This window comes from Fringilla coelebs (genome assembly GCF_963513975.1).
Source record: "Fringilla coelebs genome assembly, chromosome: 9".
NCBI classification, from domain to species: domain Eukaryota; kingdom Metazoa; phylum Chordata; class Aves; order Passeriformes; family Fringillidae; genus Fringilla; species Fringilla coelebs.
In genome coordinates, this window is record NC_140067.1 from 28,648,667 (window position 1) to 28,771,290 (window position 122,624).

Genomic DNA, 122,624 nt, shown 5'->3' on the forward strand with positions numbered 1-122,624 from the left:
ACAGGCAGCCCTGACCCAGCTGAAGGCGCCCGTGGCCTCGTGCTGCACAGGGAGCTCAGAACCCACATCTGGGTTTTCCAGCCAGGGATCATCTCTGACTTTCCCAGCAATTCCCCTTGCTTTGTGTCACTTGCCTGTTGGCTTTGGGGGGAGGAAAATAATATCATTAAAAAAAGCCCAACCAGTAACAATCCAAAAGTCAGCAGTGCTGTCCCAGGAACATCCCGCCTTGCACAGCAGGGAAGAAGACAATTAAGCCCAGCAGTACCCACATCCTCAGCCCTTTGGGCTTCACAGCATTTTCTCCCTCTGTCTTCTGCCTTTGTTTTGGGGGTTTTATTTCAATTTTTATCGCTTTGGCTCATGCTGCTGGAGAGGCAGGGGACCTCGCCGGTGTCCTTGAAGTGTTTACTCACGACTGGGGCGCACCCAGGAGGTGCTTTGAAACCCCCCAGCAGCGTGTTTGTGGAGCTGGGGGGCTGCAGCTGGCTCTGCACAACTGGGGACAGCTTTGCCAGCGACAGGGAGGTGAAGCACATCATCTTCATCCTCCTCCTCTGTCTGGTGTGTGGCTGTGGGGAAGTCTGGAGTCAGACTCTGCCCCCATCCTGGATGATCTCCAGGCTCCCTGGAGATCTGGATGATCTCCAGTGCTCAGGAACAGCATTCCTTGGGTTTCCTGGGCCATCAGAGGCTTTCCCTGCACATCCTGAGCCCAGGAGCTCTGACCTCATCCCATGGAAACCAAACCCCCCACCCTCTGTGCCTTGCTCACGCTCTCCAGTGACCCAGGACAGGCAAAGCCCGTGACACACAGGATTGCAAAAATCTTTAGAACTGTTTTCCTGTGGTGGGTTGCATAAAACTTTAGGATAGAGCAATACATCAGAGCTCATCACATCCCCTGGGAGCTGTCCAGACTCATCCTCCTGTGCAGCACTTCACACCAAGGAATCTGTTCTGCAAGCAGCTTTACCCTGCTTTGTCTGTTTTTAACCTCGGTGCTTCTTCACTGAATGCTCCCTGGTTTCCTTCCTAAAGTCTTCTCCCCTGCTTCTCTTCATTGCCTTCCTCTTCTCTCTGGTTCTGCCTCTCATGAGCTTTTTCCATGATTCTGAATTCCTTTGCTCTTCCAGAGTGGATAAGGACATTTTATGTTGGTGATAGGTAATGTTTTATTAATAAATGTCTCACAATCAAACTGAATAAACAGATGGATGGGAGTACAAGTGTTTCAATTAAGACAGTGGTTTTCCAAAACATAAAAAAAAAAAAAAAATCTAACCAAATACATCTCATATTGGAAAATAAGAAAGTTCAGAACATTCAAAAGCTGTGAAAACAGAACTTTCTTGTGTTTCATTTTGGGGAAAGACTGGCTTTTCTTTGCTTTTCTTTTGCCCAGAAAAAAAAAAAAATATTCAAAACAAGTACATTTTTTAAATGTTTGCACAAAAAAAAAATAACATGTCTTGCTTAAAAAAAATTCAATGAAAAACGTCCAGTGGGTCCTGGAGGTGGGTTCATTCCACAGTCACAATCTTTTGATGCTGGTGGGGTTGGTGACACTTGGTAAGAGATACAGTGAAGAACCAACAAACATCCTTTGCTGTTCTGTGCTTGTCCCAGCTCTCTCTGCCCCTGCTCTCCATTCTCTTGGCAGGAGGCAACGTGGTATTTTGTTGCAATAAGGTAGAAAAATGTTAAAGAAAGGCTTCATAAAATCAAGCCTGCTCTCCTGAATTCAGTGGCTGGCCTTGTCAAGCTGGCACTTTGCAGGTTCCCGTGTGAAAGCAATCCTGGTGTGAGCAGTTCATTAACATAACAATCTATTCCTGGATGATAAACAAGCAGCACCTGTATAAACTGTTTTCACACAGTATTTGCTCTCTTCCCACTGCAGTTTTCTGTGCCTCCAAGCCTTGCTATTGAATGAGCCTGGAAAAGGAAGAGAAGAAAGGAAAAGAGGGAAAAGAACAAGAAATGTGGCAGTTTTTAATTGAATTTCTAGGTTTTGTTGTGCTTCCAGTTACAGTTGTCTCGCTGTGCTGGAAATTTGGGCAAGGAATATAACCTTGGAAAAAAGAAAACATGAGAGGTTTGAATAATCACCTCCTACCAATGACTAGTCCCTCAAACCTGATCATCAAATCAGTGTCACAGAATGGTTTGGGCATGAAGGGACCTCAAAGATCATCTCATTCCAATATCCTGACATAGGCAGGGACACCTTCCACTGGACCAGGCTGCTCCAAGCCTTGTTCATCCTGGCCCTGAACACTTCCAGGGATGGGATAGCCACTGGGCAACTCATGCCAGTGTCCCACCACCCTTGGGGTGAAGAACTTCCTCCCAACATCTGATATGAATCTACCCTCCTTCACTTTCAACCCATTCCCACTTCTCCCATCACTAATGCCTCTCTAGTTCCCAATATCAGGACCTGAAACATTCCCTCATCCCACCAGTGAAAAATATTTCCTGTTTGCAGAGCAAGCTTCCATCCCTGAGATAAGAAGCACGTCTTAACACAAGGGCTGGGTGACCTTTGTCAGCAATGTCTCTCTTACACAGAAATCAGTAGTTTGCAGCAAATGCTGCAGAAAAACAAAATTATTAATGACACTAATGTGTCATAATTAAGCCATACTCATAGATTGTGGGCTGCTCTTTGCTTGGGTAAGGTTGGATCAATGGGATGTTCTTCAGAGATGCAGCAAGCTACAGGGAGGTCCTGGTCTTTGAACAAGGCTGTGACTCTTTTGTAACAACAAAACATCACAAAAGTAATCACACCTCAGCAAGAGCTCCAATTTTGTGGTCAGAAACACCAAAAATCCAGAGCACTGATGGTCCAGTTTCCACAGCCACCTTGCATCAGCCTGCCCCTGCTGCCACTGTAAAATCAGTCACTGGGGTTTGGAGGAGCAGCCAGAGCTTCTGAAGATCCCCTCTCTCAGATTTATTTCAGACTGCTGTAAAGTGCTTCTTCAGCTCTTTATCAGTCTCAACATCCCTTCTTCAGAAATGGCTTTGTTCTCCATTCAAACTGCGCCTGCCAGCCCCTGGAGACACGGAAGCAAAGAGGTCTTTGGCCATGGCTGCTGGGATTTGGCTCAGAGCAGGTCCCTGACTCCACCACGAGGCCCCAGCAGTGCCAGCTCACCTGCCTGAGCTCCTGCTCTCACCTGCTGCTGCTGGGGCCAGGATTTCACACACTGAATTTGAGCTACCACTGGGTTCAAAGGCCGTTCCTCTCGGTGTCAGAGCAAAGCCCTCCTAAAGAAGCCACCAGTGCCACTAAGGAAACTCTGAAATCTCAGCCTGTGCAAAACCAGTGGAGGAATTTTCCCTTAGTAACAAACCCCTTAGCATCTTCTGTTTTGGAAAGTATGAAAATGTTTCCATAGATTTTTTTTTTTTCCAAAAAGCAGCCCTCAAGAGTCTCGTGATGCTCTGATGCTGAGAAATCCCTCTGCTTGCCCCAGGAAAAGACAAAAAATCAAAAAGGATGGCCCGTGGAGCATCTGAAAGATGGCAACATCCTCAAGCATCCCTAAGCCTTCTTATCCCTGTTTTGCTCCCAGGTTCCCAGGGCTTTGTGCCAGGTTCTTGGGGGTCTGGCATCTCTGGGGGTTTTGTCTGGATGCTGGGGCAATGCTCCTGAGTGTCTGTGGGCTTCCTGTCCCACAGCAGCACTGAGCCCAGCCCCGAGCCTGGTGAACACAGCAGGAGCTGGGCTGGGCTCCCCCAGGCTCTGCCTGGGCTCCCCAAACCAGAGCCACTCTGGAGGCTCTCGGCAGTGACAGAGGATGACTCCCTGACAGCAGGGAAAGATTTCCAAAGATTTCCATTACCCACATCCCAGACAATCCCAACTCAGAGTCAACTCAGTGTGCTGGCAGAGCTGAAAAATCCTCTGGGCAGCCCACAAGAGCCTCAGGACCCTCCCTCAGGGCTTCTGCCGGCCAGACTGACACCCTGCCAAGCATCCTACTGCCTGCCCAAGTCCTGGGCTCAGCTGTTGTTGTTGTGGCTCCCTCCCTCTCTCCCTCCCTCTCTGCAGGGATGCTGCCTCCAGGGAAATGAGTCACACCTGACACAGAGGTGCCTGGCTGTTGGCTCAGAAGGAAGGAGATGCTGCCAACACCAAATTTTTCCGATGAAGAAGAGCTGACCCCAGAGAGCAGAGGGTGCCCAGCCCATCCAGCCCTGAGTGGAGCAGCCTTTTCCCTCCCCAGAGAGCAGAGGGTGCCCAGCCCATCCAGCCCTGAGTGGAGCAGCCTTTTCCCTCCCCAGAGAGCAGAGGGTGCCCAGCCCATCCAGCCCTGAGTGGAGCAGCCTTTTCCCTCCCCAGCTTTTCCCCAGCTCCCCACCAGCCTGTGCTCACACACGAGCAGCAGGGCTGGCAGGGGCGTCCCCATCGCCAGCAGGGCCAGGCTCCCACGTTGAGCTCATCACATTGGGCCTCCCAAAAAACCAGGCTCCCCCAAAAACCAGGAGTGCATGTGGCCAGCAGCCACCCTGCAGAGGAGGGGAGTCTGCTTCCCCAAACCCACAGAGATCCAAACACCAAAATCGACGGGTCAGGAGCCCCTCCGGGCGTCCCGGGTGGGTTTTTAATGCAACGCTCAGGCAGAGTTTTTGTTCCAGGTTTTGCTTTGAATTGATTTCTTAAGCACACAGACATCCAAGCCTGGGCCTCCAGCTTCCTGGTTTGTGCAAGAGCTCTTTTGCCTGTAAAGCCCCAAAGTCGCTGTCACAGCTCCTCTGCGCTGTACGTGGGCTCTGCGCCACGCCTGGCAGGAAGAAATGGCACAAAAACTGTTGATAGATCATCTGTGGAAGGCCTGTGCTCCAGCCAAGACAGATAAAAATAAAAGGAATTAAAATAGTTGTGTGTGTGTGTGTGTGTGTGTGTTTTATGAAGGGAACATTTATATTTTTAAACTAGGAGTAATTGTATTCTGTATCTGAAATGGCATCTGAAAGTGATTTAGTGGAACAATGTGGTTTCTGATTGGTGCTTGAACTGGTTCCAAAACATTTTTTATAATAAGCATCATAAAGATCCCAATTATCTGATCCTTTTCCCTAACATGGTCAGGGAGGATGTTTCCAAAGAAACGGCTTTTGGGTTGGGTTTTTTGGGTTTTTTTCCTCATTTGTGACACTGATCCTGCAAACATTTACACACAGCCTTAATCCTGTGAGGAGTCCCAGAGAAATGAACCAAGGCAGCTCTCAGCAGCAAAGCTAATCACAAAGTAAACTACCAATGTTCAGATTTGCTAATCAAGGCAATCCTTGGCCTTTCAGGGAAAGGTCTGCTTGTTATTCTGAGAGCTGTTCAGGATGCATTTACGATCCAATAAAGGAGGCCCCAGCATTACCAAAATAATTACTTACTCAAACAAGCCTGTAAAACTCAAGGACTGCCCCAAATAAAAGGAGGCTTCCCCCCCTTTCAGTTTAATAACATAAATCTAGTGAAATGCATCTTGCTGCCATAAAATCAGTTCTACATGCCTTAGAAACCATTGATTTACTAAGTGGGCAGGGAGGTCAGATCTTGCAAGGGACTCAGAGAGCTGAACAGATGGAGAGAAGTTTTAAATCTGCAAGTTTTGTCCACCCACAGAAATGGAGAGCAGCTCATATCTTACCTTGTAACTTCCCTCTCCAAAATGAGATCCATAGAAGCAACGCTGGAGATCCAGTGGAGCCATTTTGATGACTGCTCAGGAAAAAGGGATAAATAACGACCTGAAACCCCACTCTGCCTTCTCAGAAACATCTCTTCCACTTTTCCCCTTGCAAAAAAAAAAAAACCCAGCCCTTCTCTCCTCAGCTCCCTGGCTTTGGCTGGGTCCTCCTGCCACACAGCACAGCAGGAGAGGCACAGGCCATCCTGGATGTCAGGTTTCTGTTCTCCTCTCAAACACCACCTCAGTTCTCCTCTGTTTTGAGCAACTTGGAGTTTAATGTGCTGCAGAGGAACCCAGGGCACCCTGTCTGCTCTGGGGTGCCCTGACCCCCAGGGGAGCTCTGACTCTGACCCTCACTCATGGAGAAAGTTTCCCAGACTTCAAGATAGACTGGAACCCACAAAAGTGTGAAATAGATTACAGAGAGCAGTGCGGGTGTGTCACTGGGTGAGAAATTGAGGGTTTGGGGTTTTTAGTGTGTTGTGGATGGCAGCAGGATGGAGGGCACAGGGTGTCACCCTGGGTTTCTTCTTCATGCTGCTGCTTCCTCCTTCTCCATGGGTTTGGGTGGCATTTTGTAATTGGGCAGAAAAGTCCCTATTGGGGCTCTTTGGGATCAGTTATTGGGTTAAAAGGGAAAATAATCCAGGTGTCAGTTCTTAATTGGACAGTTTAGTCTTAGGAGACCTTGTACCAAGAGATTGTTGGCCATTCTGTGCCTCCTGATGAAAAGCTGCCCAACTCCCAGCAGTGAGATGTTTTACTGATAAGAAATAATAAACACCTGATTCAGAACATGAAATACCATCTCAACTGCCTTCAATCCAGACCCAGAAAAACCAACTGTACTGACTGGTACCCCCACAGAGGACAGCTGGGTGCCACCCTAACACCACTAAGCTGCAGAGGTCCTTGTGTCACAAAAGGCTGTGTGTGACATCGCACTCAGGGTTGTCTTTCTCCACCTGCTCCTTGTCTGGTGGAAGGAAAAGAAATATCCAAGCAGAAAGCAAGGGGAGCTGCTAGGCAGTGCTTCTCATGCAGACTGGCTCTGATTTGGGGAGGTGTGAGGGATGCAGCAGCCTGTTCAGCCTCACCCAGCAGGGCAGCAGAGCTCCAGTGGCAGGGTTGCATTTGTAGTCAGGAGGAATAGGAAAACAGCTTTAAAAAATGCCTGCTGGCTGCTTGTGGGGAAGAGCTGATAGAGACCATAAACCACTCCTCACAGTGCTGTCCCACGCTCTCTGCAGGCTCCCACTGAAGCTCTGCTGTGGCTTTGCAGGACTCCAGCCCCTCAAAAGCCTCATCAGGAGCTGCTCAACCTGTGCAGCCCCCAGGGTTAATGAACCTGAGTGTTTGGGGGGACCTGGAAGTGTCACCCAACCCAGCAGCCACCTCGCTGTCGGGGTGCCCCCGGTCTCTTGGATCGTGTTCTGATGATGTGTGAACACGGAGGTGGCCAAAAATAAATACCAGCAGACGCCTTGCTCCCCTGGGCGCCCAGGCTCCCGTGCCAAGAAATACTCTCCCTTCTTGCTGCCTCTTTTTGTGGTGGTTTTCCTGAGACTGAAAACGCTCCTCCACTGCAGAAGATGCAAAAAAAAAAAAAAAATTCCTGCTGACCTCAGCACTGAGTTTCATCTTTTTGAAGCTTTGTTGCGCCTCTAAGATAATTTATGAGGTGTCAGGATTTTCCGACCACAAATGTCTTGGACGAAAACCGTTTTTACACTACAGATGCCATGAAAAAGAAGCAATTTCAGTCTGTTTTTTCTACAGCACTGTCTGTGTCCACAATGAAACATGGGTTCAGAGCTCCTGGAGATTATTTGTGTAAGAGCTGTCCGGGCCAGAGCTCCACTGAGACTCAGGCTGGGTCTGATTCCCCACCTTTGCCTCATTGCCCTGATCTTCTCTGTTGGGAGGGGAACTCCCATTTCCTGGTGCTGTGCCATGAAAACACAAGCTTGCCAAGCTATTCTCTGTGTGTGTGTGTTTGTGTGTGTGCATGCACAGAACAAGCCAGAAGCACCAGAAGGAAAAAGATCCATTAACAAACCACATTTTTCAACATCCACCAGGATCCCCAGATTTCTCATCTGGGCACTTCTCTTCCCCGTGCTGTAGGTTTTTGAGGGGAAAGAGGAAACCAAGAAAAAAACACAGGAGCCCAGCTTAGCTGCCTCTAATCCAGTGTGCACCTCAGGCTCCATGAAAGTGTTCTTGGGACGACAGCAGTATTTCCCTTGGCTGGGATGCCCAGCCTGCTGGCTCCTCTCGAGCTGCAGAGCTGCAGACATTCCTCTGAGTAGTTTGCAACCCTGCCTGCCAGGAAAACCCAATGTCTCCATGGAGAAATCTCAGTGGAGGAGTTTGATACTCAGTCAGGGATGGAAAAGAAGGGAGTTTATGCCTCCCTGAGACTAAACCCTTCCCTAGCAAATTAAAAAAAAATTAAAAAAATAAAGCAAGGGGGGGGAAAAAAGAGACAAGGGATCATATTCCTACAGACACGGGCCCAGACATGCCAGTAGTGTTGGTGTGTGGTGTTTTGCTTTGTGGCAGCAAAGCAAAGTCCTGGGGCCTGGGGCCAAGTGTCTGTTGAGGTCAGTGGGAGTCTATCAGCTCTGGATCAGGATCAGTTTGGATCTGGAGCTGAACCTCCAAAAGTCTGGGCACGCTTGCATCTTCTGGTGAGGGGGAGCTTGGTTTGGCCTGGTTTTGAGATAGGAACCAGCTGCAGATGTAGGCCTCCAAACATGTTCTAGGAAAGGGGTTATAAAAGAGCTCCTTCTTGCTCAATGCATTTATTCCCCATGGGCCAGATTCTGACATCTCCATTAACACTGAGCAGAGCCTCGCTGCAAGAGCAGCTACAGACTTGAATGGAGCTATTCAAGGAGTCAGCAAGTGCCCAATGTCAGCAAGGGCAGCACCATCTAAGGCTCCCTGGACATAAATGAGTTTTTTTCCTCCTGTTAGCACGCTCTGCTACAGACAAAGCACGCCAGGTTCCCTTCCTCCTGGCACCTCTCCAGCAAAATGCTGATTGAAGATTCTTCCTCAGTGCTAATGTGATAAGAAGCAAAAAAGTACAGGAGCTCAGCTGATAGCTCCAACATCCACACAAACCCCCCTGTTATGATAAAAGGAGGCTGTGATGAGAAGGTCAGAGTTCCTTCCTGCTCTGAACAAATTTTGTCTGCTTTGAACTGGGCACTTAAACTACTGGGCAGCTGAATGAATCCCATGTTTAGACAATCAGGTGTACCTGATCCACACCACTTGGAAGTTGTGCTCCTGACTCATGTTCAGTCTTTTGAAAATCTCACTCACAACACCCAGCACCTGCACATTTCATTCTCTCCCAGCACAGTGACCAGCTCAGAAATCCTTGTTTTCCTTACTGAAAAGGAGGGGAAGAAACTTCACCCTTACCATAGTCAGGTTTCCTCACCATCAGCAGCAGCAAGCACGTTTTTTAAGTCATTCTGTATAAAACTCCTTCTTCCCTGCCATTCTGTCTCAGATTTATCCCACACAGTGGGATTACAAGCAGGCATCCAAGAGTCTGCTGCTTTTCCAGCAGGCACCTCAGGACTTTGTGCGGGCAGCAAATTCTCTGAATCTCTGACCTTCCTCAGAAAAACTGATCTGACATTATAACAAGAGTGTTAGACTGTTGTTTGTGTCCTTCTGGGAGACATTAAGAAGAGGAAAACCACCTTTCTTTTGGGTTCTACTCCTAATGGACTGATGGGCAGAGAGTTGCCAGTCCATGCAAACATTTGCTATTAGATGGTCTGAAAGGGAACAGTCGAGTCCTGGAAAGCTGCTGGCAGTAAGACTGGAATTATTGCTCATTTATAGGCTGGGAAGGAAGGTGGTGGCAGGACAGGGAAGTTGGTGGAATAGTTTGCATGCATTTCACATGCAGGAATGAATTTTATAGGAGCAAAAAGCCTTCAGGGGATGGGTCCTGCTTAAGATTTGAGACCTGTGCCCACTTCAGGGGATAGAGAGGAATGGGATTCTGCTGTTAAGTCCTGCCTGATGCTCCCAGTGCCCAAAGGCTTTGCAATGCAAGTTCTGGCTGGAGACTGGTATGTGTAAGCACAAGGAGTACTTTGTGGAGAGGGTGAGCAGGTTAAGCTGTTTTGTAAGATGCAGCTAATGAAAGACCATCGTTGCCCCGAGGAGAAGGGAACTGTGTTATTTATGTGTTACAATCGCAGCCACTAAGGCATAAACAAAGCAACTTGCACAAAAACAGACAGAGGAGGTTGCTGCAGAGTCAGCAGTTCCAGCTCAGGTTTCCTGTGTCCCAGACTAGGACTTTAATCATCTTCCTTCTCTGGGAGAGAGAAACGAGCATCAGAGAACGCAGTGAGGCTTTGCATTTTTCTAGCCCAAGACAGCACTGTGTCCATTGTTGGGACTAGCCCCCTAGGAGGAATTATTTCTATTCAGTTTGTGTGTGTCACAGCCAGATAATGCACTGGGTGGTATTTCCCTCTCTTCCCCCAATCTTTCTCTTTTATGACCACATGACTTCACCCCCTCGTGTGAGTGACAGTACCCATTAGACTAGACTCTGATGCAAAACAGCTGTGTGCAGAGAAGGGGAGGAAGGGAGTGGGGAACAGCAATTTAGAAAACAATTAAGAACATCAATTCCAATTCATTTGCTTGGCCAGGATAAGTAATTTCTAAGAGGTAACTTGATCTGTAGCGGATGGAGATTAAAGGCGCACTCCATTATCTCTAGTTTACAGTCTGGAGGAATTTGTTTTAACTGGTTACCAAGGAGGCTGCATGGAAAAAAAAAAAAGCCTAAAAATGTCTAAAAAAGCCTCCTGATTTCTTTTAAAGAGCTTGCATAGATTTATTAACTCTGTGGAAGTATGGCTGCTCTGCATGGCAAGAGGAACGGTTCAGCTTTGGGAGACAGAATCCCTGCTTGCAAGAACCTGCAGGTATCAAAACCAACTCTGCCAGTTTTAAACAGCAGTTGAGATTTGGGTGTTGAGATAGATAGACCAGAAGCAGGAGACATGGGGCACAGAAGCAGATGCAGCATTCTGCAGAGGAAGCAGAGGATCTGGAGGAGAACACGGTGAGCTGAGCATCAGGCAGCCTGGCTCTGACCCTGCTGCACTCTGTGCTGTGAAAGGTGATTCCCTGCACTGCCTCAGCACAAGAGGTCATCAGCTGTGAGCAAAAGGGAGGTGAAATACTTGGACACCTCTCAGAGGTGCTGTGGGACTCCATGGGTAAATACCCTGGTGTCCTTTTGAACCCTGAGGCTGATCTTGCCACAAAGTGTTCTGTATTCAGCCCTGTGTAAGGGATGGCACCAAAAAGGGAGCCACTGACTCTCTGCCATGGAACTCTGGAGCTCTCCCTCTCCACTCTCCTCAGCCCTCAGCACTTTTCCCACAGCCCTGTGGTTGGTTTTTCCCCAACTCCTGCAGACCTGGAACCTTCCCTCTTGTTTTGCAAAATACACTGTTGTAAAGAAGCCAAGACAGCCTGCAAGTCCAGACCATGAAAATGCTGCTCAGACCATTGGAGTTACCTTTTGGGAAGCCTTGATGCTGGGTAGTTCTTCCAGGAACCCAGAAATGACCCAGAAATGACCCAGAAATGTTCCTGCAAGCCCTTGTGAGAGCACACGTGGAAAATACCAACCATGAGCAGACTCAAAGCTCAGAGCTGGCCTTGGATCTGCATTTCCCTGGCTGGAAGCAGACTTCTACCTCTCCTGTGTAACTTAGTTTTAGGGACAAGTGGCACTGCTGCCATCATGAGAGGGCCAGCCTGCACTCTGCACAGCTGCATCCCTGTTAGCCACCTCAGGCTCTGGGGTGATGTAACCACCTCAGTGCAAGTGGGAGCTGAAGAATGTGATGTGACACAGTTTCCCAGACCACCAAATAAACTGCAAAGCAGGCTCCCAGCCCAGAAAGGTTACCCTCCCAAAGAAACACGTGCCAGCCTCCCTTCCTCACACACACTTACCTCCTGCCAGCCCAGGGAGCTGAGCTCCTCACAGGCTCCATTACAGACCCAGAATTTTTATTCTGAGCAGGTTCTTCCAGCCAGTTTGCATCTCCCATGCAGTAATTGCTTTGGAATGGGCATCTGAGAACAAGACACAACTGTGTATACAAGAAATGTTCCCTCTGCATAAACTTCTCAGTAGACTTACTTTTGTCTTGTTGCCAGGAAATGTATTTGGAGCCTCTTGCAAACCTCACATTTCCTTGATTAGAGGGGCACGATCAGTTTGTTCCAATAGTTGCAGGGGAAAAAAAGGAATGAGAAACTAGAAAGCCTTCTTGAAGCTCATCAACTTTGCCACAGCACATGAGAGCACCCCGTTCCACCTTCTGTCCTCCTTGTGGCAGCTGTGCTTCCAAGGGATGGGAAGGAGTGGGGGGAACCCAAAGTTGCTTCTCCAGAACGGGGAATGTCGCTGTAGGTGAGCTGAGAACCTGAGATCATTTCTGCAGCACAGTGCAGGGAGCTCCAGGCTGGAAGAGGAGCCACTCCACTGATCCCTCAGGTTGGAGCTTTTACATTTTTCAGGTTCTGTGCTGCTTTAGTGTGTGGGTCTGAGCTTCATATCAGGAGATGGTGAGCTCTGTGCACAGAGCAGGGAGACAAAACAATTCCTGCTCCAGCTGGGGACCAGGGACAAATGATCCAAATCTCAGCCCAAGAGCACAAACCCCGTGGGCTGAAGGGAGAAAAACAAGGATGGGACTGCAGGGGCTAAAGCTGGAATGGGACAATGAACTCCAATGTGCAAATGGAGCAGAACTGATCAAAGTGTCAGACCCTGTGACCTGTTGAGCATTTTGTGACCATTTTGGTCCATCCTGGGTGCAGCCCTGGCTGGGCTCTGGTGCTGCCCAAGGTGGATCCATGGAGGTCTCCTATAAATCCCTGCTTTATTCTTTAGCTCTGTCCAGCCTCTGCTCTGGCTCAGCCTGCACGAGGCATCACACACAGGCCAGCAGGAGCAAGTGATGGGGGGAATCAGCAAATGGTCAAAACTGGTTGGTGGGGTGTGGCAGGAATATCAGAAAGTAAAAATCCAGCCAGCCAAATTGAAGTGTGGCCAGGAAACGTGAGTGAACACCTCCCATATGCCAAACAAAGAACACTGCTGTGTCTGTGTGACACTGAACAGCCAGGGCCAGCTTAAAACCCTCCATGGTGGGAGATGCACATTTGTGCCCAGCTCAGGTCAGAATTATTTTGAAGCAAGAGGCTTCCCTCATCCCAGCTCTGTGTGCACAGCTCCCTGAGTGAGGACTCACCTCCCTCCTGAGCCTTGTGGAGCAAGCTGTGAGCAGTTTGTCAGGTGCCTGCTTCTCTTGGGAGGCAAGGTGACCAAGGCAGTGCAGAGTGCTCTATTTTTGTCCTGGAGAAGCCATCCTCCTCAGAGTCACACTCATTAAGACAGCAGCAGTGGTAACCCAAACTCCTTGGATGGAGGTGGGGAGATTGCCAAAGGGAGGATTAGCTGGTGGATGTCCTGAGCTGCAGGGGTGTCTCGTATGGATTTGTGCAGGATTTTCACCTCAGCTCTCCTGGCTGGAGCTCCTGTCCTGCCATACCAAGACACTCTCCTTGCTGCTGTGCCTCTCATTTCTGCTCCTGTGTCAAAGAAAACCCAGCCCTTGCCTGTGAAAAATTTACCCCCTAAGATAAGGAAGGAACAGCTTGGTCTGGAGGCAGGATTGAGGGGTTCCCCCCTGGGCTGCTCAGTGATCTGATGCTCTGGGCCATCATTTTCCCTCCACAAAGAGGGATTCCTTTTGCTTCTCTCTGCACTGCACCTTTGAGACCTGTGTAAGAAATCACTGCAAGCCACTTGGTGCCTTAAGTAAAGACATTTAGAAGGCACAGCTCCAAAACATATTCCCAGACTATGTGACAGACAGGAGGTTTCTCACTATTTTCCAGGTAAAAGGAGTAGCACAGTCCTGTTTTTCACATCTCCATCTTGCCTTGATCTTTGTTTTCTGCTGCCAGCTGCCCCAGAGCTCTTCATACCACAGGATTGCAAACCCATCCTTGGGTGGGTACTCACTCTTCTGTCACCCAGGGGAGCAGGGCATAAGGCTGCTTGTAATGTTATTATTAAGAGGTTCCTTTGGCTTGTTTTTTTTTTAGCAGAAATGCGAGTTGCTTGTTTTCCAGCAGAGGATCAGTTACAAAAACAAAAAGGTTTTTTTTGAGAGCAGGGGTTCAGTTTGCCACGTTCATTTCAGGGAAAGTTATTTGGGAGGAGGGAGGAAGTAGTTAAATCCTTGTTTACCATACAGGAACCCCAAATCCCCTTGGTTTACACAAATCAGAGAGAAAATGGCTCAGTGACTAAGGAGAGCTGGGTTTGTTCCCTGCCCTAACCCATTCACATCCCTAAGGCCCCAAAACAAAATACTCATACCAGAATCCAATTGCCAAATTCCTTCAGGTAAATCATCTTCCAACACATTCCACGTGTTCACAAAGCAACAGGAGCAGCAAATGAGATAAGAATTGTTTTGATCATTCTCTTCTGTGGCTCTCTCAGGTTCAGAGAATGTGAATCCCACATTGTGATTAACCATTGGACTGAACAGCTTAATTAACATAAGAAGAATGTTCTCTGCTTTCTGGGCTTCCCAAACATGCAATGAAGCTAATTAGTCCTTCCCTACCTGACAGTGGGGTGGAAAAGATCTTAATTATTACAACCTGCTCTAATGCTGAAATGCTAAAGGCCTGACTGTAAAATGGGTCTGTCTGCCTGAGAAGGCAGTGGTGGAAAGTAGTGCCCTGGTTCCTAAATCCTTTCTGTCTGATACATGTGTTGTGTTGTGAGATCCCCAGGACGAGGGAAGAGATGAGAATTTGATTTCATGTTTTATTATATAATTATATAATATAATAACATAATAAAACATGATTATTCTATTCTATTCTATTCTATTCTATTCTATTCTATTCTATTCTATTCTATTCTATTCTATTCTATTCTATTCTATTCTATTCCTATACTAAAGAAAGAGAAAGGAGACATCAGAAGGTTAGGAAGGAATGATAATAAAAACTCGTGACTGACTCCTCAGAGTCCAACACAGCTGGACTGGGATTGGTCATTAATTAAAAACAATTCACATGGAACCAATCAAAGCTGCACCTGTTGGCAAACAACCTCCAGACCCCATTCCAAGCAATCAGATAATTATTGTTTACATTTCTTTTCTGGGGCTTCTCAGCTTCTCAGGAGAAAAATCCTGGGCAAAGAAGATTTTTGTAGAAAATCTCATGGTGACATACAGGCACCTGTCCTGGCTGTTGAGGAGCTGCTGTGGATCTCCTTGGTGCTCCATGCCATCTTTTGGAGGGTGGTGTTTCTCTCCTTGCTGCAGAGATTGTTCTGCTGGGGGAGGCAGGATGAAGCTGCCTGTGCTGAAAAGCCCAGAAAAAGAGATAATTAACTCCTGATCTCAGCTGCATCAGGGCCAAGGCCAGGTTTGCTCTGCCTGTGGAAATCAGACTCCCTTCTCAAACAGAAGGTGTTATCAGACATCAGCCTGAGGAGAACAGAGCAACAGGGACTGAACCCTGCCTGGGAGTGAAAGGCTGTGGGGTGAGAAAACTCCCATAGCTCAGGGTCCCTGGGCAGTGAAAGGGTTTTGGGTGAGGATGCTCCCATTGCTCAGGGTCCCTGTGCCCTGGCACGCAGACATTCAGGGCTGAAACACATCAGGAAGCAGAGACAGACACCATCCAACAGGAGCCTCCTTGCCCTTGGTGGGCAGCCAGGTCTGCCTCAAATCAAGGCAAATATGGTTCCTCTGGGAACTCTAATGTTTTACTGGATCACTTTGTTTCTCCTTGATGAGTGCTGCTTCAGAGTCTCAGTTGCCTGGATCCCAGTGGGGATTTTGTTGATGGGGGTTTATTGACTTCTTGTTACCTTGAAGTTCATGCAGTGGCAGGAGTAAGAGGTAACTCCTGGAGCCTGTTTATTTTACAGGTTGGATTTTTAAGAGTTTGCCAATGGTACCCCAATTTTAGCAGAAGTCACTTGTTTATTTAGCAGGGCACTCACATACTGATCCATAAATAAAACCAGAGTGTTATTTAATAAGACCCAACAGAAGGTCAGCCCTGGTTCATTGGTAAACTGATCAATCCAGAGCGCAAAAAGCACCTCTCAGGAAAACTCATCCTGTCTATCTGAGGGAGGGACCAGCCAAATATCACTGTGATTTGCACTCCACTGAGTTTTCAGGAGTTTCTGTGCCCATACCTTCTGAAAGGGAAATGCCAAAAGGTCCAAGATGGAGCCATTTCCAACAACCTGGAGAGACTTTCAGAGTTGTAAGATTTTTACAGCTGGGGCTGCAGATCCAAGTTTGCATCTGTGGGAGAAAGAAGATATTTCAATGCACTGAAGTCTCACAGTGGGCTCCGTGAATTTCCATACACTGGAGCTCTCTTAGGCACCAAGCATTCCTTGTCTGGACCTAAGACAGTTCCCATGGCTTCTTCTACAGCTGTGAGTGCGGGATAACCTTGAGATAAACATCACAGGAGGGAAGCAGCTTTCTGGGAGGAGCTGCCCTCTCCCCAGTGACATTGCCTTAACCCCAGATGAGTTTCTCTTAGATGTCCAAACCAGGTGAGAAGCAGCTGGTGTGCCCTGTGGAGAAGGCAGCCTGAAGGTGCTTGGGTCACTTCAGCTGATGCTGTGTCCCACATCACAAAATCCTCACGTGACTGAGAGGCTTCAGGCACAAGCAGCATTAATTCAAAGAGGCTGGGATGGATCTGAGTGGGTTTTACGAGCCAGGCATGTCAGATGTCACCACAGGGATCTGCCTGGGATGGGGCCAGGTTGAGCAGATGACATCCAGTGCTGATCCAGCCCCGGTTCCCTCGGCAAACAGGGAATTCTTTGGGGTGCAGATCACACAGCAGGCCCTGTTCCACTGCAGCAGATGCCTCGGGAAAAGCTGGCAAGCCACACTCAGAGCCAGGAGCACAGGTCACCTTGGCCAGCTCAGGCTGCATTCATTCCACACAGAGCTGTGTGCAGGGGTGAAACTCTGCTTACCATGGGTGTGCACACAGAGGGAATAACCCAGACCAAGGTTTAGATCTGGGATTTTTGACTCGGTGAGGGAGAGAGGAGCAACCAGGCACAATGTACCTGTGAAGAGGCACAGTTGGACGGAGATGCCTCTAAAAACCTCAGTCCCAGGAGCCTGAAGGCACCACAACAGGTTGAAATGCCTGCAAATTCAACATTTCTTTGGAGGGAGATACAGGGAGGAGAGACTTTTCACCAGTTTTGTGGTTTTATTTTTGCTGCAGGCATACACTAGGTTGCTGTTTCAAGGCTTTGAAAGGAACAGGAGCTGTTGATATTCCTGAGCATAATGTTCAGCCTGAGCCCTCTCTTTGGAGAGCATACCAGGCTGGGTTAAGCAGGCTGACCACAACTGGGCTGTTTCAATCTGCTCCAAGCACAGCCAGAATCAGTTTGTGTCTGCCTGCTAAATGTTCTGGAGTTCCTCTGGTGGCCTGGTTTGTAGAGGTGCCACTCACTCACAGCCACCACTTGGGTGAAGCTGTAATGCTGCCCAGATCACCCCTCTGTGCCTCAGTTTCCTTATCTCAAACACAAAAAGCCCCATTCTTCACAGCCTAGGGGTGTATGGTGTCGTGCAAATATTGTTATTTATGGGGGTGGGAACGTGAGCCTTGTTTGGTACAGTGGTCTGGGGGTGCCCATTTGCCATCATTTGGAAAAGACAGGAATTAACCTGCATGTTGGAGCTGCAGAGTGTTGTTATTGCTCTCAAACACTTACTTCCTCTTAAAATGAAAGATAATCTGTTTTTCTTCAGTGAGATGTGGTGATGTCCACAGAAAACAAATCTTTCTTGGCAAGTGGAGGCAGGATTTTCTTTGGCAAGTGGGAAGAAGCATCAAAGGAAGAGAAGGATGGGATGCAGCACAACTGGTTTTAATCACACAAGAGAGTGAAGCTCCTCTGGACAGGCCCACTCTGATATTGGCATTGTAAACACCCTGGGGAGCCTGGAAAAAAACCAAGGCAATGGCACAAAGGTCCTCAGGTGGACTAACTGGCAAAGCTTTTTCCAGCTGGCATCAGGCAGTGCTGAGGTGTCCCTTGAATGCAGTGTGCTGGTTCCATGACTCATTTCCAGAAGGTGTTTGGTTATCCAAGCCCCTGCCTTGTTCTTGGCAGCCCCAGCTCCTCAGAACACACTGCACTCCTGCTTGGCATCACAATGAGGATGCTGAGCAGGCTTTAACAAGGATGCACCGTCACTGCACGGCCCCTGCACAGAGGGGAGGCTCTGATTTCAGTCCAGTCCTGCTCTGAGCTGCTCAGAGTGCTCTGGAGGGGTCAGCTGCCTCTTTGTCTTGGTTTGGAAAGACAGGTGCCTGCTAAAGGAGACAGGAGCCTCCCCTGAAATGGAGAATGCAAACCCTCCCCACCCCTCCGAATTGCTGTGAATTTTAAATAAGGGGCTCTCAGGCAAAAAATATGGGAGCAGGAAATAACAGTTCTTTAGTAGGGAAGGGAAAATAAAATGATAAAATAAAACAATGCAATACACCAGAACAACACTGACAGAGTCAGAACTCAACCTGACACCCTGTGGGTCAGGGTGTTGGTAGCAGTCCAGTTGGAAAAGGGGCTGCAGCCCTCCTGGAGTGTCAGGCGTGGTTCTGTTGGAGCAGGGGAGTCCTGTAGGAAAGGGGTGCATTCTTCCTCCACAGATCCCTGGAAGTAGAAGCAGCTGCTGTTCCTCTGGGCAGTCCAGTGCAGAAGAGCCGTGCTGGTGTGTCAGAATCTCCAGATTATATCTGGGTAGGAATGCTTGGCTCCTCCCTCTGGGCGGAGCATCTCACAATGGGATGTTACAGTTCTTATCAGCCATGTGGTGCCATTCAACAGCCCCTTATCAGCAGATGTCCCCTGCTGAGGGACCCTGATTATGATCCCTCAGGAAGAGAGATAAGGAGCATTGCCCACCTGACACCAGACACTGCCATACAGATGGCAATAGAACACATCTTGCCTTGCAATCTAGAACATTCTTCTTGCCTGTCCAAGAGCCTCCCCGGCTGCTTCCTGGAGCTGCCTGAGTGCATGGGAGAGTCTGGACAAAGAGAGCTTGGGGAAATGCCTCTTGGCAGGGCTGTACCTCTTGAAACCAGTTTCCTCTGGAAATTGCTGACTTGTTTCACTAAGTTTAGGGGCAGGGAACGTGCTGATTTTATTAGTGTGCTCTGCAGAAAACTGATGCTTCACTTCAGCTGTTTCAATACCATATAGTGTGTCACACTGTCACCTCACATAACGTGCCAGCTCAAACTAGCTTGTATGAACATCCAGGCAAGAAAGTCAAGCTAAAGACACCTGGTATCATTTCAGTACTTCTGAAACAAAGCATTTCAGCACATCCATTCAGCTGCGTGTTTCAAAAAGATGGCTCTCTCTTCCAGTTAGGAAGGAAAGGACATTTGCAATGTCTGAATTGCCTTTGGAGCAGGAACAGCTTGAGCTGTGATGGTTGCTGGAGCTGCATGGCTGGGATTGCTGCTCAATTGTTTTTCTACATTTTAGGGGTTGCAGTGGTGTTTGGAGGCTACAGCCAGGGCTTGAGGCTCACATGCATCCAACAAAGGTAATATTTGGCCTTCAGTCACACAGAACAGAAGCTGGATTTGATATGGGCACACCAAGTGACGCCAGAACTTGGGTGGTGGCTCAGGGAAGTTGAGGCAGAGCCATTGAATTGAATATCCAGTCCTTGAACACCAAAGGAGAACTGATACACAGGTAATTGCTAAGCAAAATATTCTGTTTGAAATTTTTGATATTACTATTATTATTATTATTATTATTATTATTATTATTATTATTATTATTATTATTATTATTATTATTATTATTATCTATTGGTAAATTGCAGACAGCCCTGAATTTTTAAGCCAAGAATGGCCCTCACCCAAATTAAGGGACATTTAAGGGTGGCCTGTACTAGATGACTGGGAGTTCTGGAATTAAAACAGGCCTCAGAAAGGGAGGAAACGAAAATATTTTTCAGTCTGCAGCCTTCTCATGCATTTAAACTCCTGAAGGACTTGTGTTTCTTTACTCTTGAGGTTCATTATGTCACCAGAAAAGCTTTACTATTTTACTGTGGAAGCAACATAGCCATGAAACATTAATTTCCAGGAATGTGGAAACCATGAAATGTGGGATTTCTACTAAATTAAGATTTTACTTTTCTCTCTTCTCACATAGTTAAGGGAACCAATTTTCATTATATATTCATGTAGATGCATTCTGGAAATTCTAATAGGAAAGATATACAAAACACAGGAAGAACATTTTTACACTGAAAATTGAATTTCACTGGTAACCACACCAGCCATTTATATTCCATTTTTCATCCTGAACCACTTTGTATTCTAAATCCACCTTGGAACTACACCTCTCATGACTAAACTGCACCAATGGTGAAGGGCAAATTAATTTGTAATCTATGTAAAGGAAAAAATGTAAATATTCCTTTCTTTTCGCTATAGGACTGATGCCTCTTTCATGATTAAAAAAAATGTTACTTACCCTGTTTCCATGCAATACCAGCTGATCAGAATGGAAGAATCAGTCAAAACATTCCAGAAGCATCTGTGCTGTGGGAACCATAGGTTTCCAGGCCATAGGAAACACCAGAATATTCACCAAATCACCAGTGTGGTTTTCCTTAATGCTGCAATTAGCCACGGAACATTAACAGAAGAGTTACTGGATAAGAGTTGATGGCAGAAAGCCTCCTGCCATAAAACTGGTAATTCTCAACATGTGCAAACACATTGCCAGAGAAGATGAGTTATGCAATTAAAATCAAAATTGGAGATTTGCTATCAAAGGACAGCAATGTGTACTAAAATCCAGCTGAGAGGCTCCCTTATCTTGTTATCTTCAGGCTTCTTTTTTAGTTAATCCAACACAGCTGAGAATATTTGACACAGCCAATTGTGCCTGCTGTCATGTGAGGGATGTTTTATAGAGCTCCTTTCCCCTAGCACAGAGAGATTTGTCATAGTGCAACTCTTTACAAAGCCTGGAAAGCTTTGCCAGGATTGCATTTCAGGGGAGCAAGATGTGATAAAAAATTCTGACAGAGTCAGAACGTTTCCAATGTTATCATGAATTTCTAAAATTTTGAACGAGGCTTAGTAACATTTTAAGTGCAAATGATGTTAAAAGTTCAACTCAAAAGAAGCATTTCATTTTGTCTGGATTAAAAAAAAAAGTTTAATCAGCTTGGAAAACTGTGGTTGTGTAGCTTTCCCTCATAACAAATTTCAAAATTCCCCCCATCTTTAGAACGAAGGAGAATTCCAAATTGTGAATTTGTTTGCAAAATGAAACTTCTGTCCTCCCACAGCACTTTCTGTGAAGAGGACAAGAAGCTTAATGTATAATTTCTGTGAGCCTTAAGGAGATGGGCTGCATGTCTGTATTTTCAAATGCAGGCTTACACAGCTGCTCTTTGAATATAAATCATTGCTTTTGGGCTAGGCTAACACTCTCTGCAATTTAGCACAGTTGTTAATTAATACAATACTGTATTAGTTCTTCTTGCAGCCTTACTATTAACGTTCCATGAAATCCCATTAGCTCTGCATATGGTGCCAGGCTTGTTCTGAATGTGGGAAAAAAGAAATGTACAGTGGTATGAATAATAAAGAGAGGCTTTCAAGTGGTTTTCACTGTGAACATTCTGAAAAAAAAAATTTAAAGTCCAGAATGTAATATGTGGGGCAAGCTTTTGACAAAAATTTCAAGGCAAACATGCAGATATTTGTCAGCCAAGTTTTCCTCTGGAGTGTGAAATCCCTTGTGTGCCACTATTGTTCTACAGCAGGAACATCAGGAAGAGGAAGTAGCTCCTAAAAGTGGAAAATTAACCAGGTTGTTTTATTGTCCAAATTGACAGAAATGAAAAAAAAAACCAACCAAAAACAAACCAACAAAAACCCAAACAAACAAACAAAAACTCCCCCAAAAATGCCCCAAACAAACAAACAAACAAAAACCCCAAAACAACAACCACAACCAAAAAAAAACCCACAAAAAAATTCCCCAAAAAAACCCCAAAACTACATAGCTGATGCCAACAAAAAGATAAAAGTTTCCTTATATTCTTGGTTTAAATATTCTAAAGTACATGTAGAGAGGACAGCCAAAATTTGGATGACGTTTTCCAGAAGTTACTTGAATTTCCTGCTTCAGTGATCCGACAGATCCTTCTTAAATTCCAAGAAGACTTAAGTGCCATAGGAAAAACCAGGTTTGTTAACACCTCCTACAGAACACCCCAAAATTATTAACTACGACAGAAGCTTCAGATTTATTTTCTATTGGATGAGTTTTGTACAGCGCTGACTCCTCAACGGAACAGAGATCTTTGACAAGGAGGTCAGGGAAGAATGATGGAGCAGGTAGGATTTAGGAGCAGAATGATGGAGCAGGTAGGATTTAGGAGCAGAATGGTGGAGCAGGTAGGATTTAGGAGCAGACAGCTCCTGGGAGAAGCTTTGTGGCTCTCTCCTGACCCTTTAGAAGCTGCTGCCCTGGAGCAGCGCGTGGGTAGGAGGATTCCAGGAGGCGTTTTCCTCCTTCCCCTGGTTCATCCACAGCCCAGTCCCTGCAGTCTGGCAGGGCAGTCAGGAGTGGGCAGGGCCCTTCTGCAGGGCCAGCATCCAGACAGGCACACACTGCTCGGGGAAGCCCTCCTGCCTCTCCTCCCTGAGGATGGTGAGTCCGCTCATCTCGATGAGGCTGTGCAGGATGTTGAGGTCGCGGATGACGCTGCTGTCCAGGCAGTCCAGGGTGCAGCCCTCCCTGGCCACATTGTCCTTCAGAATGATCACACCGTTGTCCTTCAAGCCCCCCTGGCAGCGGATGAGGAACTCCAGGAGATCTTTGTCCGTCAGATATCCTAGGGGGGAGAAGAAGGTGTCTTGGGTTAGAAATGGGGGTGTGTTCTACTCCTGTCCACCAGCTCCACACTCTTGAAAACCGGCAGCAGGACGTGCTTGCTGATCCGACCGATCCCAGAGCCACAGTCCAGGGCACGGCCGGTGCCAGCTTTCCCCACCCCCTGGGGGATACAAGAAAATCATTGGAAAGCTGAAAAATAACACCTGGAAAAAAATTAAAATCACAGCAACCCTGTGTCTTAGGTTGAAAGATTTAGTTGGGGGGTGTGTTCAATTCCCATCTGTCAGAGCTGGGGCAGTTCTCTGCTGTTCATGGGGCAGTTTTCTTTATCTCTCCCACAGCCAATCCTCCCTCCAGGAGATCTCTGCTGTTCATGGCCCATTCATTATTGATTATCTCCTGTCCATGGCCAGTGAGTGTCCCTGCAGGGTTGATCCAATTCCATCATCCCATGGGGAGATGCTGTGCCCAGGGCAGGAGCCAAGCATTCCTACCTGGATCCAATCTGCCCTGGAACAGCACAGCAGCCTTTGCCCCCTGCATTCCCAGAGGAGCAGCTTTCTCCTGCCCTGCATTCCCAGAGGGAGAGCAGGCCCAGCTCCAGCAGCCCTGGAGCTGCAGAGGAAAACTCCCCCCTTGTGCAGGATCCTGCTGCAGCAGAGCCACAGCTGGCACTGCAGGAGGGCTGAGCCCCATGGGATGGGACTGTGCCACCCCTGGGATGGGACTGTGCCACCACCCTGGGATGGGACTGTGCCACCACCATGGGATGGGACTGTGCCACCCCATGGGATGGGACTGTGCCACCCCTGGGATGGGACTGTGCCACCACTCTGGGATGGGACTGTGCCACCCCATGGGATGGGACTGTGCCACCCTGGGATGGGACTGTGCCACCACTCTGGGATGGGACTGTGCCACCATGGGATGGGACTGTGCCACCATGGGATGGGGCTGTGCCACCACCCTGACACACAGGGGGACAGGGCCTGGCTGAATCTGGCAGTGGGGTTTGCATTACTGCATTGGTTTTTGGTTTCTTAAAATTTTGTTTTCTTCCCGAATAGTGAACTGTTATTCTTGCTCCCATATCTTTGCCTGAGAGCCTTTTAATTTCAAAATAATCACAATTCAGAGGGAGGGGCTTTACATTTTCCATTTCAGGGGAGGTTCCTGCCTTCCTTAGCAGACACCTGTCTGTCCAAACCAAGACAGATGGAAAATAAATCACTATTAACCATTCAGACATGTCAGAAGGGTGCCTTGATCCGAGTCTCCGTGGCCTGTTTATTGCAGGAAATTATTATTCTAGAATCTTACCAGATTTAACTAGGAAATCTTGGGCAAATAAACGAGATCAACAAATACAAACTCCAGTCAATATTTGGGATCCATAGTGGTGGCAGCAACAGATGTGGACAGAAACCACTGTGGAGAGTGGAGAAAATAGTGGGTGCTGAATGGTTCTTTAATCTGGTGGTTTAAGTTATAATAAGAATCAGTAGCAGGAGGCTGGAGCCAAACAAATTCATATAGGGAATAAGTGACAACTGTTTAACAGTGTAAGCAATTACCCATTGGAAACTACCAACAGAAGTGGGGTTTACCACCCCTGGAAGTCCTCAAACCAAGTGTGGTTGAATCTTTCAAGATACATTTTAATTGAACACAAGCTACTGGCTTAGCACAGGAGTAAAGGAATGAATGGAGCAGTTTGGGATATAGAGTAGGTCAGACTAGATAATCCCAGTCCCCTCTGTCTTTTACTGCTAAAAAAATCTCTGTAACTTTGTGTAGCACTGTATCCCTCCATCAAAGGAGTTCTGGATCAAAGATCCAGTAAAGAATGCAATGCCAATTCCATAATGCCAATTAAACTCCTCATGTTGCTCCATACCCCGTGGGATTTTTGCAGATATGTATATATTATAAAATAGTGCTTTTTTCCAGTAGTTATTGAGATTCTGTTTCTTATCCTTCCTTCTCAAAGATCAGGAGTTCTGTTGAGAACAGTGGTGCAGAGCTCAGAGAAGAGCAAAATGAGAACTCTCACATGTGAAACATCTAACATGAATAAACAAGGACAGGTGATCAGAAACTGAATGAAAAACTTGGTAAAAATAATTACCTGTATTTTCTAGTAAAACTATTTCGTTTTCTTGATGGAAGATTTAAACTTCTATAAACGGAAGGTGTCATTTCAAAACCACATTTTGACATAGCATGTCAAGTTTCTTTAACCACTCCCAACAAAAATAAAAAAATTAAAAAGAAAAAAAGCCCCAAAACCTAAAGCTGAATACCTTTCAAGCTGAAGGAAAATGGTAATTTCTATATGGAATGTAAGCTTGTACTTTTACTTTTTGTACAAAATGACTGCTAGGGTTCACATGCTTATGCATGCATAAGACAAATCAAGGTTTCATTGGCAAGATTCATTGAAGCTTCTGAACGCCTATTTTGGAAATTATTTTTCTCTTTACTTGGCTTTTAGTGTAGTTTCCCAAGAAAATGAGATCTTCAAGGTGTTGCTCTCTAGCAGAGAGTCCTGCCCTCACTCCATCAAATTAATTTGTTGGCATATTTGAGCCAAATTCAAGATAGAGGTAGAACTTTGATTAATGATTAAGATGACTCCATATTTCCTTGACATGGATGGAGAAAAAAGATTCAGTGTCTATGCTAAGAATATGATATGCCCCCTTAGTTAGGAGCCACATATCTGACCAGCACAGCCTTAGATAGGTCCAAGTTCATTCCTCCTCCTTTGGACTTGGATTTGCTCAAAAGGTGAGGCAGGAGCTACACTCACTGCAATGGCTCATCATTAAAGAAAAGCAAAAATACAAAGGAAAATTATGCTGCTCTAAAGCAATTTGTTCAGACCTCCTCTTGAATAATTCCTTCTGCCCTCTGAAACTGCACCCTGGACACTTCAGTTCACAAATTAAGAGAAAACCTTATTTTCACTGCGCAGAATTTTTTTTTGTAAGGTTCATAGCCCTCATTTTCTGGTTGCTCTAAATGCTGCAAGGCATTCACTGGGGTGGCTGCAGGAGAATAAACAGATGCTTCTTACAGGAGGGGCTGCTGTGGGACATAGCTAAGGGAACCCATGTCTCATAAACACCAGTGCATGTAATAAGACCTCATCTGATTTACAGGTATTGGTGATTCCACTATGGCTTTTCTCCTGATTGTTTCCTGAAATACCTCAAAGCCTGGATAATCAGCAGCTTCAGAAACCACTGTTCACAAGTGTGGTCAGCCCTGTGTATCTCTCAGCATCTAAGAAAGAGCATTTCTGCTCCAGAAAATCCATAGGTGGGGCCTCACCCTCAGCTGCCCCTTTGGATGCAGGCTGCTCTCCAGGAACTGGCACATTTCTCCATCACACGAAAAAAACAACTTGATTTGTACCCAAGGTGCGTGTGGGGAACTCTCAGAAGTCTCTCATGATGTTTTAGGAAGTAGCCCCAAGGATCTGAGAACCTCTTTGGAGCAGAGGCTGTCTGTTCTGTGAGATGTCAGGCCAGAAGATCACGCAGAACTAACCTGAAACCCACTGAATCCAGATGACGTCGTATCTTCGTGGGGCCGGTGTGAATTCCTGGAGGCTTTTGCAGTAATACATCTCTACTCTGTCCTCCTTGCCCTGCAGGTAGTTTGGGACCTCAGCCAGGAAATTCTCCATCATATCCACCAGCTCCACACTCTTGAAAACCGGCAGCAGGACGTGCTTGCTGATCCGACCGATCCCAGAGCCACAGTCCAGGGCACGGCCGGTGCCAGCTTTCCCCACCCCCTGGGGGATACAAGAGAATCATTGGAAAGCTGAAAAATAACACCTGGAAAAAAATTAAAATCACAGCAACCCCGTGTCTTAGGTTGAAAGATGTAGCTGGGGTGTGTGTTCAGTTCCCATCTGTCAGAGCTGGGGCAGTTCTCTGCTGTTCACTGGGCAGTTTTCTTTATCTCTCCCACAGCCAATCCTCCCTCCAGGAGATCTCTGCTGTTCATGGGCCATTCATTATTGATTATCTCCTGTCCATGGCCAGTGAGTGTCCCTGCAGGGCTGATCCAATTCCATCATCCCATGGCGAGATGCTGTGCCCAGGGCAGGAGCCAAGCATTCCTACCTGGATACAATCTGCCCTGGAACAGCACAGCAGCCTTTGCCCCCTGCATTCCCAGAGGAGCAGCTTTCTCCTGCCCTGCATTCCCAGAGGGAGAGCAGGACCAGCTCCAGCAGCCCTGGAGCTGCAGAGGAAAACTCCCCCCTTGTGCAGGATCCTGCTGCAGCAGAGCCACAGCTGGCACTGCAGGAGGGCTGAGCCCCATGGGATGGGACTGTGCCACCACCATGGGATGGGGCTGTGCCACCACCATGGGATGGGGCTGTGCCACCACCCTGGGATGGGACTGTGCCACCCCTGGGATGGGGCTGTGCCACCCCTGGGATGGGACTGTGCCACCACCCTGGGATGGGACTGTGCCACCACCATGGGATGGGACTGTGCCACCCCTGGGATGGGACTGTGCCACCCCTGGGATGGGACTGTGCCACCCCTGGGTTGGGGCTGTGCCACCACCTGGGATGGGACTGTGCCACCACCTGGGATGGGACTGTGCCACCACCATGGGATGGGACTGTGCCACCCCATGGGACGGGGCTGTGCCACCCCATGGGATGGGATGGGACTGTGCCACCACCCTGGGATGGGACTGTGCCACCACCCTGGGATGGGATGGGATGGGATGGGACTGTGCCACCCCTGGGATGGGACTGTGCCACCACCCTGGGATGGGGCTGTGCCACCACCCTGACACACAGGGGGACAGGGCCTGCCTGACTCTGGCAGTGGGTTTTGTTTGCCCTATTGCATTTGTATTTTAATTTTCCTAGTAAAGAACTGTTATTCCTATTCCCATATCTTTGCCTGAGAGCCCCTTAATTTCAAAATTATAATAATTTAGAGGGAGGGGGTTTACATTTTCCATTTCGGGGGAGGCTCCTGCCTTCCTTAGCAGACACCTGTCTGTTCAAACCAAGACACTGTGTTACCCACTATCTGTCCAGCCAGCCTGGTGTCTTCTCATCTCTGCAGGGTTGTTGGGAGACTGATAAGAATCAGCACAGATTTGGGCACCTCTGTCTGAGCTGAGCTCGGCTCTTACATTCCTGGGCTGCTGTTGCTGGGACTTCTCACTGCATTTACTGCTGTACAAGAAGTTTTTTCTTGGTGAAAGAAGAGACAGAGTCTTTCCCAAGTTCTTGGCTTTCTCAGAAGATCCACTACTCCCTGTAAAGTCCTTGCAACTTCAAATGTTCACACCCCACAGGGAACTCTGTGGCTAGATAAGCCTCATTCTGTGCCCTTTAAAGGCCAATAAAAAAGGAAGCATACACCAAATACTGCATGCAAGCAGTGACTTCTGCTGCACAGAACTGCTGAGGTACATTTCTACAGATACACAGAATACCTGGGATCAAAGTGCAGTCCTCAAAACAAATTGTGTTTGAAGAAAGATCTCAGAGTAGCAGGTAATTTACGACAACTCGAGAAGTTTGGGCTGGAGCATATACAGAATTTCTCTTTTAGGCATAGAGACAAGAAGGATGATTGACTAGGTTTTGCTTAACTGTTCCTTTTTTCTTCATAAATGTCATCTTTGGACAGAGATCAGAATTGAAAAACTGTGGCACAAAGGCTATGACTATGAGAAAATAATGAAGCGCTGTAAAAAAGGCTTTATAATGAAAGCTGCATTTCACCCCTAAAGCTTCCATTCTAGCTATAAAACAGCTCTTAAGAGCCTGCTGCTCTTCTGTAAAACAGAAATTCTGAGCCTACACATGCACTGACTGTGGGATAGGAGCTCCCCTGGCCACAGTTATCTGTTAAGCAAACATATTAAAAGCAAATGTAAACACCTTTTCCCTGTCCTCTGGAACTGAGTGCTGAGGTGAAAACCGTGGGCCAAAATCCCTGCTGCAACTTCCCTGCACTCAAAGGAAACAAGCCCAGGAGAAGAGTCTTGCTCTTCCTGCTTATTGGGAGACCCCCCCCTTTGTAATGAACCCAGCATAAATCATGTAACTCACACTTTTCTGGCCTGGCTTCAGTGGGTAATTCAGTAGATTATTAAGGTCAAAGGACAGCACTGTCAATGACATGACTATGAATAGCCCAGGCCAGCATCTGATTACACACAGTAATTGTAGAAAGAGCACACAAGGGCTCTCACCAGTCTCCAGGGCTGCTGCTCCCAATTTGTATGCCCAGGAAGATTAATCTCCTGATGTGTGCACGAGTCCACAGACCTTCAACCCTGCTGGGCTCTGGAGACTACCTGTTTGTAGTTAGCCAGAAAATGGGAGCCATTCCTCATCCACAGGCTGCATGGGGAACACATCCCACAGCTCTTTTATTCCAAGTGAAATTTATGAGTGCCCTGTTTGGCTTTAGAGAACAATTTTGGGGTGTGTATGTGTCCTAAAGGACAGGGATTCTGAGTGATGGGAAGCAAGTAGTCAGAGGAGCAGTCAGTCTCAAATTTTGAAGCCTGTTCTGGCTTACAGTTCCTGGTGCTACTTCAGGTCTTGGAAGCTCCTGAACGTGGCTTTTACTGAGGACCAGACTAAGAGGTAACAAGGAGTTCAGGAAGGGAGAAGAAACTGTGTCCTGGATCTTTACAAGGTGGATTTCCATATTGTTGGCTGGCAGGTCCATACAGGTCTACACTGATAGGATTAACTAAAAATCTTTGAGAAAGCTGCTGAGAAAACTGGGGTGATTTACCAAAACCACCAACAGAACCCAACAAAAAGGCAGGTAATTCCTTCAATGTTTGTGTTTGACAGAATCTGCAGTCATGGTAGGGACTCAAAAAAGGGAATTCATCACTCAAAATCACTCAAAGCAGGGAATCCATCTCCCATGACATGTCACAGGAAGGACCTCTGATGACACACCTCTGTGTGCCATGGAGAAGAAGGGAAGGGAATGGTCATGGGAGATGAAGTTGGATCCCACACTTTGCTGAAAAGGAGTGAGAGCTTCCAGCAGTCAGTTGAGAAGCCCTGTGAAACACCACGGCTCCGTTTGTAATGAAAATGTTGACATAATTCCATGTTCAGCTAATATATTTTCAGTTTGGAAGTGCTTAGGGCTTTGACAGAGTATTAACATTTTCTTTGGAAGGCAAACATTTTCCCAAAAGTCTAATTGAGTTGAAAATCAGACTCCTTATTTAAAAAAATGGTATAAGTGAAAACTGTAAGCCAGAACAGGCTTCAAAATTTGAGACTGACTGCTCCTCTGACTACTTGCTTCCCATTACTCAGAATCCCTGTCCTTTAGGACACATATACACCCCAAAATTGTTCTCTAAAGCTAAACAGGGCACTCATAAATTTCATTTGGAATAAAAGAGCTGTGGGATATGTTCCCAGTGCTACTTCAGGTCTTGGAAGAGCAGAAAGGCAGTGAAGCTGCATATGACAAAAAAAGGAATCGGAGTTCAAGAAACAGATAAAAAAAATCCCAGTGTTTTTCCCTCTAAATAAACAAAAAATAGAGCATGTTTTCAACAACATCTCTTCTATCACCCTGATCAAACTGAAGAAAAATCACTTTTCAAGAACTTTTCACTCAGCAAGTAACCAATCACGCAGGTGAGCCGGGGGCGAGAGGGGCAGAAAGCGCTGAGGGCAGAGAGGGAGCCATAAAGTCAATATAATCTCCATCTGTAATATTTTACACACCTCCAAGCTCACAACCAAGGCCGAATTAATGCTTCCTTTGTTTTCCTTGTTTTCTTTTTTACTCCCTGCCTCCAGATCAGGCGCTTGGGCTGCGTGGACACGGAGGCATGAGCAGGCTGCCATAAATACGCAGGGGCTGTAGCTGTGCTGATAACCCTGTGCCTGAGACAGCCTGGAGCTTGTCTGCAGAGCCCTGCTGGCTCAGGCCATGTTGCTCTTGGTTTGATTTCTGCCCACACACACATAAAACCTCTTAACTCCAGCACAGTGGCACTTTCAACCCCGCTGGACTCGCCCGCGGAGCTCAAAAATATGAGTGAAGCCCTCAGTCCCCTCCTGTAATTCCTTCCATGTGCCCAGGCAAGATGGATTCTTTTTCTCCAAAGAAACCTGTAGCTCAGCTTACAGTGGTGCTGAGGATCATGCTAAGAAATGCCACACCTGAAGGAATGCACCATCAGTCATGGAAGGGAAATGTCACCGTGTGGCATTTCCACGCCAGCCAAACTAACTCAGGAGGGGTAATTTGAGTGGGACTGGGCAAGTGTTTGTTTAGGGAGCCCTGGTTTTGCCAGAATGCAGAGTTTTAAATGAATAAAACTCTCCATGAAGTTGGTGTTTCAAATCTAGAGAATAGATTTTAGCCAAAAAAACCATGGGAAAGAATGTTGAAAATGTCAAAGTACTTTTTTTTTTTTTTTTTTCCCTTCGTAACTTTCAAGGAAAAAAGAAACCAAACTTGTCAGCTTTCATTTCTAAAGAGCATTTTTTATTTTGGAACTGACTTGAGCTCTTGAAAACAAAGGGGAAAGTTTTTCAGAGGGTAAAACAATTAAAAAATTGTTCAGTTCATCTGAAACAAATTTTCCTATTTTGTTAAACTTCTCTTAAAAAAAGAGGAAGTATATTAGGGTGAAGCAGATTGTTTTTTTCCTATCTTGATCACCTTATGGGTTAAAAAAAAAAAATTCATAGAGCCATAAACTCGGTAGGACAGCTCATTATCTTTATTATCAAGTCACTGCTACAGAAAGCCACTAAATATCTGTATCTGGTTGAGCAGGATTCAAATTTCAGTAGTAAGAAAAAAAATAATTACCATAATTAATTGGCTACATCTCAACAGACAACGGGCTTTAACAAACTAAATCACAATAAGCAAAAGGTGCAGACTCCTTTCTGTTCCTTTTTTATTTTTTTCATTCTTGTTTGATCTTGGCCATTCAGAGTATCCTTTCTATCCATGGCTAATTATAGGAGTGGGAATTTTGCTCTGGAGTATTTTGTATCTGTCATCACAGCTGATGCATTGGGTATGATTCCCCTTTGGCATGAGAAACTGTCACAGACTGTACTTCTTCCCTTTTCGGGTCTGGGAGAGGAGAACGTGCAACAGCGTGGCACAAACCTGCTGCAGGAAACTGCATCTGAGTGATGTCTAGGAAGGGTGAAATCTTCCCCTGAGCACACAACTTCTGCACCACTTGAATTCCACAAATGTCTTTAAAACAAGACTTAAGTAAACGTTAAGGAATGTTTCATTTTTCATTAAGTTTCATTTTCCTTCTGAAAATGCCGTTTTCAGAAACGTCATGTGTCGCTGTCACATTTCCTGAAAAATCCCTTTACCAGGATTTCTGCTCCTGGGGAGCTGAGAAGCCTCAGAGAAAAAGGAAAGCAATAATTATCTGATTTGCTTCTCCTGTGTTTTGCTGCTTTGGAATGTGGTTGGAGATTGTTTATCAACATGTGAATTGTTTTTACTTAATTGACCAGTCACGGTCAGGCTGTGTCAGACTCTGGAAGGGGTCACGAGTTTTCATTAATATCCTGTTAAATCTCCTGTCTGTATCCTTTCTCTATTCTCTAGTACAGTTTTAGTCTAGCATTCTATAATATCATATAATAAAATAATAAATTAGCCTTCTAAGAACATGGAGTCACATTCATCATTTCCTTCCTGCCACGGGGGACCCCGAAAATACCACAGTCCTGCAGAAATGTTTCCATCAGCTTCAGCTCCTCACTGAACCTCCTTTGTATTTTCTCATTTTGTGTTTGTTGACAGCACGATGCAGGGAGGCTCTGAGAAGCCTTTTGTGCCCAAGCATTAATACAAATGATTGTTGATACAGAAAAATGCAGCTATTCACTTGTGTTTTGCTGGCTCAGAGCCCCCAAAGCCTCTCTCTGTCAGGTACAGCAAACTTTGCCATCACTTGCCCTTCACATCTCTGCATGATTTCTATCTGCTGCCAGGCCACACTCATCTTCCATCCCAATCCATTTAAACTGTGCCTTTTTTTTTTTCCATATACAACATCTAATTAACTTATCAAGCTTTCTTCCCACAGTGGATCATTAAAGGCTAAAAAAAGGTCATCTGGCTATCCCAAATTTGTACATTTGAGCAGAAAATTAAAGACCTATGGCAGCATTATATAGAACTAGTAATTTTGTCAGCAGGAGAACATCACAAATTTGTTTGTGGATTCCTTAACCTCTAATACTGTTGTTGAGCTGATTTAGTGGGCTCCTTCCCTGGGAAAAGGGAAATCAGAAAACCATCAGGCCACACTTCTAAAGGCTTTCAGATTTCTAAAGACAGTTGTAGGACTCAAGAGGATTTTCAGAAACCTGAGGACCAAAGTGATACTGCTCTTAAAATCCAACTTGGCATCTCCTGGCAACTCAGGCCAAAGCAGACCTTTCAAGACTTTACAATCCTTTAGCAATCTGCCTGAAAAGGTGTTCAGTGACACTGGAATGTTTAGGGAAAAATATTTTGCCTAATGTGTAGCCTCTTCTATATACTTACAATGTGTAGGAGAAGGTGGGTTTTGTTGCAGCATTCTCAGAAATATCTATAAATAGGCAAACCAGAAACTGGGCATTTAGTCTCTGCTAGTTTCCCAACTGGACTGCAAGAATTGGCACAGACAAATCTGCCACTGAAGGCAACAAGGATTTTATCATGAAAGGTCCCAGTCCTGCATTCAGATTTAATCAAACCCAGGTAAAAGAACTCCTCATTGCAGCTTGGGAGCATTAGAAAAGGATGTAAAAAAGGCAAATAATGATGTAGGACCATGCAAAATGTGTCTTTATTGTATTTGCTGGGAATGCCCCAACGAAGGCAGGAATGATGAATCTGAGTCCGTGTTCTCAGAAGGCTAATTTATTTTTTTATGATACTATATTATAGTAAAGAATACTATACTATGCTAAAGAATACAGAAAAGATACTAAATGCTAAAAAGATTATAATGAAAACTCATGGCTCTTTCCAGAGTCCTGACACAGCTTGGCCCTGACTGGCCAAAGAGTGAAAACAACTCACAGCAGAATCCAGTGAAACAATCACCTGTGGGTGAACAATCCCCAAACACATTCCACACGTGAACACAACACAGAAGAAGCAAATGAGATAAGAATTGTTTTCCTTTTCTCTGAGGCTCATTGGTTTCATGTGAGTTGTTTTCACTCTTTGGCCAATGTGGGTCAAGCTGTGTCAGGACTCTGGGGAGAGCCACAAGTTTTCATTATTATCTTTTTAGCATTCAGTAAGTATCCTTTCTGTAGTCTTTAGTATAGTTAGTATAGCATTCTTCAATATAATATAATATCATAAAATAATAAATTCCGAGAACATGGAGTCAGATCCATCATCCCTTCCTACGCCTGGGGGCAAGCTGAACACAATCCACCCCTGCTCCTTGCAGAAGATGAGATGAAATGACTCACCCCAACAAACTTCCTGAGGAATTCCCGGGAGGATTCCACGTCGGTGTTGGAGAGCTCGATGTAGTCCCCCATCATCCCCTCCTCCGTGGCGGGCACCTCCCGGTAGAAGTGCTTGGCCCTGGCGTAGAACTGCATCTCCCCGTTGATCACTTGGCTCGTCAGAGCATAAAGTTTCACTGCAAGCAGTGAGAATCACCATTGTAAATCAACATTTTGTTGTTAGTGACAGGTATTTCTGCCTTAGCTGATTGCTCCTTGTGGTAGTGGAGCAGCAGGACCAAGCTTACGGACTGAATCCCGACCCGAGCACGCAGGAGCTGGCAGCTCTTCGTGAGAACAGAGCCCTGCAGCAGGGAAAAACAACTTGTTTTTCCTGAGGAAGAGCTCTAAGACTGTGGAAAACAACCTGCTTTCCCTGAGGAAGGACTCTAGGGCTGTGATAAACACTAGCCACCTGTATAAGCTGGTTTTATAATGCTAGGTAGAGAAATGAAAGCTACCTCTCACAAACAACCCTTCCTGCATGAACACACATGGGGTTTGAGTGACCAGTAAATTCAGGGTAACAACTTGCTACTGACCAACTGGGGATAGACAGGGGATGTTCTTAAAAAACCCTAAGAAAGGACTTAATAAAATAAACCGTTGGATCCTTTCTTTTCGCACCATAAAGTGTGTCCTGCATCCTTGTTCATGAAGCACCACAGCGGCACTCCAGAGGCACAATGATCAATGTTGGATTTTACCCTTTTCTGACCCAGAGATGGGGCAACTGAGAGGCATTTTAAAAACTTTTATTCCAGTTTCAGTCTCATGAGAAGGGTGAGACAATACAGGTGTTATAATTCACGCCATCACAGTCAGAAGCCAATTAATTCTTAATTACAATACACTAGAAGTGTTTCTTGGCCTATCAGCTTTTGCTGTCAATGCCTTAAAGCCAATCATCTAAAATTACCCCTTGTAAGTCCTACTACAATGCATCTTTCATAGTTCTATTTCTCCAAAGTATCCAGCCTTATTTACAAAACCATCCTTTGAAACTTGTTTCCAGTTCCATTTCTCTCTCAGCAATGCCTGTCCCATCCCATGGCATCTCTAAGTCAGCATTTCTTATCTCAAGGTTTGCATACAGATGCACACTGAGTGAGCCTTCTGTCAGGCTTTGAGAATTTTCTATAAATCCAATTCCCTGTAAACTTAAGTTGAGCCTTCAAAACACCAAATCCATTTCTAAAGCAATGGTGGAAGGAAAGGGGTTGGATTGAATCCCACAAGACCTTGCAGGCATCCAGCCCTCCTCATGCAAATTCTCTGCTTTCCAGGCTCAGAAGGTTCAATCATCACACTGTGTTTTCATGTCAGTGAAAAATCACTTCAGGCTTGAAGTGATCCTGCATGCCAAGGACATCAAGTGGTCTGATTTTTTCCTGGAAAAGCTGTGGGCAGCATTTACTACTGTGCAGGGTCATCATTTCTGCTCTCACTGACCTAACTGCTGTGCAGATTTCCAGATATGCTTTCCAGCTCTTGCCAGCTGCACAGAGAGTGCCCCAGGAAGAGAGGGGATGAATGAGGCACTTGCTCTGGTTTATTTTTAGTGGTACTGTATGGTCTGTGGCAGTGCAAGTAAGCTGAACCGAGGAGCAGATGGTAGTCTCAGACCTAAATGAGTACGCAGGGGGGTCACAGTTTAGAAGAGACACTCCTAAATTTTCATCTGGCACAGGTCAAGGAGCAAGGTAATCAGTGAGTGATATACTGAAAGGTTCCTGGGTGCCAGAGGCTTGGATGTTTCCCTCCATGGCTTGACTATGTTGCTGGTAACATACAGCAATCAATATTTTGAAGCTGTTTTATTAAAACCTGTGAGTTTTGCTGGATAAAGGGCTGTTTCACCCTGTTCTTTAAAAACTGAGTTCTATCTTCCATAGCCTGGGTTTTTCTGTACTGGGTGTGCATCAGCATATCAAGAGCATGGATTCAAAGCTCAGAAGTTTGGATTGAGGCAGGCTGTAAGTTTTGCTTGCAAATCATCACCTCTGCCTGTCTTGTGTGTGCACACCAACTGCCCAGGCGTTCTCCTGTGCATGTGACAGACCCTCCACCAAAAACACAGCTCCAAGACAGTGAAAACCGAGCAACGAGGAGGGGCAGAGTCACACTGGCAAGAAGCCTTTGCAAGCACCACCTTGCAGTGTGAGACCAGCTCTGCTGCAGCTTCCCAGCGCTCCCAGGGGACTGGAAATGCTCCAGCAGCAAACACCTTCTGAGCCCATGGCAAGAGAGGGAGGGAGAGCTCCCTGCACAGAAGGACCAGGCAGCAGTTCTTCATCCCTGCATCTTCAAACTTGCACGGGAGCACTGCCAGCTGCCGTGGGAAGGGGCTGGAGAGGCTTGTGCAGGCCAGGGAACAGGAATTATGCCCTCCACACAGAGGAGGAGAGCAAGGCCAGAGGCCCTGAGTATAAGCCTGGAATGTGTTTAATTGAGGGCAAGCAAGCTCAGCGGGGAATGATAAGTGTGTGCCTGCCCATCCTCAGCAGGGGAGTGACATTTTGGAGGCAAATGAGGGGGGGACAAAGGAAGTAGGATAGGGAATAATTACCACCAAGGACCACTCAGAACAGAATAGTGCTATTGGGTTACATATAAGCAGCATGCCCAGCATATCCCTCGTCCAACAAAAGCAGCATTACCAGCCCCTCTTGTCATCACCTGCTTAAGTCAACTGCTGAACGGATACTATTAAAGCTTTAATCCATTACACATTTATGTTATGCCTGAGAAATTTATACCACAAGAAGCACTGAGCCCAGCAAGGGTCAAACCTGGGAGTTTTACACACTCCACTGATTATATTCACATACTCAGAAGAAACCATTTAGCTGAAGAAATTAATATGAAGGGGGCAGCAGTCAATCCCCAGAACAACTTGGCCAGGGTGGCTCCCAGAGCCTGGGAGAAAGACTCCATCCGTGGCTGGGATTTTCCCAGTAAGGAATCTGTCCTTATCCAGAAGTGGCACCATCTTGTCTTCTCTGTGTCTGCTTTTGCTCTGTTTCAGAGGTCAGCCTGTCTGCTGAACAGAACTGGATCCCTGTATGTTGGCTTTGTGAGATCTTCCATATAAGACTCCAGTGATGATTCCAGGGGTTGTTCCATGGACCTGTCAGGGGACAGTGATTTATCCCATTTTGCTAGATTGAAAGGAAAGGCATTTACAGGCTGTCTGCACACCAGGACAGCATGAGCAACAAACATTCAGAGTCCTTCTCTACTCAAAACATGAGCCTGACCTGCAGCAACACATGGGGACGATATGGTGTTCAGGATATCAGATCTGGAGTGTCTGCTCTCACATTTCTCACTCAGAACCAATATCAGTCTTGCAGGATTCCTGCCAGGACTTGCATGCACACGCCAGCTGACTGCAGCTCCTCCTGGGACATCTAGGGCCCCAGAGCCCTGCCCTACGTGCTGGCATCCGAAACCAGCTCTGGGTGAGCATCCACAGGGGCTTCTCCATGTATTAAACTGTGCAAAGATGTTTTCATGCATGTCTCCCACCCCAGGGCATGCAAGGACACAGGCCAGTGCAAAGAGGGGCACTGAAACCCAAGTTTTCTCCCCTGGACCCACAGCCTCACTTGTACAGTGTGAGATCCATGGAGGTGATTTCCACGCAGTGCTGCTCCTCCTTCTCAGGAATTTGCAGCACTGCCAACTCTCCCAATGCACAACCCACTTTTCCAGACACAGCCAGTCAGCCTCACCTCTGATCTGCCTTGCAGCTGTGCCTGGCATGCAGGGCTCCAGCAGCACCACAGGGAGGAGGGGGTTTGCCAGCTTGCAGGAATCTACCCCAAAAAGAGAAGTGCCACATGTCCTTGGGGGCTGTCAGGGCTGCAGCCGTGCCTCCCCCTCATCACAGGGCCTGTCTAGCCAGAGGCATCTCCCTTTCCATGACCTGTGTGGGACTGCCTCATGCATCAGGAAATTAAATACTTGTGAGGCCTGCTATGGGTACACAGGCTGCCTTCAATAAATTCCATAAAGTAGGGCATGAGCAGGATAGAACAATACAGGCTGCAGCTTCCTCAGACATCACAGGGCAGGCAGCTGGCTAGCATATGAGGTTCTCAGTGTTCAGGCAGGTAACTTGCAAGATTTAAAGTCAGAAATGTGTTTCCAGTAAAGAAGAAACTTTCTCATGGCACACTTGTCCCTCCGCTGAATCTGCTGGCAAGTCCCCAAGTGAAGATGGCTGAAGCAAACCCACTGCTCAGGCAGGCTGAGGGCACCAAGTGGCTCCCTAAAGGTCACTCCAGTCATGAGACATCAATAATTTTCAGTCACTGCAAACACAGTCTGGATGCAGAGTGGTGACCTACAGCTGAATGCCAGCCAATGTGGGCTAGACAGACACTATCCACCTGAGCCTTTTGCCCTGCAAAGTTCAAAACATTACCTCTCATCTTTTCTTATGGATCAGTTAAAAATGTTGTTTTCCAGTGCATTTGGTCTAAATCTCTAAAGAAATGGACCACTTAACACATAAGACCCAGCACAATCCCAACCTGCAGTATGCTGACTTAAAGTTCTTGACTTCAGGGTTTCCTCAACTAAATTTCCCTGGCAGAAGTAAATGCTGCAAGTAATTTTTTTTGAAGCTTTTATTTGTGAACATTATTTTGTGGCTCCAATTGCTTTCTGCAAGATACTGAACTAATTCCAGTTTGGCTGAGTGCTCCCTTTTAAATGCAACATCTGCTTTGTGCATCAGTTGAAAAAGTTATCTGCGTGCGGGGTAGAATCCACCTCTCTGCTGTGGTCTGAGTAAATTCTGTTTTATAGAGGATGAATATCATGCCACCCCCAAAGCAGATTTTACTTTTAGCCACGTGCCTCACACACAGGAATTTTTGTCTCCAGGGGTGGATCTTCTCAGTTTTCCACTGCAGATCTCAGCCCACTGGCACCCAGTCCCACAGCCCGTGTGAACACGTGCATCATTTCCAGCATCTGAGCAGCTCCAATAAAGTCCACTGGGCTTAAGGGCTCTCACACACATTTAAGTACATTGTTGGATCAGGGCCTGAAGTTACTCATGTCTTTTATTTATAAATGTTAGCCTGCTCTGTAAAAGTGACATGTTTCTCTTAACAGGCTGTGATACCAGATATGCTCAGCTCCTAAGTAAACACGCCCAGAAGAGCTCCACCACTGAACCCAGCAATGGGGTGGGGGGAGAATGGAGTTAGCAGAGTTTGCAGGAAGCTTTGGACCTTGCTGACCCTGGGCAGCACTGCAGGATTCAGTGTGAGGCTTGGTTTCAGTGTTATTATTCATAAATTGGGTTAAGCACATGCTTAACTTCCCTGCTAGGTCACAGTGTTGTTGCTCTAGTCCTTTGACACTGTTGACACAGAGATTCTGGCTCCAGTCTTGAAGCTTGAAAAGCTCAGCTCATTTCTGCTCAGGTCCACTCTGACTGAGCTGGAAACTGTCATGATGCAGAGATGTTCAGATGTTCTGTTCTCTCCTGCATCACAGAGAGCACTGGATCAAGGGATAGTCCAAGCTGAAAGAGACCTAAGGAAGTCTCTGGTCCAAACTGCTGCTCAAAGCAGGGACAGACATGATGCCAGATGAGGTTCAGGAGGGTTTAGAAAGCCTCCAGCGATGGAGAATTGTACAGCTTCCCTGAGCAACCTGTTCCAATGCCTGACTGTCCTCACATAAAAAGATTTTTTTCCTTATAGCCACTCTGGACTACTTTTGATTCATGGCCACCAGCCCTTGTCTTCATGCTGCACACAACTGTGCAGACCTTAGCTCCACCTTATTCATGACCTTCCTGTAGGCACTAGCAGGATGATATATTTGGTCTCTCATCTGGCTGAACACGCCCTATTCCCTTTGTCTGTCTTCCCAGGGCACGTGCTCCAGTTCCCTCACCACAATGAGGGTCTTCCAACTCATTCCATGTCATTTCCCACACCAGCAGCTCAAGGCTCTGCACACAGGGGTCTAAAGACTGCTGCAGAAAAGGGGATCATCACTTCCTCAAGTAGCCATGCTTCTGTTGATTCATCCTGGGATTCTGTTGGCTGCCAGGACATTCAGCTGCTGCCTACCAAAACCCCTCCAGGAGGAACTCCCTGGGTTGCTACTGTCTCTTTCCTCCAGCCTGTTTAGGTGCCTCTGGATGGCAGTCCTGGCTTGGAGCTTGTGGGCAAGTCCTGGCAGCTGGCTGCAATCTCTGGATGTGAGGATAAAACAGTCCTTCAGCTCCTCCAGATTACTGATGAAGATGGCAGGGGGGTTGAAACCAGATGAACTTTAAGGTCCCTTCCAGCCCAAATCATTCCATGGTTCTAAACAGGTCCCAGGACAGACCCTCTTAGAGTTCAAGATTTGACCACGACTCTCTGAGCCAATCACCCAAACATTTTTTACCCACCTGACTGTCCCCCTGTCCAGACCCTGCCATCACAGCAGGATGTGAATTTCCCTGGATGTGTACTCACAGCACATGAACCACTCCACCTGTGTGGTGGTACCAGTTGTGGGTTTCTCTGGGTCTGGGTTGAAGGCACTTGAGATGGTAGTTCATGTTCTGACTCAGGTGTTTATTATTTCTTATCAGTAAAACATCTCACTGCTGGGAGTTGGGCAGCTTTTCATCAGAAGACACAAAATGGCCAACAATCTCTTGGTACAAGGGCTTTTAAGACTGAACTGTCCAATTAAGAGCTGACACCTGGAATATTTTGGTCTGATAGGAACATTTTCCAAAGCCTGTTGGCCAGGAATGGAAATTCAATAAAATTCAGACAAGAAATAAGTATAGTTTTATGAGTGAAGCAATTAGGCCTGGAAACAGCTGAGTGGTGCCTGATGGGTTCTCAGCCATTTGAAACACTCAAACCAAGGTATTTCTGTGTTCATAAATAAATTCTGTGCTCTGTGACCCAGACAAGTTACGAGCACGATGCCAGAATTTTCACACTCAATTCTAAGTTAGATGCTCATAGTGGTACCTTCTAACCTTAAAATGATGCAGTGGTACTTACACTATCAGTTAACACTGTAGGAAATCCTGCTCAGTTTTCTATTAAGTTGTATTTATTTTCAAAACAAACGAAAGAATAACATTTTCATCGACTTCATGAGATTCCATCAACCTGTAATTGATTTCCCTTCCTTTCCATCTTTCCTTCCTTTCCATTGTTCACAGCTATCTATCACTAGGGATAGGAATATTTATCTCCCCTGTTTCATTTTAAATAGCTGCAAATATTGCTGCATTAAAAATACTAAGATAATAAATATATCATATAAATATATATGTTTATGAATAAATATAGTATATTATATATTATAATAATAATACTAAAGTGCACATTAAAAATACTAAGATAACATGGAAATGTTTTTTCTCTTTACAGGGTTAATGAATTCTACCCTCTTGAGCAGAGTTATCACTGGCATCTGTACAGTTCACAGAAATAGGTAAGGTATTCCTTTTGCCTAAATGGATATTTCAATTAGAAAGGAACCCCCAAGAATTCACTTAAACAGATTGCACAGGGTTCTCCATCCCATGTTAAAATTCCTACAGGTCTGACATTGAGTGTAGGCTGAACAATTCTGCTTCAAACAGAACATGCTAATGTAATACAGACTCAACTCAAATCTACTTTTTAGCTTTATTCTCACAGGGAAATTTTGTTTCTTATTCAGAGTCAAATTTGCATAAGAAATTAATATCCATTTTCTACATCTTAAAAAAAAAAAAAAAAAACAAAACAAAAAACCCACCAAACCCTTTTGGTATTCTGTACCAGAGGCTGTCATTGAAATTTGTCTATAATCAAATTTTTGGAAGCATTTTCCTGCCAGAGAGCAAACAGTAAGTTAGACAATCTGCTGCAGAGATCTGTGTAACCAATACTCCTGAAAAAAATAAATCACCACCTTTCAAGCACCAAATCAATGCAAACACCAGAGCTAAGGACACCCAGAATGACAACAAAACAGGTATCAGGCACTAGAAAGAACCACCTGCCAGCTCTGCTACTTTTGCATTTGTCCTTCCAAGCTCCAAACAGGTCAAAGCATGTTTTTCTCAAATGATGGCAAGAATAGGAACGGTCAGCCAGAAACCAAACTTCTTGCAAGTATTTCCCTCTCCCTCCTCTAAAAAATCTGTGGAGTATTGAGGTGAAACAACAGACTGCTGGATCAGAGGGAGTTGGGAGACACACTTCCAAACTCTTTAGTGAGAACTGCAGTCTCTTGAGCTGGGTTTCCCAAAACTACTCCTCCTTCTCCTCCTCACTGCCAGCGACACATCTGGCACATCTGACACAATCCATCTTTCCAGAGCGCTCACAGACACTCCTGCCCACAGCTACTCACCCAGGGGGAGCTTTTCCAGCAGGTAGAGGTAGCACTTGAAGAAGTCATTCTGGATTGCCTTGTGCAGGACAAAGGACATGCTGTGCCGACAGAGTTCCTCGTCCGTCTTGTGCCAGCGCGACTTGAAGGCCAAATGTGCTGCTTTATAAGCCATGGTGAAGATTTTTTGGGGGAGAATGGACAGCTGTTGTGGCTGGTGTTCCCTGGAGGACCTGTCCTTCCACGGGGGCAGAGGCAGAGTCATTGAAATTGTGGCAATGTGCTGTCATTCTATATCGGGGTGTGTGGCAGGGGGCGGAGGCGGTGAGAGGGGAGTGAGAAATGCTGGCTCTTGGCACTGGCTCGCAGTTATCCCTGGAGTGTTGCCCTCTGAAACAAGCAGGTGCTGGGAAGCGGAAAAAAAATAAAAAAAAATCCACCAGGAGATTGCTTTGCCAATGATGTTGAAGTGTATCCACTCCAAAAAGGAGCTGCTTTAATTTAATTGTACTTTTCTTAATCTATTCAGCTTTCACTCCAAAAGAACTCAGATATTGTCCAGAATCTCCCTCTTACATCTTGCTGGGTGATTTTCTTTCTTTCTGTGTCTCTCCCTCACTATTGGTTCTTCAGTGCAGGGCACTCAAGAGGAAGGCCAGAAGGCAGAAATGTGTCAGAAATAACAGTCCTGAAAAAAACAGAGTTCGTTTTTCAGGGTGAATGTTTTAGGTAAATTAGTGGTGGGTTTGACTCACAGCAGTCCTGCCCTACACAAAAAGAGTGAAGATCTCCAGAAGGCTGCATAAACACCGCTTCAATTATTTTACCTGCTTGTGATCAAATCCCTGTTGCAGCTCTGCAATTTATGAGTGGCTGTGGTCACACCCTTGCTCCTTGGATCCTAGTGCAGATAACCAAGTGAATCTCAAGAGCACTGAGCCTTTTAAAGCACTTGCAAAGCACTTCCTACTGCTGTCAAAGCTTAGATCAAACAGATTTGTGCCCAGAAATGTGTGATAAAGAGCACATAAATAGCAGGGTTGGGTTTGTTGGTTTGTTGTTTTGGGGTTTTTTTGTTTGGTTTGGTTTGGTTTTGCTTTTGGTTTTTGCTTTTGGTTTTGTTTGTTTGCTGGTTTGTTTTGGGTTTTTGTTGGTTTTTTTCACTAAGTGGATGCTTCATTTTCTATTTGTAAACAACAGCATATTAATATTTTCTGCCAAGAACAACTCACAAGTGCTTCATGCTGTCTCCTAAACTGATATTCTGAACAGGAGTAGAATCAGTCTACCCAGAAGCTGTTACACATCTCACATCTGCATTCACCAGGAGTGTGGGGTTTGAGTGTGGGCACAGTGACACCCCCACTGCCTGTGGTGTGACTGCTGAAATGGGAGCAAACCCACATCTCAGCCTTAGTCTCCTTCCCCAAATTGGCACTTGACTCTTTCTGAAGTTGAAGCCAGCTACCCAGCCCTTTTCTTGGTGGCAGGGAGAATCCAGAGCTCTGGATAAAGTGGAGTAAACTTAACTAAACTAATATATCTAACAGTCTACATATCCCCAGTGCCTGACAGTCATTGGCTTGAACAGCTTTTGGTCTAAAATAGGAATGTGCTTGTATTTATGTGGGTTCCTCTGTGTGCCTTCCTCTTCCTTCCCGTGAGATCAGGCAGTCCTGTGACAAGAGGTTTGGCAGAAATTAAAATGAGGGATCAGCTAGAGCAGCTTCTTGTTAAAACACCTGCAGCTCATCTCTGCCTAAGTAGCCCATTTAAAATCATGTATCACATGGTTTATGATGAGTTGCTGCAACATCCAAGGTGGATCTGCTTGTTGGAGCATCAGGATATTTAAGAAGGAGTTGGACTTGCTTTTATACTAGTAGGTAACCATTTGTCCCTGCAGATTGGAGCTGTACATGTACTTCTGAAACACATCAGGTGCACAGAAAGAGAAATAAAAACATGTGCACAAGCTCCACATATCAAATAGATCACAAAGGGTCAATGCTGCCTTTAAATGACTGTGTTGTGCTTACAAAACACCTGGTATGCAATCCAAATTCCACACAGACAAGCCATCAGGACTGCTGTAAGATTTCTCTTTATCTTAAAAAAGCCTCTATAGTCATTCCTCTCCCTCACACTCATACTTGGCATATGCTGTCAGGAATAGATGCAGTAAAAGAAAGTAATTTTTGCTTTATCTTTGACAACATGTTTTTAAGGGTTCCTGAGAGCCAGGAGAGGATGTCCACACAAGAGGCACGGGCAGAGAGCACACGTGCAGCTCTGAGGGCAGAGAAGAACAGCTGCAGGTTGGATGGCAGCTGGTAACCTTTAGAACTGCCTGGATTGTTCTGGTGCAGCTCTGGTGGCTCATTCAGAGCAGCAGTGAATGCCCCTGTCAGGCTGGAAAACAGCAATATGAGAGTGGATGCACGAATTGTCTGACTTGCTGAGGTCCAGAACTCTTAGTCACAATCCTGAATGTCACTCATGGGTCCAATCAGACTTAGCAGTTTTCAAAATTATTACTGTGGAAATAATTTAGTTTTGAATTGATTGTGGAATTGCCATTAAAAAAAAAAAAAAAAAGAAGAGTGCTTTGGGTTGATGAGAAACTGAAATACTGCCCTTTTCTCACACACACAAAAATTTCTGTGTCAGGCCAAACAAAATGTTTTCTAATTTTTTATTTGTTTATTTCTAATCAGATTCAGGTAGATTTGGTTTCAGTCTATCATTTACAAGTACAAACAAGAAAAATGTCTCCAGCAGACTGGTCAGTCTTGCAAAATCACTCTGTGTCAAGGAAATGCAGAGCAAAGCAAATCCTTGGGCAAAGACCCAGCCTTGGGAGGACAGGCCTTCTGATGTCTCAGGAGAAACCCTTGCTTTGAGCCACATTTCCAAAGCAGAGTTCACTGCTTGTAGGTCAGGCTGACTCACAGCCTTCAGGGCATATCCTGCACAATTCCCATGTGCTTTCATGGGTGCAGCCACAGCAGCAATCTGTTATCGTTTATACAATTGGAATTTAGCAATCTGGAATTCCATCTAAAGCAACAAAACACGGCATCTGAGCCCTATGGGTAAATATATATTAAAATTAATGTCACTGAATTTGGCCAGAGCTCTATTTCTATGGAGTGAACACACACTTCTTTCCCTCTAATCCTTCTAGCCCTGGTGCCAACATCATAAATTACATTATAAAGGGAGTGAGTGAAGCCACTCTTGTGTAGGAGAGGCAGTGTGAAGATTGTGTCCCAGGACCCAGATTTGGAGATCCACAAACAGTTTGCTGACACAAACAGCAATATTTGGGGAGGACTCCCGAGCTTTGGCCAGGAGGATTTTATTTGGTTCTGGTAAGGGATGCTCAGTAGTGCTGAGGATGAAGGGAAGGAAGGGCAGGGTTCCTGGTGAAACTGCAGCAGGGGCTGCTCTATTGTTCTTGATAAGAAGCATGACAGCTGTGCCCACAACATCTGCTTCTCATTGAACCCTAGTGAGAGTTCCTTGCTGAGTCTCTTCCACCTCAGATGTGGTGGTTTAATTGATGGAGCCTGAGAAGGTTTTAGGTCCTGCATGGAATGCTGCCTTTCACTGTGATATGTGACACCAGATACAGTAAGGGCTGGGCTGCTCAGAGCCATCTTTTAAAAGCATTTCTTTTCAATATTGAATTTTGAGTCTATTGCCCTCTGTTGGCTCAAGTGCAGGGTAAAGCTCCTTTTTGAGGTGAAAGCTAACAAAATCTTCCTCCTGGCTGACTGGGGAGGCTTGAGGGGCTTGGAAAATGCAGGATCATTGTGCTGTAGCTGTGTGCATGTGAGTGTGCACAGTTCCTGTGCCCCCACAGCTCTGTTTTTTTATTAGCACAGCCCTAACCAAGGAGGAAGGGGCTCTGGAAACTGCACACAAGAAGAAAGTTTTTAGAAGTGATCAGAGGGGATTGTGGTTTGGTGAGCAAGGATAAAAAGGACATTGCACACTCATGGAACAGCACAAAAAGCAATGCAGAAACCCCACAGGGAGAACTGAGCAAGTGGGAGATAAGTTAGCCTCAATGTCTTTCAACTCTGGCATGCAACTGCCAGAAATGCTTTGGTGGAAAGTCTCTTAAGGATTTATTTTCGGTTCCAAAGCAAGAGAAAGATGGCAACCCACACCATCAAAGCTCCCTCTGCACACAACACTGCCAGAAAAAACATGCCTTTCCACTTCCTCTCAGCTGGATCCTTCCTACCTAAGGCATGAGACTGACCCATCTGCTCAGACCACAGAGCTACTGCCCAGTTAGCCTGTGTCTGACAGCCACTGGCAGCAGATTTAGGGAACAGCCTAAATCCTTTAGGTAGGAAATGTGCTCTGGCTAGCTCTTAGCACTTAGCACAGAGCCAGACCAGGTATTTTCCTGAACTCTTAGAAGGCCCAGGCATGAAGCCCCCCCAGTGTGGGAAATCCAGGGCACACACTGCTGATGTGATATGGAAGGGGTGATATCAGGCAGGGACAGCCTTTGTGTGGAGTGTGAACATCCTGACAACTCCAAAAGAACAACTCCACCCTGAGAAAGAAGAGAGTGCCATGGGTAACAGCAGAGCTGTAGAAAGAAGTGCTGTTGCAGACCATGGACAAGAGAGAACATTTAACTTCTCAATCCGCCTCTCTTTTTGCAGAGGCAGAGATGTAAAGATCCAGGCTTTCAGATCTGCAGCTCTGTGGATCCCTCCCTGCTGTTGGCTTGGAGGGCAAACATCAGACTGGTTTTCCCTGATCTGATAGAAAGGCACATTTCACAGCAGTGCTGCTGAACATTGTTTCAGTCAGAACTGTTAGAACAAAAGTGGAAAATAGATTGTTCTGTGAGCCATAGAGCAACATGAGAGCTTCTTTTAGATGTGTGTCTTTCTGCTTCCACCTGAAATAAGCCCCATAGCTCCTCTCACTTGCCATCTGTTGGCAAAGTTCCACCCTGGACAAGAAACTATCTGTGCTGCAGCCAGGCTGGAGCTTGTGGCATTCACATTCTCTGAAAAAATCCCTTTGCCCAGGATTTTTCTCCTGGGAAGCTGAGAAGCCTCAGAGGAAAGAAAAACAATTCTTATCTCAATTGCTTCTCCTGTGTTGTGCTCATGTGGAATGTGTTTGGAGATTGTTTACCCACAGGTGATTGTTCCATTGGATTGTGGTGTGAGTTGTTTTCACTCTTTGGCCAGTCGGGGCCAAGCTGTGTCAGGACTCTGGAAAGAATCATGAGTTTTCATTATTATCTTTTTAGCATTCAGTAAGTATCCTTTCTGTATTCTTTAGTATAGTATAGTTTAGTATTCTTTAATATAATATAGTATCATAAAATAATAAATTAGCCTTCTGAGAACATGGAGTCAGATTCATCATTCTTGCCTTTGTCGGGACATTTCCCAGGAAATACAATAGGAGCTGCTTTGGGACAGCTTGGCCAGCAGTTCCTCTGTGCTGTCTGTCTGGAGAGTGTGCACAGAGGGACTGACCCCTCTCTGCTGCCAAAGATCTGAACTCTGCTTAACTCTTCCCTGAGCACAGTCCCCACCACAGGTCTCTCCCTCATCTGCCCAGCAGCCAGAGCACACAAACCTCTAGAAACTTAATTAACTTGCAGACTTGCACACAAACCTCTAGAAACTTAATTAACTTGCACATCTTTCAGCGCTGATTGCACTTGGCAAACATGTCACGAGGGCATTAAGAGGGAAGGAGCAGAAACCTGATGAATGCACGGATAGGTAAGGCAAGATAAAACTAATTTCCTCAGGAAGTCAAAGAAAAATGAGCTGAAAGGAAAAAAAGAAAAGTTGACTGTAGAGAACAAATATGACAAGTGACCTTGAAAGACCTCTGGCACCTTCAGCTCCTGAGAAGGAACAGCCTGTGAGTGTGTTTGTGTGAGCACAGCAGGGAGATGAGGGGGGTCAGGAGCTGTAAGCAGCATTTTTGGATCAGTAAAAGTATCAGGAGTATAATATCCCTTGCATTTCAGATACATTTCAGCGTCTGTGACATTGCTGGCTTGATCAGCCCTCATCCTTAACCTGGCTCTGAGTTGTGTGGAGTTTCTTAATACCAGGAACTCGCCAGCTAAATTCTGTGCATGCCTTGAAACATTACATTTACCATTTCTGAAACACTAAGTGATAAATATCAAGGGGAAAGAAAACTAGATTAAACTCAACTCCTGGACAGCATAAACTAGAAACACACCTCTTTGTGTGAAATACTACTCTTAAAACAGAGGAGTGGCTCAAAAATTTGCAAAAACCATCTCTGTTCAGCACTAATGTAGAAATCTACATGATCAAGACTGGAAATTGTTTGCTTTTCATTGATACTTTCTAGATAAACTCTCAGACTAGAACAATTCAAAAGCCAGTGTATGTGTGCTGTCCTTTGGAACCAAAAAATGATCAAGATGTGAAAGGTTTGAGATGGTTAAATGTTTCCTCCAGTGACTGGGGATTAACAGCCTGGGCAAGTAGCAGAAGAGGGAAATAAAAAAAAAAAAGTAAAATAAAGAAGAAACTCTTAAGTGACCTGACAAGGGAAACTTAAATCTTATTTTTAAGAGGTTAGGTTGTACTAAAGCTTGAAAAATTAAATCCACAGCTGTCTCCAGAGGACTATATCTCACTGAGAAAGCTTCAAGTAAGTTTATCATGTATCCAACACCTAGACATTGGACCTCAGGGACCACTAGGATAATATTTCCTCTGGATTAGCAAGAAAGCTAGCAAGTGACATTTGTATGAGACTAACTTTTAGTTTAAGGGGTTTTCTTATAAAATGATAAATGAAGAATGAGCACGCTGGGAAGGAAATTTCTTGCAGTTTGTAAATCCAATACATCCCCACTATTTGTTTAAAAATGTACTGTTATCTCCGAAATTAGTTTTATTTAGTGACATCAGTAATTTGATGGTTTTATGTCTGTCATCCTCCCAGTGAGGATCAATGTGTTCTTTACGAGCAATATTTTTAATTTCATAATCCCCTTTATGAGAAATGCTTTTCATTTCAGAGACCACAAGCACTGGCACTGAGACAATATGTATGAAAAAAATTCTAGAGAGAAACTATAGGAAATACAGGATGGATCTGGCACAATTACAGCGCTTTCCTTCTTTTGGGATTCTTCACTACTAGCCAGTAAAGCCCAGGATATGTTGGAATGCTACTAATTAGCTCACCTCACTATGCCTTGCCAGGACAACTGATATGCCCCTGGGTTCCAGGGGAATCTCATGAACCATATGAGATGCTCAGCTGGGTGAGCTAAGGACAACTTTACCATGCTGCCTCTGAAATCTGAAATCCAGTAGCAAACTGAGTTTTGTACAAAATAAAACTCAGACACATCTACACAAATGCCAGTGTTGGAGTTTTGTAGCACAAAGCACTTTTGTGGTAATGTATTTTGTAATGTAAATAAATGTATTTCACTCTTTTTGTGTCTATATAAAATACATTGGTATGAGGAAGAGGCCATGGGTCCCCACAGCAAAATGCAAGCAGAGTGTGGATGGGTTACAGTAATGCAGCATTACCCTGTCCTGCCCACAAAGAACATCAGTGACAGTGGTGTTTTCCTGCTCTAAAATCTTCAGTTACACACCTATGTGCTTCTCTGTGCCTGCACAGATGCACGTGTAGGAGGTGGAATGAAGAAAAAGCATACAGACCAAAATTAAATGGGGAAAGTGAAATAAGGGGAATGGCTTATACAGCTTACAGATGGTAACTAAATTAGCTGAAAGCTGAAGGATTGTTTTTTCAACACACTGCTCAACAGCACTGTAAAACCTCCATTATTGTAACCCAGAAGCTCCTGAGAACCAGTAATTTCCAGAGCTGAACTCCTGGGCTCTCCTATTTTTTTTCTCATGGGCCGGCCAGACCAGTCCCTGATTTTTCCTTCCCCCAGTCCTTTCCAGACTCCTGGAAAGCACAGCTGGGAGGGTGAAGGAATATTCTTTGCCCCATGTTCCCTTCCACCTCTCTATTGCCACCCCACCCCATCACCATCCTCCTCTGACAGCCTCTTCCAGGTGCTCCAAATGCTCTCCTGCCTTTCCCTCACCAAGCAGGGTGAAGGGGCAAGTGCACTAAATCAGACCCAAGTCCAGCCTCTGCTGGTTCCTTCCATGATGGAAATAAAACAAATTAGCATCAGGACAGACCCTGGGAAAGGATTTACTCTACACTCACCCACATTCTCTTTCCTAAACTCCTGATATAAAGACTGGTAATAATGGGGAAGCATCAACTCATAAATCCTAAGGTAAGTCATTCCATGTGTTAAGTGCTATCCCAGTAAAATTTTATGCTTTATTTCAGGTCTGAATTCATCTAGCTTGAATGCCTCTCCTTGTACTTCATTCTGCTACATTCCTGATGTGCTTTGGCTAAAATTAGGTGGAAACAAATACAAAAATACTGCTAAAGTAGAAGAGTTTTCCTGGATATGAAGAATGATGCTGGTGTTGTCCACGACAGTTAAAAAACTTAGCAAAAATATTTTGTCTGTAAAGTGTTGTGCTAAGTCTTCCCTTTTTAAATTAAATAGCCAGAGTCTGAGATATTTAGAATTAATATTGAAAAATTGATATTTCCCTCTTGAATCCGTTTGAAATGAGTTAAGGCAAATGTCACCAGAGCAACACCACTTCAGCTGAGGTAGTCATTCCTTGCTTTCCCTTTGCCTTTTTTGGACAAAAACTGAAAAAAGGGCAATTATTGTTGTGCAAAGTAGAAACAATTTGATGATCACATGCAGAATCATTTCTTTTTAAGGGGAGGAATTCCTGATTTATGATGAAATATAGACTTGTTCAAGTGTAAAAGGGACCCCTCCTTGAAAACACTTCAGCTAGTGCTTAACTTTATTACTGTGGCAAAATTAACCATGTGCTTGAGTGGTTGCAGAGTCAGAACCATAAAATGTCACAGCCTTTATAGCTATGAGTCTGCTTTCTGCCTGCTGCATCTAATAAACATTAAGAGGTGAAATTCTGTCCCCACTGGGGTCAGTGGTAAACTCCCAGTGATTTCAGCAAAACCAGGATTTTGCACAAGAAATCCCCCTCATGGTCATCAGGGGTCACAAGATGACACAAACATGTGGGGACACTTCTATATTTAATCTTTTCATGCTGGTTGCCAGAAAATGAGGAGAAATGGAAAATGCACAAACACTGAACATCCTTATCCAGAAAATACTGGCAGGTAGGTGTGGCACTGGGATGTGCTTTAGTGGTGGATTTGGCAGAGTTAGGTTTATTCTTGGGCTTGATCTTAAAAGTCTGTCTGCCTTCCTCACAGGAAAATTCTCTCTTAAAGGCCTGGTCTGGAGTCAGGCACATGGAAATCCATGTAGATGGTTACTTTACCACAACCCCAGCTCCAGAAGGAGCTACAAGGCCATCAAAGATCAGTCCCATGGAAGGCAGCAATTCTGATTTCAACAGGCCAATGGAGAAAACAGCACACTCTGCTCTACAGTGAACTCTGTATGAAGAGATTTGCTTCTTCTCACATCTTCAGATGTTTCTTTTTACACCTGAAACAATGGAAACTTACAGGTAATTTCCTTCCCTGGTTTGAATGAGTTGAAAATTAATGCATTTACTTAGCTTTGTGATATTATGTCATATTATATTATATTATATTATATTATATTATATTATATTATATTATATTATATTATATTATTCTATATTACATCATATTAATATATTTAAAATTATTTATAATATATTTAAATATAAATAATGAATAGAAAAATATATATTGAAATATATAATAAGAAAACAAACAAGAAGAAATAAAATCAAGTTTACCATGAGGCAATGTGGTGGGTGTTGCTCCAATGTCATTGAGTGTAGTCTGTCCATCTGGCTCATAACATGTCTGCAGCTTGACCAAAAATACAAATTTGGGAGGTTTTGCATAAAAATGTTGTTAGTTACTCCACCTGTGCTTATTCTACCATAAATATATATACATATACACATACATACACATACCATATGGGAACACTCCACAGTTCTTTCCTCTTGTTTTTTACCCACCTGCTTCATTCCTCTTGCCCAACATCTCCTCATGCAACTTTCTCCACCATTCTCTTTCTATTCTGATTTTCTCTGCAGCTCCCAAGCTCTTTCCAACCCTCCTTAATATTCCCTCACTATAAAAAAAATCTCTCCTTCAAGAGAGATCTCCTTCACGATCTCTCCTGACTCCAGAACCATATTTCTTGCAACTGTTCTATGAAAAAAGCCAAACTACCCCAAAACCACCCAAACAAAAGAACTAAGTAGAAACACAAAAATCTTGTGTATTCCAGCTTCTGCTTGCAACTTGATCACTCTTCTGCCTCAAATGCCACCCTCTCTTTCCTCCTCCTCGTATGTACTTCTACCATGCAGGTGAGGGGATCTCCAGAGTCCCATCCCATAAACCTCATCACGCTGTTAGGACAGGGATGTAAGGAATTGTGCAAAGCAACATCAGAAGCTTTTTCCAGGCTCTGCTGTTCCTTCAGGTCCTGACAAACAGCCAGTTTTAGCCCAAAACTCATGGCACACTTAACTGGAATAAATGTTCCTTTACTTGTATTTTTTTCAGTTCTCATCTTGTAATCTTTGGCCTGTTATCCGTAGGTGTCTAAAACTAGACTCCATTCACAGGCATATGTGACCAGATAAATAAAATAAATTTGTAGTGAAATAAATGAAGACTGTCAGGTACTTAGTGCTCAGTAAATATCAGACTATTTTTATGGTTTCAGAGTTTAATGTTTGGCTTATGCTTATCTGGGAGAGCTGCTGAAATCACTGGAGAATTATCATTCTGATTAGGTAGCTGTGTTGTTTGGTTTTTTTCCTTTATGACAATATTACTGGGATAAAAATAGAATAAGCCTAGTAACAAGGGTGTCATGTTCTAGCAATGTTTTGTAAATTCATTGCACTAAGGTAGCACTTCATATTTCACAAGGTACTTTCTTTTTCCATTTTCTGTTAAAACAAAGGCAGGCAGTGTGTGTATTTCACAAAATATTTTATTCTGCTCAGCTACAGATTATGAAAGTATAAAAATTCCTAGTCTTTAATGGGATCAGTAGACATTAAGTATTTATGCTTAATATTTTGCCACAATAAAAACCAAAAGCTTTGTTGTCTATTATTTATTTCTGCATTACCGTTACGACTCTGGGTAGACAGAATTTTCAGTTGTAAAGAGTACTCCAGAAAACTACAGCCCATTAAGGACCTTTCTGAGACCTCTTGGATATGATGCCGTTTGCTTGCTCTTTAGAGTGGCTTGGAGACAAGATAAAGGGACAGAAAATTCAGGTGCTGGCTGAATATGTAACTTTTTCCAACATGATTTTGGATTTGCAGCCACTTTGCCTGAGTCTGGAGCTACAGCTGTGTCATCCCCATGCTCTCTGTGTGTCAGTGACCCAAAAGGAAGATTATGTTCCAAAACACCAAGGCTGCCTTAAGGATGGGCTTGGCCAAGAGCTGGTGCTGAGGAGCAGCTCAGGTGGCCATAATGGGGCAGGACACCACAAGAATCCTTCTTCAATCCTTCTCTAAATACTGCACACAGGGTCTGCAGCATCTCTGGCTGAGGAGACACTGTGGGAGCTGCGACAGATTAGTCTGGAAAAGAAAGGGGATCTCATCAATCCATGGAAATGTCTCCAGGGCAGGTGCCAGGAGGATGGTGCCAGATGGTTTCGGGGCTGTCCAGTGACAGGGTGAGGTTCAACAGCCATGAACGGAAACACGAGAAGTTCCACCTCAACATGAGGATGTTTTTAGCACTGAGCATGACAGAGGAGGCTGTCCAGGAAGCTTGCAGATTCTCCCTCTCTGGAGGCATCCCAAACCCACCTGGGTGCATCCCTGTGTCACCTGCTCAGGGTGATCCTGCCTTGGACCAGGATGATCTCCAGAGGTCCCTTCCAGCCCAGCCGCGCTGTGATTCTGGAACATTCTGAGATTCTCCCTCACGCCTGCTGCTCACAGTGTCCTCAAGCACCTCTCACCAAAAACAACTTGCTGATTAACTGAAAAACCATTTCACAATTTGGCATCCCAAACCCACCTGGGTGCATCCCTGTGGGGGTGACCCTGCCTTGGGCCAGGATGATCTCCAGAGGTCCCTTCCAACCCAGCCGCGCTGGGATTCTGTGAACATTCTGAGATTCTCCCTCACGCCTGCTGCTCACAGCGTGCTTGCTGATTAACTGAAAAACCATTTCACAATCTGGCAGGTGGTGGCAGTCATGCATATCAATTTCAAAATAATAAGCATTAAACAAATACAAAACACTAAGTAAAGGGTACCAACCCACCAGCCTCCACTGTCAGGTCACCTTTCACTCTCAGCCAAATGTCTAATAATCTGAATCATACCGACGCCCAGAAACGCAGCGTTTCTCAAGCTTATAAACTTAACTTTTGTGTACACATTTAGGGGGGAAAAAACCCCAACAACAAACATAGCTTCTTCCCTTCCCGTCCGGATCCCCAGCAAGCGAACGGGAGGGGCCTGTTCCCCGCCGTGAGGGGCCGGCCGCCGGCGGGGCAGCGCCTCCCCCGCGCCTGCAGGGGGCGCTAACGGGGAGGGAAAGGCGGGGGCGGGCGGTGAGGGCGGCGCGCGTGCGCGGGGCGGGGCGGGGCTCGCGCTCTCCCTGGTAACGAGCACCGCGCGCGCGGGGCCGCGCCCTGCCCGGGCCGCCGCCGCCGCCCTCCCCCCCCCCCCTCCCGTCCCCATCCCCTCACAGCCCCTCACCGCCGCCATGCAGGGAGAGGACGCCCGGTACCTCAAGAGGTAACCGGGGAGGATGGGCACGAGGGGCGGCGGTTCGTGCTGGGGGGATGAACGGGGTGGGGTGGGGGGGGGGAAGTGGCGGTGGTTGAGGCGCGGCAGCCTGTGGCGAGGGATGGAGTGTGTCAGGTTGTGGGGTGCGAGGCGCAGGTGTTGCGGGGTGTTTGCAGCGGGTGGGTGGGGGAGTATAGGGGAGCTGAGGGTGGGGTGGAGTGTGAGGCTGAGGTTGTAGTGAGGACTGGCTCGGGGATGGATGGGAGATTATAGTTGGGGAGGTGACAATGGAGAGTGTTTTGGGAGGGGTGATGATGAGGTAGGTGGAGGTATGGCGCGTGACTGCTTTGGAAGCTGGCTGGAGGCTGTGGTGTGCTGGGTGAGATGGGTCAGCGGTGTGGGAATGGCAGATTTGTTTAGGCAGTCCCCCCCTCAGCCTGCGCCGGTCTGTTGGGAAGAAGGTTTGGATGAGGACTGGGAGGGTTAAAGATGAGTGAAGGTTACAAAGGCAGAGAGGTGGGGTGGGTGCTGCTGGAGAGAAGGAGGGGTTTGGGGGGTGGCTGTGGTGGCATTTTATGGTGTGCTTGGGTCGAGGCACTGAGGTGACAGCAGGTTGAGAGGAGAACAGGTGCTATTAGGAGATGAGTGGAGAGGATCATTGTGTATTAGGTGCAGGTGCCTGCTCTGGGCATCAGGGATGGGATAAAAGACAGTATGGCTGGGTTCAAGGAGCAGCTGGGAGTATGGCATGGCAGATTGGGCAGGACAAGTGATGTGATTGGAAGAGGTAAGTGTGGGGTATAAAGTGTATGATCTGGATTTGGTGTTGCAGGTGTGATGAATGAATGGTGCCTTTTGTCTGTCTGTCTGTCAGCAAGACCAGTCAGCATAAAGAATAGGGCCTGAGCTGGCAGCTCTTGGATCTCTGTCAGTTGTTTCAGAGCAAAAGTGAATCAATCCCAAAAGATGCCAGGTCATCCAGGCCTCTGTTCAGGTGTCATGTGTGGACAATGTCACTTCCTCCTATCGTGCTGGTGATTTTTATCCATCCTGTCTTGAATCCTAAAGAGTTCCTGCTCTTGTTTTTAACTTCCTTTCCATTTATTAGTATTTGCAGAATTTCCTGTTTAGACTGTCTAGGTTTTGGTTTTTCTCTACTTATATGCCACATATGAGGCTCCATAGCCAGAATCAATGCAGGGAAAAAAAACCCTCTTGATAATCTGTGAACATCAGTTCTGTCATAGCAATGCCATGATGGGTAAAAATCAAATGCCACCCTTAATTAAATCAACAGCTGTAACTTTAGAGCAGCGCCTGCTTTTTTTTAGCCTTACCTGTTCAGTTTGTGCCATCTTATGTGATTTTGTTTTGTAGTCATCCCTGCAACAGGTGTAGTTGTCTCTCTTTTTTGGGAGCACAAACCCAAAACTGCTTGCTGTGCTGTTTAACGTGGCCAGGCTGGTGTGCAGGTCTGGTACTCCTCTGCTCCCTGTTTCCCTTTGTCACCCTGCATGGGCACTCCCCCTCCCACCAAGTCTGACTTGCTGGGATTTGTTATTGGATTTTCAGCCTTAGCCACGTGTGGTTTGTGCCACTTTTCATTAGGATAGTTTGCTTTTGCTTTTTCCCTCTAAAGGAATTAGTTAATAAAGGATATTAACATTCCAGCTTTGGTTATGTGAGCTCAGCTTGCAGCTTTTGTCTGTAGGAAAGGCCTTCCTCTTTAAACCTTGAACTGAACTGGGTTCTTGTTGACAAAGCAAGCAGTGAAGTGAAAGGACAGGCTGATGTGCATGAGAGCTCCCCAGTCCATTGCTGCTTCTACTCATTATAATATTTGCAGTTCCAAATGTTTTATGACATGATTTACAGACTCAGGGTGTGTAGAAAATCAGTAAACATGTTTGGGGATATCAGGGAGAGGAGGGGATTTTTTTCTGTAAATGAAGATTTACCTTGTGATGCTGATAATCTGAATGCAGTGTTTTCCAAATGAAAAACAACTTCAGTGGCTGAGAAGTACATTTTAGCTTAGGTAGGATCCTTTCACCAGGTAGGCTTTTCAGAGAGGGAACTTGCCTGTGTATTGATCAGTGACTTCATTAGCTCAGAAATAGCTCAGGCAGAGAGGCTGTTGGTCAGTGTGAGAGGGCAGAAAATCTCTGCAGCTCTAAGTTCTTCAGTTTACCCATCTATCCCTCTGAAGGAAAAAATTAAATATGCAAAGTCCTAAAACTGTCCTAAGCTAAGGCTCTCCTGGTTGCTAAGCTCATCAGTGGTTTACTGTTGCCAAAAGGAGGACGTTCCACTCCTTCTTTTCCCTGATGAGGAATAGGAAGTGTTGTTCCTTTTCTATAGAGCACTTCAGTTCTGTTACACAGTGAAAAACTTCCTCTTCAAAACATGGAGAGTTTTCTCTTGGATTGCTGGGATTGACTGTGACAGGGATTGATGAGCTCTCATGTTGAACTCCAAGGCGACTGCCAGGAGCAGGGGAAACATGGGAAGATCTAATCCTTTGGGCAATGATGAGCTATTAGTCCAGTTTTATTCTTGTAAAACTTTACCAAACTGTTCTCTACCCATCCTTTATTTTATATCTGTAAATATTACTAAGCTGTCACTAACCAGAGCTTTGACTGTCAGGAGAACTGAGTGTTTGCAGTTGGCATCTTCTGATAGATCTCAATGTAGGAGAAATATATTTGGAAGTGGGGAGTGAGAGCTGGATTCTTTTGAAGTAGGTTGGCCATAAGCTTTCTGTCCTGAAACACTGGACCTTGTGAGAACAGACTGTAATGAAACACCAGCTGCAAGGTACTGTTAAAGGGGAACAAGCCCAAGTCTCTTCAAAACATCTCAAGTCATATAGGGAGTTTTGCTATGCTTTCATGGAAAATGTTACTCTCCAGCACTAGGGAGATATTTTGGTTTGCTCTGTGTAGCTTCATGTCCTTGCAAGGCTGGTAGTTGAGCTGGGCTCTGTTTCCCACGGCAGACCTTTCTGTGGTTTGTGGTGTTTTTTGGGCAGCTCTATCTCAAGACAAAGGTATTTTTTGCAGCTGTACCTGCAGAAGGAGGAGTGGACACCAGAGTAGCTGGGTAGATGGAGACACATTTCAAACATTTCCTGCTGATGATGGTTACAGCACAGGCTGCATCTGGATTTGCTGACATTTCCAGCTTTATGAGGTTGAAGTCATTTTTTCCTGATCTAATTGACCCAATGCCATGGCTACCTGCTGTCTCCTAGATGCTGATATGACTACTGGTGATGCCACTTGTAATTGTCTTTATGGACGTGATCTGTGTAAACACCTGAACACCCAACAAAAAACCCACTCCACATCCCAAAAGCTAAACCCACGTATTGGAGGTGGTTTTAATTTGCAGTGTTTGGCAGCCTGGTTTATGGCATGACTGTACATACTCAGTTGGCAGTACCAAGTAGAAAAGGGACAAGCGTCACCTTTACCAATAAATAAAAATGGGTCACTGTGTTCTCTGGACGTGGTTGTGCCGCTGCTTGAAAACAGAAATAAGGTGTGTCTTCATCCATCTGAGCCTTTCCTCAGGAGCCTTGAATCTGCATGGACAAAGAATTGTTGGCCCAAAGGAGGAGAGAGCAGGACAGGCCCTTTTGGCACTGGCATACACCAGAGTGCTTCCCTGGAGAATACTTCTCCCAAGGATCTGTAGCTGTAGAAAAGCAGGTAGACATGATTTATATCTTGATGGCAGCTGTTGGTTTTTGTAATCCCTCAAGCCTGGCAGCAGGCACAATGAGGTGAAGAACAGTAGCAAAGAGGTTTGTGTTTCAAGAGAGAATAGTTAAATTGAAATACAAATTATTTGTAATTCAGTCTCAGAGAGCTGTAACTACTAGGAGTTAGCCAAGAGAATGACAAAAAAATTCTATTTGTAGAGGACTGCACTAAGTAAAAGCCATTAGACAAAGATTTGTCAATACTGACAAGGTAATGGGGAATCAGCTGGGAAATTCACCTGCTTGGTGAAATGCATCTTTTTACTCATTGTGGTGATGTGGAACAGGATTGCTTTGATTTCTTTCCTTATTTCTGTGAGTAAGGCTCCAGTGACTTGGATATTTGTGTACTACAGGTAGTAGCCAAGAATATGCCACCAGCACCAGGCTTTGGTACAGCTGTGTGGGATGGAATATGGTGTGGAAAGAGAGCACTGCTTGGGTTTAGGGTCTGCATAGCAGCTACCTGATTTCTGCTCTGGTGTGTTTTCTGAGCTTCTCATTTAATAATTTTTTTCCCTTTATAACAGGAAGGTAAAAGGAGGTAACATAGATGTGCATCCATCTGAGAAAGCCCTCATTGTCCATTATGAAGTGGAAGCAACGATTCTGGGAGAGCTGGGAGACCCCATGCTGGGGGAACGCAAGGAATGTCAGAAAATGTAAGGTCATAGCAAGCTCTGATATTTTATTTCAATTTTCATAGATTCAATAACTCAGAGTACCACCTACCTCTGAGAAATTGTAGTTCATAATCTTTGTGGAACTTAGTGCTGGACTAGCTGGGGGTTCAAAGCCAGGAAATAACACGTGCCTGGGAAGGTTAACATCTGAAACACACGTTGTAAATTGCTTTTCAGCCATGTCCTTTAAGGTGTTTTGTAAAGGAAAATGATGGCTTCTGTTTTACATGATGGGTAGTTGAGGCAGAGAAAAGTGATTGCTTCCTGTGCAAATGGTAGTTCATGTTGGAGCAAGAAGTACCCTTGAACCTCCTGAGAGCCTTGTGCTCCAGCTGTTGGCTCTCCTGTTGTTTTGATCTGCCCAGCCGCTGAAATCACTGCTGTATCTGCATTTCACTTTTGCCTGGTTAATTTCTTTCAAGACCATTAAAATATTCCCCACTGGAAAAGCTGAGAGAACTATCATAACTTCATTTTTCAAGCTGCAAGGTTGGATCTATTCTAGGGGGATTTTATCGCTGTACTGATTTCTTTTTGAAAATTTGAACTGAAGTGGCTGCCTGTGTGAGTGCATGCTAGAAGAATAATAGGGGAAAAAAGGAAGGATAATCCTTAAGCTGTCTCCAATTTTCGAAGATCTCAGAAGCATACTTCTGTCATCAGATGAATCAACATAATTTGCATCTGCAAGATGGTGGAATTCCTTTTTTTTCCAGCCTGTTGTTAATTCCCACAGAGATTTCTTCCTACTCATTGCTTGTGGACCTGGCTGCAGATCTGCCAGAGCTGTGGGGGACTCCTGGCACTGCAAAAGAATCTTTCTGTGCAGACAACACCCAGAACTGTCTCTCATTTGGGACTTTTTTGTCTGCAATACTCCTTTGTGGTCCTGTGCACTTTTTATGGGGTATATCCAAATCAATTACTGTCTTTTGTATCTAAGATGGCTGTGAGGGATCTGTTCATACAGCTGCCTTTAATGTTGCTGCTTGTCAGCTCATGAACAGTTACGCTCCACCAAATCTGTTTGACAGTTGCTTGCCATTTGGAGTTCAGAGGCACCACTTTGACATGAAAGGCACAGGCACTGGGTGTATCAGGATCATTTCTGCTTTGAGAAATTCTTGACTGTATAAACATAATCAAAGGACTGAAGATAAAAAAATTTCAAAGCTGAAAAGAGACTTCTCTGTGTTGCAGAATTCGGCTGAAGAGTCTTAATGCAAACACAGACATTGGTTCCCTGGCTCGAAAGGTAGTTGAAGAATGCAAGCTCATTCACCCCTCCAAGCTTGGAGAAGTAGAGCAGCTGCTGTACTACCTGCAGAACCGCAGAGATTCCTCAGCAGGAAAAGGTAAAAAATACAGGAATAAAGGAGGTTGGGACTGGGGGGCCTCAGCCTTGAGCAAGTACTGAGGTGTTCCTAGCTGAGAGCCCAGTGTGCCTGATGTACCAGTTCTCTGGGGATGGTCACAGTAGGACACATGTATCTTTTATCACCCTTGGAAGCAATTATGTTCTTGAAGCGAGGAAATGACCTTTTTGATAACCAAATTTATTTTATTATTTGGTTACATTTAGTATTGATGCTTCTTACTGGCTGCCTTGTGCATTAGCAGGACTTCAGAGGTACAGATTTGGCTGTTGGGTGCAGCCTCATCATGTTGAATCTGCACTTACAGTGACATCAGACGTCTCTAAGAGGATCTTCCTAGAAAGACCTCTGCCATCACCTCTTGCAAGGGTACAGAGTGTGCCTAGGCTCAGTTTGGGCTGTGTGTAAAGCTGGAGAGTTTCAGAGCCTGACAAGCTTTGCTCCAGTGTAGCTGACAGACTGGTGTATTTCTCTCATCTTGTCATCTAAAGTTCCTGGCCTCTTGGTGCTCCTATTTATGTCTTAATAAAGTTTAAGTTCACCTTCTGCTCAGAGGACAGTTGAATATTTAATATTAGATTCTACATTACCTTGATGTTATCAATGTTTCTTGCAACCATGAAATGGTAAGGTTTGTTCTCAAGCTGGATTCCTAGTGAGACAAATATAAAATTAAGATTTATGTTATATATGGGGTTTGATTGTAGGAGCTTTGCATGTCTGACTCACTTTCACTCTGCATTTCTGTGTCTTGGTGTGTCACAGGGCACAAGCAGAATCAAAGCTGCTGGTGTCTCACTGTGGGAGGGAGTGTTGTTACTCTGGGCTTGCTCCAAGGTTTATTACCCTCTATCTCCTCACCTGATAGGGCTATCACTGATCAATTAGACTGAGTTGTCAAAAGGCAGCTGAGGGTTTGTTTTACTCCCTGGGACTGTTGGGGTTCAGAAACCTGTGTTAGTTTGGCAGGTCAGCTGGACACAAAAGGACTTTGACCTTGATTTAACTGTAGTGTTCATTATGAGAACATAATAACAGAATATGTGTTTGGTCTGTGTTGATGTGTAACTTAACTGCACTCATGTCTTTTTCTTTGTAGAAAAGAAAGAGAAAACCAGCAAGCCAAAAGATCCACCTCCATTTGAAGGAACAGAGGTAAGTATTGGTGTTAAAAGAGAAATGCAAACCCCGTTTATTACTTCAGTAAGCAGTTACAAAAGCGGGGAGGGGAGAGGAAATGCTGAATTCTTGTGGTATTTTTGCTTCTTGTTTTTTAAACAAAGAACTTGGTTTGGAAATACTGCACAATGGAAAAAAATTATCTCCAAAAAGGGTAAAATATTTGACTTGCATACTTACCCCTCAAAGTATAGCACACAGCAGGACAGCCAGTGAGGGCTGGAACATCAGACAGGACACAGAGTCGTGTCTGAGCATCCTTTGATTTTTAGGAATTCTGTCTCCTCAGATTTCCTGATGTTCATGGGCAGTCGTTTCTGCATGTGTTGGGGTTTTTTAACTTGTGCTTTATTTTTGCCTAAGATCTGTACTCAGAAATTGAGTGCCCTTTGGTGTGACAACTCAATAACTGGTTTTGAATTGCTGGTGTTGAATTGCTGTGTCTCTCAGTGAAGCCCTTGCTTCTGACTGCTTTCAGATTGATGAAGTTGCCAATATCAATGACATGGATGAGTACATTGAATTACTGTATGAGGACATTCCTGACAAGGTGCGTGGCTCTGCCCTCATCCTGCAGCTGGCCAGGAATCCTGATAATTTGGAAGAGCTGCTTATAAATGGTAATTTTAAAACCCAATGCTAATTTCTCTTGATGTGCTGTTCATTTGTATCCAGGAAAAAAGTAGTTCACCTTTAGTTTGGGATTGTCTTTAGTTTGCTAGGCTCTATTTCTCTGTATATAATAAGGTGGCCATCAAAGCTCTGTTGGGTCTCTCTGAAAATGGATGCTGCTCAGACTGGTCTTAGGTGAGCCTAATACTGAAATCTTTCTGGCGTCTAGAGGCTTCAGCTACTTTTTCCTGATGCTAGTTATTTTGATGCTAAATTAACTTCAGCTGGCATTAGTGCTGGAGATGGGAATGTATTCTTGTATTCTGTAGATCAGGAAACTTGCCTTGAAAAGGAGATTTGCAAGCTGACACGAGTTAATTTTTTGATTTTCTTTCCTTGCCCTTTTTGTCTCTTTTGCTGAGCCCTTATACCTTCATGTATTGATGACTTCAGTATGTGCCCATCTTGCAGTGTCACCACAGAAGATGGGATGGGAATGGTGAGCCATGAAATAATGGCTTTTCCCTAAGAGTTGTTCGAAATATTTAGTGCTTCATGTTCCCATTTGCTGCTTTTTGTGATCGAGGAGTATGGTGTAACATGAAGAGAGACTAGCTAGGGGAATGTGACTGGAAAAGTGAAATTAAGTAAGACAAGGAGAAACCAAATTATTAAATAATGTGAAGTAGGTGAAGGGGGAGAAATAAATGGAAAGATGGATGAGAAGTACTGTCTGTCCAGACAGAATTTAAAGGGAATTTGAAAGTGAAAATGGTAGTGTTTTAGGCAGGGGACACAATGTAGTATGGAACATAGAGCTGGCAGAGGCCACAAGATCTGAAGGTTAGTGGTAGTTTTGAGATGACTTCAGTGTTTGGTTGCACTTTCCTTCCATGTTGCTGCCTCTTGGGGTTCGTGACAGGCTGAGCACCCAGGGTACTGCCTCCAAACAGAACTCATGAGCAGTGCTGCCTGTTAAAGTGAGATACCTGTGAGAGAGTTCCACGAGAAAACTGATCGATGTAGAATAAGGTGTATTCAAATTCTGAGGCTCACAAGCTAAAAAGGAGGAACTCAAAAAGTGGATGCTTCTCTAAATCTTGTTTCACTTCAGAAACTGCCCTGGGTGCATTGGCTAGAGTGCTGAGGGAAGACTGGAAACAAAGCATTGAACTGGCTACCAATATAATTTACATTTTCTTCTGCTTTTCAAGGTGAGTCCCTGGATTTAGCAACATAAAGAATGTAGCTCTGCTTAGTGGCTTTTCATTTGTTTATTGCTCTGTGCTACAAAACTTCACTGAAATAGGAAAAACAGACAGAAACACCTTTGTGCCTCAGTTTTATCACATAACAAAAAGAACTCTCATGGTGAGGAAGTTTGTAAGAGAGCTGGGAAGAAGCTAGTAAAGATTGTGACTCATGGCTTTGTGTCAGAAATGAAAGGTGGCTGAGCTGCCACCTCTAATTTCCATCTGCACGCCTACAGGGAAGAAACTATGTTCAAAACTGAAGTGAGCACTTGCTCTTATTTAGCTATGCCAGTGTTTCTGCATACCCTTCCTAGAAATAATTCAAGCAGAAATTGCATTTTCCTTGATTTTAAGTCTCTATTCTATTTCTGGTGAGGAGAGAGTGCTCTGAAGCATTTGCAGTATGGATGGCAGGGCTGAGGGGAAAACCTTTTCCTTTATGCATGAAAATTGGAATGTATTTTTGTTTTGATCTGGCACAACAAACTATTCCTTATCTTTCTATAAGTTGAGAAAATGCTCATGATTTCAGGGATTCTTCTTGTTTTGAAATAATTTTCCAGTAGGAAAGTGCTTTAATGGGGCAAACTGTAAATACCTTTTTTAATATTTGACGTGGTGCAGTGTTGCTACCATAGATGTCAAAGTAGATATGGAGTTGTTGGCATTTATTCCTCACAAGTATTATTTCTTCAATGTAGTTTCTCTCAATTTCATGGGATAATCACACATTACAAAATTGGAGCTCTGTGTATGAATATCATAGACCATGAACTGAAGAGACATGAGCTTTGGCAGGAAGAACTTGCTAAAAAGAAGAAAGCTGATATCCTTTTGATGTTCTGGCATAGCCTAATGGCTTCTGACTTGTCTTGATGAGTGTTGTTGGGTTACACAAGATGAGTGCACAGCACCTTCTGTAAAAGCAGTAGAATTTACCAGAAAGTGCAAAATATAATTGCAGATATTAGAAAGACCAAGAATGAAGATTTTGGGATGTGGAAGAGGTTAAACTGAAGCTATTAAAGCAACACAAGAAAAAAAAAAGTTGTATTTTATCAGCAGTATGTCTTAGACTACCTGTGCTGCTTAGGGTGTAAAATATTGTGGCCTAGAAGGAGAGAACAGGAGAGAACAGTCATGGCCTGGATTGCAGATGTAGCAGGCTGGTGCTGAGGGAGAGTCTTGACACTCTTGGGTATTCCATAGATCCCTTGCTTTTCCCTGGTGATTGAGGAACACTTAAGAGGACAATTGTCACCTAACCTGTACCACTTTTCTTTGAACTCCTTAACTTCTCTAATTCACTTGATGAAGATCCTGAAAATCAAACCCTGAAAAAGGACTATGAGAAAACTTACAAGAAATACAAAGGGCTGGTTGTCAAGCAGGAGCAGCTGCTTAGAGGTACCAAATCCAAATAGCAAATTATTTTGTTGTTGGTAAATGTGGCTGAGGGATCCTGTGGGATTCTTGTCATAACCATGATGTCTTAAACATCCTGAATGTGTGGATGAGTATGGAAGAGTGTTGCCAAAGAATAGGGGAAAGACAAGTATTTAATCAGATTGTTTGACACTATTAATAATTTTAAAAGCCATTTGTCAGAAGAAGAGCAAAAGTGATCCACTCTTCTTTGCTCATGATGTTGGTTTAGGAGGAGTTGGGTATTTGCAATTTTTTAAAATTTGCCTAATTTAGCTTGTATCTGATTCTTTGAATATTTCATTGATTCATTCTATCTCAGTTCTTGTACTAAATACACTCCATGTTAGATTGAAATTATCCGAGTGGCAAACCTTTCCTGAGAGGGGCTTTTTACTGGTTTGTTGAAATGGAAATTAAAAAAAATACAAACCACACAACATAAAAAGCTTCTAGTTACCATAATTCTAATTTTTTTTTCAGAGCCACAATTAGAATTAATCTTAATACTTTTTAAAGAGACAAAAAAAAGGCATTGACTGGCAATTTCCTTCAAAATGTATTGAAAAGGGAGCAAAATGCTTCTGAAAGTCTTGTCTTCAGCTCTTCAAGTGTTAATAGAGACTTGTTTAGCTGTGTTGGGTATGATCTGTTGGTGTGATTTGTGTTGACCTTTGTCAGTTGCAATTTACCTGCTCCTAAACCTGGCTGAGGATACTCGCATTGAGCTGAAGATGAGGAACAAGAACATTGTTCACATGTTGGTGAAAGCCCTGGACCGGGATAATTTTGAGCTGCTTATCCTCGTTGTAACCTTCCTGAAGAAACTCAGCATTTTCATGGAGAACAAAAATGATATGGTGAGGCTTGTAGCACTCTGCTGAATGCTGGAAAGGTTGGAGTTCTGAAAACTTTGTGGTTAGAGGGAAGAGGGAAACATCTCTGTTTTCGCACTGAGTATCTCTAGCACTGATTGTCCTATTTTGTTACAAGTAAAATGACTGCAAGAAAGGCACAACATCCAGTCATAACCGACTGCAAACAGTTTTGAGGAAATCCCAAGCAGAGAATCTAATGCAAATATGATCCACAAAATTCCAGATTTTGAATTCAGCACCTCAGAGTCTTGTTATATCACTTGTGGTGATGTCCATGACTCTGCCCCTAGACTATATATACCCTTGGAACCACATGTTATTGTTTCTGCCATGTATTGACTTGGTAAAAGAGATATTTATTCTTCTGGAGCTTGCTGGACTAGTTTTCTTATTTCAGTGTCAGTTTGGTTCCTTCCTGCTGCCAGTAGCTCCTAAGAATTGTAGGCAGTTATTCTTCATTAGCTTTTTTTTTTCTTTTTAATGAAGTCTTACACTTCTGAAATTGTAGCATAATTTGTTTTGTGACTTCAAACTCTGCCCAAGAGCCTCCTTTACTGATAGATTAATACATGCTTGATTTCACCTTTGTGCCTCTCTTACAATATATTGGAAAAGAAAATGTATCATTTTCATCTAAGAGGTAATCTGAGATGAAAAGGTCTGTGTAAAAGCAGTAGTGAATTAACTGGACCTTTGCATGCATGTGCACTGAATAATGCAGACAAGAAGTATCTCCCTTATTTATATATGGGATTTAGTTAGGAAAATAAGAATTAGCTCTCCACCCACTGATTTGCTGGCACACTTTCCTCATTCCTTCTGATTTACTGGAAAGATAAACAAAGTTGTTGAATCAATTTTATTTCAGAGTGTTCTAACAGTTTTGAAAATGTTGGTGTGCTTCAGGTCAACTGTCTGAGCATTCCTTACTGATAATAATGATGATGCTTTTTTCTCCATGGTATTATTAAGGAAAGCTACCAGTGAAGGAGAAGGTGTTCTGATATTTGTATTGGGCAGTATTACAAAACTGTCAAAAGCAAAATGAACCAAGATTAGTTGTGCAGCACCTGATTCTGAGTACAATTGAATAATCCATGTGTATTTATAGCACATCCTTTCCTTGGCTGTTCCAGGGCCATGTGAAATTCAAAGCAGTGAGGTAGAAGTTCTTGCTATCTGATTGTTTCTGATCAAAGCTGCCCAGGCAGTTGTTTGATTATTGCACTGTGCTGTGTGAGGAGAGCTGTAGTTTCTTTTCTTAGTGTTCATTTAGTGTCTATTTATAACCAGACTAGTAATGTACATGGAGAAGTCTGAAGACTGCCAAGTAATTTTATGTGCCTCCTTCTGGCCAAAGAAGGATCTGGGAAACAAAAAAAAAAAAAAGAATGCATTTAAAAGATTGTGTCAAATAAAAGCTCAGAAATGTTGCTTAAAACATGATAAAAACTTTCTGAAGTCTTGCCAGTTCAGATGTGTTTTCTGGCTGGTAAAGTGAACATGATCTCAGGAACTGATACCACTTCTCAGTTTCTGGATTCCACTTTTTAATTTGAAAGTGATACATGTTTCAAGATGACTTTCATGCTTTTATTAAATTGACATGTAGGATGGCATGCCTCTTCTGAGAGCACATGCACACTTCTGGCTAGGGGTTCATTTGAAATTCATAATGAAAGGTCTCAAATTCTTTTTGGATGCCAATTTTCTGTCTTTCTTGGTTGGGTCTATCTTTGACTCCCCTGGCAGTTGCTGCAGGATTGCATGTGTTAAAGTTTAAATGAGTTTGCTCACCCCGGTCTAGTTTTGCAGGTGATGTCTTTACCACATTCCTGCAGTATTCCAAATGTGAGGAATGTTTCCAAGACATATGAACTTGTTGGTTCAAAGCCTTTTTTAATCAATGTTTCCCAGTAAGCCTATCTAGAGGACTTCAACCACAAAGGCATAAGTGAAACTGCTTCAGATAAAACTGCATTAACAGTCACTGTTATGGCTACAAATTGGGTATTGAAGCCAGAGTAAGTTTGGATGGATTATGGTTTTGGTTTTTTTTCCCCTTGAAATACAGGTTGAAATGGATATTGTTGAAAAACTTGTGAAAATGGTACCGTGTGAGCATGAAGACCTGCTGAATATCACTCTTCGACTCTTGCTGAATCTCTCCTTTGACACAGGCCTGAGAAGTAAAATGGTCCATGTTGGTTTGCTTCCCAAACTCACTGCACTCCTGGGTAGGTCTTCCTTTGGTCTAACACAGACATTTCAGTGAAGCTGTTTGCATCATGGTAGGATGTATCTGAAAGTTGCTGTGTCACTTTTGTTTTTGCCACTTCCTCACCACTCCCAGCTTCTTGGCATTCACATCGTCTTCTCACACACAGGTTTCCAGTAGATTTACTTCTAGGGTCTCTTGAACTGTAGAATGAATCTTCCAGTCTTTAAAAATTACTTCAGTAGCTACCTGAAAACCACATGAGCTGACACATGAGCGATGTTTGTAATTCTGGGGGAGCACCTAGGAAAAATAGTCAGCAATTTCACAGGGCCTAGCTGATGTAGGTACAAACTAAATATATAAATATTTATTTCTTTTTAGTGAAGCTTGGTATACCTTCTTGCACTTGTAACTTGTCCAGACAGATCAGAAACCTCCCAATTTTGTTAGTTTTCAATCTGGGCAGTACTGATTTCTAGACTTGCAGCTTGACAGTCTTGTGTTAAGATCATGTAAGTACCTCAGTTACAAGTGAAACTTTTTGTTGTCTTGAGGGGAGAGCCATGGAAACAATAAGAAGTTTGGAAAAAGCAAAGGATTGTTCTATTTGATCACTGTTGTATGCTGGAGTTCTGAGGGACTTCTATTGCTTTTTGTGTGTTCTTTGGCTGATACTACCTGGAGGCTGCTCTGGTTGATACACTAAAGGTTTAGCACCTTTTGTCTCTAAGGATTGCTGAGTGGGAGTAGAGGATCTTGTCTGTGGGAATCACTGATGCAAGACATTGCTAAAGTCTTCTGAAATCTGTTGGCTTTGGGATGTGCTTTGGGATACTGACTGGAGGAAGGGCAATGCAGTGGTGAATCTCAGCTGTGAAGTCTCTTAGGGTTGTTTTTCTCCTCAGTTCTACTTCAACCTCAACACAGCCTTATTGCTGTTTAGTGACCACCATAAAAACTTAGAGTGCTTTGGAAGCCTTAATCCTGTTGGTGATTATTCTGTTACAGCTACCTGGTACAGCCTGAAATGCCTCCCATCCTTTTGTGCTTTCTGTCCCACAACCATGTTTGCACTGGTCTGAGCTAGGATGATGAAAATTGGCATTGGAAAGCCCTTTTCTTTATCTTTTTATCCTCAAGACAATGTTATTTGGTAGTAAAGTGAACTGAGAAATGGAAGCTGATGGGAAAATATTTCCTCTTGTTTGAGAGAGGATCTGGTTAGTTAGTTTGGTTCAGCTTGGGTTGTAAGCTTTTTGGAGCAGGAACTTATCCCTTTTGTTCATACAGCAGATAATGCTGTGGTCTGAGAGGGGCTTCTGGGGATTTGTCACCCCAGGCAATGGCAAGACACAAATCACTGAAGTCCCTGCTCCCAGAAGTTCTCCATTTAATATTAATTAGAGTCAGACTGAACTCACCAGTTAAATATCTGCTTCCTAGTGTCTGTTTGTAACATGGAGAGGAGAATTGCTTTTCAAATGCCATTCTCTTAGAGTTGTAACCAGGCCTGTGTGAAGGCTGTTTTGCTCAGAACTGGTTGCTAATATTGGAGTCTGTTCCTCAAGTGACTGTTAGGGTAATTACTGCTGGTACTTCCAGAATATTCAGTGTGTTTCTTTTCTCATCTAGGATGTATTCAACCATTCTTTCCCTTTTTTGAAATTTTAATTTTTCGTAGATGCATATGCTGTTTGTTCTTGCTTCTCCCCATAGAATTGGTTGATACTTACTTTTGATGTGCTAAAAATTCTATTACTTGCTTCTTTAAGCCATCACTAGGGTTTGTGAGACTTTTCTTGGTATGGTGATTCAAACAATTCTCAAATGCATCCCTTGCCATATCCTGTCTAAGAGAAGTCTGCAATCTGAATACTAAAACAGCCATGTGCCAGATGCCCCAATTATACAGGTTCTTTGGGTATTAAACACACATTATTCAAGTCAGTACCCTTCAGTTTACATTTGCAGGTCATCTCCAAGTGCTAACACAGCACAACAGCTGTTGACAAGTCCTTGTACAACTCTTAATGCCAAGAGGTCAAGTGTGCTGACTCAACCTCCTGAAATTTAGCATTTATGCATGCTGGGCCTCTGAGTCTTTAGCACTGGGTTTGAGATGGGTACAAATTAAGTGTAATAGGTGTTTAAGGGGGGAGTTGAGATTGCAAAGAATTAAAGGATTTGTTAGGGAGGGGTTTAGGGCTGAGCATGTCTGCAGTTCTGGAAGATGCACTACTTTCCCAAGGGTCGGTTAATTGCTTGGGAGCAAGAAGGCTCTAAATGGAGGTAGAGGCTGAAGCAGTGAGGATGAACTGGCTCCAACTGAGCTCTCAGGAGAGGAATAAGTATGCCATGGATGTAATGGAGAAGAAACATCTTTATTTCCATCACACTCCAGAGTGTTGAGGCTGCTGTTGAAAGCATGAACATGAGAAACTCTGCTTAAGTCTTGGTTTCCATTTTAATTAGCTTTTTCTTTTTAGTAGTGCCAATGCCTGCTTCTCCATGTAGCTATGCCAGTCAGCACCACTAGCTTCTCTTCACAAGTCTCAAGTATTGTGTATGACAAAGCTCCTCTTGCTCCCTGCAGGCACCCAAATTAATCAGCCGCAGCTGATCTTTGTTAGGCTGTGACTCTCAAAGAGCTGTGTGCAGCTGAGGGGAGTTTGGCCTCAGACTTGAGATCTGAAGCTGGAGCAGAGCTGTGGAGGCCTGTAAGATGCAGTCTGCTATACTCAGCTTTTTCCATACATAGGGTGGTTAGGAGCTATGAAAAGAGATTTTGTTCCTTTGTGTGACTTCCATCCTTTAAGAAGACCTTTTAAATGTTGAATCACCAGGGCCCTGCAGAGATTGTTTTTTGCAGTGTGGCTTTGTTTTAATACTTAGAAATTACATTTGGAGTGATCTTTCCTTTCTGTGCCAATATATGTTAAGTGTGACTTCAGTTGCCTAAGGTGAGAATTCATGTGAATTCACCAAGTGGTTTAAACTAGATATTTGCCTGAAATGTGGAAAACATAGGTTCAGTGTCTTCCAGTCATCCCCTTGGAAAGAGAGACCAAAGCAACCTGCTACACACTACTCCATGGAGGTTTCCTTCACTCTTAGAGTGCTCTCATTGTGCTTAGCATGGCAGAATTCAAGGGAAGTGGAGCCCAGGAGTGACTTGCTCCAATTATGGTAGAGTTTGGAAAGGGGGAAACATAGAGCTGAACTTCAAAACAGGATACAAATCTGTTTTCTTGATTCCTGGAAATGTTCTTCAGTTGTTGGACATAAGGGAAATGTTACCCTTTTTCATAATTCTTCCCCTGGATGTGTGATTGGCTCCTAAAGTAAATGCCCTGGCAGCAAACAGAAGAAAATACTCAAGGAAAAATAAAACCCCCTTACTTTTTGTTTGGACCAAATCCACTTTGTTTTTCAGTTAAGTGGCCAAATTGAATACAAAATTTTTAGCACAGCTCTCTTAAATATAGGCACAGCTTTTGATGCATAGTCTTCTAATAAGGGTGCTATTTTGTGCTGACTCTGAGTTGTTTCTTAGCCTTTGTGAAATGAGGCAAATAGTCCCCATTTGCTATGAGAACAGCAGGCAGTTTGTACAGCAGAGCCAGCTGAGTGCTGCTGTGGGGGTTAAGGCAGCCTGAAAAGCTCATGGTGGAGCCCTGTTGAGAAGCAGCTCCTGGCAGCATCCCTGTGTGCTGGGCAGTGCTGGCATTTCTGGTTTCTCCCATCAGTGAGATTTCCCTCTCCAAGGATGCAAATTACAGGGAATGCTGCAAAAGCTGTTACAGTGGGAAGGAACTGTGTTGCTGCTCAAAGAGTAAAAGGAGTAGGTCTGACTCTGTGCAGGGAACAGGTATCTTTTTGGTGATGTGTGTGTTCATTTTCCAGAGCTGCTAGACAGTTCTTAGGTGTAATCAATACTTATTGTCTTGAAATGCCATTTTGTTTTCATTCACTCCAGTGCAAGCCGTGCTGAAAGAATAAAACCCCCTTATGCTTGGAAGTCAGACTTAAGTATCTCTTCTATTGCTTGCAATTACTATCTGCTTTTAAAAATTGAAGGTTGTACACAGATACTGGTGAGCTGAAAAGTTGGTGGGTCACAAAACAGGATTGATTGCAAATCAGGCCTAAAGGGAACATGGAGTGCAGAAGGGTTGTGCATACAGCTGTGCAAGTGCCACACAGTGCCAAGGTAGTCAATCTCAAATAGATTTTAGGTGGTGAGGAACATCCTGGGTTATGTTTTCCAGCACAGATTACAGTGGCTGAAAGCACTTTGGCTTTGTGGGGATTTGTGTTTCAGCCAAGCAGATGAGCGTTTGTTACACCGCACTCTGAAATCCAGCGTGGGCAGCCCCAGGTAGCAACAGGATGGTTTTGCCAGTCACAGGTTGTGCCCAGCCTCTCTGCCTTATTAATGTCAGCATCCTGACATGATGTCCTTAGTTTCCTTAATATAAGCATAATGAGAAGCAGTAGCCACCTAATTTTAGATAAAAATTCTTGGGCTGTGGAAACTCCAAAGTAAGTCAGGCTTCTCTGTCTTGTTCATTTAAGCTGGAGAAGCCAGAGCAGGGAGTAGCACTGACAGTCACATTTAGTCCTCAGTGAAGAGCCTGTCTTCACTGGATTCATTGATAGAATCTTTTCTGGGAACTGCTGTAATTCCTCTGATATTTTTCCATTCTTTACAAGTTGAGTTTAATGAGCAATCAAAGAATTGCCAAACAGTTGTATGTTGGGCTTCTTAACAATCAAGGCTTGATATGGTATGCAGCCAAGCTGGATTATAAGGTGACTGCTGTTTAAAAAGCCAAGTAGTACTTTGCTCTCTAATTAACGGAGTGCTGTGGGTTTTTAATGCTCTATTCCTTTTATGAAAGTTTCTTTTAAGAAGGCTTAAAGTAGATGTGCTCTCTTTATGAGTTCACTTGGCCTTTTTGTAATGAACTTATTATGGAGCTTCACACATCTGTTGAAAAATGGAGCTTCTTATAGGCTACTGCAGTGTTTTTTCTGACTTTAATAGGCCTCGTTTATCCTATAAAGAAACATACATTTTCTTACCTGATCAAGTGAGCAAACAATGAGGGTCAGATGTGGCAAAGACCCTAACAAAAAGCACATGTCCAGCCATCAGGGTGAGGTAAAGTCATATCGGGATTGCTTGAAGTTATTAATGGCAGTAAAATTTATGCTTCCTCCTGTTTTCCCAATTAAATTGAGAAACCTTTTTTTCCTAAGGTGGCTCTGCAGCAGCTGGTTCCAATACTACTTGTGTGAATATTGCCTGGGGTGTCTCCATTCCTTTATAGTAAAGGCTGGCTGAAGCACATTAAGTAACAGTTCAACTACAGGGACCAGTCTGTTGGAAAGCAGCAATTATTAAGGGATTTATTTTAATGGTAGCTTTTTTATCATTTGTGGTGAGTATGGCCAAGGCTTAAAAACAAAAAACAAACAAAAAAGAACCCTGACACAAAAAAACCTCACAAACCAAAAACAGCTCTTGGCATTAATTTTCAAAATCCTTATTAGAAGTGCAGATAGACCTAAGCATGTCTGAGTGATATAAGGAGTGGGGGTGCATAATGTGTCTTAGCACTTAAATTTAGATACTTTGAATGTGGATATAGACAGCAAACTTTAAAGAAGAATGTATTTCTCATTTTGAGAAATACAGAACTGAGTGTAGAAACTCATCACTATCAGGTGAGTGAAAGCTCCTTGCTGTGGTGTGCTGGTCACGAGTGCATGTGTGACTTTACCTGTGTTATTGGCTTTTTGAGTAAAGAGGTTAACTTCAGTGGAACATAAGAAACTACCTTCATGTTGTTGACTGAAAATAAAAATGCTCATGGCAGCAAGGATAGGAGTGGAGAGATGGCAGCAATCTAAAGATGAGGGAGCTGAGTTGTTGGAAATTCATTGAACTCACGAATGGAAAGGATCCCCTGAGCCAGTATTTCTGTTGTGGAGCTTACAAGATGTGACTGATTAATTCAATGATTTTAATGATTTCTTAGCTTATTGCAAGAGCAAATTAATATTTAACAGTAAAAAGTAAATCTTCTGCTGAGCTCTTGACATCTGAAAGCTTTACAGAGCTTAACTTGGATGCCTGAAGCATGACAGAACACAGCTAGTTCTGGTTTCTTGGATAAATCTCCCTAAAGAAGGGGTGGGGCACTTCTGCTAATCTTCCTGATCTGTGGTAACATCATCATGAAGAGGGCCAGGGTGGAAGAGAGGAGCACCTTTCCCAGAGCTGTTGTGAAACCTGCAGGCAGAGGGGCACCCTCAAAGCATCATGTGGAACAATTTTGCTATTGGAGTAGTCCTAGAGCTCCTGAGGATTTTACAAGTTCACATGTAAGGGAGAAGCTTATACTCTGCTTTCCTTCAAGACTTGTGGAAGCATCTTAACTCACAAGTTTGTTCCTTACTTAAAAGTTTCTCAAATGCTTGTTGCAGTCCAAGAAACCAACTGTAGTTCCCCGTGTCTGCAGTTGGTGAGGTGAGAAATGCTTTGTCAGTTGATAATATTCTCTTCAAACCCTTTTAAATGGCTGCTTGAAGAGTATGGAATTAAATTCTTGCTATCTGGAAGACTCAAAAGCTCAACCACTATTTAACTCCACTTTTTGGGCTTAGTAGGTTTGAACCTCAGCTTTGTACTTCAGCATCTTCAAGACGGGTAAAACCAGTTTCCATTTCAGAGTGGTGAATCATCCCTTTCTCAAGGCAGGAGAACCCATCCTGCATTGGGTTTGTTCCTCCTCCAAGCAGGAGCATGTCGGAATCCAGCTGCACCATCCATTCAGAGAAGCACAGAAAACCTCCAGCTATTTCCTTTCCCTCTGAATGCCAAACTAGATTAGAAGGGTGTATTTAGCTCTAAAAAGTCTCGATATTTTCTAGAAATTTTAATCAGAGCAGTTGATGTACTTGAATGAAATCATAGTGCAGGTGTGGCAAAAATTATGCATGTCCTGTACATTTCTATTTAATCTACATAGCATGGTGGAGACTTCTTCTAGAGGAAGATCTTTGCTTAGATTTTTTTCCTCTTACTTTGGAAGTGTGTGTTTGACTCAGACTGAGAACCTGTTCGGTTTTCTAGCTTTTGGTAATAACAACAGTCCTTAACTCTTTTTTTCTATCTCTTGTTTTCTTTCTTGGTCATAGCCTAACCCAAAACATAATACTTCTGTGGAGGAAAGAGAAGCAGCTTTACCTTCTTCTTTCAGGGATAATCCTATTGCCTCTTGATTTCTCTCTAATTTGAATTTTTAGTTGATTTCTTTCTGCTTTGTGAGGTATATGGGATATTGCAACTAAGCAGCTTCTGTGTGAAGTAGTGAATTCAAGTATGATTGGTTATAGCCCATCCTAAGGATAAAAAATGGGGTATGTTTTGCCTCAGAAAAGGACACACTTAATTACAGCAGTGTGTTAATTACCAGTCTCTCTGAGTCCTACACTGAGGTGCTTACTGAATGTTTTTCAGTCTGTCTGGCATGGAGTTTCAAGCAAAGAAATGGAGTGTGAGGTTCCAGACATGCAGCTTCTTTTTTTTTTTTTTTTTTTGTGCTGCAACATTAAATAACTCAAATTAGTCAGTTTTTAGTCCTTTAGGAAACTAAAGTTCTTTCTTTTTTTCCTAGGGAAAAACGTTGTAACCAGGTTTCAGATGTGGCATGTACTGAGTTCTTTGGGTGAAGGGGAAAAAAACCCCAAAAAACAAAACCCCAAACTCAACCATAGCAACACTGAGATTTTAAATTAGACTTCTGGTATGAAGCCAGTTTTAAATAACATAAAGGGGGCACAGGAGGGGTTATTAGTATGTAATTACTATCATAATGTTTTATTTACAATGTCTAGTCTCCTTGAGTCTGAGCAGATTTGAAAATTCTTTCAGTTTCTCTTGAAAAAATAAACTGATATAGCCAATATGATTTATATTTACATATGTAAATCAAACCAATATGTGTCTAGAGCACACATGGACTAACTCAGTCCAACTGCTTCAGAGCTGGTTGTGAGGAATGATATGGGATAGAGGTAAGTGGAGATACTTTTCTATCATTTTTTTTCCTAAAATCCCTGCTAATTATGATACATTTGAATAAACTCTTGATTAATCTGTTTTTTGACATTAGGGTGAGACAGGGATAGATCTGATATTCAGTTTGTGGCATTCCTACTAATCTAGATTTCTTACTTGCCTAATTCTGGAGCAAATCATGTTAGGGTGTTAGAGTTTGAAAGTGAAATAAAGATTCACTCTGCTGTTTTAACAGGTATTTATCTTCATTTGTGTTCTGGTTTTGATTTAGTGTAGTCCATGTTTTGCACATGGGTGGGATAGGGCATATCTAATGTGGAGACATTGATTATTGCATTAGAAGTGATGGCTGCTTTATTTACTGATTGTGTTATATTTGAATAATTTAGTCCATAATTTATATTCTCCTCTTTACTTTAGTATTTGAAAGCTGAATGCTGCTGCTGAGACTGGCAATGCAATTTTACAGCTTTAGGGTTTTTCTTTTTGTCATGGAGCTAATGGAAGATTTTTTATTTTAAGCTTACAAAGTCAACCAAAATGTAGGACTTGATCTTGTGATCAAGAAATCATATTTTTTTCTTTAGCCTCTGCTACTAATACTATTTAGATCTTTACCATAGTAAGAACTAAACATGGAATACAGGCATAGGTCCCCAGAACTGGCACATGGCTTCTTATTAATGTTCAAAGGCTAAAAATCTGAAGCCATTTTGAAGTCAGAACCCATCATGTATTTATTTCCCTCTCTAATTTGCAGAAAACTAGTTGTGAAAACAGCCCCAGGGATCTGATATTTTTCCATCCCATCTGCTCCAGCTGAACTACAGCTGCAAAAAAAAAAAAAAATCTTAAGTATTGTTTCTATAAACTGTTGAGTGTATTTTATAACACAATAATTCCCACAAAATCAGTAACTGCAGTTAATGACTGGTTTGTTAAGGCATTAACTGCACTCAGCTGGGAATGACCAATTTCTCAGGAATGGCTGTATAAGAACTAAGGCTAATTCAGTTACACTTTCAAATAATTGTTTGGTTAATTAATGGTAGATTCTTGTGGAAATCCTATCAAAGTGCTTGTGACCCCCACATTTAATATCCAATGAGTTCATTATGATTCATGTTTTATTATAAATACCAGAAGAATCCATAATGACTAGGCCATTATTTTCCAGGGCTGCCCTTAGTGCTTTAGGCCATTTGGCTATTCCACCTTCAGTCATAAAAAGCTTGATGCTCAAAACTTACCAGCATTTGTAGGCCACAATTTTCTGGCACCCCACCAAAACTTTGGTGATTTTTATGAATGCATTTGGCAGAGATCTGTTTTTTGGTTTTTTTTTTCCTCTTGCTTTTTCTAGTTAGGGCAATAATTGATCCTTACTCTACCCAGTCATAAGGAAGTCTTCCTTGCAATGTCTCTTTCAAGTGTGGCCTTCAGCAGTGGTCAAAAATAGCAGAAAAGGTATCACTTGGGTGCTTTGGAAATCTGCTTTCCAGCCAGCTGCTGGGCAGGGTTTGACATTTTTACAGCCAAGTCTTTATGCAATGCTTGACTCAGGGTTAATTAATTAGCATTCAGATGAGTTGAAAAGAATTAGAAAAAGGAAGCTTGGTACTGACATATTCAAGTAATAGTCAGCAGCTGCCAGTTGATGTTTTTGGAAGTGAAGTACCAATGTAAAAGGATGAGAACTGGCTTGGTAGGTATTTCAGAGTCTGTCATTCTTCCCCTTCTGTGTAACCTTCAGCCTGCAGGTGATGTTTGAGTTTAAAATGCTTCAGCTGCTGTGTCTGTCCTCTTCCAATCTTCAACCAGCTCCTTCTGCCTGGTCTCCAGTCAGCTTTCCTGCAGGCTGTGTGCTTCCCAAGTGAGCATGAGATGAACAGTTGTGTTAAATCATGTGCTTAGGAACAGCCACCTCCTCTTGATTTTCCTGCAGTGTTTTACTCTCTGTATCAGGAATTGTCTCTGTTTTGTGTGGGAACTTACAAAATCACAAGGTTCTGCTTTTCCTTCTTAAGTGCATCCATAGGGAAAGTAGAACAGTGAAACTTGCAGATATCAGCCTGAAATCTCTTCCTTTCTGGGAAATTAAAATGAAATTAACCTTAAAACACATGCACCATTAAATATCTAAAAGATGGGTTAGTGGCAGACACTTTACTTTCAGCTTTTGTTCTGTAGTTTACTTTTATCCACAAGTTAGTAGAATTCATTTGTTTCACTCACAATTGAAAAGTGCTTCCTTGCTGAGGCTGTGCAATGATTGTGACTTAAATGCTTTAAACCCTTCTCTGTTCTCCCTATTGACAAAAGGACAAGGCAATTCAGGGAAAATTGGTCAGGTAACTGCACAGCAAAGAGGAATTTAAATTCAGTTCTACTCTTGGAAACTATAACTGTCTTTGCCTTTTGTGTGTCATGAAATCTACTTTATGGAATGCACTTTTGGAGAATTATTTAAGTGCTGGTCATTAGAAAGCAACTCTTCAGGAGTTTGTTCAAATAAAATAAGTTTATTTGGATTCCATATATTCTTCACACCTTAGGTTGAGTATCTGAGTATTTTTGATTACTTTTGGTAGTTTTGAAATTGAGGTAGTGCTGTCATTTAGAACTGACACCCAAGGTGGTGTTCAGGCATCAGAAAGGTTATTGTGACCAGCTGGACCTTTGAAAAAAAAGGGGTTGGAAAATCATGCGGAGTTTCCTCTAAGAAAGAAAGCAGAAGGTCTTTGCTGTTGTATCAGCCTTTTATGATTGAAAATAAGCCACTAATATTGCCAAATACCAGGAAGCTGCTGAGCTTTCCAAATGTAAAACTGTACCTTCACTGATGCTTTATGTTAGCACAAATGAAACTCACAAAAATGAGGAAGAAAAAACCCACAAAGGACAGAGGTTAAGCAGTAACATTCAGCATCATTCTTGTTAATGGTCTGGCAGTTTATAGGTGCTGAAGGTCTGGTCTAACTTCATTCCAGTTTTTCTTGTTGGTGTTTTGGGGAGCTTTTCTCTCTTTTATACTGGCTTGCCTTCACACACAGTTTCCTGCCTTATCCAGCTAAGTGTAATTGTAAATTGAGTCTTGTGTTTAAGTCCTTAATACAGGCATGGAGTGTTAAGAGCAGTATTCTTTTTTCTTTAGACCTTTGAAATTTGGAGGAATAATTTCTTCTGTAAACTTCTAAATTTGTATAGAATGAACCTTTACCTGTATGTGTGGGAAGTTTTTTTTGTGAAATTATTGTTTTCCCAATGTTTCTGCAGGTGAATAGGTAGTAGGTAAGGTGACCAGTCACAGGAGAACACTAAAGAGAACACTCACTTCATTTTGTTTGCTGGTACCTTCTCTGCTTTTATTTTCCTAAGTATCAGAGTAGCTTTCACATTTGGGCATTTTCCTTCCTCCCACATTAAATGTGTGGAAAATTATGATACCAGTTATGTTTTTTCAAGCAGGTAAGACTAAAAAGATTTGAAAGTTCAGCTCGGATTTTAGGTTTTAATGTGGCTAAGAATACTTCACTCACTGCCAGTGGACTTTGATGGGTCTCTTTGGATAATTCAGTTTTGAAAAAGGCTCATTCTCAGGATAAAGGCATCATATCCTTGCTGCTCAAAGGAAATTGCAGCTCCCAGTGATGTATGCAGAAGGAAAATTTCTCTGTGTTGGTTGCTGTTTGAGGTCTATGTGCTTTGCCAAATTATTATACAGATATTTTCTGACTTAGTTTAAATAGAAGTGGGAGGTAGGGTATTGCTGGTGAGTTGTGTAAGAACTGTGAATGAATTTGGAGTTGGTGACCCTATTACATCCTGGTTTAACTAATGTACACGTTGAGATGAGGGTTTATCCCATATATAGCCAATATCCTGCTCGTGCAGGGCTAGAGGAGAACTTGATTATGCTCAGTGGGTTTCAGCAGTGAGTCAGAAGCAAATTTGTCTGTGTTGTTCTTAAACGTTTGTATGTTTGTGTCAGATGATTTTATAGAACCTTTCAGTTAAATACTTCACAGCCTACTCACATCAGCTGCTCCAGATTTCCTTGGGAGTCTTTCTCTTTGGTAAATATCACCATGAAAATATGCTGATGCAGTTTTTGATGTGTATGAAACACAAAAGGCATCAATGGGATAATATTATTGTATTATAGGAGAGTAAAACAACCAGTATGTGATTTGCTTGAAAGGCAGTGGATTCCTTCTACAACACCTCTTTGTGGTAGCTCTTATTTTTTGCTCTGCTGCTGGTGCATTCTTTATTAATTTCAACAGGAATATCCACTGCTAAATCTTAATTTGCTGCTGGAAACTATTTAAGCCTTTCTCTGGATGGCCAGTCATTATTAAGCATTCCTTTCACAAAATATACACCCTGCAAAGTGGGGTTAAGGAAGTGTTTTGAGGTGCTGGGAAGAGGAAGGAATATTTACCATTGCCCTGGTTCCCTCTTTGCACTAATATGTGGTTCATTTGGCTAGGCCAGGCCAGGACCCTGTCATTAACATGTCATTTCTGATTTAAATTTTCCCTCTATTAGCTAGGATTGTTCTGCTTTTCATTTTCCTCTTTTGAGTATTTAACAGCTAACAATTCTCAGAATAATTTTTTTTTCTCCTTCTAGGAAACGAAAATAACAAAAAAGTAGCGATTTGCATTCTGTATCACATCAGCATGGACGATTGCTTTAAATCGATGTTTGCATACACAGACTGTATCCCTCAGGTACGTGTTGAGCTGATCAAATCCATCTTCCCTGGTGCTCCGAGTGCCTCCCTCGCTCATGGCAGGGCTCGCACTGACACCCGCAGGTGACAAAGGGAACAGCCACGGTGCTGCTTGGCACCGAGGCACCTCCTGCTCCTCAGGCAGGGACTGTTCTTCGGGTTTTCTCAGTCCCCAGCAAAAGCAGAGGTGACCGATCTCTGTCACTGCTGCTGACACTTGAGCTGCACCAATGAACTGCTGAAATTACAGGTGACCCGGAGGATTCCTACAGAAGACTGGGAATGCTTGAGAGAGATTAAAGCTTGTGCAGAACAGCTCCTTAGGGAATGCAGTGGAAAGTATTTCCTTTTCAGTTTTAGAAGGCATTCTTGCCTGATCCCATTGGGTATCAAAATTTCAGTGTCTCCAGTATTGCAGGATATGAACTGGAAACCAGCCAAGGAGGGTTACATTCCTACATGACAATTCCTTTTCCAACTGCAGGCATGTGCAGCAAGGGAGACTTGATGACTGTGGAAGGCTCTTCACTGATCTTTCAGGCTACATTTTCTTACTTAACTCATTGACTCAAGCAGACACAATATCGTGGGGTTTGGGATTTTGTGGGTATGTTTGGTATTTTGTGTGCATGTGTTTTGTTGTTACTTGTTGGTTTGGGTTTTTTTTTGCTTTTCTCAAGTACCAAGTCCTCTCTTACTGGCCTTTTTCTCAGCCCTGGTGAGGCTGGAGTTAAGAAAGCCTGTGTTGCCTAAGTGTAAAAGCTCTTTGGTAGCTTTTTCAGAATTACACCACGGTATCTTTTCCTGCCAAATGGGTTTTTAACATCAAATACTTCCAGAATGGAAAGTTGTAATGGAAAGTTATCAGAATGTTTCTGATCGTTACCTTTTGGCAAAATAGGTGAAGTTTTTCCATGTACAAGATGGTTTGGGGTAATAGAGAGGGGAGAACTGGTGGTTATAACTAATATATGTTACAAAGTGTTATTGTAAACATCCTGCTGTCTGTTCTACCACAAGAAGAAATTAGTTTTTAAGGCATTTGTGTGATATAAGGGACCTGCTTTGTTCTGGCAGTTACCAAACTCAAACTCCTGCACTAGTGTCTTAGGACTTGCTCGTGATGTGCTTTCAGGGAACCTTGGTGTGAGTCCTGGACCCCCAGTCCTTACAGAGCTGTGTCCAAAGGCTGGTGGAGCAGCAAACAATTCTGCTGCCTTCACCAGCTTTAGTGAAGTAAACAACAAAGTTGGAAAGTATAACTATGGCTGTTGTGGCAATTGATGCTTCACAGGTCACATCTGCACACTATTCAAAAAGAAGCTGAGCAACCAGAGCTTAAATTTTACTAATAAATGGTCAAAATTAGCATGGTTATCAAGGAAGACAGGTAGCAGAAAGCATTAGGAAGTGGATGAGGCATCAGGAAAAGAAAGTGATTGTTTTAAATGGACTCACTGCTATCTAATTCTACCAGAGAAACCCAAAATCTCTCTTCAGTGTTACACGTTTCAGTGTTGTCTCTTTTCAGAATGCTATACACCCTCATGTGGGTTTGTCTCTTTTTGAGGAAAGGTGTTCATCAACAAATACTAATTAGTGTTTAGCAGCAGTAGAAAGTGCTTGGAGAAAGCAGCCCCTGTGGTGATGGTGCTGCCTGAAGGGGGCTTGCCCAGGGCTTGCACGTGCTGTCCTGGGCAAACATCCTGGTGGATTGCAGGAGTTAGTGGGTGCTACTCTAGTAACAGTTAAAAGTGAGTATTAACAGTTCATTCTTGTTTAGACCTCAGCAATGCGTGTTTTGTTTAAATAGGTGCAAATGCCATCCAGATGCTTATAAAAGCCTTTATTGGTAATAACCTGGCCAATCAAAGGGCATGGCTAAGCAGTGATGTCATGGTGATATTTAATATTTTACCGCAGAGCGGTGTGCAAGGTTCTCCAAAGCTGCCCACATGTTTTCCACCACGCTTGTCCTGTTTGGACCCTCTTTGATCTCTAAGCTTCTTTTCAGCTTAATGCTGGTAAACGTCCTCTCTTGACAGCCCCCTTTGCTCCTGTCCGCCATTATCTGCTGAAGTTCAGAAACCAGAGCATCACTTCAAACAGCAGAGTTGGGAGTAGCCGCTCAGGAGAGATTCCTGAGGCATGCAGTTCTGGCATAATCATTCAAAGATGTTGGAGCTGGGCTTGGGGAGGGGGTTGGACAGAGGTGTATGTGAACACAGAGCTGTGGGGGTTGGCCTCTGGTCACTGGTAAATAAGTGAAGGCAGGTGCCAGAGAGTCTAGACACAGTGATTTCAGTGCTGGTCTGTGGTATCTGATACTCAATATGGGACTTGTCTGATTGAACACTACTGCCTCTTCATTGCACATGCTGCAGTCTTTTTACTGCCTTCCTGTTAAATCAGTAAAAGATGACAATGGACATAGTAAAAGCAGAACAAATTTAATTTTAATATTTCCTATTTGGCAGCAATTACTCTTCCTTTTGAAGTGGCACAAGAAGCAATCAAATTAAATGAAGACATAATGGGAAACATGGAACTCGTATGAAACTATTATTTTAAAATTTGAACGGCTTTAATTGAAACTGGATATATTTTTTCTTTTATAGAGAAGTAGTTCAGTAATTAACAGTGTAATCCCATCTTGTTAAACATTAAATTTCCACAGATTTGGTATTGTGTAAGTAATGAGAATGTTTCCCTTCAAATTATTTGAAGGGTTTTAAAAATCTGTTTTTAAAGGTTTTGTAACAGAAGAGTTGCGGGGGGTGGTTTTTGCATGTTCGTGTTCTACTTGTTAAATGGCAATTTTCTTCTCTGTTAATTCCCTCTTATGTGACTGTCAGGCTTAAGGATTTAATAAACCAGGGATTTTATAAGTTCTTAAAACAACCTAGAGAAATCTGATTCTACCTTTTTAAGAAAACGAGGAAGAATCAATGATAGCTTTTAAAAGAATACATGAAAGTCTCAGGAATAAACAGCTGTAGTGTAGTTTTCATTTTGGGGGTTTTTGGTTCTGTTTGGAATGAGGGCCTGATATCTGAAAATAGGTAAACATACAGAATGGCTGGAGTAAAATAATTTGGAGGGAATTCCTGCAATCCTGTTGTTTCTTTTTATTTTCTCCTCTTTAAATGGATTCTTCACCTACTTTCTCTAGCTTTTAATGCATTACAAACTTGTCTTTCCACCAGGGGGCAAGCACACAAATATTTAATGATTAGTTAATCATGAAATTTTATGATCATTTGTTGTTTTCTTGTCCTCCCATCCCTTTCTGAGCTGCAGTTTTTGTACCTTATGTCCTGCTTATCTTTAGGCATAGTTGTTTCTTCTTCCAGTAATCTCAGTCTTGTCATCACACTGGTTTGCATTCCAATCTAACCATGACTTGTGAACTGAGTGGGTTTTAGAAGCAAACAGGGTGATGTCCCCCAGCCCTGAAGTTGTGCAGGGCTTGTCTGCCAGGATTGGAACCAGAGGGAAAAGAAATGGGTTTATTTCAGTCATGTTCATGTATTCCAAATGCCATTTCAATACCTGTTCCTGTTGAACTAAATGAGCCAGGATAGCCAGCCTGTGATGTAATGGACAGTAAAGGGCCAGGTGTGTAAAATGATGGCAATCCATGGTTTAGGAGCCTTGGGAATCACCTGGGAATTCACTGACATTTGCTGAACAGTTCAAACACGATTATAGGTGATTGTCTGCTTACATTAATGTTGCCAGAAGAATGGGATTACTGCTGAGGAGTCTGTGGGATGTTCAGCAGTGTTCAGCTCTAGCTGGAAGCTGCAAAGAGAAACAACAGTGCTGCAGAGACAGCTAAAATTACCTATCAGTGGAGTAACTCTCTGCAAGATAGTAGTAGAATTATTTTGTACTTAAGTACCTGTTTAGAGTCATAATTTTATTAAGCTAATATATATTAATCTGACTTTCTGTGAAATTAAGTTGTGGGGTTGTTTTTTTCCTTTATTAAATTCACTGAAGCTTTCAAAACAAATTTATCCATTCACAAATACTAAAAACCAAACAAAAATTTCAGTGGTAGCAATAAAATGTAAATAAGCCAAGTTAATTTAAGGTGATGAGTGATTGCCATTTTTGGCACTTTAAAGGATTGCTATCCCTAAAAAATGGAAGTATACATGTCATGCCCCTGACCTTTGTAACTTTCACTGTTCTTGTAGAAATGCTGAATACTAATTTTTTAAAAAAGTCCTGTAGTTGATATCATAACACTGCTTTTCTAATATTTTTGAAAGATGAATGACCCAAGTGTGCTTGTGTTTCTTGGCAGTTAATGAAGATGCTTTTTGAATGTCCTGATGAAAGAGTGGACCTGGAACTTATTTCATTCTGTATTAACCTTGCTGCCAACAAAAGAAATGTGCAGCTTATCTGTGAAGGTAACTGGACTGAGGTTTTCCTGGGGGGTTTGGAGATGATAACACTTTGTATATTTTCCTTTATTATACTTACATATGTAAATTATGTATATTTGAGTTATTTATAAATGTATATATGTGTTTTTAAAAAATAAAATGCATGTGTTTGGCTAATGATTGCAGGCCACCTCCACCTCACAATTTGTTCTTGGTGGCAGAAATGACACTTGAGGGAGATGCCCACACCTCTTGTACATGCTCACAGTTCTGAAAAACAGGCTGATGACATTGCTATGGAAAACTATGGCTGTATGGAGGCATCAGGATTTTTTCCTGCCTGGTACCTAAAATCCATCTTTGGCTGATTGGTATTTCACCTGCCAGTGTCAAATGAGTAGCAGAGATGTCTTTCAGTTGCATCTTTCCATTAATTTTTTTAATATAATTGAGCTTCTTTTGGGTTCTAATATTTTGATTCATGGTCTAGATAGTTCTGAATTTCTTGCAGTAACGCTGGATTGCTTTTAAAGTTTCATTATTTTCATACTAGCAGTTTTAAATGAAACAGTATTACTCAGTAGCTCCAACTTTCACTTCTGCTCAACATTTTCTCAAAAACTGCTGCAGTCAATTACTGACCTTCAAAGGGGACAGTTGCAATCAGGAGATTCTGTGGCCTGAAATTCCACTTGAAAATTCTGTGCTTAGCTCTGTAGAAGGGGGAGCAGCGAGATCCAGTTTTATATTAAAGGTGAAACTCAAGCTAGCAGCACCTTTTAGGTAGGCAAGAGTAAACATAATGGTGACACCAGCGTTTGTTCTATGTGGTCAAGTACTTCAGATCTGTTCCCATGCACTGATCTTTGGTAAATGAACTTTTAAAACCCTAACAACATATTTATTCCATGGAATGGGGAGAGAAGTCTCTGTGCCTGGACCTACTGCTGTGCACTTTTTCATTCTGAACTTTTACAGCTTAAAGCATTTGTGTGCATGTTGATTTTTGATCAGCCAGTACTTGCCTCTTTTTTTTTTTTTTCCCCTAAGTGTTTCTTTCTTTTCAGGAAATGGTTTGAAAATGCTCATGAAGCGGGCTTTGAAGTTTAAGGATCCATTGTTAATGAAGATGATCAGAAATATTTCACAACATGATGGGCCAACTAAAAGCCAGTTTATTGTAAGTATTAGGTTTTACCTGATGTGATCTCTGGTTTTTATCCTTCTGGAAAAGTCTGGCTCTGGAGAGCTGCCGTGGTTTGTTTTGTAGGGTGTCCAGTTTAAGTTTTCTTGCCTGTCCTGGGGTGATTTATGTTTTGTTTTATAAGGCTATCTCAGCTGATAGATCAGAGTTTGGATCCCCCACTAAGGGGAAAACAAGTCTTAAGCCTTATCCAATAAGTTTCAAAACAAACACACAAACCCAAGCAAACAAACAAAAATGCCCCAATTGCTGGGGTGAACATCATAACAATTAAGTTATCCCAAATTTCTGCTTTTGGACTCAGAGAGAAAAATCTGGTGCTTTTTTTTCCCACTGTGCTAAGTGTGTTTTAGTTGTGGGTATTTTAAATATTTAATATTTAAATATTGATCCTGTAAAGCCACCCTTTCAAAAGAAAGGAGGAAAGCACAACATTCTAATCATGGAGATTTTAAACATACTCTTAAAATGTGGATTGAATATCAAATTGTCTGAAAGTAGTATAAAATAAGTAGAAGCCATTATTCCTCTGTTCATGTCCTCAGAAAATCTTCTAGTTATTTATGAAAATCTTTAGGTAAAGAACTCCATTACTACCACAGGATGGTTTTCTCTATCTTCTTTTCCTTTTTTTGTCAGAGCATTTTGAAACTCTCTGTTGTAGTAACTACTTTTGAAATGTTGAAACAAATGATCCACATTCCTTGAAAGTGAAAGGATGTAGAGAAAGAGTGCTGAAATGTTTTCTTGGATTATTCATCAACTGGAATTGAAACTGCCTTATTAGTCCTTATTTCAGGAGCAAAGTCTCTTTATTTTTCTTTTGAGAACTAGCTTTAGTTTGGCTGAGATGTGAGTTCTTCAGAAACCCACATTATTCATTTGTAATGCTTGTTGCTGTATTTTCTTCAGGAATATGTTGGTGATTTAGCAGCTCAAATATCAAATTTGGAAGAAGAAGAATTTGTGATTGAATGCCTGGGAACACTTGCAAATTTGACTTTACCAGAGCTGGACTGGGAACTTGTGCTGAAGGAATACAAACTGGTTCCATATCTCAAGGACAAGTTAAAACCAGGTCTGTACAGAGTTGGGTTGAGCTTCCAAAGCAGAGTCTCACTAAGGTTATTTAGAGTGTTATTTAGAGTAGAGTCCATTTACCTTTATAATTTGTGGTTGTTTAGGAAAACATAACACTGAAGAATAGAATCATGTCTGCAGATAAATACACAACTGCCAGTAGATGAAGAATTCCTGAGTGAGGTAATACTTCCTACTTCTGCCTTGTGCCTTAGCAGGTTCTGCTGAGGATGACCTTGTTTTGGAAGTGGTGATCATGATCGGAACTGTGTCCATGGATGACTCCTGTGCTGCTCTGCTGGCTAAATCTGGGATCATCCCTGCCCTCATCGAGCTGCTGAATGGTAAATTGGCCACGTGTGACCTGTGCAGGAGCTGGAATTGACATTGCTGTTTCCTTGCAAGGCAGGGGTTGGTGTTTGTATGAGGAAGGAGCAGCAGTCATTCTGTTAGTGATAGATTCTGAGTGCTGGTTTCATAGATTTGGGTTTTCCCACACCTTCACAACTCTTTAACCATCAAAAGCTTCTATTTGTGAGATTTGAAATTGTGGTGGATTTTTCTTCTCCTTGCAGCTCAGCAGGAAGATGATGAGTTTGTCTGCCAGATCATCTATGTATTTTATCAGATGGTGTTCCACCAAGCCACCAGAGATGTCATCATCAAGGAAACACGTATCTTTTTACAGATTAAACATCTGGAGTTGCAGCACTTAATTTGCCATTGCTGGTGTTTGACTTCTGTTTCACTTGCAGTAACCTGATGATCTCAGAGGTTTCTTTGTAAATGTTTATTTCAGCTGAAGAAAAAACCCAAGCAACCTAAGCATGTAAAGGGACTGTAGGATGAATAGTAAAGATTAAAGTTTAGTTTGCTTTGAGGCAGGAAGAGGAGTAGGAGGGGGATCACTGCACCAACAGACTCATTAGTTGCTATCCAATCTGATTCACTGTCTGAATTTGTTTTGCAAATCATGAAATTCACAGTTCATAGAAGAACATATGTAGAGCATAAGCAAACTTTTTGTATTGCAGCATTATACAAATATGTTGCATGGTCTGAAATTTTGTGGGCCTTAACTGAATGTTGAATTTTATTGAAGCATTCAGAATGAGCTGAATGAGCCCTGGGAGGGATAACAAATTAGTGATTACATTGCTAACAATACAATGAACACTTCCTCATGTCCTTTTTGCCTTTCATCTCTGTGGAATATCTGAGAAGCCATTTGGGTGGTTGTTCTTTGTGGCCTGTGTGGACTCCTAGGTTGCTAGGAGTCTTATCTTTAAAAAATTAAAGATAAGAAGTTGCATCTCTTGCTAATTCTGGAACGATAAAGCACCAACATTTGAAAAATGCTTTCTTGCTGCATGAGATGAAAAATTCCTGCAAGTTAGTGAAATTTGAAGAACCCAGGGTTGTGAGGGGGGGAAAAAAAATATTTTTCTCCTTAACAGCTGCTGTGCAGAAGCTCCAGCATACCTCATAGACCTGATGCACGATAAAAACACCGAGATCCGCAAGGTCTGTGACAACACTCTGGATATCATAGCGGTAGGTCTGGCTTTCTTCAACCTTCAGAGCCTCTTTGCACAAGAGAATTCTAAAAGAACTAAATATATTGCAAATTGGAAGTATTTTTCTTGTGCAGCTTTTTAATCGTATGGATTAAAGATGAATTTTCAAGGCATAATGGCAATCATTGGGTTGTGCATCAAGCTTCCAAAAAGTGTGTGTGTACTTTGAAAATTCATACAAGTTAACTGTACTTAACTTTTTTAACTTTTAAAAAGTGCTTTTAGACTTTCATAAATTAATCACATTACATAAATGTGCCAAGCTTTCATTATTTCTTAGTTCTCCAAACAAATGGCTCTTGTTACCCAGCAGTTTATTCAGCTTCTCTCCATTGCCTGATGCCAATATTTGTTTCAAAAAGAAAATGTGCCAGCAATCCTGATGCTGGCTGTTCCCTGCTGAGGGAACAGTCACTCTAATACTGTCTTCACCTTTTGGATAGGTTTCCTTTAGCTATGTAGCTTAGTTTGTCCAGCTATCCATGGATCACAGTCAGCTTTTGGGAGTTGTATTACACTGCTAACTTGGAAAAAAGAAAGAATACTGAATTATCAAGTGCTGTTGAGGATTGTAGTGACTCTACATCCTATTGGCTATAGAGTAGCTGTCATGAAATTAAATTTTATAGTCAAAAACAATTTAACTGAGTAAAGAGTTAAAGTTAGCAAGTCAGCAGTACCTATGACTTTTTCAGTCATCTACTTTGTTCCTCTTTCAGTTTAGTTAAGTGTATTGCAGCTCGTTCTCTGAAAAGTTCAATATAGTTGAAGGCCTAACTTACACTGCAAAATACTATATATAGTCTAGTTTGGCTTCTTCTGCTTTACTCATTAATAATGTCTTCTAATTTAATACTGAAATAACATTTTCTGAACTGGAATTCTTTTTAGCTGGCTCTGTCTTTTCTTCATGGAGGTATATAGAAGGAAAATCTGCTCCAGTGTCAGAGTTGCTGTTGATATTCATTAAGGATTAGATTTAAACTCAGATGAATTTGCACTTAGTACTTATTTATGATGGGCATCATGTTCAGCTTAACACAATCAGCTATTTCTAGGGACATCTCCAATGGAAACAGTGGAAGGACTTTTTTTATCTTCTGGGTGAGGCTGGACAATCTAAGTGCATCCAACAGTTGTTTCACTTTGAGGCCAGTGCAATTTCCTAGTGACTCACATGTTGATTTGTTCCTATGGGGAAGCTTTACAGTGATGTTATAATATTATTAAGCAAAATTTATAGAATCTGGAAGAATAAACATACAAAAATGCAGCTTCATATTCAATATTACCATCTAAATAAAATGTACTTGTTTTTTTTTTTTGCCTTCCTAAGAACATGAACTCTTTATACTCACCATGAGTCAGTGAGGAGTGCTAAGATAATGGACAGGAAAGGCTTCTCAGCTTGCAAAAAGCACTGGACAGGACTTTCATGAAGGAAAGTCCTTCCTTCTTTCTTGAGGAAGAATAAAGGGAAGAAGTGATGTGGTACTCTGGTTATTGGGGGTGGAGGAGGAGACACCAAGCACATACTGAGAGCAGCTTGCATGGTGGTAAATTATATTTTTCTTTGCTTGTGGAGCAATGCCACACTTAGAATGGTGTTAGCTGGTGAGTTTGGAGAGTTCCTTTTCCAAGAAGGTTTTCTGGCTTTATTATCTGGGTGTTGGGATTATAAGCTGCATAAACACCATGCCCCTGAGGGGAACAGGAAGCATAATGTGCTCTCTTTTCTGTAAGACAAAAAGAACCACTAATTAATTGATTACTTTTTCAATCATGTTGAAATCTCATTGCACTTGTATCTCTCAGTACAAAATATCACAAGCAAAAAAGGCAATTTATTCTAAATAGTGATGATAGGAATTATAAGAGAATAAGTTATCAGAAGCTCAGATCTTGGTAGGTGTTAAAGGAATGTTACAGCAGGCTGTAAACACAGAGGTGTTTGGTTGGGGGACAGTTTTACACCAGTAGTGCCTGCTGAGGTGTCTGAACAGTCTCCAAGAGCGGTGGAACTTCTTATCTGTGCTAAATCCACAGCAAGCAGACCTTCACTTTTCAGTCCTGTTGCACACATGCTGACAGGAGTAGGTCCTCTGATGGAAATCAGAAAATAAATGTTGGGGAGTAGATTTGAAAATAATTTCTACTCAGAGAGACAAATGCTTCTTTCACTCATCAATGAGCTGTATATACTGTGATTGAAATAGCACTGGAGAAAATCACATGGCTTATAAGCCTTAGGGGAGAAATGCTTTCTGTAGTAAAGTAATTGTCACAGAAATTATGGAAATGTTACACTAGTGATGATTTGTTTAATATAACTTGGCTGGACTCTGCCACTGATGAACTGAAACAGATGTGCTGCTGTAGCACAGTATACACTGGGCAGTCTCAGCTTTGCACTGGGAGAAGCAAGATATCCCTTTTGTCTGAAAAAGTCTGAGTTGATGATTTAGGAGTGCTTCAGTCTCAGTGATGTGCTGAGCTTTGGCAGCAAGCAGCCAGTTCAGTGTTCTTGTACCCCTAAAGTGAGGCAGCTTTCAGGGCTTAGCTGAAGGCCTGGAATCAGCAGCTGGTATAGGAGTCTCAAGCAAATTAATTTCCCTTTCCCCCTGCTTCAGAAGCCTGGAGAACTGCAATTCCAAGCTTGTGGAAAAAGATGTCAGCTTACTTGAGATGGTTTTATTCTGTTCATTTTAGGCAACATTATCGAGAGCCAAGGGAGCTACTAATCTCTCAGGTTTCTTATTATTTTTCTGCTCCTAGCTCAGTTTTATTGCAGCAAACTATTTTCCTCATTTATTCAAAGGATATTTAATTAATCATCACCAGCTCCTAGGACTTTATAGTCTGGCCCTCCCCCTTTCCCCTGATTTTCCTCTTCAGTGCCTTTGCAGCTTTGAATCCAGACCTGCTGTAGCATCTTGTTTTTCTTATGATCAAGAGTGGATCACAACACTTCCTGCAGCAGTAAAATATCTTTTAGATAATTACAGCATTGTCCATGGGATTTAGGAAGAGCCTCATGCCTAAGGTGATTTTCCAGCTCTTGTTCTTTGCCTTGGGTATGTGTGATCAATGGCAAATAATGTCTGCCTTGTATGGAATTCGTTGTTAATGGACAGCTTGCATCTTTCTGTGTTAGCAAAGCTCCCTGATAGAAATTCTCCATGTTGGGAATGCTGGAATTTCACCTAAGAAGCAGGAATGTGCTGTGAACCCTCTGTGCTCTGGGATTTGAGGCCAGCTGTATGAGATGTTGGCCAGTCTCTTAGAGTCAAGGAAGAACAGACCACAGGGATTTGGTGTGGGCTTTATTTGAATAGGCAGCATGAGCTGAAAATAGATAACCTTTGACTCCAGCTTGGTGTCCTCTTTCCATGAAGAGTGCTGTAGTCACTCCAGGAAAGAAGGGTCTCCCTTCACTTGACAGGACCCCCTTTCTCTGGTGCATCTTGTTGCTCTGTTATCCTACAGCAAACATGAAAACAGAGGTGGGGGCAGAAGGGCAGCGAGGGGCTGGGGCTGCAGCTGAGCTCCTGAAGTTTCCTGTGTTCATTGTTCTCCTTTGGTGCTGGCTGCTTCTTGTGGTTCTGTCTCTAGCAGAGTAACCACAGGCAGCTTTAGATAGGGTGAGAGTGTCCTGATTGTTTTTGTCTTCACATAAAAGCTGCCTGGGACAGATTCCCTTTCAGCCCTGCTCTCTGGCTTTGTGGCACTGGGAAGGTGAGCCAAACCACTCATCTGTTACTTGCATAGCAGGTTGCCAGTGAGATATCTTGCATTCCTCCAAAAGGCAGGGAAAAAAAACGTTTCTCTAGTCTGCTACTGGGAATATAGGAACTTTGAGGGTGCCCTACATTTTATGGAGCCACCTAAATTTAGAGAGCATCAATGGTTCCTCTGTTTTCGTTTCAGCTCTCAGATATCTGTGAGCTTACTGTTAGAATATGTTTATAGTAATGAAGCTGATTGTGAAGCAGTGATTTCAGGTTGCACAGGTGTAAGTGATGGAAGGATTTTTTTTTTTCCTGGCCTGTGAAGGAATTGCCCTGCAGTGGTACTTACCCTAAGGTAGGAGTGGTAGACACCTGCAGAAGGTGATCCCTAACATCTGGTTCTCTCCTTGGTTTGTAGAGTCACAGAGCTAAAATCCTAACTAGATAGCTAGACAAGATAAATCTTTTCTTTCTTAATAAATGGTTAATTTAATCTTTTATGTAAACAGTAGGTTTTTAATGAAGAATGTAACAAATCACTAAGTAGAACCTTGAACATAATGAGCCTTCTACTTATTGTACAGCAGTTTCGGCTCAGTATGAGGAATCACATCAAATGAACCCTATTACAGACCCAATTAAAGGGCAACCACATTAAAGTGCAAAGGAAAATCTGTTTTTCATCAGCTGTGAGGGAACACAAAGCAGATCTGTGTAGCTCTGTGTTATCCTATAGTGTGTTAATCAGATACAAGGTGTGACGGAAGCCAGTGACAAAGGGGACCCTGATAGGGAACAGACACGCTCTGATAATGGGCCAGTTAACGCTTCATAATATTTCAATGGTTCAGTAGTAAACAAAGCTGCAAGGAGAACTTCAAAAAGGATGGCACATTCCTCCCAGAGTCAAGCCATACATCTTCTATGACACTTCTGGATTTATGGAAACCGAATGTTAAAAGCAGTGATGTCAGGGAGCTCCAGAGAGAATAAAATCAGCTTTGAGAATTCCTCCTTTTAAGTTTCTGACCATGACTGCGGTGTTTGAGGGGGGTGGTGCTGTGCTGGAAAATAGGCACATTGTGTTCACCTTCTCATTCTCCCTTGCAGTGCTTTTCCAGTAGCCTAACATTCAAAAAGACTGGAGGGCTCAAAGCTATAGCTTTATCTCCATAATTTTTAACTTTCTGGTTTCATGTTTGCAGAAAATCCCTTGTAAAGAAGGAGTGCTTCGTGTGTTTAAAAACCAAAACCCAACCAAAATAACCCTCCCCCACAAAATAATAAGAAAAAAATATTGTAATAGCTCAAAATATAATTACTGGAAGACTTGCAGTGTTTTAGGGAATTGTTTTGCTCTAAATGTCTTTAATTTGGTTTCTTTGTGCTTTTTGGCAGTAGCCCTGCATTTACAGCTTTTCTTCCATTCTGATGTTATTCCATTAATCATTTACCCAGTGGTGGTTCTGCATATTTCCATGGAAAATCTACAGACGTATTCCTGATCTAGCACTACTTAAATGAACTTCTTTAGTGCTGAGGTTATGTAAATCATTCTAGATTATTGCAAATCTTCCTTTTCTGTGATTGCTGCCAGAATGAAAGTCCTGACAAAGCTGATCATTGATCTAGTTCTGGTGCATCACTTCTTTGTAACATTTGTACCTTGCTGTTTCCACTGGGAATGAAGAGCAAGAACAAAGATGTCAAAGTACTTGAATGGATAAGTTGTGGTTTTTAAGTATTTGCTGTTCAATTGCTAATACTTTTCCTAAATAATTGCTAATAATTTTCCAAAATTTAGCAGAATGGTGGAGGAAAAATACCTGGGACTCTTAAACCTCTTAATATAGGATGGGAAATGTAGAATATATGGGAATACTCTGCCATGCTGTCATCAGCTGAAGGAAAAATCAGCTAGAGTCTGAGAAATGTAAAATAATTTTTGCAAAAGGATATAAGAAGCTGATATCTATTTCTGACAGATATTCAGCATGTTCAGACAGTGGTGTGAGTGGAACTCTGATGTCAGGAAGTGGGATACATTTAGGGTTGTAACTTTGGGAATATTCAAGTGTTTTCCAAGTGCATTGATGGTGAATGTGAATGAGGTGATTTAGCTGATGGCCTTTTGGCTTTTGAGAACTTTAAAAGTAAACAGGATAATATGAAAGGGATTCAGCTTTCACAGAGGTTAATCTAATTTGCTGTTTGTTAAATTTGTTTATTTTCTTCCCCTTCTTTGCAATCATGACTTCTGGGAATAGTGTTCCTGAGAGTGCAGTATGATTTCTGGCAGTTACAAAATGTTTCTCTAAAGCTTGTAAGTAATTCACAACTGCTGGAGGGTGACATAACAGCCAGCCCAGGGTTTAGCTCTGGCAGATGCAGCAAAGGAGCTGGTTAGATGTCATCATTAAAAGTCATGCCTTGTCTTTTTTTTATGGGTCATTTTATTCATCTCTGTGATGAGCTTGCTTTTTCCAAGTTTTTACTGCTATTTCTGTTTTTTTCTTTATAATCAAGAGTAGAAATGAGGGGGAAAAAATCAAGAAATAGCCTGAGGTGTTCTTTTCCAAACAGTATGAGGTGTGTGTGTTTGTTGGGTTGGTCTTGTCTTTTCTCCCTCCCAAAGGCTACAGTAATCCTGACAGACAGAAAGTTGAATTTTGCTTCCCTAGGCACTGAGAATATCTATAGAGCCCACAGGTGATACCTGCTCTGGGTGTGGAAGTTGTACAGGACACCAGGTTTTGCACAGGATCACTGAACAGGAGTGCCAGGATGGTGAGGAGTGGAATTAGCAAGGTCTAGGAATTAGTGTTGATCAGAGTTGGAATTGGAGGAATTGAGAATAATGAAATCTTGGATGTGTTCACCACCATGAAAGTTCAGAAATTATTTTCAACTTTTCTCTGATTTGTAGTTAGGTTAGAAGGCAGTGGAGTGGGATGAGTTTCATAAGGATATTTCTTCACACAAGAAGAAACATTATGGCTAGAGATATTATTCTTGCTCACAATACTTTGGTTTAAAAAAGCACAAATCGTGGCGCATTATTTGTGACCATTCCCAAATTGATACCATCTGCAGATTTCATATGTTTTTGAGCTTCCTAGAGAATGCTGGGCCTTATCTTCCCAGCAGGATTGAGGAGCTGAGTGTTATCCATGGGTTGGTGCTCCCTCTCTGGAAATCAGCAGCCCCGCAATCTGCTCTGTTCAGGAGATCCTTCTCAGAACAGCTGATTGCAGGGACCATAGGCTGTCTCACTGCGTGCTGGTGTTCCTTTACATGAATATCACATCACTTGTGTGCAGTTAGGCTGTAATCCAGATTGAAATGTCATGCCTGCATGTTTTTCCATAGTAACTGGAACCTATATCCTGTTTTACTCAGCTTTCTGGAGAAGTTCCCCTCAGAGTTTACTTGCCTACCATTTTTGTGGTTGTTCAACATTATACATAAAATTTGACATGAAGCTGAAATTAATTTCTTGCTGGAGCTCATGAAAGAAAATAAATTTATTGGTTTTATCACAGCCTTTTTTGTAATAGATTTTTTTTTTTAGTAACTAGTTATCCTAGGAAATGCTCATCTAATGAAGATGTGCAGGCTATTTGGCCAGTGTTAATAATTAATTACTAAAAATCCCATGAAGATTGGCAGTAATTGGGTCTTCTTAATTAAACCAAATGAGGAAACTGCTGATGGAGTTGTTCTGTTCCAAGCAAGAGTTTTTTCTGGATGGATTGAAGTTCCAAACCATGAAGGGAAGATTGTACTGCTGTATCACAAACCCAAATAATGCACAATGCTTACAAAATCCCTTCTTTGCTCAAAGAACATGCAGCTGAGCAGAGCATTTAAGTCTCTGGGCCCTGAACTGGCATCTTTTGCTGATGTTGGCTTCCCCTGCCATTTGCTGTTACACCAGCTTTGCCTACAGCTGATCCTAAAGCAGTGTGTGGTGATTTTTACCAGGAATATGATGAGGAATGGGCTAAAAAAATCCAGACGGAGAAGTTCCGATGGCACAACTCGCAGTGGCTGGAGATGGTGGAGAGCCGGCAGATGGACGACAGCGAGCAGTACCTGTATGGGGATGATCCCATCGAGCCCTACATCCATGAGGGGGACATTCTGGAGAGACCTGACCTCTACTATAGTGCAGGTAAAGCAGCACCTGTCACTGTGTTCAGCACTGGGATTGCCACTTTGGAATTTGCAGTGGCAGCTTGAGCTGGGCCTGACCAAACCAGGGCAGTTCCTGTTTGGTGGCACTGGGAGCAGCGCTGATGCCAGCCAGGGATGGGCTTGTCCTTGTTGGGGTTGGTGCCATGGAATGGTTACCTAGAACAAGATTAAGAGAATAAAAGTGAGTATTTATTGAAGGTCTTCAAATAGCTACACTTGGGCAGCCAAAAGCCTCCCCAAGAGGCTACACCCAGGATGGACAATGGTCACGAGTTTTTCAGACAATTATAAGTTTGGTCCATTCACATATCAGGGGTTAATCCTCCAATTACAGCTTCAGGTAATGAAGTCCTATTCCCCCAGTTTGCTCTCCCCCAACTCACTTTTGTTTATCCTTTTTGGGGCCTGAGGCTGTAGGGTGTCCTTGAGTTTCAGGCCCAGAGGGATTGTTTTGTCTGACCAAAATGTGAAGACAGCAGCTAACACTCTGTATGGCATTTAGAGTTATACACTAAAGCAGTACAGGATTTGAAAAGTACAAAAGCTGAAATCCTAAGGCATCAAGATGATAGTGATGGATTAAATACTGGATATCCATGAATTTAGAAAATGTTGCAGGTCTTCATGAATATGAGTAGACCTGTCTCAGAGAGCTGATGGACCATGACAATGGAGTCAAGTAAAGGTGGCTCAGCCTTCTTCTTCCCACGTATTTCTTGTGTCCATAGTTGGTTTGCTCTGTAAACAAAATCCTCTCATCCCTGTTAAATTCACAGCTGTGGGATTTATGCTGAATTTTGTTCTGCCTGTTGTATTAGTTGTGCAATGGGATTTTTATTGCAGATATTGATGAAGGACTTCAGTTGAGTCTCAGCAAACTCATAGATTCCTTAGCAGAGTCCAGAATTTCATTACTTTAATCTATCTGTATGATTTTTGCTGTTGTATATCTAGGATTTAGGGAAGTGTGTGAATCTCTTCTGTAAATGCTGATTTATCTAATCCAGTGTTGCCCGCTGTTCAGGAGGAAGGTTCAATAAAGCTTTGCAGGAGACAATAATGAAATAATTTGGCCCAGTGGATAAATATCTTCATAACTTTTTGTAACTAGGAGTTGGCTTACCCTCTCAAACTTGTGGGTTTAGATCCTTTTCAAACTCCTGGATAACTGAGTGCATGAATTTTTGCCTTTTTTTTTTTTTTTTTTGAATTGCTGGATTTGAATCTGTGTTTTTCATTTTCCACATAAGTGTCCAGTCCTCTGCCATGAAGCATGAGTCACAAAACTCTGTGACTCTGGATCAATTTGCAGGAAGAATAATTAGAAAAACAAAACCACTAAACCCCATCGTCTTCACTCATAGTTGCTGCAAGAAAACAATTGTGCAAGATCTCAGTAGCATTTCAAATTCTGTTCTCAAAGGATATCAGAACATAAGGCTTCTTTTTCTTCTGCCATAGCTACTTGCCTCTTAGTGTCATAGTTTTTCCCTTTTGGATTTTTTGTGCTGGAATTGATACTTGACTGGGAGGGAAAGGTAGAATTCTGGTGATATGTTCTGCAGATGTTTGAAATGTGCTTTTCTTTTTAAAGGTAGCCCTTTTTAAAGAATGATCATATTCAAAAGGTAGATTCACTTCTCAGGTTCATTGCAGCAAATGTCAGTAATTGTGTGCTTCTGCAATTTCCTAGACTTCAGCTTTTGAAATGTGGCATCTCAAAAGTGACATAATATTCCTTTGAAAAGGCTACAGGTTAAGGTACCAATTGGATCAGGGACTTGGGTTTCTGAAGGACAGATCATTACTTAGGGGGGGAAAAAAAAACCAAACTCAAACCCACCAAAAGTACAAATCTTTGTGCAGTCAGAAATTAAATACTTGTATTTCAGTTTGATAATTTTAGAAGTGATCTACACTGATGGCTGACAGTACAAGTCCCACCTTGACCATAATCATTCTTGAGCTCGCTGATGGCAAGATGAGTTCCTTATTTCATGACAGGCCAATCTCTCTCTTGCACAGTAATTGAAATCTACATGAAAAATGTGGTAGATTCTCTGAAGTTACCTTCCTGAGCTCAGTGCCTCTCTTGCTCTGAAAGTACCGAACCTAATTTATGTTGAAATGTACATAACAACAGATGTCCTTTAACTGTGTAATCACATTTTCTGCAGCTGATGCTCTCCATGTGCTTTCATTTTCCTATAAATTCATGTGAGCCATAACTCTGAGTATTATGGTTTGACTGTTAACACTCTTGATTGAAGACACTTTAAGTAGTGGTAGCAGTAGCCTCAGAGTTAAAATGTAGTGCTTGCTTTATTAATACAGAGACATATGTTATTTTTAAGTTTCTCTGCTCTCAAAGAAGAGAAGTTTTAACCTAGCCTGGCTATTTAAAATACATAGTCACTTACATGGATTGCTTTTGATCTGAAGTGCTGCAGGTATAAAAGTGATAATGGTCCTCCTCATTTCAGTTCAGTGGAGCATACAGACTAGGAGATGAGATAGAAAAATTTGGCACAAGTCTTAATAAAGGCCATTTCAACTTTCCATTCACTTCCTTGGACATTTTCTATTTGTTTGATGTCACGGGGCACCCATGTCCTGCTGAACATGCTGAGAGACAGGAATATTGATCCCTGCCAGAACACTTGCTTGTCAAGTCATACTCCTTCACATACTGTACACACATGTCTGCAATTAGAACATGGCCATGTACAGCAATCTGATGCTGCTAAAATGTGGTCTGATCATGGCTGGCATTTTTCATTTGCAGTCTGCTGCCTTGCATTCAGTCACTTTCCCATGAGGTATTATCTTCTAAATGAATCTCTGTAGCACCTCATCAAATGTCTGTTAGAAATCTAGATGTGTCAATTCTATTCCTTTTATCACTTGTCACTATATTATCTTCAAAAAACATCAGGTAAATTCATAAAGCACGGAGAGATTTGTTTGAATGCCAGAGTCGTCATCTCTAAGCCCTTGTATCTGTAAGTAACTTTCCACTGCTTCCTGTGCAGGCAGTTTTAGTAGTTTGGAAACCACAGAGGTTAAGCTAAGTGGCCTGTGACTCCCTGGATCTTATCTCTCTTTCTTTAAAGTGGAATGGCATTTGTAACTTCCTAGTCATTAGGAATCTCTGTCTTCCCTCTCTTAAACTCTTAATGTATCAGTCTGGATGTACCTGTTTCTGCCCTGGTTTTATGGGGATGCTTTCTGCACTTTTCAGGTCTGGTATGGTTTTCATACAGTGATGGAGACAAACTGATGTAGGGGCTGTTTAAATGAAAGAGCTTGTTTTATCTGATTAGAGCCTAATACTAATTACTAAGTAAGAACTGTGCCCTTAATATTAAAAAGAAAAGTGTTTTGTGAATGGGAGCAGCGAAGAATTAAGCTGGTCTCTCATTCAGCTGGGGTCAGTTCAGTGACTTTACTTCAAAGACACTCTGTGGGTTTACATTGATGTAACAGAAGGAAGATGTTAGCTCCTGATTTTCTTTTCCTCATAAAACAAGCAGAGACTGTGAAGCCTTTAAGAAATGCTTTACAAATGTCTGCATCTTCATATGCCAGTGTTGTAACATAAAGGAAGCACAGAAAATCTGTAACCTGTGTTCTTGATATCACAGGAAAAGCCTGCTCTTGTTGGAAAGAGCTCTGAGATATTAAAAGATGGGCACAATAAATAATTTTGAAGTCACTTTCTTGTTTTTCTCAACAAGTTGGAAGAGATACAGTGGTGCAGTATAGAGTCTGAACAATTAAGACCATTGCTGCTTTTTTGTTTTTATGCTGCTGGCCCAGATTAATGTTTTACCTTTTTCATTACTTGTTCTCTGGGCTTACTTTGGTGGGGGAGACAAGATTTGTCTTGAAATAACTTTTACAGGCTTAAGAAAGAAGGGCTAAGAGAATATTTCTTAGGTGCAGCATTTTTCAGGGCAGTGGGCTGAAGCTCCTTGGAATCCCAGTAAGGACTTTTTTGTACTTGAAGTTGCTGGGTTTCAGTCTTATTGTCAATTTTTGTTCCTCACAGAAATATTGTAAGTTAAATTCCTAATGAACTGCTATAAGAAACCAGGACAGGTGGTTTTGCCCTCAGTCCTGATCCTTGACAAGTGGCTGTATTTTGTTTTCTAGATGGGCTGATAGTCCCTGATGGAGCGGTGAGTCCGGATATCTTCGGGGATTACCAGCTGCAGAATGGAGACCTGGTTGGGCAGCACCCCTTCTCTGGCAAGTAAGTTCCTCCTGCTAAAGAATTCTTATCATCCAGTGGCTCCTCAAGCTTCTTTTAGGGCTTCATTTGTAGTGCTCAGTAATTTTTGCCCCCATAGCAGTAGGAATGATTTACACTGCACAAGCAGTTCTAGTCTGTTGTCTGAATCACATGTCTATTTTAACATCCCAACATGTTGTAATACATCACAGCTTTCCAAAAGCTGTAGAATAGAACAGTAACACAGAATACACCACCTTTTATGACAACTACTCAAATACTCCTCAGACAGCATCTAGAGAGAGGCTTTGAGATGCTGATTACCCAGATGATGTTTGTTTTCAATATTCTTAAATTTAAAAGAAGTCTTTTGGCTGCTGTGGGTTTGGTGTTTATTGGTGTTTTTCATTAGCCTAAGACTTCCCAAGGTATTCTCAGTTAGATTCCTGAGGGCACTTTGGAAATGGGCTATAGGAGCAAAAGACATCAGCTTTTGCTGATACTCTGGGAGATCTTTCTCTGAATTTCCCCTCTGGTCAAAGACCTCTCCTTTTCAATCTTGGCAAGCTGTTCCAGTTTGAACTTCTCCCATGAGTTCAAAATTGAAAAGACTCATTTCCAAGAACGGAATCTTCATAAATCCTGATGCTGTAGAGTTTAGGAAGTGCCTTTTATAAAGCATGAATTCTGTGCACTCCTGAGCAGGAAATAATTCAAACACTTGATAGTCAAGGTACAGCATTCACTTCAACAGGATCCAGCTATCTGGATATGCCCAGCCCTGGGGCTGAAGCTGTTTCTCTCCAGAGGAAGAAGGTTCTTTTCACCACTAACACCTTACATTTGTAAAATGTAAGTCATTCACATTATGTACAGCTGAAGCAAAAAAGATTTTCCTCCCTTACTTTGGCTTCTTTTAATTAATCAAGGATGGTGGACAGTTTAATTTGTTGGTTTATTCTACCTGTGATGGCTCTGAAAGCTGAACATTGAGTAAGGGTTGGAGTGGTGGTAACATTTTTAAGGACAAATTAAAATAACTGACATGCTCAGGGTACAAAAAAAGCAGGATTTGAGATGGATCTTCCTGAAAAAAAGTAAATATTTTTACTCAGTAAGCATCAAGTTCAGAGTAGTGTGAGTCTGTGTTTGGGAAGGGGATGCTGATGCCCGTGCTGATCATTTCCAAATGTTCAACCTTTGTTGCAGAGCTTGCAGGTGGGAGAGAAACTGAGGTAAGTGTGAGCTCTGTGCTGCTCTTGGGGTCCCAGTGGGTGACTCACCATTTTTAACTTCACAATAGACACACAACCACGAGGTGATGGATTTCTCTGTTCACCAGAACATTGGAGGGTGCTCCCTGTAGTCTTCAGGCCCACCTGGAGGTGTGGGGAAAGGTGTGTAGGGTAGAGCTTGCAGACTCCTTTGTTTCCAGTAAACTTAGAAAAATTTACTTAGTTAACTTAGAGAAAATCTCAGTCAAGATACTCTGAAAACAGAGAGATTTTAGCTGGGAAACAAAACCATCTTCAGTGTCCTTGAAGGTCCATCAGTCAGCCTCAAATTGCAGTCCCTTGCTTTTTAATCTCACTGTATTCCAGCTAACATGAGTAGCAAAGTACATCTGGTGTATACCTAGTTAAATTAAGTATTTGTAGAATTTTCTTGCATGTTTCAAGGCATTCTGAAGGCTCAAGAATGAAAACAGAAGAACTGCAGGTTGGCTCATTGCTGATGGCCTCTGGAAATATTGGGATTTCTGTTTTCTAGGAAGATTTCTTTCGATATGATTGTTCCACGGACTTATCTGCAGTCCAGACACACAGTCTAATTGGAAACAGTGTGGAGTGCTGCAAATGTTCTGTCTTATTTGTAGCAGAGCAGGAGTGAATTGTTTGATAGAATAGATACTGGCAGCTGAGTGGTGAATCTGACTTCTCACATGTGGGTCATTATGGGCTGGAGCTGCTTGGCGCCAGCAGCCAGGATTTCCTGATGCTCAGACCTAATGTAAAATGCATTAGTGCTCCAAGGCATGAGCCATGGAATTGCCAGTCCCATGGGTCTGGAGCTCCCTTCTCCCAACTGGAACTGGTGTTGGAAGGTAAAACCATACGTGCTACAGAGCCTAATTAAAAATAATAGCAGCAAGTCAAGGCGCTTTTTATGTGTTATATAGTGTACATTTCAGCCATACCAAAACATAATTCTGGGGTATTTTTATGCTTACAGTTTAAAGCTAACAAGAACCTTATGTCAAGGATTTATTTTTAACCAGTTCCAGCTTTTAATAAATCAAGATTTTTGTTATAAAAAATGGTTCATTTTTCTATTAATAATATTTGAATATGTTTTCAGAAACTTTTTTAGCAAGAAAGCTGAGTTGTGGTTTTCATAGACAATTAGCAAGTCAGTTAATAGTAACATGTCTTGGAAGTTCAGAGAGATTGCTAATTATGAGTAGATTCTTGGTTTTGATCCTCTTATTTGTTATACTTTTTCATTTATTATACATTTATTTGTTATGCCTCTGTCTTCTGGTCTTTGCCTTTTATATTAGGCTTTTCAATTCTATAATAGGAACAGTTTTTGCTAAGTGCTGGGGTGAGTTCTGAAGTTTCTTTGTCATTTAAGAGAGTCTCTTTGCCATTTAAGACCACCCTGTGAATTTTGAGGTAGGTAACAACCATGAGCTGACTTCTTGCTCCTTAGCCTTGAATAATTTAATCCTTTCTTCTCCTTTCTGCATTCCTATGAGAAAGAATGAGGATATGTTACCTCTTTAATTTCTCTGAGGCTGTTTCCTGTCCTTGCAATGTGCTCAGAGTGGAGCAGAACTTTGCCTTGCCTCCAGGAGGGCTGAAAAGGCAGCCAGAAAGTCCCATGTTTTTAGTGGCTGCACATCACTGAGAAACTGAGCTTGTGCTGAGCTGGTGTTGGTGCCCTCAGTGCATTACCAGGGCTTGAGTGTGTTCTGATCACCATCCTAATTTTTGGAACCAAAGAGCTGTGTCTGTGAGGAGTGGCTGTCAGGGACCACAATGAAACTCAAACTGAGTGGAAGATTTTCCCTGGAAGTTACCTTTGATAACCCAGCCCACACCTGCCATGTGTCCTATTGTTACTCCAGTTTCATTGTGAACTTCCAGGGCTGGGGGATGCTGTTTTAGCAGAGCTCCAGGGCACCCTCTGCCATTGCAATTCCAGGCTGCTTCATTTGGGAAAATGCAGGACAACTGTGTCCAAAGGTGCAGTTTCTGAAGTGGGTGACTTCCCTGTAATGCAGCAGGGATACCACCAGCATCTCTTGTGGAGTCCCTGTCCCAGGAGACCCTGGACCCACACACCTAGAGCTGCTGCACAGTCTTAGGAGGGTAGGGAGATGCTTTTGTGAAGTCAAGCAGAACAGGAATTCAAAACAGTTGAATTATTGATAGCCAGCTGCACTCACTGAGTTACCACATGGGGGCTGTTCTCCCCTGTCATTTTCAAGAGGGAAACATGAAGTGGCAGCACTGGCAGTAAAAACTTCTCTTGATCTGGGGAAAGAGGCTTTTTTTTTTTCAAAGACACTGCTTTCCCTTCATGGGGTGTCTTTTCCTTTGAAACCTGGAGTAGTGTTACTCTCAGGAGTTGAGAATCCCACCTCACGTGATCATGCATTGTGAAGTAAAGAACAGCTTTGAAGGGAATTGTAGAAGTATCTAGCCCTGAATTCAGTTTGTAGATTTGCTTGCATGCTTGCTCTTCTGGACATGTCCACATCCTGATAATTGTTATTTCTCTTACTTGTCATCATGAAGCAGAAGCAGCACAAAAGTGAAGACCTGGGCAGCTGCCATTTTTCTGATAGTGCCACCCTGGGAAATGCTTTGTTTCTGGGGATCTAGCTTGTGTGTTCTGCAGCTTCTGTTTACAGCTTTTATCCCTGAACTGTATTCTTAGTGCAGTTGTACTGTTACCTATGAGGCCTATAAATAGAATTATTTCAGAATGTAACATCCACAGGAGCAGTGATAAAGTCCATAAACAGCATCTCTTGTTTTCCTCAAAGGTTTGGAGCATAATGCAGATAGATTGTATGGTATGTTTTCCATTCAGCAGAAAAGATGTGCCTGAGGAGGTTGTTTTGACAGCTTCTATCCAGGTTTTTTTCATTGGCTAGGAAAAGACTTTTGTGATTAGATTACCAGCTTTGAATCATCTTTCTGTCTTTCAGAAGCAGATGGGCATTAAGCATAGATTTGAAATTTTCATCTGTTATTAAAATCTGAATTCAAGGTTTCTGGTTCTGATAAGGCTTAATATTGAGTGAAAGTTTTATGATTGTGGCAAACAAAAATCCCTCACCTTTGGCTGATGTGATGACAGCTTAGTGTCTGAGCTGCAGGGGATAAAGAGCAGCTGAAAGACATCTTCCAGAATCTATGGTCATTCATCAAATTTTAATCACCTTCTGGAGACTAATTACTTTCTTAAGACACAAACATAATAGTGATGGCTAAATACATTATAATAGGGATAGCCACAGTATTTTTCTTGCCCCTTGGGGAAGAGGCCACTTCTTAACCTTTCCCAGCTACAACTAGCTAATGGTACAAACTCTGTTTTGGTTAATATCCTCAACAGAGTTCTCAAATCTTCTCAGTCTGTACCTTTGAAAAGATTAATACTTAGGAATGCTAGAGCTGGCCAGAACTCTTTTTTCCCTGAGGAAGTTTTTCACCAGTGCAGGATCCTTTACCCTTGTTGTAAAATGCAGCAGAGCTGCCATTGCTCAACTCTCATTTTCTCTGAGACAAGGCCTCGCTGTGTGTGCTGTTCCCAGCGTGTGCACTCCCAGCTCTTCCCAACAGAGATCTGACTGAGCATTCTTCCAGGAAGCACTGAGGTTTGGCATGTCAAGCACAACCAGTTTTATGGGGTGACTGCATGTCTCTGTCCTTGGTGGAACATCTTTCCTCTTGCCTGGATTTACAGCCTCAAGCTGTGCCTGCATGTCTTGTTTTTGCCATGGCAGGTCCCTGGGATGTTCTGTGAGCTCAGTGCCTGCAGCCAGGCCCTTGCAGGCTGCTCTGTGCTGGCCCCAGGGAAGCTGTGGCTGCTCTTGGCAAATTCCAGGCTGCACAGCCAGGCTCTTGTCTGGGCTTGATGGAAACAGGACCTGGCCACAGCTCCTGGTGCTCCAACACTCTCAGTGGGACTTGGCTTATCTGTAGCTGAGCTAAGCATGTGTGATGTCTGCATGTGCTGCAAGTCCACACTGAGTGGCAAGAATGCTCCTGTCTATGGCCTTTTTTCACTTGGAAACCTGGGAGTTTTCATGGTGGAACAACCCAGAGCTGTAGGCTTTCACTGCCATTGATTGCTGCACTGTGGTGTGAATTCCCAGCTGAACATCTCCCATCTGGGTCAGCTGCAGGAACTGCAGCAGGTGCTGGCAAATGGGCACTTTGTGAGTGATTATCAAAATGCTTTTAAATGGTTGTGCCTGTAACTTACATCCTACTTTGACATTTGGAGCTATATTCCATAGAGATCCTCATCTTCAGTTAGATTTGCTGAAGGAAAGGACTGAAGGAATTGGTGATCTTGGTGACCTTGCCAGGGAAGTGTGTCTCAACCATCCTCTATTTTCAGTAAAGTTCAGCACAGTTTATTTAGAAGTTGGAACATTCCCTTCTCAGCCTTTCAGGAGTAAGAACAATCTTGCAGGCTGTCTCTGAGGGTGCAAACCCACTCTGTTAGCAGACAGCTGCAGGGATCAGTGGCAGAACAAACTGTTTCATGCTCCTTTAGACAAAAAATGTTCTCCTGTGGGGTCTGTGCTGAGACTACTCACATCTCTTTCCTCCTCATTTGAACAGAGGAAGTAATACTTCCCTGTCTTAGAGGTGGACATAAATTGAGTATAAAATCTTTTAATTAATGGAAAGAAAACCTGAAACAGTATAAATCACTCTTACAAGATGATTGTACTTTGAACCATTTTACCATAATGATATTTCTTACAGCTCTGGGCAGAATTTCTTCTTTTCCATAGTTAAACCTTATTTTAAAAACAAAAGCCAACTTAGTTGCCTTTGCAATATGTTCAGCAGAGTTGTACTCAGCTTCTGCCATTTGGACACTATTTAATTTGCATTTCCCAGGAGAATTAAATTAGGTTTTATTAGTAAATTGGGCCTATAACCTTGCAGGCAGGTTTTATTAGTTTATCACACATCAGTATTAGCAAATTGTAAATCCCACTGAAACAAATTTGAAAAGGCCTTAAAGGAAAGCCCAGAACCAATGAAGTTCCTGGACACAAATAAGGGAGTTTATTTTGGTTGGTTCATGTATTATTTTTTTTAATCCCACAAAAATCTTAGTGGCAGCAGAGTCACCTTTTTATCATTTTCTGTTGTCCTAATTGTGCCTACATGTTTAGTTTTATAGAAGCTAAAGGCACTGACTATTCCTGGGAAACTGGCAGAGATGTTCTGTTCCTCAGTGCCTATGCAGGTGCCATGTACTCCTGGAACTGAGATTTTGCATCTAAAAGAATGTGAGAAGGAAGTGGGAGCTGCTGCCTTTTGGAGGGTCTTGGTCACAGTCTGGGACAAGCTTATTGAAAGATTTCACTTATTGAAAAATTCACTGTGCAGTTATTCCCCTTCAGTACTGCCATGTGGCAGTGCTGCTTCCAGAACAGGGAGGCTTCATTGCTGACAGCATCTTACAGTCATTTGTTCCTGCATCAGTACTAAACTAGAGCTCTCTCTCTTTCTGGATTGGTGTTGGTTTTTGTTGTTGTTGTTTTGGGGGTTTTTTTTTTGGATTTTCCCAGAGTTTTGACAACTTTTGCACCACTGAAAGATTAGGGCTGTAATTAAGGAATATCCATAAGAGGACAATATTATTAATATCCAATATTTGATGTACAACAACTTTTGAATGTGCTTGGGTGTTCATTTGTTGTCACTGTGCTCTTAGCATGAGGAGAAGCTCCCAAGAGCTCTCCATGTATCCCCCACACACAGACAATGCTCACAGTCCTTGAGAGCTGATAGCCAAGGTGGGCAGGAAAGCACAGGTGAGGGAGAAGGGAAGTTACTCCTCCAGAGGTGGAGGAGAAGGGAAGGGAGGGAGAAAGGAGGAGAAGGGGGAAGGGAGGGAGAAGGGCAGTTCCTCCTGCAGAGTCAGGGGCCAGGGATGGAGCAGGGGAAGGGAAGTTCTTCCTCCAGTCAGGAGCCAGGGATGAAGCAGAAGGGCAGTTCTTCCTGCAGAGTCAGGGTCCAGAGCTGGAGCAGGGCAGGGCTCTCCTGATTGCTCCCACAGTGACCAGACCACACCACCTCGCCAAGGTGTGTGGTCTGGAGCTGGGAAGGATCAGGTTGCCCTCATTTCATTTACTGTAAGAGAGCTTTAATTGCTCCAACAATTGCAGCAGTATGGGAGAGATGAAATAGCTTGCTGGGGAATATTTTAAGAGTGTTAAAATAGCAGTTTTTTCAGCAAGTTGCAGATGCTGTTTGGGAAGAGAATAAGTATTGAGGTTTTAATGCACTTCAGCTCTTTTGGAATACAGGATACTTGGGCCTCTTTTTCTTGCAGTCACTTTTTTAAACTTTTTTTTTAGTTGCTTTTTATTTTATTATATTCCACCTGCAGTTGGCCTCATTTAACCATCATGGTTTAGGTGGCTATTAAGAATTTTAAAAGAATACCCAAATGCTGTAGCAGTGAGCTCAAGTCCTTTGGAATGTCTTACCAAAAAATCCCCCAAACCTGGGCCTGTCTCTTCTGAAATGTAACATTAATTAATTCCCACGTTCTGTCTGCTGCTCAGTCCCTCCAGATGTGCTACTAGGAATAGACTGGCTCCCTGGTTACAAGCCATCTGGGTTCTGTAAACTGATTTGCACTTATATTAAACAATAAGTGAACAGAATGCGGAAGAGTTATTAAAGCAAATGTACATTGCTTATAAATCTCAAAGTAAAATATTAAAATGCAGTAAAGGGGAATGGAATGTGCAAATGAAGACCTGCTTGTTTTTAATGAGTTTAGCTGTGACCTTCTCGATTTCAACCAAAAGAAAAGAATTTTATTTTTCTCTTTAAAAATAAAAAAAAAAAAAAAGAAACTATTAAACTGCTTACAGAAGTATCTGAGACAAAAACAAGGAAATATAATGTTCTAAACTTGACTGCTCCAAACCACTCAAGCTGCTGTGACAGCTCATAAAACTGAGAGTAGTTTTTAACTGGACTCTGTTTTACATTGCCAGAGTGAATTTTCCTTGCAGGAAGTAGCCAGAAGGTTTATTTAGTTTCCAGACTGCTGCTTTGATCTTTCCATTCTGTCACTTCTCAGGTTACATAGCCCTTTTTCACTGCAGTAAATCTGCAACAGTTAATGAGAATAAAATTTCCTCCTTCTCACTGATCACATGCTGTTAAATGCCAAACCACAGCCAGCAGCATATTTGCAGAATTCGGCTGCACTGTACAAAAACAGCACAATCAGTTTAATCTTGTTGGTTTTGTAATTCATTTTATTGAGCTTTCCTTTTTCAAGTGACCTATTTTATCAAGACAAGTGCTTGCAAGGCCAGATCTGGAAGAAAGATTTAAAACTGTAATAAAGTGAGGGGTGTTTTGTGTGCTGGGTTTAAGCATGCTCACAGGATTCAAAATTAAACTTAAAATGAGGAGTTTTAAAAAGGCCCATATATCAGTAGGACATTTCTTGTGGTTATTATCTGAACTGAACATGTGCTCTGAGCAAGTTTCTAGCATAAAAATTAATAGATCAAATTAATTTCTTTGCCAAATACTTAGAATTGTTTTGATTCTAAAATTTTATTCTGATTCTGTGTTTATCAGGCTCAACCATCCAGCTCCAAAGACTGACCCACCCTTTTCCCTCTGGAAAACCAAGATGATGGTTTTTTAACTCTGAGATTTAAAAAAATAATAAACTGGCTTAGAAAGTTTATTTGCCTTTGGGATTTTGAGCTTTTTTAATTTATTTTTTTTTCCAGTGCTCCCTGATCAACCTTTTTGGTCTGGAAACATTCGATTTTTCACTTGTTGAGTTTTTTATATAATAATGCTACTCCAAGATATAGATCTCCAAGAACGCATTCCTTGTTTGTATTTGTATCTGCCTTGTTTCCTGATATATCCAATGTTATTCCTAAGAAAAAAAAATCAGTAAGAGACATTGAGATTTATTTTCTTCTTGATTTTCACAAAAATCTTTGCTTATTTGGGATAGACCTTGACAAGATTTCACTAGGGCCCTGTGCTGATATATAAAAGTGTTTGAAATCAGGGCAATCATGTGTGGTGATAAAAGAATATTTAAGTTTCTTCATCAGTAGTAACACTGCGACTGCATTCGCGGTGTGTGCTCGAGCGAGCGCTGCCAATCCCCCAGCAATGTTCACTTCAGAAAGGCTTTGAAAGCTTTTATTGGCTGCAGCTGAAAGTCAGAGCAGAACAGATTTCTTGACTTTCCCTCCCTCCTTCCCTCCAGCATCTGGATTCTCATCCCCACTGCGCTGCCCTGCAGACAGCACGGTGTCACCAGGGCCTTGTGGCCTTGCTTTGGTGCACAACAGGGGACTTTTGTCTCCATTTGTGTTCAAGGACAGAACTGAATGGCTGTGCTTGGGCTTGAGGAGTTTGTATAAACATTTAAAGGGAAAATTCTCAGCCAAAAAGCTGCATTTTTGCTTCAGCTGCTTGTCTCTGAGTACATTTTCAGCGAGCTGCTCTAGCAAGGAAGCAAGGAGAACAGTTCCTGTGTGGAAATGGGAAGGCTGATGGAAGCTGGAGCAGATCCTGATCTGGTCAGTGACACCAGTCATCTCTGGGAAACTTCAGCATCCAATTCTGCTCAGGCAGTTGCTTGAAGCTTTCGGTACCCAGCCTAACACTGAGCTTGCTGAAGACAATTAAAAGAGAGGTGTGAAAGTTTCCCAAGCCAGGCCTATCCCTAGTTCAGATTAAGGCAATGTACTCTTCAGTTTATGGAGTTGACACATACAGTTTGGACTGTGCAAGCAGAGAGGGAGAGGAAAGGACATCATGCTTTTTACTGCCTGTTCCTTGGGGCTGTTTTATTTGTTTTAGTTCTTAATTAATTCTTAAGAAATGGATGTATCTAATCAGTGGGTTTGGACAGTTGTTGAGCCAAGAGCACAGGAGATGTTTCTGTCAGGCTTAGAATGGAAAGCCAGAGCTCTTGATTTCCGTTCCAGCTCTGTCTGTGCACTTGACCTTTTAAGAAATCCTGTAGAGAATGGCTGAGAAACTCCCTGCATGTGTGGCAGAGCTGTGAGCCTGACTGCAGGAGTGCTGCAGGAGCTCTCCTGACGCCCTTCACAGGACCAACGTGGCTGCATGGAACAAATGCAGCCTTTGAGCTGCTGTTTTGTCCCCTGGCTCTGTTGGGGATTGGTTGCCTTTCTAGCAGAGCAGAAATCATCTTTTTTCCTAAGGGGCTTTATAGAATAGGCAAAAGTCTTTTCTGTCTATGTCAGTCTAATTTGAGTCTTCTCATTACTGTAGTTTGTCATTTGGCTGTCTTTAATGTCTGGGGTGTTTTCTCTTCCAATACTCCAATGGGAAACTGAGGTCATGGAGAAAAGGAGCAACTTGTCCAGGATCACACAGCAGGTAACTGACAGAGCAAGAAACTGAGGCCAAATCCCAGGCTGTGTTTGCAGAGCAGGGATGGCAGGAGCTACAGCTTTCAAGCAAGGCTCACACTGAATTTGGCTAAGCAGGGTCATTTGGTTTTGGTTCAGTGCTTTCTTACTATTCAGCTGGGAAATATTTTTTTTAATGCTGCCTTCCCCCAGTGAATTTTGGCGTGGTTATTGCTTGGTGCATAGCTGGAGCCCGACATAGAAGACACAGTGCTCATTTCTCCACCATTGTCAGCTTTCCATTTGTTTGTAATTAAATGGGAGAAACAGCAGTATTGTGCTGAGATACAACTGGGCAACAAGTCCAGAAGCAATTGGAAACTTGAAGTCATTAAGTACACTGAAGAAAGCTGGATCACATGGAAGGAGAGACATGATCATATCCATAAAAGCTGCGTTATGATGCACAAGGGAGCTAAAGTATTATTGCACAGGTTCATTTGTGCAATTTTTTTGTCTTGTGAGCAGGTACAATATCACTATTTAAGGGACATTAATGCTAATGTAGAGATGGACTTGGGTGATTGATGCAGTGGGCACAGTCACAGACACTGCCACAAAACTCCCCTCCCATTTGAGCTGGAAGAATAAAAGGCATGAAAAAAAAAAGCTTCACAGATAGGGGAGAACAACTTGGGGTCATGAGAGGCAGAATTTAGGAGACTTGTGGTTTATAGTTTAACGTCATTACCAGCAGTGGGAGAATCTACAGTTACAAGACATTATATAAAGAAACATTGTTTTTTCCTAAGGCTTCTCAGTTGTATGGAGTTTCTCCATAACCCATGGTTTGTGCTCTTACTCTGAAGGACAGAAAATTTATGGTCAGTGAAGGCAAACCAGAGCTGACTGGCTTGTAGGAGGAAATGGGATCATCATCTCAATGCCTGGACTTAAAGCAAGGACAGAAGCAGCAGGCCTGTGTCCCTTTGTGATGCCCTTCACCTGCCATGGCTGGGTTGGGAGAATGGGGTCCCAAGCAGTACTCAGCTGCCAGGGAATATCAGCAGAAAGGCCAGAGTCCATGGCTTCAGGGGCTCTGGGCCTTGGCTCACGTGTGAAGGTTCCTTGGTAGCTGCAGAGGGTTAGCTGGCTGTGTCACACCTGCAGACAGCTTCAGGAGCTGGAGGTCTGTGTGTGTTCTGGGGGATTCAAAACCATTTCCCACCTGCTGTGCTTGGATGCACACGGTGCCTTAATCCCTGCCTGTGCAATGGGTCAGGGCCCGGATGTCCCAGCTCCCCCTGCCTCTCCATGCCTGGTGTCTGCAGAGGGAACCTCAGGAGGGAGGCAGGGAGGGAGCTGCAGTGTTCACCAATCAGTCTGCTAATTGGGCTGGCAGGGCTGAGCATCCCCTTTGTGATTATACTGCCTTGCACTGCAGTCCTTGTCTCACACCAGCTCTCATCAACACTTCAGGAGCAAACAAAAACACCGAGATGAGAGAAAAAATACGGCCTTTGCTGCTGGCAAACTTCTGTGTGTCTTGTTCACAAGAGTTCTGATCAGTGAGGGCATCTCATTTGTACAGGTTATAATGCTGTGCTTGTCTGGAGATTAGAGACTGCTGTGCCACTCCTGTGGCTCTTGCACCTCCTGAGGGGAAAGTGCAGCCTTGAGTGTTCATCAGAACATGATTTGTTTTGTCTGCTACACACAGGAACTCGATCCAGCATTGCGCAATACAGGGGTCCATGGCATGAGAGTTTATAAGGAGAGACAGGATGGGAACTGTACTGTCACATGTGAGTGGATTCCTGGAACAGCAAATGGAGGACTTCAGTGATGTGCAGCTGAAATTCTGAACACCTGCCTGGGCTGAGGTGGGGATGGCTTGGGAGTGAAGAGTGATTTTTAGGAACAGTAATAGCCAGAGTACAGAGGGAGAAGGTACAGAGGAAACAGTGGAACTGCTATGAACTGTACTGATACCTGGCTTCTGAAAGATGCTCAGAGCCCCTCTGGTTCTGACCCCTTTCTCTGATCCTCAAGAGGAGTTTTGGAGAGCTGCAGCTGTGATCAGAGGTGCCACGTGTGTCAGCAGAGGCTGCCTGTTTACACCTGCATGGAAACCCTCCTGGCAGCTCACTGGAGCATGTGGAGAGCTTTGGGTGTGAGTCCTTCATTGGGATTTGGTAGGGCTGCTGATGAGCTGAGAGTTGCAGGTAGTGTTTGGCTTGTCAGAGCATCTACATAATTAAAATCTATAGATTTTTTAAAAAAAATATTTTTTAATTAGCTTAGATATCTTGTATCCCCACTGAGTAGCTGAGAGCCTCTTAGACATGAGGGCTTGTTGATTCAGAGTAAGGAGGGAAGATTGACAGGGTTTTAGAAAAAGTTTAGAATGAAAAGAAATAGGGATGAAATCCTGTCTCTGGTGGAACCTCTCTATGTTTAGCTTGCAGTTCATTTTCAGGGGGGCCTTAATTTTGGGCAGAAACAAATGAAATTTTGTCCCTAAAGTGTGAGCTCCCAAATTGGTATTTCACCCTCAAAGGCTTTTCCAGGGCCACTGTCACTTACACAGGCAGTGACAGTCTGGTACAATGTGTGTCAGACTGCTTCAGACCTGCTTCCCAGGCAGTGCTTCCTGCTGGGATCTCTCCAAGATCCATGGATCCTACTGGGGCTTTCAGTTGGATTTCAAGCGTTTACTTTTGTCCAAGAATCTCCCCAATGATGCTGGACTTGCCTGTCTGAGGCCCTGCTGGAGGGATTAAGACCTGGGAATTAGGCTGTGGTTTGAGAGCCCCTGTCAGCAGCAGCACTGGGTCCCAGTGTGAGTGAGCACTGGTGTGGACAGGGTGCCAAGGTCACTCTGCACCCTGGTGTTAATTACCCAGGTGTTAATTACCCAGCCCAGCCTCTCCTGATACCCTGCCCTGGGAGCAGCACACAGACAACTGGAGGGAAACCCCAGCAGAAGATTCCCCATGGAGTGCTCCTTGTGGGAGCCTCCTGAGCCTTCCACACATGCCATGAATTCTATCTAGTCCAAAGCCTGTCTAGTTCAGAAGGGTTCTGTGGATGCAGCAGGATGCTGGTTGCCATTTCCTGGTGGGAAACAGGACACAACTGGTCTTTAGATCTTGAAATTTTGTCAGGGCATCTAAGATCCTACATGGGTATATTCATTTGGATGCTCTGAATCAGAGCAAGCATCAATAAGCAGGGCTGTTCAGAAATCTCTCCTCACTCATGCACATCAGGAACATTTTCCTCTTCGGCATGTGTTCCTCAGTTCCCTAGCAGTACAAGCAAATTGGAAAGTTCAGCTGTCATTTGGGGAAGGTCATAGATCACACTAGCAGCCTGAGTAATCCAAGAGGTTTTAAGTATCACAGCATTTAGTTTAAAGTGAAATTTGCTCTGACAGGGGCTGGCAGACCAATAGGAAAAAGAAATATTTGTGCTTGGAGAAGTGCATGTGTAGAGACCTCGAGTATAACTGATGGCTGGAAGTGATTTCAGTCTAAAAAAAACAAATCATTAAGAGAGTGCATAGGGGTAAAATACACAGTTCATATTTTAAAGGGTCTCAAAATGAACCAGCAACTGAGGTTAGCAGTACATAGTAATTAGCTGGGCTGTTCAGTGTTTAACTCCATGAGCCCCAGGCGTGGGGCTGAGCTCTGCACAAGAGCGGGGTTGTGCTGTGCCCGGGCAGCGAGCGCCGCTCTCTGCGCACGCGTGAGCCAGAGCTGCCTGCAGTGACTGCGGCCTGAGCCTGCAGCTGAGGCTGCTCTGCTGCTCTGGCATCCAAATCACCCTGCAGCTGCATGGCTGCATGCACTTCTGGCTGCCCAGTTACACAGCAGTGAGCACTGGGAGGAAAAATACTAACTCAGGCATGAGTATTGTTGCCCCAATGGATAATTATGTGTCCCTTTCTCAGTGATTTTCCTCTCCTGCATAAACTCTACAACTATATTAGCATCCCAGCAAGAATAATAATCTCTGTGAGCACTGAGTCAAATAAGGTATTGTTATTATGGGAGACAGACTTGGTGCTTGCTCTGCTGAGGACTGAGTTTTCTGGTAGATGCTGTAGCATAAAGCCAACAATGTTTTTCCTAGGAGCAAGTCTTGAGGTTGATTGCTGGTATAAATCTGAGCACACATGGCACAGATCATGATCTCAGGCCAGTCGTTATCCAGCAAGTGTTTACAGCCACAGAACTGCCATCTCTGCTGGCTCTCCCCTTCTGCTGTTCTTGGCAGAAGGGGCAAGGATTCATCAGGACTTGTTTTTAAATCCGTCCTCACCTCGGTGGGTTGTGCCCTTGGCCTGGCAGCCTTGGGAGCGAGCCAGGCTCCTCTCCCCAGGCCCATGTTGGCTCTGTGGTTGTCCCACCCTCTGTCACCTCCTGGGCTCAGGACCCTTCAGCTCCCACAGGCTCCCTGCTGCAGGCTGCCAGTGCAAACAATCCAACAGGCAAAGCTGCTGTGCTTCAAGAGCACTAACGTGCAAAAATGAAGCCAGTTCTTTTCAAGCATCGTCAAGACTTCATTTACTTCAGGGGACTATTTAGATAGGAGAGAGTAGTGATTTGATCAAGGTGTTTTAATGTGATTTTCTGCAGTTGTTTTTGGTTTTTTGAGGGTTTTTTTTTTTTTGACTGTCCAAAGCAGTTATCAGCTGATCCATCTCTTCCAGTTTTCTTCAGGACACTAACATATGTCTGAACCATTTGGAAATAACTGATACTCCTCAAAGTTTAAACTCTAGGGATCTTTACCTAATTACTTACACATTTATAAAAAAAATATTAAAAAACTGATTTGTTGAGAATGTGATTGAAACCATATTTCCCCTGCTCTCGTTATCAGTTTAAATACATTTAGAAGCTCTTTGAGTGAGGATTACTAAGCTGGAAGTGGCTGGAATAGCACAGCCTGCAGGGATGGAGGCCCATTGCCACCGCGTGGCTCGGGGTGTTATTACACCTCGCCCCCAAAAGCCCGTGCTGGTTCATCCTGGGGTGTACAAAGGAGCTCAGGACAGGTTTCAGGCTCCTGTTTTTGTTGTGTCCCTCTGCCCCAGGAAACCTGAGGATGGCACTGCTGTGAGCCTGGGCACGGTTGCTGCCAGCTTGACTTGCAGTCAGCAGCCCTGGGCAGCCACAGCCTCCTCACTCACCTGAATATCATTCCAGAATGAGCTTTGCGGTGGTTTGCAGGAATGCAAAAAGGCCCTATTCTACCACACTTGTAATATAAACAACTTACCCACCACTAACATTGTTACAGTCACAGAAAACATGATGGAAAGATAAACCCAGAAAATCATTTTCTGTTAAAATAGCTCTTTGTTATAAATCAGCTGTAGATGTTTTAAGGATCTTTGGAGGGAAGCAATCAAATTCCTGAGTTTAAAGGTAGCCTTAACGGGTCCTGCTTCTCTGCAGTGTAACAACAGAGATGTTGGTGTTACTGGGAATTTGTAGAAGCACAATAGAACCAGACCCTGCACTCCCAATTCCCACTATGCCTTCTTTTAGTACATTGTTAATTCGTGGCACTGACAGTACTAAAAGAACCCTTAAGGAATTGGCATTGGTTTATATAAGTTTGTTAAATGGTTTGTTTTCTGAACTGCCAAACAAACTGGTCAGCTTCATGCTTGTCCTGGTTGGCTTGTTCACAAGAGCTTTGGGCCTGATATGGAGACAGTGCAGCCAAGGGCAGCCTGGGGGAGGTCTGTCTGTCAGTGCCTTTGCACACTGCAGAGCAGTGACAGAGGAGAGGCAGCGACTGGCTAAGGTGGCTGCTCGGTTTGGGGTTTCTGGAGATGAGAGATAAACACAAAGTAACAGGATTTCTCTTAATCCCTTCTTTCAGGAGTCTTTCAGAGCTTCAGGCCTGATAATGAGAATGCTGTTGTTTGCCAGGTACAAAGGAGGCATCTGGGGAAGGTGCCTCAGAGGTCACCAGCTCATTTCCTAATGGGCTTGGAAAAGGGTAAGAGGACTTTGGAGTGGATACAGGAAGGAATGGGTGGTGAGAAGAATGCATTCACAGCACCGCTGCAGGATACAGCAGGGCCACTCTGCTGCTCTCTGCTGTGCTGAAGGGCTGATCAGCCTGCAGGGTGGGGCTGGTGTGCAAGCTCTGTGCAGGAGTGAGGAGATGGGTGTTGCCAATTCAGATACACACGGGCAGATGTGGAAATGCAAAGCACTTTCAGCTCACAGCATTTCTCAAGATACATCCAAGTAAAACAGTGAATTTTTTTCTCTCAGCTTTGGTGTTGATTGTGTCCCTTCCATCTCAGAGGACAAATCTCAGCCTCAGACCTTCCACCTTTACCTGACTATCAGGATATCCCATGAGTTAACTCGTTTTCTGAGAAACAGGCACTAGGGATCCTTTTCTAGGCCCTCACTGAGATACAATCCAAGGAAAGTGCCTTTGTGAGGACAGAGATGGACGTGGTCCCCCCCATGCAGCTGAGCCCTTTCAGCCCAACCAATTCAGCTGTGCCAGCTTCTTGTAGAGCCAGGGCCTGGGGCCCACCCATTGTACATCTTCTGCAGGGGTCATTCTTTCCCAGCCTTGGCTGTTGCATAACCCATGTTCCATATGGATAATTGGCAGTAATGAGGTTCAGCTTTTCCCCACTCCAAAAGCACTTTGGTTCTTTGTGTTTTGACAGTCTTCAGAGGGGAAGTTCGGCTCCTTTCAATGCATCTTTAGTCAGACAATAAATCAGGATCCTTTTCCATTTGTCCCCCTACTGAAGGGGAAGCTAAGAAGTGACATGGCTGTGAATAGGCAGTAATCCTGTGTCTTGGGCAATGCTCGTTTTTCCTCTACCTCCTGCATGAGTTATTGTTGAGCATGAACTATGTGCCACTTTTCCCTATGCAGTTCTTGTGTTTTAGTATCTAACTCCTTGTTGTGGGACTTTTTAGGTGTAAAAGATGCTGTTTTACATGAAAAAATAATTATTCTGTCTCATTAGTACATAGCTTTTCAGTATGTGATTAATTGCTTCTGCCATTTGTCTGCCACTCTTGTATCCCACCGGAAGCAACATCTTTCACCAGATATTCTCTCATTTAGCTGTGTTCTCCATGCACCTCAGAAATGGACTGAAGGCAGGGAAAGAGACTCTTCAGATGTGCTGTGCAGGGCAGGGTTACAGCAGGTTTTGCCAGAAGCCTGAAGGACATGGTAACTGTAATGTACAGAGGGAGACACTGAGTCATGGAAGAAAGTTCTTGGCCAGTAAACCTGAGAAAGGAGGGAAGAGAAGACTTTGGTCTCTCCTGGAAGTCCTCTTGGACCTGAGAGCCTTTCCCTGATTGGAGTTGCACTGATGTCTTCACAGCATTTAATTTTCTACCAGGGAAGTGGTGTCCAGAAGGGGAACACAGCTGGCAAAGCTTCCTCACAAAACCATCATGCCTTAGGATTTTAGCTTGTACATTTTTCATGTATTTGTAATCCTACAGTTCTTTAGTGTATAGCTCTATGTACACTGCTAGCTACTGGCTTCCCATCTTGGGCAGACACAACAATTCCTCTCCAGGCCTGGCAATCAAGGACACCTCACTGCCTCAGGCCCTGAGAAATGTAAAATAAAAGTGAATTGGGGGGGAGCAAACTTGGGGTAAATGACTTCATTACCTGAAGGTGTAATTGGAATTAATCAACCCCCAATATGGAAATGGACCAAACTTATAAAAGTGTGAAACCCATGACCCATCATCCATTTTGGGTGTAGCCCCCGAGGGAGCTTTGTGTGCCCTAAATGCACCCGAAGGCTCTTCAATAAATATAACAGCTTTTTATTCCCTTGATTTTGTCTGGCCTCTGTCTTTAGGTAAGCCCAAAAAAGCAGCAGGAGCTGGGAGCCACCAGCACCGGCGTTCCTTCCCTGCCATGCAGAGCTCTGCAGTTTCTCTCTCTTGTTTCTGCAGCATTGGAGGGGATGGCTTTGCTCCGAGCGCGGCTCCCGGGCGCCCGGCGACTGCCTACGGCTACCGGCCGGAAGAGCCCTTCTTCTACGGCTACGGGGCACGGTGAGGGGCCAGCAGCACCCTGCCTGCTCCTGCATGGCTGCACCACCAGGCTCCAGCCCTCTGTATCCTTTGGCATGTGTAGCTCCACGTACATTTAGCCTTCCTGGGTCCGGTGTGTTAGTGACAGTGTTTACGCTTGGGTTGCTCTTTGTTGTTGTTATTTTTGTACAGTAACTGTGACTTGAAAGCGGGAGTTGGAAACTACTGGACTGGAAAGTGTCACATTATGTATATTAAGCTACTAATTTAATTTCTATTAAATAGAAAAACCTGTGTGGTCAGCAGTGGTGAATGTGTTTCTAACCGATGTTTTGTGTGTTTTACAAGGCACTTAAGAAGAGTGCTCCATGTGCAGCGTGTTTAACATGGACTGTTTCCCTCTCACACTTCAGTCACAGAACACCACTGAGCCCCAGCATCTCCTGGCACTGCCCTGACACATAGTTTGGATCAAAGTCCAGTCCTGGGTCACCACTTTAATAATGGAAAGATGGCACAGATTCACTCCCCTGGAGCTTCAGACATTTACAGTCCATTTTAAATGCTTGAAAACACAGTTAGAAACTACACAACAGAATACCTTTACCCTAGTGTCTAAACAGAGCACTGTGGTCTGAGAGAAGACAGCCACATCCATCCTGAGGGCCAGCAAGGGCAAGAAACACTGTACCTTGGCTCAGAATCCAGAGCAGAGCCTTTACCCCAGCTTTCCTATCTGGAAACACAAATCCATCCAGTCCTGCTGATTTCTGGGGTTTAAGCTGGATCTAAGCAAGGATCAGTGAGCAGCAGAGTCAGGCCAGGACCCCTTCATGCTGCACTTGCAGTGTGGTGATTGTTTTGTTGATGTTTTGAAATAACCTGTAAACAGAATTCAGGCTGAAGCTGTTCTTCAGCTGTTCATGCCCACTGTGACAGAAGAAAGGGATGATAATGCTCTCTCTGCCACAGCTACCAAGGCAGCAGTTCAAATTTTCACTCTTTAAAAGAAAAGTTACCTCTACCTCATCCTTTTTCTTTTGTTAATGCCTGTTGATTTGCAGATTTATTTTTCTCCTTCTTCCTCCCTCCTTTATGGCTTAAACAGAAAGTTGACTTGCATCAGGGGCTGATCCTACAAAACCAGTCACCAGTAATTCCATAAGACTGGGGTCTGTGCTGGCAAGGTGATCTTCAAAGGCATGGGATTGTTTGGGGAATATGACAAACTCTTAGTCTTATACTTCAAAAATGCCTTTGAAATAAAAATTGTTTTGAAACCCTGTGTTATCTTTACAAAGTGTGCAAGTACTTTTATAAGCACTGTTACTCCCTGTGTTCCAAGCTGCATGACTGGAAACGAGTCTAAAATTAGCCATGGTATTTCATAGCAGTTTTCAGCTTTCTCTCTGTGCTGGCTTCTTGTTCAGGGCTTCACTCACTGGAGGTAGGTGCAAGAAGAGTTGCCAAGATTAAGCAGTATTTTTAAAATTATTTTCTCTACCATTTTTAACTAATTCTTACGCAGTTTCTTCGAACAGGTAAGAACTCAGTAAGAAACATGGCAGAAAACTTGAACTACACTAACAGGTTTCCAGTGTCGTACCTTTCTAGATCGTTTCCTTTGTTCTCAGTCCACACTGGATTTGCCCAGAGGTTGTGCCCCATTCAGTCAAAAGCTTTCAGATGTTTTT

At 43.2% G+C, this 122,624-nt stretch overlaps 2 protein-coding genes across 4 annotated transcripts; one reads left to right on the forward strand and one right to left on the reverse strand.

The window, feature by feature from the left end:
* Window positions 1-21,417: 21,417 nt before the first annotated feature.
* NTMT2 (N-terminal Xaa-Pro-Lys N-methyltransferase 2) lies at window positions 21,418-42,915 on the reverse strand. Its single transcript, XM_084211374.1, has 4 exons — window positions 42,716-42,915; window positions 34,289-34,464; window positions 26,332-26,581; window positions 21,418-22,774 (listed from the first exon to the last, which is right to left on the reverse strand). The coding sequence occupies exons 1-4, from the start codon at window positions 42,867-42,869 to the stop codon at window positions 22,500-22,502; spliced, it is 855 nt and encodes a 284-aa protein (XP_084067500.1). The 5' UTR covers window positions 42,870-42,915; the 3' UTR covers window positions 21,418-22,499.
* A 12,565-nt stretch (window positions 42,916-55,480) lies between these two features.
* On the forward strand, window positions 55,481-121,224 carry KIFAP3 (kinesin associated protein 3). Of its 3 annotated transcripts, XM_084211531.1 has the most exons (21): window positions 55,481-55,582; window positions 59,873-60,004; window positions 61,226-61,380; window positions 62,501-62,556; window positions 63,059-63,200; window positions 64,307-64,406; window positions 65,147-65,271; window positions 65,754-65,852; window positions 66,552-66,730; window positions 68,823-68,985; window positions 81,694-81,794; window positions 86,112-86,220; window positions 87,264-87,376; window positions 88,313-88,478; window positions 88,696-88,824; window positions 89,056-89,154; window positions 89,949-90,034; window positions 97,770-97,959; window positions 102,138-102,237; window positions 103,426-103,451; window positions 118,766-118,944. In XM_084211531.1, exons 1-20 carry the CDS (start codon window positions 55,551-55,553, stop codon window positions 103,448-103,450), a joined length of 2,301 nt encoding a protein of 766 aa, XP_084067657.1. In that variant the 5' UTR covers window positions 55,481-55,550; the 3' UTR covers window position 103,451; window positions 118,766-118,944. The 3 variants fall into 3 exon arrangements, with proteins under 3 accessions (XP_084067657.1, XP_084067655.1, XP_084067656.1); XM_084211529.1 differs by lacking the exons at window positions 103,426-103,451; window positions 118,766-118,944 and adding an exon at window positions 120,850-121,224; XM_084211530.1 differs by lacking the exons at window positions 103,426-103,451; window positions 118,766-118,944 and adding an exon at window positions 120,850-121,224 and having other exon boundaries at window positions 88,699-88,824.
* The last annotated feature ends 1,400 nt before the right edge of the window (window positions 121,225-122,624 follow it).

What these genes read in the sequence shown, in the direction of transcription:
- KIFAP3 (XM_084211529.1), top strand. Translation starts at nt 55,551, where the DNA reads ATGCAGGGAGAGGACGCCCGGTACCTCAAGAG. An exon ending in GACGCCCGGTACCTCAAGAG is followed by an intron (nt 55,583 to 59,872) that starts GTAACCGGGGAG and finishes CCTTTATAACAG; the next exon opens with GAAGGTAAAAGGAGGTAACA. An exon ending in GCAGGAGCAGCTGCTTAGAG is followed by an intron (nt 65,853 to 66,551) that starts GTACCAAATCCA and finishes GACCTTTGTCAG; the next exon opens with TTGCAATTTACCTGCTCCTA.
- NTMT2 (XM_084211374.1), bottom strand. Translation starts at nt 42,869, where the DNA reads ATGGCTTATAAAGCAGCACATTTGGCCTTCAAGTCGCGCTGGCACAAG. An exon ending in GCTGGAAAAGCTCCCCCTGG is followed by an intron (nt 34,465 to 42,715) that starts GTGAGTAGCTGT and finishes CACTGCTTGCAG; the next exon opens with TGAAACTTTATGCTCTGACG. An exon ending in CTGGATTCAGTGGGTTTCAG is followed by an intron (nt 22,775 to 26,331) that starts GTTAGTTCTGCG and finishes TCTCCCCCCTAG; the next exon opens with GATATCTGACGGACAAAGAT.